Here is a 144,179-nt window from a genome sequence, read left to right as displayed (position 1 = left end):
ATGTGGTAATTGCTCTACTTATGATATAACTTTAATAAGTAAACTGTCAGCTCTTAAGAGGTGGAGATTATTCTTTCCTTTTGCTGGTGAAAAGTTTTTGAACAGACAGAATGGAATTGCTTCCTTGGTTTCACAGGAGAAATCAGCAGAAAACCCAAGGACAGAAATTTTACCTGGATTTGTAATCCAGCTAGGATCCAAATGAAAAATCTTCCTGGTGTCCTGAGACTTTATTTAGGCAGCTGACCACATATTGATCCTATACCACCAGTGCTGTGTTAATTTATGGAGAGGTAGTTTGCTGCATTTGCTGCAAAGTACAGGTCCTGCAACCAAAGAGAAGGATCATCTTCATAGAATTAGTGCGAAAAAATAACAATGGGTGTTGATCAAAGTTCAATAATGATTACTGAAACAAATATTCACTAATGACGAAAAACCCACAAAAATTCAAAGACTGCGTAATCAGGACTATGAGAAGACCTATCACAGCAATGGCCACTAGTGAAAGTCATGACTGCATGCCACTGAAGCTCTTGATTTTGTTTTTGAGGTACAGGTGGGATTCCCAAAGACACAGTAAAGAAACTAAGCAAATATTCCCCCAATTTACCTTTGGAATGCAATAAATCTAGTAGAGCTTTTGAAAAATTCCTATCCAGTGGTTTATCTTTTTAGCATCATCCATTTGAATCTGTCCTTTTATAGTGATCTTTTATTTTCATCGTGTAATCTTAAACCCAGTAAATATATCATATAAATATATATATCATACAAATATGCATATCATACTGTCATGAATGTCTGTTGTATCATGCTGCATTCATTGTCACACTTCAACAAATAAAAAATCCAGCAATCTTAAACTCATGCAGAATATTATTATGGCACAATTCATTAAATTGTTTGACAAATATTATCCAGCCAGGCCTTATGATAAGCAATACTTATTGCTTGAGTCCTAATTATTTCAAAGGTATAAAAAGCTGAGTTTGCCATAGCAACATGGGAACAATTACACAGGTGTCATATAATGAAATATCTGTGTTGGAGTTTGGGTATTTTTTAGATTCAGGAGCAAAGAAAATACTTCCCAATTATGGTTAAAAGAAGATTCATCTTCCTACTAATTTGGCACAAATGGAAAGGTTAGGCTTTTAATTTCTTCAAAGAAGAAATTGGACTAATACAGTAAGAACAAAAGAGCAGGTCCTCAGAGTGCTGTCGTAAAGAGCAATGCAGCCTCCAATTTTGTATTAAGGAAAAGTAATCAAAAGACATTTATACAGAAATAAACATAGCTGTGAGCAATCTGTTTCTACTCAGTGTGCTTAGACCTTAAACCTCAATCCACTGAAACTGGTTTTATGTGATAAGTGTTTTAGAGCAAACACACAGCAGGTGCTTGCCATTGAAGTTTGTAGTTGACTTTTACACTTCCTCCCAAAGGAGCAGCAGATGGTGGTTCTGCTCTCTGTAGGTTCTTGGGAGGTAAGAATAAAAGCAAACACAAGAAATTTGCTTCATTTTCGGATGTCCTGAGCAAGGGCTAACCTTGCGTGTGCTAACCTTTTCAAGTACTGCTCATGCAAGTTCTATTTGAGGTGTTACCGAGGAGGAGGCAGAAGCTGTGGCCTTTGCTGCTTGTGTACAGACCCAGCTGGATGAAAGGCTCTTCTCCAGGAGCCCAAGTGCCAGCATGGCTCATCACTAATTTTTTTTTTCTTCAGCTCACTTTCAAACTTTTTGTTTGTTCTACCCTTCAACTTATCCCTTTCTAGAACAAAGTGCTCTATATCAGAGTGAAGACGTCCTTCTGTGCCTTGTTATGGTGTTTGTTATGTAAAATCAGTAATGCTGGACAGAAAGATATATCAAAGCATCAGCCATTTTCCAGGGCAGATATCACTGATATTTTCAAAACATAGAAACATTCCTAAAATTTAAGGCTTACAACTTTAACATATCAAAACATTCCTATAAAGTAGATTGGAAAATAAGAAGGTTTTCAGTCAAGGCTTTTTGTTTTCAGAGGAAACTTGGATTTTCTACTAATTTGTTTTTAGTAGGAAGTGTTTACTTTCTTGGAAAGCTCTTGAAGTGATTGCAAAAGAATTTTTTGGGTGAGAAAGAATTTAATTTTTTTAGTCTTCAGATATATTCATTCTGTCACATTGACTGACAGAAGAGATAAACAAAGCAATACCTTCACGTATGTGTCTTAACATGAAAGGATTACCAGTATAAGTTTTAGCAGTTGCAAAGGTGAAAATTATGGGTAAAAATCTAAATTCTATTTGACATTCAGTGAACAGACAGGTTAGCATTCAAAATGTCATGGTCAGGATACAGAAATCATCCTAGATTGCACAGGAAGATAAATGAGGTGTTGCATTGGAATCACTTCCAGGTTTTTCAGTCCTGGTCTCATTCTTGAAAAGTATTTCAACAACCATATCATGTATGTCCTGGCCTCATGCAAGTGGAAGATCTATTGCTGATTCTATGCAGTATTGCAATACAGAAAATAAAGTAAAATCGCAGATTATGAGCTCTGATGAACAGCAGGCACCCTCCCTTAACTGATGCCATATTCTAATTCTTTTTTATTCCTGCATACTACAAGAAAAAATATTTAAACCCTTTTTTTTCAGTGTCATTTAGTGGGTTTTTAGGGCCCTATATGTTCAGAGCAGTTAATTTGGCATTTGTGGGTGTTGGTGATTGATACCCAGACACAGAATTGTCTGCCTTTGGTCTGCACTTGACATATTTAAAAACTGCAGGCTTCCCAGTATTACCCATATGTTCCCTTAATATATTGAAAACTAAGAAAAAGAAGGCAGATGTATGAGAGAAACAAGATATTTGGTAAAGTAGAAGTTTGTTCCTTGGTTTAGGTATCATGTTTATGCACTCTTTGGTAAGAGGTATGGAGCCACATGGATAAAACACTTCTTCAGAAAACTAAGTATTGCACGTGTGAAGTTTCATTTATTATCAGTTATTGTGGTCTTTGCTCTAAGGTTCAACCTATTTGGTTGCCTCTTGGTAAGGTGGATGACTAGCTTGCTGCAGATCCAGGAGAATCCTTACCAGTGGCTACAAAGAGTTTAATACTCGCTTAATTTGACCCAGTGCTATGGCAAAGTTGTGTAGTGTTTCTGTGCTTAAGTTCCACAGCTGTAAAATAGAAATAATATCACAGCTTTAGTTTAGAGTGGTGATGTGAAGAAAATCTGTGATGTATTTAGTCATTATAGTAATGACGGTTCAGAAATTTACTTTAAAAAAAAGAAAAAATGGATTTTTCCACTTTCAAAGGCATTTAATTTCTCTTTTGTGACTTTCATTTTTTTAACTGGAAAATAATTGAAAGTATATGATTATTCTCCTCTGAAAAAGTTAGCAATACTGAGAGACACGTGTGTGAGCATATGTAAAGTCTGATAAAAAAGGAGGATCTCCAAAGGTTAACATCAGATTGCATGAACCTAAAATAAAAGAATACCATATGACCTGTGTGATATGTGCTGAGATATTCTAATGGCATGATGTTACTTGTCAGTAAAGTCATTAACCCCATAAGAATACTACAAGTCCTTTTATATTAGGAGAAATTTTAAGTAATTCCTTCAGGGCCTGACTATACAAATAACAGTCCTAACTTACTGCATTAGAGTTCATCCTATTTAGTATAATTTATTTTATATCAAAGGTACTCTTGGCTAGAAAGATAGATAACACACTCCAGTTAATGTCTTCCTTATATAGCAAGGTGGGTATAGTTTAACATGCATTACAAGATATTTATCTTCAGGAGGTACCTAGGCTGTCATAAGTGATAAAGGATTAATAATGTGACATAAAGCAGATAATTGACTTGCCTTAGAGGAAGAGTATGTTTGTACGTTGTCATGAGGTTATGGGAAATTATGCCTTCCTTGATGATTGTTAAATAAAAAATAAAACACCTTAAATTTGGAAGAGAGAGGAGAAAGAAATGCAAGAGGAGCTCAAAGGCTTGAGGATGGGTGGAAGGTAAAGAAAGGATTGGTAACTATCAAAGAATGATTGATGAAATAGGTTTCATGCATTCCTACACTAAGTTTCTTCAATGTATCTTGATAATTCTGTATTGTTCTTTGCTTCCTAAATCCACCTCTGAGGATCATAGTTGCCCTATAAACAGGAGAAGTGATACATTTTACCAAGTAGCATGAGCAGCTGTGTCTAGTGGGCCAGATACCTCTAGATTGTAACTCTAAACCATGTGAGGATTGCATGTTAAAGGCAGATGTCATAAGGGGAGTACTGGTGAGAAGTTTCCATAAGTAGCTGGCTCTGCTTGGGGATGGGTGAAAGCCATCCCACTTTGCTCATTCCTGTTAGCTTTTCACTTGTAAAAAAAGTGTTGAGTCCCTTTTGAAAAAATTTTTTTGTTTTCTTTTTGGGTTTTTTTACTATACTAGAATACAGGCCAGAAGGCCAAGGAAAAGCATGTCTGTCATGGAAACGTTTAGTTCCTGTGCTCTTGTTCTGAAATCCTCCTCTAAGACAGCTATTGTCTCCTCTCTTGCTGTTGTCAAAGGCTGTAGTGCTTGGACTCTTCTGCCAAACAACTGCACTGAAAAACAAGAGAGACATCAATTCTGCTCTTTTGTTACTTCTGTCAAGCTGATATTGCTTGTATGCCTCTGTGTTTTGTAAATATTGTTGTTTTCAACACTGTTGTCCCAAGGCCAGTTTTGTTCTTGGGTCTGTAGAAAATCTTAATGTGTCACACTCACAAATAGGTCTTCTGAAAATAGTAACCAATTCAAAGTTTTGCATGAATCAATATACTTCACTAGCTGAGCATAGCTTGTGTTTGTGACTTTCTTTTTTCCCCCGTTTATTTTGATATAATGAGAAAATAATATTTTAAAATGTTGCTCTTGACATTTGGTCTCCTAGAGATGATGTCAAGAAGTGTGTTAAAGCTCATGTTTATTTGGATAATTCTAAATAGATATTGTAATAACAGAAAAAAGGTGTTTATATAATCTGAAAGCCTTATTTTTTTCAATAAATCAGTACACTATATTTTGCATACTAGTTTTGCTAGCGATGTTAAGGCATAACTGTATTTTTTGGCAGCTTGTAACTATGGAAGGTCTTTTTCCTGGGGAGAGCAGCCAATTGTATATGACTGATGAAAGATCTGACAATCTATAACAAATTGTGTTATGATTTTTTTTTCACTTTACAAGTAAATAGATTTTATAGGGGACTATAATTTTTGCCTTAGATGCAAACAACCTCATTGTAAATGTGTAATTTTAATTCAGCCATGAAAGCTTGAATGCCAGCTCAATGACTATGTAAATTTCTTAGAGTCAGAAGTTGGAAGCACTAATTACTGGCCTTTGTGTTTACAACTGACTTCAGAATTCTTCAATTCATTATGCTGCTTTCACAATAAATCCCATTAACAAAGAGGATTATCATTCAAAATGGCCCTGTACATTTTATCCTGATTTAGACAAAGAGTCAAGAAAGCTGGCCCAGCAATGAATCCCTGACACCCTCCATGTTTAGAGACCCTAGCAGTCCTCTGCTGGTAAAATCATCTGTAGTTTAAGACTGTGATTATGTAAGTTTTCAAGCATCTTAAGTCCCCTTTCTACAGAATTCCTGTTTCACAGCACTGACTACCCACAAAAAGCAGGTGATGGATCAAGTTACTATAGTGTTCACTCAAGGTACAATCTTACAGAATGCAATTTGCATGCTGTCAACGAAAGGAGTGTCTTTAGTTAACTGAAGTAACTGCCGTCTTTTCTTCCATCTATTGCCACTTCAGAGTTCCATTACCAGAGACAGGCCACAGTATTGGTGATTTTCCCCTATCATAAACAAGATCTGAATCTGAAACACCAACAATGTTTTTTATTTAATTGATTTCCACCCGCCAACTTCTGAATGGCTGATAAATAAAGACACATTACATCTTTGAGGCTCTTTGCTTCTACCGGCCCCTGATTTCTTCAATGAATTGCCACAAGCACCTTTGATATTACTTACTTCTGCATACTTGGGAGAATAGAAATCTGACAAATCGAAAAGTCCCTATAAAAATAAAAAACCCTGAAAAACAAAATGGGTAAGACAAGTATTTGGATTAATTTTTTTAATGGCTGCTTCTGTTGCATTGAATTTGATGAATAATCTCCATGTCAAGTGGCTTGAAAGTAATCAGGGTATAATAAAATATTGAGGCAGATTTAAAGAAAACATTTTAAATATTGGGTTTTGATAGTTATTTTTACTTATTTTGAAGTTTGATAATAGATTCCAAACATGTTTTGAAGATTTTCTCTGAGAACATAAGGAGTGGAGACCTAGAGTGGTTTTAAATGAGCCTCTCATGTAAACACCTTGTTTCAGTGAGCTGTTTTTAAGAAGAAGATCAAATATTTTGAGACTTAGAGTATAATTATTAGAATTGTTAGTATTGTAATTGGGTCCAAATGTGGCAGTCAGCTGCTGTCAAGTGTGCAGCAAGTATACAATGTACATTAAGAAGTCATGACAATACACAATGCAGTTCAGTGTTAAAGAATGAGAGGTGTTTTCTGCAACTGAATGTAACATTATTTGAAAATAATTGTTAGTGCACAGAAAACTTTCCTCCCTACTCTCCCCCTCCCTAGTTCCTTTCTCCGCTCCCCACTTGAGACCTGTGATAGATGGAAAGAAACAAAAAATATATTTTCCCTACTTACAATTTAAATAGGATTACAAGAATTTGGAAGAAGGGGGGAAAAGGGTAGTGACGGTGTTCTGAGACAGAAGGTAGAATAAAAAATTGTGTTGTGGAAATCTAAGTCATGTAAGAGACATCACTCTTCCTTCTTTCAATAAATTTGTCATCTCAAATGTCCTGAAACTTCTATTTGAGTTAAATTTTTGACTCTGTGCCAAACATTTGCCTTTTAATTCTTACATTATCAGTTTACTAGCTAAATATGATCACAAACAGAAATATCACCATCTGTGGTAATGTTGTTCATAATAAAGATATTGTCAGAAAGGATATGGAAAGATTCACTCACTCTCATTATAATCCAAAATTGTGGGGAATAAGTCATGTATCATAAGATATTTCAATATTTTTGTTGTGGAAGTAAAATTTTCCCTCTCTTTTTTTTTTTTTTTTTAATCATTTTCACCCTTCATTTCATCTGATAAACATCCCCCACAAACAAAAAAAAATTAAAAACAAAAAGAAAAACAATGAACAAAGAAACAATCAAAACCCCACTGCTCTCTACTCAAAAAACCCAAATGCCCAAATCTGTAATTCCAAAATATGTTTAAAACTCTGCTGGTGTGTTTTTGTTTTGTTTTTTTTCTTTTTTCCTATGTCTTTTAACAGGGGAGAAAAACATACCAAGTTGTGGATATGTTTTTCAGAATCAAATTTACAGGGTTTTTACTTAGTCACATTCCCTTGTCCTTCATATAACTTGGAGGAATCTGTAGTTCTTGCAAGACACTTTTCACTTAGTGCAGAGAATTGAACCATTTCAGTTATTCATGATCCTGTTCACCCACCTCAGCCAGACATATACACAGCCTTTCTGTAACTGAAGCTACAGTTTATGCACCAATGACAATTGCTCTGAGTTTGTGGCCACTGATTTGTATAATTTGAGGTCGCACTTCATGGTCCTTCACTTTTTCCCTCCCTGAGCTTTCTCCTTTGGTTGGGTGGCCTGTGGTTCTCAGTGGGTAGGTTGTGTCAGTCTGCAACACATCTCTTACCCTGCTTTCTGTGCACTCCATTCGAATTCAGACCTCATGAAATGAGCTGAGGGTTCATCCTCATGGAGCAGACGCAAAAGTATTTCGTTCAAAGAATACTGTGAAAACAACTGCAATTCCTTTACAGGCTTCCTAAAGCTGCTCTCTTTTTTACTCCAGTTCCAGCTAAGTTGTATGAAGAATTGCCAGCTGTGCAGCATTGATTTGGACTGTAATAATGTGCTTGAAGATTCCCTTCTAAATCTAAGATGAAAGCTAAGTATTTCTGCTGATGTCTACAGCAGCAGTTATTGTGGTTGTCCATAGGCTAAGGGTGAAAGGTTCAGTTCTCTTTTTTCTTCCAAACCCCCACCAAAACTTTTATGTCAGTTGTGCAGAATCATGGTGCTCTCTCTTCCTTCCCATCAGAAATACTGTGCAATTCCTGCATGCTCATGTGTGTGTTCAGACTACGACACACCTCTGGAGAGCAGCTATCTTATAAACTAGGATTAAATGTAACATTAATTTTACACTAAAGTCATTAGTTGCAGGTGAATTACACCAGGAGTTCTGTTTACACAGTGAAACATTGGTTGAAAAGGTCATTTCAATGCAGCATATGTTTCTTTTATTCTTTGCCCCAGTCCTCATTATTTCAAGCATCACTGTTCCAGAAAGAATGGGTAAGTACATTTCAGTTGGTAGCTGTAAAAAATACACTGTTCTTGAACATAAGGGCCTGCTTGCTTACAAATAGATTATTTCTAGGTCTCTGGTCTGGAAGGACCCATTGTACCCCCAAGACATAGCTCCAGCAATGAGTTTTACTCTTGAAAGAAGACTGAAATTATTCTTGTCCTCACAGCAAATGGTGTTGGTCCTTTACATGAAGGATGCCAGACTGTATTTACAGCTTGATATTGATCAAATGAAGGTGCTATAAATGTTGCATAAGAGTACATGGTCATGCATTCTGGAAGCTTACCTATGTGGCAGGTAACAGCTATCCTTTTAAACACAGAGCATACCCTGGGTTTTCCCTTTGTGCATACAATCTAATTCACATTGGCTCTTACCTTTGTATTTCTGAAGGTAAATGGTATGGAACTCATAAATCTTGGCCTCAATGTCTTTTGCACACTGCCGTGTGGATTCAGTCAGTAGGTAATGCAACTCAGGTACTGTGATAGTCAAGGCTTTGATCAGTTGCATATATGCTGGCTTTTCTGGAAATGCCTCTATCAATAGAGGAAATGGTAATGCTTTATCTAAAGTAATTATTTCTATTTAGGCTCTGTTATGATCCCACTCTGAGAGCGCTGAGACAATATATTTTAATGGCTCTGAATAAAATGCTTTGGAATTTCTATTCCGTGAGAAACTCTTCAGCAGCAATGCTTAGTTGTGACTCAAGAAAAGTGAAAGCAAAACAAAAGCCTAGTCTTTCTGAGAGATGAAATTTTAATGTTCAGAGCAGTTCTAATAAACAATGGCATTAGTTTAGTTTATGCAACAGATACATTCCTTCCTGAAGTGCAGTATTTTTACATACTTTAAAATTTGCTTGCTTAGTTTGGTTGATACAACCTCTCTTTCACAAGGGAGCTTGATATCTCTGTTCTCCCATCATGCTTGGCCTCAGTAAGACATCTTTTCTGTTAAACTGAAGGAACTGATCAAGAGCAGCTCTCTACTCTGCCAAGGCAAGACCTGCTTGGATATCTCTACCTGAAAGGACACTAAAGAGAAGCACGAGATTTCCCAGAAAACTCTTTTGTACATAGCATGAGCTAAAAAGTATGTCACAGGTTGTCTGCTGGCTGCAAAAGGAGATGCACTGATTGTGCTGGGGAGCAGGATGTGGAGTGGAATATGAAAGGCAATTTTGTGATTTTTTCTTTTTGGTTTTGCCTGTTTGGGACTGTTGTCTTCTGTGATAAAGAGAGAATGAGGCAGGATTTTTCAAGTGGTTGTTTTGCTGTGAAGAGACAGGCTAATTGTTCCAGTTACTACTGAAGGGAAGCTGAGGAGACTGTGAGCAGCTCCCTGGGTTTGTGATGGGATAATACCATGTTGGAAACTGTTCCTGGCAGAGAAAATTTAAGTGTCTGCTCTCCTTTGTTAATTCTGTCAGACTCATGCTTTTGTTCTAACTGCTGTATTGAGGTAAAATCTTGTTACATTTTATTTATTTACTCATTCTTAAAATTTTTAATAGATATATGGTAAATCTTTTGGTAAAGTAACCTGTAACAGCACCAAACTGCAATTGAATTATCTAGTTCTCATTGTGGTCTGCAGGGCACAAGAATCTTATATGGATTCAAATCATGCTGCCTTGGTTTTGCTGTCTGTCAAATGGAAATGAAATATGTTGGAAAGATGTATCATTAAGACCTTATAATGATTTGAAGAGGACTATCCAGTGCAAGCATAAGATAGAAATTTAGAGGAAGATATAGGAATAAAAAAAGGAAATTGTGAAGATAACTGCCTTACAGCATTACGTACTCCCCATATTTCCCAAAGTAATTTGGCTTATATTCCACTACCTTCTCATAGATTTTTTTTTCCATATTTTTCTTTTCTTCCTTTTCCAGGTACCTCTAAAAAGCAGCTGTTTCTAGTTTTCGAGAAGGCATAAATGGCACTGATTATAAACTCTGAAGCATTTTACATATTAGTACTGTATGTATGCCAAGTTGATCAGCTGCACTGTACAATTTAAAGTCTCTGCATAATATATGTTCTTGTTTTGTCCTCCAAAGGGCTTTAAAGTTGATTTCTTATGGCACTAAGGTTATCTGCTTCATATCTACTGTTCATCTATCAGTAATTTTTGAACTGTTCTTAAAATGTAACCAAATTTTAGACGTATTTGGAAGACAGAGCTTCCCTTTCACTCATCAATTAGTTCTACCTGTGAGGAAAAGGCAACCAGCTATTAATTTTGTCAGCTAGCTGTTTCCAAATGCTCAACTTCTTTGGTGTGTTCAGAAACAAGTCCATGCTTCCAACAAGCTTTAGTGTGATTATCTCTGACAGCAATATTCTTCCTTGTCTCTGGGGATGAAGATTTAAAGATAAAGCAATTGAAAGAAAGGCTAAGGAAGTAGATGCATATGGGTAAACAAGTTTGATCAGTTGAATGACTTTTTTTGTCATTTTTGTCAAACATTTCCACTCTCTATATCCCATTTTTGTTATAGATTTGAGATCCTTTCCTTCATTTGGAGTTCCATTTTTTTAATAGTCTTTACTTCCAAAAGCCCTCCATTCCCAGCCTCAATCTTTGCCACCTTTGTATGAGTTTCCACAGTTCCACTTACACCCAAAACCTGGTAATTTTTTTCTGTCATTTTGTGAATATAAAAATTGCATTTATTATACAGTCTGACCAATGATCTTGTGTAAACTGATCATATCCCTAACCATTCCTAAAATGGATCATGGGAGTCTTTTTAGGCAAAAAATACATTACAGGCTTTATTGGAACTTTTTTTTTTTCTGGAAATCTTGAATCCAATCAGCTTTGAACAAACCTGATTTTTTAATTCTCCCAACAACTAAATCAACTGAAGCCTTACTAACAATTTTTTCCAGGCTTGCAAAGTATTTGCATGGACTTTGAGAACAGATCAGAAGAGTGTTCTGCATGTGTCTCAAAGTATTCAAATATTGACTTCAAGGAATATACACAAGAAAAAGTCAATTAACTTGCCTTAAGAGAGTATTTCCTGTGTTTCACTATTTTCTACAAATCATTGCCTGAAATTCTTCATATTTTATCCCATAGTAGATTCAGAATTAGTTTTTATTTGTTTATTCTTTTCTCTCTTATGTCTTTTTATTTTTCCTGTACAGAGAACTCTTCTCTGTCTTGTTATATTCCATCTCTGGTGAGGCAGAGATATATAAACAATCTCAAATATATTCAATTCTCATTGGAAATGACAACAGATAAATAAAAGTTAATGCAGGGATTGGGCTAGAGAAATAATAAACCAAATTAAAGCTCTATAAACCCCCTTGAAACTAATAGACATTAATTTACATTTCTGTCACCCCTGTTTTCCATTATTAGACCTAAGAAGAAAATCTGGATTAATAATAAGTAAAATATGGAGTTCTATAAAGGACAAAAATACTTTTTATATCTCTGATTCCTGTTAATTTGTCATGCGTGTAGGTCCTTGTGGTATATTGTCGATTCTCATTTCACTTCATGAGGGTTCTTTGAATGAATGTTTCTAATCTAAATGGGGCTAGGTAATTCTTCAAGGGTTCAAATAAATAAATAAATGCATTTTTCTTTCAGGTCTTTTGTTTTTTGTATTTCTTTTAAAAGTAATTTTTGTTTGCTTTTTAGAAATATATGCTAGTCTTTTAAATACTGTTTAATAGAGACAGCATTGAAATGAAAAGGAGTGAGTAGTACTGTAAAGAGATGGTTCCTTTCTTTTTGGTATATTTATCAGCACAAATTAATTTGCAAACTCAGCATTTTCGATCAAGGTCAACCCAAATGATTTATTAAGAATTTTTGAAAGAAATCAACACAAAGGAAACCAATTCTTCTGTGGGCCAGTTAAGAAATGACACTGGTCTTAGAATGAAATCCTGAGGCTCTGCTTAAGCCTCATTGATTTTTAGTGGGAGTTGCTGGACCTATTGAAAGGAAAATAGATACCTTTGAATGTTCAGCAACAAAGAAGCAGCTCCCATCTCTGTGTTACTCTAGTGACAAATGCTGGCTGGCTTCTCAGCACAAAAGAAAAGAGCTCTTTTAATAGACAGAGCTTATACTTGCAATTCTGATGCTGCCAAGCTTGAAAAGGAAAATCTTACCACCTCCACTTTCCTTATTGCTGGTGTCACTATGTCTTGTAGGTAATGAAGCAACGGACACATTGCAAATCTCTGTGTACAGAGATGAAAAAATCAGGACTCAGCTTACAAAGATAGACAGAAACCCCTAACAGCAAAGTAAAAGCAACAATTGTGGTATGAAATATGTCAGACAAATCCCATGGAAATAAACTACTATTGCCTTGCATTCCTTTATGGTAACAGCATCAAGAACCTTTTGATTTGATAGTTCAATATGGAGCAGTTTTTCAAACAAATGAGGAATATGGGGAATCTTACAATTAGTAGAAAATGAAACAAATATCACAGCAACAGCTAATTGAGGTGAAGTCATGATTTACTTGGTCTGTTACACATTAAATCATCATGGGCCATGAACTAATAGCAGTGTTGGCTAGCAGGCAGCTGAACAAAGCAAAGGCTGCTGACACTTGGGACTGTAACCCTGCAGCTCTGTGGTTTTGTGCAGCCTCCCAAAACTGCTGGCAGGGCTGGAGTGGGAAGAAGCTACTGCTGAAGGGCCAGTTGGTTCCCTTTGCTGAGTATGGAGAGAAGGAGTAAAATCATAAGCAGGGTCAGACTAGGTACTTAAGACAACTGGAGGTCACCCCTGACTTTGACAGAAAATGTGAGGACAGTTTACACAATCAATACTTGCACAGTCCTGCAAACTTGGCTTTTTTGGGGGAGTATGGTTGTTTATTCCTTTCAATAGCTAAAATAAGCTGTTGTGTAGATCTACTATCATATACTGCACAATGGAAAAAAGGAATATTGGCCTCTAGTTGATCTAGTGTTATTCTTAATATGTAATGGGATGGTATTGAATTGAATAATCTGTAGATGACTTAAATGCTGTTTGGAGGGCAAAGCCTTCCCTGATAATGGTGGCTTCAAACAATGGAGTGCTACCTTCACCCATGGTCACTCCTCTACCAATTATTTATGTTCACCCTTGAAAGCTGTTCCATTTACAACTAGAAAAAAAGATCCAAGCACTTTGTCCTATGCTGGTTTTGAATATTAAATTATATTTATATGAGCAGATTTTTTATTTATTTAAAATGCATAATTTTCTTCCTGAGTTTAAGTGCATAACACTCTCTATACTTTACTCTTTGAGTCACTTTACCTCTGAAATTTCATTTTATGCATAGAGGAGATGCTTTTCAGGAACAAATTTCCTTCATGTTGAGTTTTTGAAAACATTTGATGTACTTCTACAAAAGAACCAAAATTACTTTATTGGATATTCTTAGGAGAAACAGGAAATCAGCATACCATACTGCTGTAACAGCTTTTATTTTCTTCACTACATAGGTTCTAACTTTCTAATTCATTTTCTGTTAAGTGTCATACTGAAAACTTCTTACTGAACAGTGAAATATAAAAACATTGTATGTGATTCATTAAAGCCTTCACTGGTTCAGTTCTCTACTTCTTTACAGGATCAGTGAACTAATTTCAATTGCACACATGTGACTATTTATGTCTAAATCCATTTACTGAAAGGATGTTGCAGAAGACAACAATATTTCTGCCAAAAAATTTTTAAAAATCACTTCTATTGTGATTAGTGCTACTTTGATTTACATCTGTCCATTTAGTTACAAGCATATGAGTAACATCATTGTGCTCTTATGGGGGTTGAGAATGTCAGGCTGCAAAGAATTGTTCTATCATACTCATGTAACAAACTTTTTTTAAGTTTGAAGAAAAAATTTTGTTGGTAAATCGGCCTGAATTCCAAAAGACATAAAATTTCAGTTCATCATTTCCCTAGCCCCAGTCCTTCTGCCTTGCATACGACATCTAAAATTCCCCACAGATTGTTTTTTACATTTTAAGATTATCTTTTTTTGTGGTACATTGTTTGGACTCAGTGATAATAAAGGTTTGTTTTCAACCTAAATGACCCTACGAATCTCTGTGAATATATTGTTTCATATAACTTTAAGCACTTAAATATATAATTCAAACTCAAATGAATAGCTAAACTAACAGCAGGAGTAGCACAATTATTCTTTCTAACATTTTCTCTAAGCCCTTCACACTTCCAGGAATTTTCTAATTCCAGCTACTCAGGAACACTTTTATAAAAGTGATGTGGGTTTTTTTGGCTTTTTGCTTTTCTTTTTTTAAATAAAGGAAGAAAATATTTTTGCAAACCCATGCAACTGCTATAATAAAAATAGAAATAACACACCCATTTCCTGAGGCTTTCTAAAATCAGAGTGACCATCCATTACAGAGGCATATTTCCTAGCAGAAAATATTCAAGGTGTTCCTTACTAACTAAATTTGTATGAGTGTGCATGCAGGGAGCCATGAAATTCCAGGAGGGTAACACAGAGAACAAGGGCACTCAGCATGGTTTTCACAACATTCTTGAAGATAGACACGAGAGGATGGGCTGTGTGAATATTAAATTTTAAAAGCTTCTTATACTTCAGGAAGCCTTTAAAACTATAAAAAATTTAAAGGATTTATAAAAACTACATATGCACAGTCTTCAAAAGAGCTTGAAATATGTTTGGAAAGATCAAAGAGGAATATCTTACATTATCATATTATGGGGGAAGGAGAAGGGAGGGAGAAGAGAGAACAAGTTTCTGGAGTTTGGAGTCGCAGGTGAAGAACAGAACTGAGGATAAAGGTCTGCTTTTCACAGTCTTATCTGGCACACACTGTTTGCCATCTTCACTTTTTATATCTATCTTAGTGCTACTTAGAAAATTGTAGAAGGAGGTGGGGTGTGAAATGTCTGAACAACCCATGATATTCTGTGGAAAAGAAATGTGCCAGTTTTAGTGCTTGAATGGCTGTAATTATCATATTGTGGGCGAGAGTGCTGAAAGCTTAACATTTCAGTGAAGTATGGTAGGATTATACAATGCAAGATGTTGATATGTACCTATAACTTGGAGATGATATACTGTGTCTTTAAAGCAACAAAGAACACCCATTGCCTTTAGGTTAAAACCATATGTGAAATTTAGGTATTTTCTAAAGGTCCCTTGATATGGGTTGCATCAAGTATTTGCAATGTGCTTGCACTGTGACACTTGACAGCTCAAAGAATTCCTTTGGTTTTACTATGGTGAGTGCACTGCCAAACCTGAGATTTCAGTGCACTCCCTCCTAAGCAATTACAATGCCTTTCAGGGCATTCAAGGAGCTATTTATTCAGCTTGCATCTCTCTCTCCCTTTTTCTCTCTTGCTTCTTCTTTTTCAGCTTAATTTAAGGGATGATGTCAGGTTAAATTTAGATCAAGATTTGCGAAGCTTTTCTTTAAAAATATAAAACAAAAAAAGCCACAGCAACCCCCACCCACAATCAGTGTGAAACAAAGCAATAATCTCACAGTTATTGTTGAAGTTCTTCTGTGTTGGCAACTGAAATATTACATTGTTGGTTAAGTGTTGAAAAGAGATTAAAAATATTTTTAAAAAAGATAAATAAATAATTCATATTCATTGTTCAAGCAGGTGGATGCAAGTAATTGTCCCCAAAAATAGCAGTGAATTTCTCACAGTAACTTGTTTCTGTGTACTCTTTTGCTTGCTGTTTGTTGTTCTTTATGGATTTTTCCAAAACCATTCATGGCTTGTGCTCAGACAGGTCACAATTATTTTGTCTCCAGATTATCTTTCCCAGAGAGAGAATGAATTTTTTTGGTTCAGAATTCAATTTATCCCAAACACTCACAGTCAGTGCCAATTGCTGCTACTCTGCACTGCTAAAAAAAGTTTCTGCTTCTTTGTGTTTTCCATGTTGCCACTCTAAACTCTTATTGTTTTTTTTTCTTGTCAGGTCTGAAGTCTCCTTGCAAAATGTACACGTTGAATGGAGTGCCTCTTCTCCCACCATCTTCTGCACCTGAAGTCACATAAAACCTCTTAGCATGCACTGCACTGAGGATGACAGATCCTCTGATTTGCCTGTGGTAACTGCTTTTGAGACAGGCTCCTTTGGTGCTTTGCAATGAGGAGTCAGGAAGAGTCTAAAATGCTTTTTGAGCTGTTTGAGAGACAATAACCATCCAAGCCAGATGTGAAACCGTAAGAAAACAAAAAAGAACAGAATCCAGTTGCTTCCACTGTCTGTTCCAAACTCATGTATATCAGAATTATTTAACCTGGAAGAGACATATTTTGAGTTTTTAATATTATCAGAGCATTGAAATTAGTAACTGCTTCCTAAAGGTGCTTAAATGCTTTATATACTTATCATGTCCATATGGCTTTCCATGATCTACTGAGCTTTTCAAAGAGACGTGCATTGCTTTATGATGCTATTTATTTCCTCTCACTTCTTTTCTCTTTGTGTTTAATGTTATCTTACAAAAAACTGCAGTATTCTTCCTCAAGAATTATCCCAACATATTTTGCAAATGAAATACTCTGAATTTATTAAAACTTAATGCAATTCTATTAAGTAGCTTCTGAAAATAGGTATGTGCATGTAGAATTCCATATTTCTGGCTGCCCTGTGAGGAATACAGAAGTGCTGCACATCATATTTATAAGCTCTATCTTGAATTCTTTCTGCACCTAAGACTCCCACTGAAGCCATCAAGCAAGTTACTTTTACAAGGAATGCAGACTCTGACTCAAAGTGAATATTTCTTGTTATAGACCAAGCCAGGGGATGCAGAGAGAATACTTAGTTTTGCCTTTAAAAGTTTCAATATAATTTTGAGTCTCCACACAACAGCATTACAGGAGAAGAGTAAGGGTGTGTAAGAACAATAAAGTAGCATTTCTCTGCATAAGCAGCAAATCAACTCACTCCTCATCAAATGCATCATAACCAAACTACTGGATGATGACTTCTGGGGAAAAAGATAAAAGGTAATTTTTGTAAACAAATAGGCAGAAAAAAGGAAACAAAATAGTATACTCCCTGTTCCAAGGTATGGTTTTAGTTCCTTAGCTCTAGCACTCTTAGAAAGATGACACACTAGATCTGCTTCCTTGTGCTTGTTTTAGGCATATGCTTTTTCTTGCTGCTACATGTCCTAATTACCAACAAAGGCTCTTATCAGAGGCCCTTGAGATCTTTCTGTCCCAAGTTATCATTTGCTTGTTTACTGTGTCCACATAATGTGCTCTCATTATTGATACATTTTGAAACTTGTGAAGTCTAAATACATTATTTAAAAAAGACAAATACAAATATACTATTGCAATATTTTGAAATTTGAAAGCAGTTTTGGCTCCACCAGATCAGAATTGTTAGTTTCCATAGTAACAACATTATGCAAGAGGGAATTACACATCATTACAATCATTCCTAAGTATTGAATAGCTGCTCAAAGTTTTGCCTCTTGACATATTGCAAATCTAAAAGTTCATAACTCTATTGTAGCAAGAAGACAACCCAAATGGCTTTTTTTTTTTCCTCTACCAGCTCACTCTGAGATACAACAATTTAACAGCCTTCCCAAACATAACAGCAAGAATAACAAATTATAGTTCAGTGAAAGGTAGTCTATTGTTCAGGAATGGTAAGGACCCTTTGCCTTTTGTTCATGAAACAATCAAGAAGCCAAATTCCTGTAAGTAATATCCTTTAATTGCATATGCAGAGTGAAAGATAATGGGCAATATTTTAACTCTATTAGCACAAAAAATTGCATGGCATTTTTCAGAGTTATATAGCACTAGCCAGTGTGCATATGCCAGCAGTTGATTTGTGCTGGGTTTGGATGGCCAGGTTTTGGTAGCAGTGGGGGCTATAGAGATGATTTCTGCAAGAAGCTGCTGGAAACTTCACTCCATGTTGGATAGAGCCAATGCCAGCAACCTCCAGGATGGACCCACAGTTGGCCACAGCCCATCCTATCAGCAATGGTGGTAATGCCTCTGCAGAAAGAGATTCAAGAAAGGGGAGAAGTTACTGCTCAGGAGCAATTTCAGCCAGAGAAGGGAGTGAAAATATGTGAGACAAACCACTCTGCAGACAGGGAGGTTATGGAAGGAGGGGGAGGTGGTTCTCCAGATGCTGGAGCAGAGGTTCTCCCTCTCAGCCCATAGTGCATACATACCATGGTGAGGCAGACTTTCTCCTGTAGCCCATGGATATTCATGATGGAGCAGATATGCACCTGCAGCCTATGGAGGACCCTGCATCAGTGAAGGTGAAGGTGGATGGCCAAAGGAGGTTACAACCCCATGGGAAGTAGGTTTCTGGCAGGACTTTTGGAAAGAGAGGAGCCCACACTGGGAGCAGGTTTGCTGGCAAGACTTGTGACCCCATGGGGGAACAACACTGAAGTGATCAATTCCTGAAGGACTGCACCTTGACTAAGGAACTCCCACTGGGGCACTCTGTGAAGAGCTGCAGCCCATGGGAAGAGCTCACATTGGAGAAGATCACAGAGGACTGTGTCCTGTAGGAGGGGAGTAGGGGAAGAGTGTGAAGAGGAAATAGAGCAGATCTGACACTTCTATTCCTATAAACTCTTCAGTTGTTATGAACTTCTCCTGTTGAACAAGGTGTGTGTACTGACTAATTGTGCAGTGCACATAGAGAGACTTCAATCAGCTCTGAACCTGACGAATGCACTGTGAATCCTTTTGCAGCACTGGCATGCAGAGCTACAGGAAATATATTTTTGGGACATCTCAGCTTCCTCCACCTCTGCTGGGAAGGTAGCCATCTGATAAATGCTCTTTTACAGATCTAAAGAGAGATCTTAGCTCTCTCCTAAAAGATAGACAATGGCTTCTTTTATATATGTGTGTGCACATAAATCCATGCATACATACATATTTATAAATAAATAAACAAAAGCTAGTAGGGAATTTTCCAGGTTCCAAGCCCAGGTCATGTTTCCACATGTTGAGGATTGCCACATCTGTAGCCTCTACCTCCTGGTCCAACAGAAAAAAAAAAAAAAAATCCAACCAACTTTTGCAGGGGTGGGGAGGGGATGTGAGACAAGTTGGAGACAGTAAGTTGAATGGAAATGTTTCATTCATGTATTTGAAACTTTATCAGTACTAGTAGGAAAAAAAAAAAAAAAGAAACAACAAAAACAAACCAAAACTAAGTTTCCTGAGATGGAGAGAGTGATTTGAAGGGAGCAGAGCAGAGTTAAAAAAGCCTATTCTTTCAGTACATCTCTTTGAAAAAAAAGACAAGCTCAGATTCTTGTCTCAGAACAATTTCTATATTTTTTTCCAAATAGTGTTTCAAGTAAGTCACAAAAAAACCCTTAGATTAGGGATTTTTTTTTTAATTTTATACCCCTGAATGATTAAAACAGAGTATTTAGTAACTCCCTGTCACATAATATCAATTCACAGCAGCATCTTGCAGTAATGTGTTTTCTTTTCTTGTATCTTTTTAGAGCTTATGCAAACCTTCTCAGAAAGATGATTCCTATACCTGAGCTATACTGCTATTAGTATGCCATAGATAGAGAAGTGCATAATATGCACAGTATATCATTTGTCAATGGTAGCCTAAAGAATTGGTTCCTAGCCTGTAAGAATTCTTGAATAAAAGTATCCAATATGCCAGATCCATCTTAGGAGTAAAGAGTGAGAAAATTTAAAATTCTGTACTCAGTGCTTTATCTGCAGAGTATGCAGCAGATAATTTATATGGCAAATATTAAGTAAAAACAGTATAAGAAAATATGAAAGAGCTCTTCCTTTATGAAGCTAGCTATGATGTATATGAAATGGGAGGGTAGAGAGGGTCCTTTGGGAAAATACTATATAAATATCAATTAAATACTTTATTGTAATGAATATACACTAGGAGATACAATATATGTTCTGCAGGCATTCCTAGTAACATCTCTTAGCTCTTCATGAGTCTGACTTTCTTCCAGACTAATAAGCAATTTCTGTAATCATAGAATGGTTTCGGTTGAAAGAAACCTTAAATATCCTCTAGTTCCACCCCCCCGCCGCCATGGCCAGGGACATCTTCCAGTAGATCAGGTTGCTCAGAGCCCCATCCAACCTGGCCTTGAACACTTCCAGGGATGGGACATCCACAGCTTCTCTGGGCAGCCTGTTCCAGTGCCTCATCACCCTAACAGTTAATATATATGTTATAGAGAAATCTGAAATAGTTTTCTTTTTTACATTAATAGATTTGCCTACATTGTATTAAAGGTGGTAGAAGAAATTGTTTCCAATTAAACAATAGTGATCTCTGTTGTATTTGTATTAGCAGCAGTTGCATCTAAAAAATTTTGCTGTTATTTTTATTTTTTTGTTTTCACTATGCAATCTATAAGGCTAGTACAGATGTTTGTATATTTTTTCAAGTAGCTTGACAACAACTTTTAAATATCTTTTATTAAAAATTTAAAAAATCCTCATTTGTTAGTTTTAGACACGACGTGAAAGACCACACTGCTTTCTCAGAAATATGGTACTAATGACTGCTGTTTAGCAAAATCATTAATTTGATTAAACATGAGCAACACAGTTCTCCCAGATTAATACTTTTAGATAAAACACAGGAGGACTTAATATGCACTTAAAATGCAAAACTGTGTATTTATTAAAAAAAATAAAAAATCTCCCAGATATTGATAGGTTTTTAAAAAACATTTAGATTCCAGGTTCTGTGAAACCTGAACTTACTGAAAATTCAAACAAAACGGGCTTGCTATTTGCATTTTTTTCTTTATTGTTAGAGCAGAACATCTTCATTCATGAAAAACACCCAAAAATAAAGTGCAACATTGATGTCGTTATCTAGTTATACAGCTGTCAGAAATACTGGTCATAGCTTGATCAAAATATCAGTAAAGTTACTGCCACTTAACTAACTAGCCCAGAAAATTAGATCCTGTTTTGCTGAGTATATTTATGTTAGTCCATTTTAATGTGCTACTTAACAGAAGAAGCAAAAACGTAGTAAGTCTTTTATCCATGGTTTCAGAAGTGTAGCAGGTTTTCTTTCATCTTTTTACTATTTTTTTCTTCTAGCCAATAATAATATTAATGATAGTTAAAAAAACTGTAGTGTTGTGATTGATGTCAGTAAATGAAGACGGCACCCCTCAACTGTAAGAAGTAATTGAAGTTTTCACAGTATCTGAGAACATTCCCATGGTGTTTTACCAATAAATCAGAATTTCCTGTATGCTACCCTCTTGCTTAGTGCATGAAAGAACATGCTTGAGGGTGAAACCAAAGGCATTTTTTGACACATGAGTTCTAAACTTTTCCAGCCTTTTAAAAGTAAATATTACACTGTGTATAAAAAATCTGCACCTTCTCTGTAATTATGATAACAGGTGGCAATTATTTTCCTTATATTTTGTATTGTGTTTCACAAACGGGTAATAAACAGTTAATGTATTTAACATATGTGGGTTTTGTGACCTTTAATTTTTAATATTGACATAAAATACCTGGCTTTGGAGTGTAATGTGAGGGGTTTTTGCCAGAATCTCCAAGAGATAAGTCCTGTGAACTGCAAAATCTAATTTACAAGTCTTTGAAAAAGACAAATTAAACAGCCTGTGACTTATTTCTGCCCCACCTTTCCTCCATAGCTACATCTCCCAGAAAGATACAAAGAGCTTGCACCATTTTTCTCTCCAACCCTTTTCCTTCTTACCTCTTTTTCTCTTACATTTTTTTTCTTAATTTATGTGTTAACAATGTCTTGCATACACTCTTGATTTTGGATGTGACAAGAAAGGTCAAGAAGGAAGTTACATGGAGGTAAGCTCTCTATTACCCACTCTCACTCTTGCTCATGGTGCCCAGGGTTCTTTTTGTGTGTAATAGTACCATGAAATTCTCTCGTATTGAACTTCTGGGTGTTTTGGGATGTGAAATCTATTGTTGTTCATCATAGCTCTTGGAAGTGTTTTCTTACCCTGGGGCAAATTATTTGTCCAAATTCAATAAGCTTTCTGCTGTGGCTTCCATAGAAACCATTCTCCCTGAAGTAGTTAATGTCCTCTTATTCTCTGCTAATGAAGAGTCCTCAACCTGATTTCAGTATTTGGCATTGTTGATAATCCCATCTTCTTTAATTATCTCCATAGCAATCCTAGTTACCCTACCAATCTAACCCATTTTTGTCCTACTTCTTTATGTTAAAAAACCTTGTGTTTATAACATAACATAATAAGGTTAAACTTATGATCTTCCCCTGTACTTTCCAGCTGTACAGCCTTCCTCTGTTTCCTTGTTGACATTCAGTAGGTTCCCATTACTGTTTTACAACAATAAATTCTGAGTTGAATGTTATGTGTTTTAAGGAGAAGAAGACTAGCTTACAGATTTAATTGTTGGCATTAGAATTATTTCTAAGACATGAGATCACAAAAAATTTTGTCGTCTTTGTGAAAGAATATGCAAATAATGTAAAATGACTATATAAAAAGTAGTTATCTTTTTTTAAACTTGAAAGAAAACCAATGAGTTTAGCAAAGCTGTGTTTATACAATGGTTGCAAACCAAGATGCTGCTTTTTATTTTTATCTAGGTGCATTGATTTGCTGTGATAGGAAATAATTAGTGGTCATATAGCCTTTTAGATTAAATGTTCTGGCTGTAACATTTATGATAGCATAGGTTTAGCAATTTCAGTGGTTGACTGAACAAATCCTATCAGTAGCACAAAATCATCAGGGATGCTGGAGGAATTCTTGCTGAACCAATAAGCACTAAGAGAATTATTGGTGCATCTTGGAATCTACAGTTTTTCCTGGTGTACTGGGAGAATTATTCTTCCCAGCGGAGAACTAAATTTAACTTTCTGTAATAGGAAAGTTTGTCAAAACCTATATTTTGCATAAAGATTTGAAAGGAGCTGTCCACATGATGCATATGCAGATGGACATTGCTTTTTTCTAAGAAGAATGCAGATTTATTTCACAGAAAAATCTATGTGTAGCTTCTTCACTTAAGAAAAGTAGACTTCATACCTTCATTTTGTTTTGTTTTGGTTTTTTTTTTTATTTCAGAAGAGTCATCAAGTTATGTAGCACAATTTAGCAAAATCCCAACTAGGGTTTTGTCATATTTTGTTAATACATCTCTCCTAATATCAGGTTCCCTCTCTAACCATTGAGTCCAACTACAAGAGTGAAGCTAACAGAATCTGTTCTGATCACCTGTGGAAAAGAGAAGTGGGATATAAAACTCATAGAATAAAAGCAAAACAATACCCCTTTTCTAGAAAAATAAATATGTCTAGAGAAGAAATAAAGACTGTGACTGGAAGAATTGTTTGGGTTTTGAAAGTTCTGACTTCTGACCACGATGTAACCACATTGTAAATTGGCCACATGTGTTCTTTTTGCCTAAAATTCACGGTACTATACAGCTGTCTCTCCGGCTAGTGTCGTCATTTTTACACAAGCTGCTCCGGGTGGGCAGAACAGCCCTGCCAAGGGCAACTACATCCTTTTCCATGGAACTGGGGATCTGGCAGAGTGGAATGTCATATCCTGCCAGATGTCTCTGAGGAGCACAGCAGGCACAGTGGGTTCTGCAGTGTATTTCTGAAGTTGCCTGCCTATCTAAATATTCATTCAACTGGGAAGCTGTATTGAGATACAATATCACAGATTTGCGTATGGATTCTGGTAAGAAGTATCTGTCAAAAAAAATTCAGAAATAATGCAGAAGGGTAGGGAGAGCAGTAGTTGACTAGAGACTAGGTTAAAAGACAGAAATGTATTGAAATAGCGTAAATACATCCAATTTAGCTCAAAGTTGGTGTTTGAGGCCTTGCTTGTGTTTTTCCTATGTTTTGGTTCAACTCCATTTGTCAGTAGAGCCCCAAACAGCCACTCATTCACTACATCAACTCTCCTTCCTAAAGGGGGAGAGAATAGGAATGGTAAAAGGTTGAAAACCCACGAGTTGAGACTAACACAGGTTATTAAGGAAAAAAAGTCTGTGCACACAAGCAAAGCAATACAAAGAATTCGTTCACTGCTTCCCATGGGCAGGCAGGTGTTCAGACATCCCCATGAGAGCAGGGCCTCACTGTGTGCAACACTGGCTTGGGAAGACAAACACCATCCCTCCAAGCATCTCCCTCTTCCTTCTTCTCCATTCACCTTATATGCCGAGCATGATGTTCTGTGGTAGTTCAGTTGATGGATTTGACAATGGCAAGTTTCTGAGCCCTTGTTTTTCTTTAAACACGATGTCCTATGGCAGATAATTACAATCAAATTGTTTTAGAATAAGCCCTACATATATATACATATACATGTATTTATCAACACTGATCATTCAGTGTCTTTTCATTCAAATCTGTCCCAAGGGGTCTATTAACAAGAGCCTGAGTTACCTTTGCCTTCTGGGGTGGGTTATAACACCCCCCATGAAGTAGGCTTTGAAGTCAAGGATTTGGCCTCAAATATTCAGGTGTCAATATAAGCCAACAGCAACAATATTGTGAATGTTTTTCCCCCAGCTTGCAGTGAAAGTTCATGGGAAAGTTCATGAACTTCATAAGAAGTTCAATTAAGAGCTAATCCATGCTCCTAAGTGTGCTTTTCAGGTTCTGCTTTATTTCTAGCCTTCTTACCATCCTCCCCAGTGGCACAGACTGGGATTCAGGGCAGCGAGCCCTGGGTGTAATTCTCTGAATGCAGAAGCCCATCCTTTCTTGCTTTTAGTGTGAGCAGTTTTGTCTTGGAGAGATTTTTTGGTAGCCTTCTGGATGGCAAAGGAAGTGGCCCAGAAGCAGCAGAAGCCAATTGCAGAACTCAGTTCCTGCTAGAGGTTTCCTGCAGAAAACAATGAAATACTGTTCCTTTATTTCATGCTTTTGTTCTCTATATATCTCAGTATGATAATGGCAGTATAGCAAATAACTTCAGTGCTGTATTATACAAAAAATGGGAGAGAATAAAGGAAAGGTCCACATGGGAATGATAATATTTATATATGAATGCAGTGTACAAAATGTGTTTATGCTACTGAGATTTAAATTTCCATATCTGACATATTGGTGATTTGTTTTTCTTTGATTACATCCCGAGGAGCAGCACAAGAAATGTCTGCTGTTAACAGCTGATACATTGAATGTCATGTTTAATGTTTTTCAAACATAATCAAAATATTTAATATTTTCTTGTGGTTTCTTCTGTATAATGCTGAAATTAAGGCAAATGAAACATCATATTTTTTTAATATTCCTTAGGAATGCAAGAGAACATAAATGACACATACTGGGCTGATTCAAGCATTTTGCTGTATTAGCATAGGCATTTCTTTTTGAAAACATGCACATAAAAATCACAGCAGGGTTGTAAGTTTGGCATTTCCATGCCCCAGAGGCTTTATGCTTATGTATCACTGCTCAGAAATTAGACCCTTTCTCAAAAAAAAAAAAGGAAAAAAAAAAGGAACATTGACCTATAAAGACAATTTTATAGGGATATTTTGCAAGTATAGGAAAGTTTGTCAGTGGAGAAGCTCTGCAGGACCAGGTCTGCATCTCAATACTATGGAATAAAAAAAGGCATCTATATATAATTATTTAAGATTGCAGATAATACTCTGTAAAAAAGTAATATTTTCTTACTCCTTCATCAATGTTTCCATTCCTTATATCCCAGCACAATGATTCTCTACTAAACTGTTGTTTTCTCTTTTCTTAGTAAATTTAAACTGTAAGGAGGAAATGGGCATCCAGATTTTTATTGGGGAAATAGTTATACAGTGTAAGAAATATCAGTGATTTGATCCTGAATTTCCTTGTAGTCCATCTATATATCCCTATTCATAATTCTAAATTGAATACCCTGTGTTTCTGAAGAGAAGTGTCTTGCAGACCACAGCTGGTATTTAGACATTTTTCCTCTGCTCTTCTCAAATTTGAACAGTGTGATTTTACTGTGGAAAATTGCTTGGGTTTTAAGGACACCTCTTCTTTTCATTTTTTAAATTATTTTAAACATTCTATAGTTCATGAACAGGCCAAGTTATTTCTTAACCTATGTAACATCAGAAGAAACTTTACCTTTTGACAACATATTTAATACCACAAAATCTTCTCCTTCCTTCCTTCCTTCTGTTTCACTTTTCACTCCAAAAGTTTTAGTTGCAGAACTATGGGTGATGCATGAGCAGAAAAGGAACACAGCTTGACTTTCTGCTTCTGTGCTGCATTTGAGGTATGACTGAGAATGAAAACAGTATTTCTACTAAGGGAATGAGAAAATATGATCTTGAATACACTGTTCATTAATAAATTTGGAATCCCCATTTTTGTTGAACTATTTGCTAGGCTGGAATTATATTACCTGCTAGCAATCACAAAATATATGTAAGATATTTTCTTAGAAGATGAAATTGTACTTGAAATTATTTTGAAGTTACTACAAATCTTTTTAAAGTTTTTTAAATCCTTAAAAAAACCCCAAGCTAATTAAAAAAAAAAAAAAGCTGGTTTTGGACTTATTAATCTTTTGCATACAAATAATATTTTTTTTATGATTGGTGGCTGAAAGAGGCTTAAAAACAATTACTGTTGATCCAATGACCAACAATACCAATTCACAAATTTAGCCTTTTCTAGTTGTGTGGCTCTTTCTATTGCTAAAACCAATAGTGTAATGCACACACATAAGCACATTTCTGGTTAGCCAATTTTTATTCTTTGTCATTGACCATATTTCTGACAGTCCATTCTCTGTCTCTTGATCAGTCTGTTTGCATTCTGTGACTCTTGTCTTTAAAATGTGATCAAAATGTTTGATTTGGTTTTTGCTCCCAAATTGCCATTATCTTTCATCTTCCCACACATTTATAATTTTTCATGCTATCAATCTGATATATATATATGTCTCTATTTTATGATATATTCTGAGGTTTCCCAAATTATAACTTGAAATCTGTGATCTACAAAAAATAATAAAAAACTTGTATATAAATAGTCCTTTGTTGTCAGGCTCTTTATCCAAACATGATTAATGCATAAAAGTAAAAAAAAAAAATCATTTTCAGGTAAAAAGGAAAAAGGATAGACAAAGAAACAAGTAGTAAGCCCTAAAGACTGCAGGAATATGCCCCTTATGAGAAAGGATTCACAAGCCTAAAAGCATGTCTGGCTTTATTGAAGCAGCTAATATAGTTGGACAAAAGATACTACCTCTTTCCTCAGGCTTTCACTTTATTGCAAGTGTATAAATGTATGTATTAATATCAGATTGCATCACTAGTACAAGAATGTGTTTGTGTCAATGATGTAATGCAAATCTCAATTTTATTTTAAAGGCTTTTTATAAAATCAAGAGAAAGACCTTTAACACATGGGGGTTTTTACCTCTAAAAATTACAGTGTTTATAACACTTTGCGATGAGTTTGGTGTTGGTAAGTACCTCAGCACGTCACTGACTTGGGAAGGAACATGCAGTGGGTGAAATCTGGCCCTTACTGCTATTGCTGTTCAAAAGCTGGCTGTAAAGCAATGCAGGGTTGGCTGAACATCAGTGACAACAAATATTCTGGCACTATTGTGCAGGATGGTTGAAGGCAATCATCCATGGCACAGAAGAAAACACACTGGCATTGCTTTGGAAAAGATCAAACTTCCCCCTTGGTCAGTAAGTTGCAGATGGCAGCATATGTGTTAGCAGGTGGGGAAGCTGTTTACTCTCTTTGGCTCTCATTCTGGATCCCGTTGGATGTTGCTGTACTGCCTGGTGCCCATTCTGTATCCTAATTTGAACGTCAGTTGAAACAAAGCCCTTCATTTACACGGTGGATGGGGTTGAAAAGCCTCTTGGTGTCTTGCTTTCTCTCTGCATCACTGCCAAGTGCTGTTCAGGCTTGTTCCTAAAGACTTGTCATTAAATTACAAATCTGGAATTGCTGGAGAAAAATTAATCTTTTTTCAGCAATCAAAAGATAATGTCTCATCAAGAAATCAAATGGAAAGGCATGGAAGGAGTCCTTAGAAATGAAACCCAATTAGTTCTGAAGGAGTGGAGACCAGCTGGTGTTGGGTACTACAACCTGGTATTCTTCTACTGTCCACCCCTTCTGTACCACTGTAATCTGCTTTAAGTGAATGATTAACTTTTAGGCTAAATCTACTTTTTCAAATCTGAACATATTCCTGCAGTCTGTAGGACTTACTGCACATTTCTTTGTCTATCCTTTATCCTTTATACCTGGAATTAAAAGCCTCTTTCATTCACTTTCCTGAAGGAGGCAAGCCCAGGAAAGCAGCTGAACTTATCCTCTTAAAAACTATCTTGGATCTGTCTCCAAAACACATACTTGTCCAAAGAAAACTTGGTTTGGAAATAATATTTGAATCACAGTCACATGGAAGGTTTTCTTTTAAGATGTCTGAAATTTGTGGGGCAGCAAAATCCAATTAAAAGCAAAATTTCTGCTTATTTTAAGTAGTGAAAGTACATAAATTAATGTCTCCTAAATCATTAGATCTTTTCAAGGCATTATGGCCTGAGGAGAGAAGAGCAGTTTTCTGCTTCTGTCTTCACTACCGTCATGCTGAGTGTCCTTAGGGGAACCGATGCACAAATAAGTGCATTTCCTACCTGTAAAACAGTGATAATGACACTGACCTTCTTTGTTAAAAAGCTTTAAAAACTAGGGATAAAAAGCATTATGTAAGGAGTAAGTATTATTATCGTTGCCCCTAGCAACTAGCAGCCTGCTTCCTGACAGCTGCAAGAGCAAATCTCAAGTGACGAAAATCCCAGCCCCAATTTTCTTGTCACCATTTTCACTCTTGAAACTCTTTCTATCTTTCACCCCTTCTTCCACTAGCATGTGTCAGATATGTACTTACCTGATTTAGTCTCTGGGAGGGCCATTCTGTCTCCAGCTGCTGGAGGGAAAGGAAGGCTCTAAGGATCCCGGACAGGTTTTGGGATCCTGTGTTGTTCTGACGATATTCTTGCACTACTCAAATAGATCATAAACTGTTTCTAGTCTGGTCTAAATGTCTACCAAGTAACTCAAAAGGCAAATTGAAGGACAGAACTATAAGCAATGAACAGTGTTATCATTTTACTCCCACCAAAAATCAAGATCTGTGTTTGTGCAGTCATGCTTTGTACAGCCTGTCATTTCCCTGTGAGAAGTGATGGGAGAAATGCTTGCCACGCTGACTCTAAAAGCAAATGCTTTTAAAATTACAGAGTTCATTCCGAGCTCAATAAAGGTATATTAATATGTGTTATGACAGGAGCTGTGTCAAATTCCATGACAAAATGAAAAAATCAGGAATGTGCTCACATTTTATGTTTCAGGACCGCAATGAAAATGTATTTCCTGCTAAAACAGTGCACAAGAGAAAGACATTGGAGTTGTGACAAGACACTGTCACTTCTTCAGCTTTTATTGGTGATCTGAAATTTTTCTAAAAATGTATTCTAATGAATTTTGCTGGAGTGGGAGAAAGGTGATTTGCTTTGAATGGGGATGATGAGGAGCAGGAAGTAAAAGAAAGAAGTACATATTCCTGGATTTCCTGTGCTGCATGGTGCCCTGTGACAGCCAGTGGGCTGATTCCAAGCAAAGGCACTCACTTTGCCTGCAGAAATAACGTCAGCATGATTTCTTTGGAACACAAGAACATTGATATTCACAACATTCTTTTCTGCATTTTTGTTTCTGTGAGATTTTAATGAAGATGCTAACCCCCAAATTTGGAAGTGATTTTTAAGTAGAGTCTAGGCCAGTTCTCTCTGTGTTTGAATTATGATTCATGAACTGAAACTGAACTGAAGTGTAAAATATACCTTCTAACAAAAAAAATGCTAAAACAGCATAAAACAATCTGTGAAATCAGATTGTTTTATATCTTCTGGTCTGCACTTAGTTGAATGTGTCTTGAGTTCTGCCATGGATTTTTTTCCTTTTAGATGGACATCTGTGTTTGATGAGATATGATACCTAAAGCTCGCTGTCAGTTAACCTTTTAATAATAAAGTGGGTTGGTTTTTTTTTTTTGTGTGCGTGTATATATGTACACTTGCCCATGCATATAACACAGGTGTCTATAAAATAATATCCATGTCATGTTCCCGAAAAATTCTTCTAGAATTCCTCTTTCCCAGAAGCAAAAAAATCTGATATCCCCATTCTGTTTTTTTTTCTTTCTGAAACTGCTTGCATGTCTACAAGTTCAATTGTAAAACAAAAAATGTAACAATGCTCCAATATGCAATGCCCCAAACACTTACGTGCACTGTCTGTCTGCTTAGCAAAAGTGAGAAGTGAAGTGTAAATGTAACTTTAAAATACAACTTTCATTGTAAATTAGACCACTAGCAGTTGAAATGCCTTTGGTAGAAAAAAAATTGTTAATGTCTGTTGTCATCAATGCATAAGAAAAATACTAAGGGAAAGTTTTGTTGTTTTTTTTTTTTCCTGTATGTGACTAATCTGTTCTGAAAAAAGAAATTTAATGAAAGGACTAAAAATTTTAGGCACTTTTATGCATGATGGTGGTTGAATTTAGGTTGCTTGATCTGACATAATGAGGAGTCTGTTTCAGTATTTCGCTGAAAAATGTAACCTTCTGTGGGAGTTTGTCTCCAGCATTATATTTTACTGATAAGACTACTTATCAGAGTAAGCTTGTAAGTCTATGAATATGGTACAAAATTCACTTTAAGTGAAAAGAAAGAAAATATGTAGACATTACAAAACTCCATCAAGCTGGAATGGTTTTATGTTTGTCTTTCTTTTTTACCATGGAACATTCACTTGACTTTTTCCTGTGTTCATTTTTACTCCTTTTTCTCAGCTTATTTGTTCTTCACCCTGGAGAGAGCCCATTCAAAATCGATTTAAGTCTGTTCAGAATGATCACTAAATCTAACAGTATTTCCTTGGGAGTTACTAAATTTATCTTGGTCCTTAGCAGTCACAAGTAGGTTTTCTCATAGAGATTATAAGTTAGTCTTGTAAATTCCAAGTTTTCCCAACTCCTTCTTCTCCTTTGCAGTGAACCACAACAGATCTGAGTGGCAGAAAAGAGATCCTTGCTGAGATTAGCACCATAAAAATTGCTTTTCTCCTTTCTCTTGGGCCTCTTGTAAAGTCCCAAGGCCTTTAACTCCTTAGTGAGACATATCTGACATATTAGGTGGTCCCATGGATCCAGAACTTTGCTAAGCACAGTTGACTTCACAGAAGATAAAGATGTGCATAAATATGAAATGCCCAGCATTTCTGTGCCTCAGTTCTCTCACAGCTCTCTCACAGAGGGAGGAAAATCTGCAGAAGCATCACTGGAAGGAATTCTGACGTCTCATCTCTCTCTTTGCATTTTGATGTTTAACTTGTGTGGCGTATCCCACTCTCAATCACCCCTTCTGCCCATTATTGAACTTATTTGCCTATCCAGCTGAATCCTGGTCTCTACTGGTCTTTTTTTGTTGGATCTTCTGTAAATAGTACCCATCAGTGTCACTCACCTTGAAATGCCAAAGGAAGGTAAGAACTTAATCAGTACCATTTTATATGGGACAACTCAAAGACCTTTTCTGTGTCAGTTAGCTCCTTCCACCACACTAGGGTAGGAGTATCCATGCTGGATCCAGGTTTTCCAAATGTGGACCTATAAAACCAACAATAGTCCTCAAACTCTAAGAAGTCTCTCATAACCTTATTTTCCTCCTCTGTATTTTTGGGAATCAATATAGCTTTTGTCAACTACTTTTATTCATTATAAGAATGCTTGAAATTCCCAGAATTTTGAGAAATTACTTGTTTTGCTGTGTCAACTACATGAATTTCTGTGATCTGTAAATCCATGTAGGTCATCTTTTAAACAGATATTGCTTTGAGAAATACACAGTTCTTAGATTCACTAGTCAACTAACAGGAAAGCATGAGAAAGTCTTATTCTCTCTCTGAAACTAAAGGCTATAGCTTCCTCTCTTTAGTGGCAATGACTCACAGGCTAAGAGTAGAGCAGGGACGTACATTTTTTGTTGAATTTTTTTGGCTTTCTGCTCTTCCCAAAGTACCACAGTGGTATCATGACATAATGATACTGAGCATATATCTGTACCAGAACAGTCTGTGAGGGGATTTCTACTATACTTCTTTCTGATTTCTGTCACTGAAGAAAAACAAGTCAAGCCCCCAAAATACAGAAATGAGATTATTTCTATGTAGAAAATATTATTTCTAAAGCATTTTCATGTCTTCAAGGAAGAAGAATTTCTCACACCCTATTCCTTTCATCCTGCCTTCACTAGTGGCCTCTTTGAAGTCACACTGGTACCCTTTGATGTTTCCTGCACCAAGTCTTGACATCTTAAATACTTAGTCAACTCCATGGACATATACCTTGCGTGTATCAGTTCTTGCTTGAGGACAGATTTTCATTTTCCTCTCCCCTGTTATTTTACTTCCCTATGTAGACCTCTGATGACAATTTACAAGATCACTGTAAGATCTCCTTTACTGTGTAAGATAAAATTTGGAGTACAATTTCTATAAGTCAAAGAAGTTTATCCTATATTTTCTTTCTAGTTTTGTTTTGTTTGGGTTTCACTCCTCCCCCACCCCCAATGTCATTTCTCTTCAGGGATATAGGTTTTTATTGTTCCTTTTTCTTCTATCATATCTTAAGGCAGTGCCCTAAATATATGGAAATTGAATTCAAAGACTAATAGATTCCTGTGTACTTTCACTTTGCCAGCAATAGGCTGAGAACATACACTCCTTAACTCTTTTGCTTTCACCTCAAAAAGGCACAAAACAGAAATATGTGTTCTTATGCCATCAAGTTAAACACTCATGCCCTATAACTGCATCACATCCATGTACACAGCTGCCACACGTTTGCAGGTTATTTTGACATTTCTGTGACACTAAGGTTTTTTGTTTGTAACATGGTGTCACAGACCTGACATGCAGCTCCCATCAAGCTGTTCAGGTGCTTGTTTGGAACCACAATCATAAACATAGACATTCCTTTCCACAAAAAAACAGGAGTTCAGTGTGAGGAAACTTGAGATACATCCTTGGGGCTGGCAGAATATTATGGTAGAAGGACTAAATAAGGAATAATAAAGAAATATTTCTGATAAATAATCTGAAAGTCAACACAGTAGAGAAGAAGTTAGTAGGCAGGAGTGTGTTCTTATGTCTTGCAGAGGGGTCTTTGGCTGCAGCCTCTTTATTATTTTTATGGTAAGAGAAGAGTGCCTCAGTAGTCCACATTATGTTGTCCACATGTATCTTAAGTTTCTTTCTGAAGAGACCTGAAAAATGGCTAAGTAATATAGAGAATAACTTGAAACAGTATTATTCTGGACATTTGTATGTGTTGGTTTTCCTTAAAGTCGATGTGAAAAATGACACTGTTGTTTCTTTTCCATACATTTGAGGTTTTACATTTTTTCTTTTTTTTTTTTTTAACAAATATGGATAAACTCTTCAAATTTTTTAGATCATATGATCTATTTATATTCCTTTTATTCTGTGTTATGAAAAAATGTGCATTGCATAAAAGCTTATCCAGCAAATATATTTTAAACAAAAACATACACTTGATAACTGCCACTAAGGCTTTAGGAAATATATGAATTTACACACTTCTTTGAACATTAACATCTATAATAAAATGCTAGCTAGACTTTATTTTTATTGCTTTGTTCCCTTTTATTTAAAATAAACTATTAGTAGTATGTCTGATTTTTCTAATTGTCTCAAAACTCTAAAATAAGATTAGTGTATAATAGCCTTCTTTCATTATTGATATAGGCTTAATTATTCAATTTCTTTGAAGGTATATTAAAATTATTTTCACATTTACCAGAACAAACTTGAATCGTTCCTTAGGTCCTCAGGAACGTATCTGTTAAACCCTCTCAGTGGTCATCTGTTCACATAAGAAGGGTATGTGGGAGTGAGCTTCACCATGAAACTGTATTATTATGCCATATAGCAATACACGTTGCAAGTCAGAGTGTGTTTATTTATAATCACCTCTTCAAAATATTTTTTCTTGTTTCTACACTGCATTCCCATTACAGAGCACTCTCTCCATATCGTTTTTGCACAGTACATTGCAACCACTACTCCAGTATAAGAAGATGCATTCAAAAATGAAGTATTGCACAATACGCAGTTTCCTTTGTTCAGAAGGATTGGACATTTCTTTATGATTAACAAAGTACGTGAGTAAATAGTGTTTTTATAAATACTAATTTATTTAATAAAAATACAAAAATATAAATATACATATATAAAAATATCAGGATGAATCAACACACAGACATTCTTTAACTCAATAAATATGGCAGTAATATTAATCTTTTTAAAGTATATTTTTGAGATTATGTTACAATGCAGATGCACACTGTCCAAGATAGTAGGAAAGGTAATGCAAAGCAATTTAAAAATATGGAGTTTCCATGTCATTATTAAAGGCACAAAAAGCCTTTTATTTTCTTTTCATTCCCAATAAAACCCTTTCATGGGAGGTTTCTAGGCAGAGAGGATGAGTTATAGATTTTTTTAAAATCTCAGTCATTCATATTCATTCACGTTGACTTATTGATTAAGCAAACCCTTACTAAGACAACACCTATTTTTTGTAAATTGTTTATTCCCAAGCAAGAGAGAGTAGGCCACTTTATCTAGGAACATAAACATGAATTCCACTAACACTGACCAGGTCACAGACTACTTTCTCAGTCTCGATCACTGTCCTCTCCACCATACATGTCTGCTAGTTTTTTAAACCGAGGTCCCCAGTCACTGAGGTAATCATAGTCTTGGTTGCCTTCTGTGGTAAGTGATTCCAGGGAGCTGAGTGAATTTGCTATGGAATCATTTCCTTCGTAGGCATATGTTGCTAGTGAATCATAAGGAGGGGCAGCTGGGTCTAAATCATTTTCCTTTAACCTTCTATGAATAAAATCTTGGACGTCGATGTTTTCCCAAAGAGGTGCAGTCCGCCTAATCTGAAAAATTGTTTCTGGGATAACATCTCTTCTGAACTTACTTTCCTCTCTTGCTTCTGGATTTCTCAGTGTGCCAATGTCAAAAGCCTGGGTGTCTTCTTCCCCACCTCCTTCATCATTGTAGGTCACAATATTGTCCCGAACATCATCCTTTGAGATGATCAAGGGCTCTTTCTTCCTCTGTCTCTTGAGAGCCGTAAACAAGACAACTAAAACTGAAAGGAAACAAAGGATGAATGAAGAAATGGGTAGTTAGAAAGTAAAAAAAAAGTGCCAAAATTTTATGTCATCTGTTGACCTGGAAAATTTTTAAGGCTGGAATGGGATTTTTAGTAGGAATATAGTGATAAAATCTATCTCCAAGTTGAAGTCAATAAAGAAAAGTATTAATGATTTTATAGCAGTCAGAAACTTATGCATTTTTTTAAACTATGGGAGAAATTATCATAATATTAAATATTTTAAACAGATTTACAATCAAGCTGAAGTTGAAAAGTAAACAATATCATAAAATATCATGGGTTTGACTTTAATTTTGTGAAGTACCACGTTTCTGGCAGTCACTAAAGGTCCTTTCATCAAATGCAGTTGAATTTCCTTAGCAAAAGTTATTCACACTCTTGAAAGTTAGTGATTTATGTATTCCTAAGTGTCTAATTCACTTCTGAATATGGGATCTACAGGTCCTTCTGAAAATAAGAACCTGAATACCTTAAGCTATCAATATTATTGACAGAACAACTTTTGCTTCGATGGCTGTGAGAATGAAATCCAGTCTTTTTTACTGAATGTTTCTTTTGAAAACACATGATCCCCTTAGTTTATGAAGTATTAGTTGAATAACTCTTTCTTCTGAAGAGGTAAGGAGGAAAGGAAACAAAAGGAACAAAAAGGAACCTCTACAAGAGAAGATAAAAAATTGAAGTTACGATTTATAAGTACATTCTGGTGTCTATATGCTATTGATTTCAGGAGCAATTCAATGCTTAAGTGCATTTGAAAATCTGACTCTCTCTCCACTAGCTGGAGAAAATGGGAGAGGCCAGAAAGACCATCTATCCATGAGACATAACAGTGGTTGTTGAACCATGAATTACAACAGTGCTGAAAGGTTTTGTTGAGCGTTAGGATTTAAGTTTTTACTCTGAATGACCTGAGTACTGGTGAATAAAAGATAAGATTGGACATGCTGCAGGTAGAGAGAGGGGAACTGAGATCTTCCACATGCCATGGTATAATGTGAATATAAATGGTGCTCTATTCTGTTTTATTTTGGTTTTCTTCTTTGTATCTATATAGAAGCCCTTCTTTTCAAGTTTTCATAATGATAGGCGAGAAACTACACACTTTAGTAAGTTTAAGACCTCCATACATGAGACAAGGGAGGATCATTGAAAGGTTATTATGAAGAAGTGTCTTTCACAACCTGGTACTTAATACGTATCACCTAGGTTGGGCATGTTGATACCAGCCTACTATTATAATACACTAGACCTTGCTGAAAATTAGATAAGATGCTGATTATCACACTAGCTGTAGGCTAAAAATTCTTTTTAGGTACTCTACAGCCACATGTTTCTTTGACTTAATATCTGTCTGTAGTGCTAAGTAGAGCAGGGCCCCCAACCCTGAGGCTGAGAGACATGAGGTGATCATACTTTTTTCTGCACAGCAATAACCACTGATCCTCTTCTGACTCTCACATGCTATTGCTGTGGCCTTAGGGCACATTTTGAATTTTGATAAGTTCAAAGTTTAGTACAGATTTGTTCAATCTCTACTAAAGCATTCCAGCCAATCAGAGCAATGTTTTCATTGGGCACCAGTTAAGGGCATGTGTTTCATTCTCCATGTTTTCACTCTCGATATTGGGGCTTTAGAGATGCAGAGCTTGTTGTCATGCTGTTAAGAAATATGCAAGGGGAAGAGCTAGGTCCGGCAGAATTGGAACTGTACTTTTGTCCTGGAAGTGGTGCCCTGCAAATTCTGCTGCTCAGACCATGCCTGGGCAACATCCTGGGGAATCCAAGGTGGCTAATGCTGCAACCAATCCAGCAGCCATGCCTGAACTGAAGCAGGATGGACGATCAGTTTGTCAGAGCTCAAGTATTCTCCCTTGCTTAAATCCAGTGCAGATATATTTCCTAGATATTGTCCTTCTTCTAAAACCTAGGGAAAATATTAAGGGGATCACAGAGGTTATCTTGGATCTAGTGCAAAAACTGAAAAGAAAAAAAACAGTTATCCCCTTATATAAACCTGTAACTTCTCACTGAACCATTGGTAAGGTGTGTTTGCTAGGATAGGTGGGAAAGGAGAGGTTTTCTGAAGTTTTACTGGAAATTAGAGAAGATGACACTTCTTTAGTAACTAAAATATGCAAGTTGCAATTTTTATGTTCTTAACACCAGATCATGAGCTATCATGTATTCTAGTTTCTTCATATGTCACCACATCTTTTTAATGCTTCTACCCTCTAAACATCCATCTAACTTTTGTGCTCACACTTATTTAATCATCTCTTCTCACTATCACTTGCAAGAAATTGAACATTTCTATCCTATGCTTTTGAGCTAAGTATTTTCTGAACAGAAAAAACCACAAACCTTTCATCATTAAAAAGCTAATATAATTCATAACATTTAATCATTTCAAAAGTTAGCACTCATCTTCAGATATATGACTTTGAAGTCCTGGACCTAAATGAAGATCTGGTTTTATGGTATGACCATTACTCAAAGGAGCATGGTAACTAAAACTGACCCTATACTTTCAAATGTATTTAATTTAAATAGCTGTTAATTTAAATTTTAACAATCTCATTCTTTTCACACAATCTTCTAAATAGTAACGATATTTTTCTGCAGTGACATGTGAATAAGGGTTTTAAGCATATCAGGGTTCTCAAAGTGTGAAATAAACATCTCATCACAGGCACCTACCTAGCAGGATGATGATGCAGAGGAGGATGGCAACGAGTGCCCCTGTGCTGAGGCCGGCAGGGAGGAGCAGAGCCTCGGCGCTGCAGGACTGCATGTTGCCGCGGCTGTCACAGGCGCACACCCGGATGGTCAGCGTGCCTGTGCTGCTCTGGATTGGGTAGTCGTTGTCAAATATTATGATGGGCAGAAGGTAGGTACTTGTCTTACTACGGCTGTATCCGTTTCTTCTAGTCAAAATTCCTGCTGTGTTATCTAGAATGGAAATGCAGGATCAATAAATGTTTCTGAATTAAGTTTTATGTGATGTTGGGGAGAGGGGTGATAGGGTCAGCAGTTACCTTTGTTATCTACAACAGAGAAGTTTGGATGAACAGCAAATTCTGGCACCAACTCAAAGAAAAATTTGTGTCCTCGAGGAGGCTGATCTTTGTCAATTGCACTCACAGTCTGTATGAGCTATAAAGAAAAGAGAATTTCATGCTATTTTAGAAATCTTGTGTTTCAATTCTCTGTTTTTCATGTCCAGTAAAATCCAATGAATCTTTGTCTGAAGACACAAACTGATGTTCTAAGCCAAATGTTTCCCACATAAACACAGTAGAGCTTAGAGTAAACAAATTGTTTTATCATTTAAACACGTAACAAAGGATGAAAAAAGGTCTAGTCTTCACTGCAAAACAGCCATGTGCTTTGATTTGTTCTCAGTATCTTGCAGTGATACAGAAACATTTGCCCTTCTGAATAAGCCATAAACCTCCTGTGGCCTCATGTAGCAATGACAGAGAGTACTGTGTAAACCAGTTGTTAAGTGGGTTTAATTCTCAATCCACCTCATCTGCTCCTGGCGATAAATTGGAGTACTGCACTGGCAGGATGCTCAATTCTCCTGAGGTAATAAAAACAGAAGCTTTACTCTCTCCTAAATTGAAACCTCTGGCTGTGGAGCTTAATAGCTGCCCTAACAAGGCCACTCAAGCCCAGCTGGGAAGGAATGATAATAGTGCCAGAATGGGGTCAGAGTGGAATGGACTGAAAAAGGAGAGGCTTCAGTAGTACCTCTGATTGCACAAGCTTTTCTGTTGCATCAAAACGTGCAAATGTGTGTACTCATGTTTATGTAGACACACATAAATGCTAAAAATTTGACTCTTTTTCCATCTGCTGCTGCACTGACAGAGAGAGGCTAAGGGAAACAGCTGCAGAACTGAGGAAGGAAAAGCTACTAGAGAACAGCTGTGTTTTATGAATTGACTTGCAATATTTAACACTAAACCACATTGTGTGAGAGTCACAGTAACTCCAGAAGACTGCATGAATGACTATTCTGTCCATTGCCCTTCCTGGTGGTTGTCATACCAGAGAGTAACCCACAGTCCACCTTGGCTTGCGAGGACAGGTTTGCATTCAATCACAAGATGTCAAAAGTTGGTGACAGAATAGGACTAAATCTCAACTGAAGATGCTATATGTCAGTAAAAGCGCATTTCTGTGGCACCTAAGCTTAAACGCAGAACAAGTTCAGCAGTCAGACACTTTCAAAGCCAAGAGGGAGCCAACGAGTGTCTTGAGTTTTCAGGTGTTCCAGTGTTCAGGGTGTCTTAAAATCTCACAGATATCAAAGCCACTTGTTATCAAAGACTTTGTGGCTTGTTTCTCTCTTATTTCCAGAGAAGGAGCAGCTTGACTTCAAGAAATGCAGTAACTGACAAGTAGCACTAACATGATCTTTAAGCTTTGCACTAATCAAATAAGGAATTCCTTTTCCTTATGTACTTTCTCTGAACATCAGCTTGAATGAGACTTGAGGATAGAGTTGAATTTTGGAGGATATTTAATATCTCACAGAATGGAACACCGTAGTAGGCAAACATAATTATAGGGTTACAAAATATACTAAAGTGTTTTTTTTGCTGTATTATTCAGAAACCTTCTACTGCTAGTGCTGTACTCCACCGTAACTATTTGACCAATTTTTTCTAGTTAACTTTGGGATACTTTAATTACAGTTAATAATATTGAATTGTAAGTTAAAAAAAACCAAAAAAACCAAAACAAACCATAACACAGAAACTGTTGAGAGGTCTGAGTTTAGCTCATTCAGTTTCTAGCAGCTCCTTCTAAAACAAGCACAAGGTATTTGTTACAATTTCTTTTTATTTTCGAGGCATATTGAGGAACTTGAAAGGTAATTTGTGAACATCAGTATTGCACAAAAGGATGTGACTATGCTGAAAACAGGATTATAAAGTTTTTTCCTAAGTATAATTAAAATAATAACTGCACATTAATATCACATTTAAAGCACTAAATGATCATCAGTCTTTTTTTTTTTTAATTTTTAGCTGTTTCACAAGATTAATCAAATCCCCGTTTATGGTGAAGTATCCTGTTTAGTGTGTTTCTAAATCTGTGCTTAAGTCAATAATTTTCCAATGTCCAATTGCTTTTGTCATTCCTGTAATCTACCTCTGAGAGTGTTAGTACAGAAAGTAAGACCAGGATGGGGTTTAATTTAGTTTTCCAGAGTATAAAAATATTGCTAAAAAACCCCACAAACAATATTCTGAGGGGGCTAAGATATCAAATTTAAATTAGAATTTTTCCTTTGACATTAACACAAGTTTGAAAATACAGAAGAAAAAGTAAAGGAAAAGTACCTGGGAGAAGAGAGAGCTAGAGTAAGTGACAATGTTTGTGCAGTTTACAGTTAGTTGATGAAAAACTCAAGGAGAAAATATCCTCATGTAATAACTACCAGAAACTGTAGTTGAGTATCTTGGGCCTTTTTGAGATGTAATCTGAAGGGTGTTTGTTTGATTTGAGTCCCTTCATGTGCAAATCACATGGAGAAGCACAAATGTACCAGGCATAGAGGAGCCTAATTACAATGAAAATTATTTTTGAGGATAAGGCTGAAGAAGAAGAAAAAACTCCAACCCTATTACCTGATCTAACTGTTGGCAGCATAAATTGAGAACCAGATGTTCGCCTACCAGAAAAAAAAAAAAAGGAGATTAAAAGAACAATGAGAAACCATGATTGTGGGTGAATTGTTCCAAATGACAAACAGGTGAAAGGAAATTAGAAATTTTATCTAATTAAAGATTTTTTTTTCAGTTAGACAACTGTAAATAAAAGTCAATGATGTCAATGATAATCACCACAGAAATGACAGCTATCTGGCTATTTTTAAGGATCACATTTATATGAAAAAAATAGTACCCCTTTGTGTACATTTTGTAATTTCATTTTGGAAATATATTCATCCATTTTGATGCACTTATGGACATTGAGTTACGATTACTCTTCACCAGAACTTCAAATAAAAGTCTCTGATGCTGTAAGATTTATGACAGAAGAGTTATTTCAAAAAAAAAAACAACTTTTATTCTAATATATTTCAAGCATATCAGGATTAGAGAAGATAAAATCATTCCTCTTCTTTTCTTACTTTAGTAGTTTCCCATGTGGATGAGCACAGTTTAGGAAGTATAGCATTATCTTCACTGTTTTGAGGGCTGCCTGTGCATGTGCATATGCACTTCTGTGTGTTTTAAAAAAAAAACAGTGTCATACTCTTGAGTGGATATTAATTGGTGAATTCAAGTTTTTAGGAGTCACTTTTCTTTGAAGGTAATGAAAATTTAAACATAAGCATTGCTATTATATTTTCTCTTTTACATTCAGGACAAGGTGTTTGTACCAGTTTGGCAATGTTAAATGAGTAGGAAATGGAGAATTATTCCCAAAGGAAATATTTCTTGAAGATCCTGGGACCATGATAATTACCAGTGCTCTGACAATGACTGGTGTCTTGGGAGAGATGTTCTTCAATACCTTTATCAGTGACATAGACAGGGAGACCAAATGCACTCTCAGCAAGTTTGCAGATGACACAAAGCTGGGCGGTGTGATTGACACAACAGAAAGAAGAGGTCCCATCCAGAGAAAGTTTTCCTGGGAAAGCTTGACACCAGGCCTATGAGAATCTCACCAAGTGCAAGGTGCTGCACCTAGGTCAGGGCAATCGCAGACATGAGTACAGACTGGGAGAGTAACCCACTGAGAGCAGCCTTGCAGAGAAGAACTTGGGGGCTCAGGTGGACAAGAAGCTGGCCATGAGTCAACAATGTGCACTCAGAGCTCAGAAGGCCAGCTGTATCCTGGGCTGCACCAAAAGAGGAGTGGACAGCAGGTCAAGGGAGATGATTCTACTGCTCTACTCTTCCCTTGTGAGATCCCACCTGGAGTACTGCAGTCAGGTCTGGCTTCCTCAGCACCACAAAGATGTGAGTCTATCGCAGCAAGTCCGGAGTAGAGAAATCACCTTTTGGTGATTAGGGGTCTGGACCACCTCTCCTATAAAGACAAGCTGAGAGAGTTGGGGTTGTTCAGCATGGAGAAGAGAATGCTCAAAAGAGATCTAATTGTCACCCTCCAGTGCTTTAAGAGAGCAAGAAAGATATACAAGAAAGGGAGATTGATGTCTTACACAGACAAGACAAGGGGAAATGGTTTTTAGTTACAAGAGGAGAGGTTTAGATTAGATGTTAGAGAAGAATTCTTCACTTAAAGGACAGTGAGGCACTTAAACAGGTTGCCCAGAGACACTGTGAATGGCGCATTCCTGAAAGTGCTACAAGCCAGGTTGGATGGAGCCCTGAGCAGTCCAACTAGTCTAGTGGGTCACATTCCTGGCCATGGCCAAAGGGGTTGGAACTAGATGATCTTTAAGGTCCTTTTCAATCCAAATCATTGTGTGATCCCATGACTCTATTTATTTCTTTCATGATAAAGACAGAGATTCTGTTAAAGGCTCTGGACCTATTTCCCACTGAAATAATATTTTCCAAGCATGGAAATGGTTTGATTGTAATCCTGTTTTGCGTTGTTTGGGTTTTTTCTTCTGGATGCTGTGATTTTAGGGCCAAGACTTACACCACAGTCAAAATTGTGATTGCAGTTTTTATTCAGGCTATTTTATAGTTATTCATATTCATGTCTGAAAAAGTGGTTGGGGGTAAATGGACTGCCTAGAAACAGATTCCTCAGATGTAACTCATACATCCTTAAGCAAAGACTGCCCTTCAATGTTCTTCAAGTTGTTTTAAAGACAGCAAGCAAGTAAAATCTAGGTGGGGGAATTCAGAAATAGGAATGGTCCCTGTGAACTTCAGAGCATGCTGTCAGTGTTCCTGAGGCTGCATTTGTATACACAGAGAGCTGCACAAGTAGAAGGCTTTGGTCACAGGTTCAGCCTTGGGAATGCCTTTAAAAGGAATATAGGGACCATTAAAGCAAATGTTAAGCTTTACCAGCACAGAGGTCAGCACCATGTGGATGCTTTTAAGATGGAATTTTCAGCGTGTGCTGGCTTGACATGCCATGCAAATAAACAGCAATCACACCTTGGCTCCAGGGTATACTCTTTTAAAGTACAGCCACATGGTTCAGACAGATTCTTGAAAAGTTCCTTGGAGAAAGATGAACAAGATGAAGTCCATGGGTAGATAGATACAAGGTGTTTTCAGGTAAAATATTTCTACTAATAAAACTAAATCTGAGACAACTAGAATGTCTGCAAAGAATTCTGCTGCTACTTCTTTTCAAAACAGTAACATATTGGTGGTTGCTATTTTATTTCTAATTTTTTTCCAAAATTCTTTCTTTCAAGTTTCACTATAAATGGTGAAAAATATTGTCACTTTCACAGGAATTTAAACATGGTCAGTGTTGTAGACTGCCTTTCTGAAGTTTTAATATAATGTGATTATCATATAGCATAAAAACTGTACTTCCAGACACAAGGACCACTGGAGACAGACACTGTTAAGGTAGAGATACAATGACAACTGCTGAATTTTGTTGTTTCTGTATGCCACAGAAGAGAGGAGTAGGCCTTCAATCCACTTGAATCATTTGGGCTTTCATTCTTGCTCTTAGTAAAACCTGGTTATTGTACAATAGAGAAATGTCTCAAACATCACTTAATCACTTTCAGCTGCTACTGAGATGAGACTTAAAAAACATCACTAAGCACTTGAGAAATGAATGTTTGGGAAATCTTTGTTTTTGTCTAACACTTTTTATAAGTAGTATAGGAGAGAACAGAACAAATTCTGTATCTCAGAGTACTGACTTTCTTGAAAGTATTGAACTTTTTTGGTACTGTAAGTATTTCTCTAGGAATCTGGAAAGTTCTCACCACTTTGTCTGCAATAAACTATGGGGAAAAAATACTGTGAGAGAAACTGTATTTTTGACAATCGTGAGAACATAATTTGCAAATATCATGGGGAAATGGTGGAAGAACAGCTTTGTTTCTCCTGTCCTTTCTTCTTCTTGCCCCTTTTCCTGCCTGTATGATCTGGTAGAGTCAGTCACTGACAAATCTTGAATGTATTACTAACAGCACAGAGCAAATATGTGGGATGATGATTATGTAAAAGACATAAAAGTGTGATGCAAAAGTATTATGTAAAAGCTGTCAGTGGATCTCCATCTTGTCATTATGTGGCTTGAGTGATCACACATTTACAAACACAATTCTAGGCTATCCACCTGTAACGTGCTAGCTGCAGTAAAGAGCCTCCATCGTGCATGGGCAAGTTTCCATAGACACCTGCCACTTGACAAAACTTCATGTTCAGTAAAGCAAAGCAGTTTGGTCTCCAAATCTTGGCTCTGTTCCACAAATGTGTTGGCAGTTTTAAAGCAGGACTGAATGCTTATCAAAAGTTGGAAAACTCTCACTTCAATTCTCACTTCAAAAGGTGGACTGTTAGCACGGATCTCTCACTAAAATAAACCAATAGGTGTCTACCTAGTGAAGTAGCTACAATGTATATAAAGTCATGACTAATAATTAGACATGTCCACTTGAGAAAAAGTGATTTTTCTCTGCTCTATTTAAAAAGCAAGGGAGGGTGTGGAGAGAAATGAAAATTAAAATCAGCTTGGTCTTTGAAGGAGGAAACAAGATTTCTACATTCTGACATCTGAGAGCCCCTGAATGGCAGGAAAGAATACAGCATCAGCAGGAAAAAAAGTGACCCAGGTTGTTTTCTTGAGAGGTATTGAAAGTAGCTAAATTTTTGCCAATAATAAACTATGCAATAAACTATGGAGTTAATTTTTTACCAACAAATTGTTCACTTAAATGAGTCTCCTTCTTAAGTAAATCTTCCTGGTTTCCATGGAGAGGACTCTTTCTCTAATCCATCTGAAAAAGACCCAATTAATTCCCGTGACAAGGGCATGAGAGAACTTGTACCAAAGCCTTCCCCACAACAGTCCCTGGGGCTCTAGGATTAGAGTTTTCTAAATTACACAAGAGGAAGACTGCTTCCTACTTTTCTTTAGCCTATGTCCTAGTCAATGGAACGAGATTCGCATGATGACAAATGGGTTTCAGCCTAATGAACCTTGTTTATTATTAACCTTTAGTGATAAGTTTTCTCCCCAGTCATACCATTGTTGTTTGGAGACAAAAAAGGAGGAGAGATTCTGTAGGATTTTCTTTCCTCTGACCCTCCTAAGGCTATCTGAAAAACACAGTGAATGAAGCCTCTAATATCTGGTGATGCTGAGAGTGAGTAATGTTGCTTGGTGGCAGAGAACAATATTTGATCATTCTGACTGCTTCCCGATGCACCTGAGACTTAGAGAGTAGTGTGACTAATAACCGGTCCAGGTTAAAAAAAGAAATAAATTAACTAAATATATTTATCTTCTTAGTCTGACTCTTTTACTATGGGTACCAGGTGTAGAAGCAGTGCTGTGATGTGTCAAGAAGCAATAATGGTTCTAATAAAAATGTTGCTTTAGGTGATCTCTAAAATAAATTGGAGTACTACTAAATGAACACATGATTCTATCTTATATTATACAGGGACTGCAAGACATGAACAATACAGTCTCTCTGCAGCTCAGAATCCTTGGCCAAAACATTGGCCAAAACAAATCCTTGGCCAATACATTCATTGCTATTTTTAAACACCAAAATAAAAGTTCTCTCATGTACTGAAGGTAGTCTGCTTTCTGAGATACTAAGTCACCTATGTGTAAATGTCCATATACTAACACAGGTGCCTCTCTTGAGGGTCCCAGCTGTTAACAAATAGAAAAACAGTATGGATCTCTCATTTTTCTGTAGCTACACTTGATGCACACTATCTTGCTAGTATCTTTGTCAGGTTTTCCAATGAGGAAAAATAATTGCTGAAATTACATTGGTAAACTGAATGTATGGGAGGTCTGAAAAATAGCATGCCTATCTAATGGGTCTCTGTCATCTCTGTTTTTAGGAAAGCAGGGAATTTACCAGAAAGGTAAATGAAATTTCATACATTAGTGATATTTCATCAAGTATGCTAGACTAGATGGAAATTGGGTTGAGGAAACTGACAGCCAGTATGCCCATATTGAACTTTTTCAAATACATGACAAAACTTGTGTTTGCTGGTTGACAAAATTGCACAATATTAATTTCAATTAGATCTTCATTTGTAAGATTTAGAACCTTTCTTTGTATTATGGAATTAAAATACATGACTCACTTTTTTACCAGTCATTGTAGTGAGATTTTAAGATTTATTTGCCTCAATTTCATCTTGTGGAATGAAATATTGTTACACAGACAGAATTTAAGTTCTATGGCAGCTGTTTGAAATTAATAAATAGAATTATCTGAATGTATTCAACCCAAAAAAACCAGCTTGTAAGTCATAAACTAAAGCTATATGGGCATAATAGCCAAAAGTTTAGAGAATTTTTGCACCTCCTATGAGGCTTGAATTGTATTCTTAAGTGACAATTTATGTCATTGGTTAGGTTGATATGATCATAAACCTCAGTTGTTGTGAAAAGTGCTCTTTTTCCATTTTTTTGATATTATAATTACTTCCACTGTTTTAATTTAATTCATTGTTGCCTTTGATATGTATATTAATCTATTTATATAATTTACATGAAAAACAGTAAAACTTTCTTGAAAAATAATTTTTAAAAATGTCAAATGTGTCTTTAAAGGCAAGTGATTTTAATCAAAGAATCCTCTATCATTCTTACCAATTTTGCCTGAATTCTTATTTTAAGTGTAATGAAAGAAAAATAAAGAGAATTGAATGCAGTCTCCCAAAAACCTATTGCAGCCTTTTTTTCTCTCTCTCTTTCTTTTTTTTTTAAATCTGTTAAACAATTCATAAAACATCACTTGAATTGCAACTGATGTATTTTTACAAGTTCTTGCTCTGCACAATGTTTTGCAGTACCTGAAATGCTAAACTAATCTCAGGTATCGTCTATGCTACTTTCAGTGCAGCCTCTGTGACTTAAAACACAGGGCAGCAACTCAGGTAAAACATTAGTATGGTTCCCGATGTGTATCCATATCATCCATCTTTGTAAAGTCTTTGAATGTTGTATAGTCACTGTGGTCTAAGGAAAAAGAAAATGTTATACATTCTGACCCTGTCTACATAGCCTCCATGAAGTCAGCCAGCTTTGCCTGGGTGATGACAGCCTAAAGCTAATGAGACATGAGGATAGACCTAAGGTGAATTTAGGGATTCATCCTGCCCTAAGTAGGAATCCGCTCAGGTTTGTGCTAGCAAAAATGTTGAGCTCAAGTTTTTCCTTCCAGTCAAAAATTAATCCCTCTAGAGAAGAGACTCTTGCATGGTCTCAGGTCCAATCTGGAGAGACAATCTCAAAGCACCCTATCTGCTACTAAATCCATTTCTTTGGTAAATACTTTCAGAGTTAAAAAAATCAGAATTCCATATGTCTTTCTTCACTGGATTTAAAACTGAAAGACTGAATGGCATTAGCATAAATAGATGATGTTGTAATGGCAGCACTGTTAAGACATTTCTCTAATATGCTGGCTCTGAGTTCTGTTGGTTTGTCTACTTAAACCCAAATAACCATTTTGTTTTATTTTCAAAATTTTTCTTGTCTTTTTAGGTTTTTACAGAATTTCTAGAATAGTTTAGAGAGGTATATACATGAACTTTGACCAGACTCCACTCAATACCAAATTGAATTTTAACTTACAATGGAAGCAGTTGCATTGCCCTTTATTTTTGAAAATGTTTGTTATTCATGCCTTGTTTACTGAGACATAATAAAGATTTTCCTTCTTTGTGTACTTGAAGGTGTGGCTACACAAACTAAGCTTCTGAGGAAAATCCAGAAAGAAATGGAATTATTGAACAATGTAAAGGATTTTGTAGCATTATGCACGACTATTTCTGAAAAATATTTTCTGATATTAGAAATTAAAAACAACCTTAAAGTATCATTTTGTATTATATCTTATGTTAATGTACTAAGACATTATCCTTCATCTATTATCTCCTCCTTTTTTGAATCAACTCGTATTTTCTGTAGAAGATAGGAAATGAAGAGGCTTGGTTAGTTTGCTGCTGTTCAAACTAAGATATCTTGAAGCCTTCTTTATGGCACTGCAGGGTAGTTTCCTTACAAGTTCTTTGGTAACATAAGTATTGGTTTACCTGTCCTGCTTTTGCATTTTCACAAACAAATGTTTCATAGTAGTTTGCAAACTCTGGTGCATGATCATTTATGTCTAATATCCGTATGAAGACAGGTATCTGGCTACTTTGTTTAGGATTATCTGAAAAAAGAAAATTATGTATATTACAATACAAAGATACATGTATGAAAATAATCCAGTACATTTTTTTCCAATAGATATTAGACATGTTTAATTTTCTTGATTATACTAAAACAATTATATTTCATTTTCTGCTGACATATATTGCATATACATAAAATCCCTATTAATAATTGAAATAAGTTTTTCCAATTATTTTAGATATATTTTTATATATTATATATTATATATATATATATGAAAATAATATAAAGTATGTCTAAATTGATTTGCATTAAAAATAGGTCCATGTGTTGTTTTTGAGTTATATTCTATATATCAGTACAGCAAATGATTCATTGCAAAATTTGGTTCATGATGTTGAACTGTTAAGAACATTTACTTTTTCAAATCAGCTAAGCAGTAAAATGGTGTCAATCAAAAACAAGGACACAAACACACACAAATGCACAAAAAACCCAAGACAAAGTTGTCCTTTCTCCCCACAGTGTAAAAAGCAAAACAATAAATGGAGATATGCAGGTTATGATCATCAATCACTCTTCACAAACCTCCAAACACAAGTTATTGCCAGAGAGGGTTCTCGCACTATACATGTTGAAAATGCAGAACATGTTAGACCAAACAATGAAAAGCATTTAAGAGGAAAAGATAAAAAATTTAAATCTTTCTGAAAATGGGCATATGATTCATCTCTCCATATTAGCCAACTCCCAAGTTGTTAACCACAATGGCTTCTGGAAATCTATAAGGAGAATGAAGGAAGGGAGAAAAATTTTTCACTGATATCAGTGTCTGTTTCCCCCTTTGAAGACTGTTGCCTGGAAAAGAGCTAGGCAAGAGACATGCATATCTAAAGCATCCAAGAGAATAGTAAAGAATCCAGGTGAAAGATTAAGGCCCAGGTTTTGCTTCAGACATGGAGGACAAAGAATTTCCTCTAGTCTTGGCTTCAAACAAAGCTATTTTCTGAGATAAGTTAAATCAGTTGAGGTAAAGCATAATTTGTTCCCATTTACAGAGGTTGTTCTGACATTGCATTTGTATGTCATGTACATATTTCCCCCCCCACCACCCCAAGGATTTTCCTGAAGTCTTAGCTTGGGATGGTGCCAGTACATCACACCTGCACCAAATTATTTGATGTGAATTCTCAGGAAACCAGTTAACTTGTCCAACATATACTGTACACAGTTTTGTATCTTTTAAAAAATGGACAAAAAATATCTTAAAATAATAAATTGAACTTTTAGATGTGCATCTAATGATATTTTGTCTATTGATAATATCTGGATAAGGGCAAAACTAATGAAACAAGATAAGTCATAGATACCGCAAAATTTAATTATTTTCTCAGTTCAAATATTCTGAAATAAATTTTATCTTCAACTTACTGATTTCAGTTGCTATGACAGTGATGTTGTGCCAGGGAGTTTCTTCTCGGTCAAGTGGCTTTGAGATGAATAAGGATCCATTTCCTGAATAGATGTTGAATATTCTGTCAAGGTCAGTGTGTCGATCTACAGAATATCTGTCAAGATACAGTACAATTGAGCATCACTATCTCCTGTGGCACTCTCCAGTTTAGTTCACAGCCACCTCTAAAACTTTTCTAATTTTAACTGTAGGTAATCAAGAATGTTTTCTTTACGATTAACCTATGCTTTCCAGTAGCTGCCTGTATGCTACAAATAAGGCAAATCAATTTAAGACTAGTGAGCAGGATGAAGAGCAAATTGTTATGTAGGCGGTTTGTAGACTGATATTTGAAACTACATTTTAGCTCACAAAGTGAATTCTGGAATAACAACTAAAAGTTAACATTCTTAGATAAAATTTTTTTCAAATTGATTTCATAATGAACTCTGTCACCAAAGGACACATATTGCAGATATAAGGAAGCATCAATCTATAAAAAAATATTTTTGAGGACTCCCAAGGACCACCAATCTCAACAGAAAGATCTTTCAATTAGTTGTTCTTTTATATGAAAGTTCTTTAAATCTTGTTTTATGATACTTGCTTTTGCTTTGTTCTTACCCAGCAAGGAAAAACTTGCTTTACAGCTGTTTTTTAATTAGCCTAGTAGTTGGCAGTCATTATCAGGTTAAAATGAGATTTTATATATATTTTACTCAAAAATATTTTATTCTCTTCCTCCTCTCACACCTCCTACCTCAAAGCATACTGCTGCAGGAAATAGAAGAGTTGTTTAGGAATGCAGAGATCAGTTTTCATAATTACTTGCATGGTAAATACACAAATTTAAGTGCCGTGTTTGTTACTGCAGATAATAACAGCAGATTGGTAACAATTAGAGCAATTTCACAGTGCTGAACTCTTACCTCTTATTGTTATGACTTTCTTGCAATCATTTCTTATTCAATATACTGTGATCATTAAATAGTTAAGCTACAGAACGTGGATGTTATGTACAGAGCGCTGACTACTATCAAGCACCAGGGAGCATAGAAATGTACCAGTTTGAGGGTTTTACGTGGTATAAAAGCATAATTTTATGAACAGTTTGGTGAAACTACTAGAAGATGCTGGCAATGAAATGTTGATGCCTCCTTTCTTTTTACCTGGTGTTTCTAGGCTGTTCTTCAAAAGCATGCCTGCACTGGTCATTGTACTAATTGTATTTGCCTTCCTAAGCTCCCCTATATCTTTCTCTGTTCAACGCTTTTCAACAGTCCCCATGTGATTAATTGCTCAAGCAGCCTCTTAATACCTTTCACTCTCACCACTCTCTGTGTGTGAGATTTGACCCACACCTAAAGAATTCCATGTTGTGTAATGACTTACTTTATTGCATTCTTTGCTATATCTGGATCTTGGGCTACAACGTGCCCAATAATGCTTCCTTCCTTGGCATCTTCATCTACCTCTATTAAATACCAGGGTTTGCTGAACACTGGAGGTTCATCAACATCTTCAACAGAAATTTTGACCAAAGCCGTGTCTTTGAATGGCCCCAGCTGAAGAAAACGAGGATCAGGATGAGTGTTGGTTGCTTCTATTCTTAGGGTATATAAGACCTTGTTTTCAAAATCCAGAGGCTGAGGAGCAAACAGTAATAACAAAATTATGTCACTTTACAAAAAGTGTAAATTTTACAATGCTGAATCAAAGGTGGAAACATTTTTAGGAGCAAAAGCTTTAAATGTTAATCAGTCTTGGGGAAGATGGAGTATATTAGGTCTTATTCTAGACATTAAAAAAATAAGGATTATTATAGGACAGAAAGGCAATTATGACGCCTCTGCCATTAATTATTCAGGTTCGTGAAAAAAAATAGAAAAAAAACCTGCATAAAAGTAGAAAGAAAGAAATGGGGAAGTTTTACTCAGTCCATAAGAGTTGTTTAAAGCCTATTTTTTCAATCTCACTGGTAGTAAAAAGAGCAATTATTCCAGTTCTTAAATACACTCTGTCCTATTTACCTTTTCTTTACTCTTCCCCAATACCATCTATCCTTGTCTGTTTGGCATTAGATGCAACTCAGACTTGTCCCTGGCCACCATGTTGCACAGTGAAAAGAAAAACTGTGAACCTTGGTTTTCAATCTATGTGACATTTACATCATGCATATCCATATATATCCATATACGTGTATGTATATAGACATTCATGCATTCACATATATACATAAATAAGTATATGTGTTTCCAACCACATAGATCTATATTTTATATATATGCACAGATATCAGTTAATTGTTACTGATACATTTAATCACACTAGAATAAAAAAGAGTGTTCAGATTTTAACAGGCTGAATTCTGAAAAGCAACCAATAAATCTGTCAGAGATGGTATACTGAATTAAATTTCTTTCTTTGCTTTCTGGACTTTCATAGAAATGATGTGTAACAACTGAAGTATCACCAAGACTGAACTTACACCAACACAGATTTTAGGTGCTGGAGATAAATGGCTGTTGGACAGATTAGAGAGAGAGAGAGAGTTTATCCTCGGACGTGTAAATTCATCAAATTCCAGGTAAGCTTCCCACCCTTGTAAGACTTACCAAAGCAATCAGCTGATAAACCCCACTGTGAACTGCACCCCTCCAGGTTTTCACAACCCTAATTTGAAAGTACTGTGTGTGAGACTCTATATATTGAACAGACAGCAGCCACTGAAATATTGCTTTATGTGAAGTGACATGCCAGTAAATTTCCCTTGGGACTTGAAAATAACAGATACCCACTGAAGAAAGAGAAGAACAAAACTAATACAACAGCTCCTTGGCAGCCTGACCCCTTGTGAGATCTACCCTCCCTTCCCCTCGAAAAAGAAAAATAACCGTAGCACCTGAAGAGCTAAGTACATATAAAAGAGAGGAAGAAAAAATAAACCTTTTTGACAGTTATAATCCCTTCCTGTGTGTCCTTGTCAGTGATGATATCAAACATGTCTGATCCATCCCCATTGGAGATGCTATACTCAATCTCCGCATTTTCTCCCACATCGGGGTCATTGGCTTTAATTCTGCCAAGAGAAGTCCCGGGTGGTGCAGATTCAGGAGAGGTGAACTGGTAGGTGCCTGGAAGAGGAAAATCAAGCACTTACTGCTTTGAGAAACGTTTTTCTTCTGAATAAAAACCATCTTCAATTTCACCTGGATTTTAAAGTAACTTGAAGTTCCAAACAATTTAAGAAAAATGCTCCTAGTCTTTAAACTTTAACCACACTAAACTTTAAAACATGATTCAGAGTTGATTGACAAACTGTCACAAAAATTTCAAGTTGTTCTTCAAAGCCGTTTAATACTGTGCTTTTTTTTCCTTTTTTTTTTCTTCAGTTCCAAGAGACAAAGGAGCTGAACAGTAAGGCATCACTTCTTACCTTGATTATCTAACTCTACATATATGCATATATTCTCTAGAAATGTTCCTAGATATTTTAAGAACTAGGAGAGGATTTTATTTGGTTTTCTCAAGGTATAAGAGTTGTAGAAATCTGTAAGGATTTTGGAAAGAAACTAAAATAGTATAGCTTTTTATTTTAATTATTTTAAAATATATTCAAGTACGTGTTCTGTTTGAAAATAAATCATTCATCTGTTATTGATAACACACACTAAAGACTCTTGGTAAAGAGCATTTGGATACACGTTCATGTTAATTTTTATTGTTGTTTTTATGATCAGGGTTTTCTGGAAAGAAATCTGATTACATTTTATTCTTTTTTGTGTGTATGAAAAGTTAATTTACACATATATTTTCTGAAAACATTTGTAATAAAAAGCTAATTATAAAGATATACTGTAGCAGAAAAGGTATTAATCAGATGGATTTCTTGACCAGTAAGAAGTAGACGTTGAAAACCTTTCATCACTAACAAGACAAAACTAATTCTAAATGAGTATTTTCTGTTATTTGCTACCAAGAAAATGCAAAAAAAAAACTGATATGTTCAGATTTTGCACATAACATGCCAGAATTTGATGTTTCGTTTGATCTGCTTTTTCATGTAAACTCATATTACTTTACTGAGTGATGTACTAGCATTGGAGAAATACCTAGAGTCTGACAAAATTAGCACCAGATAAAATGTATCACCCTGTTTCAAAGGATCCAATAAGAACATATATAAATTGTATTGACTTGTAGTGAAATACAGTCAACTCTCCTTCTTGCAACAACCCTATTCCCTGTATTTACATGTCCTTTGCTTTTTAAGACACCTAAAGGGTCCTCAATGCTCCATCTAATACAAGGAATATATCAGACTGTTGAGTGCAAAATAAATTTCTGTCCCCAGTTGCAAAGACTAAGTACAAAAGAGAGCCTCTGAAAATAGCTTGTATTTATTTAGATGTGTAGCAAAATGGAAGCTAATGCTTGGTGCTAAATTGTGATTGCTGTTACAAATTCAAGGTTGTAAGGGAAAACTCAGCAGTAGCCTGTTTGACTGTGATCCACACGGACAAAAATGCATATTTTTCCCCTCAAACCAGTCTGCAAATGGGATGAAAGGTAGGACTCCTGGCAGCTAAACTGTGTTTGAAGCCTTGAACTCTTGACGAATTCAAGGGTTTGTCAGCTGCGCCAGAAATACCATAAGAACAGATTTAATCATGGTACTTATTACTCCTTCCAGATAAATACCTCCCTTTAGTGATTTTCTGTTTGAAAGCATTCCTCCTTTTGTGGTGCTGTGTGAATGCTACGCATTTTTGGCATATGAGAAGGCTATTTGGTTTAGAGTACAATAGAATTTAAAATGTGTAAGGTTTTCATTATGGTGCCACTTAAATTCCATTTAGGCCTATGTCTTCTAATTGTCCACGATTCCTTTCAGGAAACAAAACAAAACAGAAAATGCTTCTTCTTAATGCAGTCTGAACAACTAGTACTTCACAGTGACATTTTACTTTCTCCGGTCCATCTAAGAAATTAATTTTTGGCTCTGAAATGCCTTGATATTAACTGGTTTTCCTTGCAACTGCCATTCACCCTCCATTTTGGGCAATGTTTTCACTTATTGTTGCCTCACATATGAGAAAATAGGAGACAAATGTTCTAATAAAAAGCAAACTTCCAGAGCAGATAGTTCTCTGAAGGTGTACCCTACTTCATAACTATCTAAGAACAAATCAGATCTTTTAGATGTTTCTCTATCTTTGATTTCCTAGAAAGTGCTGAAAACCATCCTGCTGAGGAGAAAGAAAATGACAGGGAAGGGTCACCAGCAAAATTGGAATTGCACCATTGGACAGATCCCATGGCAGGCCTTCTGTAGGCCATGCAATGTTCCAGTGATGTTCAAAGTAGAACATTATAGAGAATATTGTATGAGGCATCAAATTGTAAAAGTTACTTTATAAAGTACCAACCCCAAAGCTTATTGAAATAATGAGAAGAACTTTCATAGGCTTGAGCCTTAAGCTAATTTTGTCAGAAGAGCATCAGAAGGAACACGGGCTAAGGAAACTGGATTATTTTGAAGTTCTATACATTCTTCATTCTGTATTTTATCTTATTTTACTTTATTCAGCAGCAAGGCTTACAAAGCAAAGTGCTACACTAAATTATAATTTAGTTTCAAGAATTCCTATTTGCCAAAATATTATAGGCTACATCATGATATATATGTTTAAAAAGTATCCCCTCGTGAAGTCAAACAGGAAGCCCAGTTAAAAGTTGTTGAGTTTGCCATGTGAACATGAAGTGAACTCTGAATGTGAATTTGAATTATCTTTTCTTTATGAGGGTGGCAGTACTTCCCCTCCCCTCTTTTCTTTTAAGGCAATGTCTTATCATGGATAGAGGTTAAAACATTAATTTGTATTTTCAAGGATACCTTCTTCTGTACTGTCAGAGTTTTCCTTCTTTTTTTTTTTTTTTAATCTGTACTAGGTTGAACAGTTTGTTCTGTTCTGGGTGTACTTATTGTCATGATACTGAAGTGCTTTTCACGTCTGGTAGAGCATTTTCTAAATCAGCTATGTTTGTCCAGTCCTCAGTGGATCTATAAAGAGAGCCAGGTCTCTCATCAGTGTGAACAAGCAATTCAAATTTTATTATGTGGACATTTTTCTGGCAGGCACTGAACTGAGGCTGTAAATTTTTCCTATCTGCAGCCTATCAAACAGTTATCAGACACTGACTGTAACAATGTGAGACTGAATTTAAAGACTGGCCTAGGATAAAAAGATCTGTAGAGTCCTACTGTGAAGCTTTCTGTATTGTGCAGCTTTCTGCTATTTGCCTTTTTTTTCCTACTGCAGAAGTATTTAAAAAAAAAACAAACCACTTTATTCTGTCAAACTCGTCTAGATTATCAAAATATTTAAAGAACTGAACAGAGATTACAAGTACCTAAAGCAAAAGCTTAAACTGCCAGCAGAACATACCACCTGATCAACTCTGCCTGTGCAAGGCAGTACATTAAGAAACTTGTGACCTACTTGCTTGCCTAAAAATGCTGAACTAAAAGAGTTTCCAAGAACAGATCCTTATATTTTGTAGTTAGATTCTTCTAAAGTCCCTGCAGTTGGCCTAAATTATTGTTGCAGTTTATATTTCTGTAAGCAGAGTAAGAATGAGAAGCAAGTTTGTAATTCCAATAAATAATTTGCCATTACAAAAATGTAGACAGTGATTCCCATTTTCCTCAAAAATGCTGTAACATAAACAGACACAGCAGCAGGCCAGTACTATAAAAATAGTGATAAAAAAGAAGCTTCCAAATGGCCAAAGCAAACCAGCTGATTTTAGAGATGTTCCTTGGAAAACCAAATTATTAGATGCTCCATACTCTGGGGGAAGCGAGGTGGATTGTCGTTGACATCAGTCAGTGTGATGTTCACGGTGGTGGTTCCTGATAATCCACCCATCTGGCCTCCCATGTCTTTGGCCTGGATGACCACTTGATACTGCTCCCTGTTTTCTCTACTCATGTCTGGTAAAGCAGTCTTGATGATGCCTTGAAGGAGTAAGAAAAAGGAGAGACAGAGAGGTGAAGGAGAAGCACCATCCACGTTAATCGCAGAGCTCTTAAATGGATTCACGTCAGATATACTGTGCAGATGATAATCCATAGCAATCACAACAAGGTATACTGCAATAAGCCTTTCAATCTATGGCTGCTTTAATGTGATTTTAAGAAAAAGAGAAAAAAAAATGTAACAGAGACATTATTTATTGTTTTTGTTGTGCTAAATCAATTTCATTATTCCTTTAATGACAAAAATATAAATATGTTCGGTGAACTAATGACATTTTTCAGTTACTATCCCCAGTTATTATTTTAATATATTGTGTAATCTCCAGGCCTGATGACATTTTAATATTATAGCACAAGGCTGAACTTTAACATGCCCTGGACTCATTATTCTGGGCTGTAATAGATCATTGATTGCAATGCTCGGTGATGGACACTGTAAATCAGCTCGGGCTATAGCTAATAAAAGAATTGGACAAGACTCTGAAATTAGTTTTGAAAAATCTTTTTTGGGGTGTCAGATTTCAAAAATTTCATAACTGTAATTTAAATGTCTCAAACACTTCTACAGCACAAAAAAAGAATAAGGGTCTCAGGTGAAAAAACCAAAAGACCTTTTCATTAAAGTGGGCATGCACATATTTTCTTTTAGAAAATGAAGCAGAGAGCTTTTTATTTTCATTTAGAAAGGCTGTGGTTTTCAAAGCTGAAGTGACAAGAGTTTTCTGTTGCGAAGTGGGAAAATATAAACATAGCGTCCTTTTCTGCTTGGAGGATTCACACTCCTGCCCTTTCTTTCTCAGAAGAAGGCTCTGATTATAGGATCAGTTTGATATTATGCAAAAAAAAAAAAAAAAAAAAAAAAAGACAACCCTGGAAAATTTCTACTTCTAACAAGAGAGGGAAATAGAGAGAAAAACCTTTGTAGCTTAGTGGTTATGACATTTACGTCTGATCCAGGATTACCAGTTCTGATTACCATACCTAGGCTTGTTAATACATGCAACATGAAACAGCAAATTGGATTAAAATGAGAGATAATCCCTGAACCAAAGATGAGAGCCCAGGTCTTTCCCAAACTGCCTGACTGCCTAAACACTTGCTACCATCAGTTATTTTCCATGTGGTACTGGTCCTGTTTCCCTGATCATGCCTGCTAAAGATATTTCAGATGTTTCACTACAGAAAAGAGAAGAAAGAGAGATGGAAAAAGGTGGGAAAAAAACTGAACACTTTTATGCGAGGTAAAATGGTTATTTTCCCTTTTAAAAACTGTATCCTTGTGATTCATTATCTCTTATATACTATGCCTTTGCTGTATTTAGAAAAAAAGAAATTGTTTCAAAGGAAAGTAAGACATCATCTCAGCGTTCTCAATGGATTAGGAACTTCAGGCATTCTGGGCAAACTTGCACTTAAATTCTCAATTCACAAACCAGAAGAATTTTGGTAACATGCAGGAAAAGCTAATGCAATATCTGCTGAGTCTTGAGTGCCTTAGGATTAGGTATCTGGAAGAGGGGAGTTTGTGGTTTAATGCTTCTTTTTTGAACATTAATTTTGAATTGTAGATATCCAAATTTTTTTAATTTTTTTTTAGTTTGTGTTGTTTCCTATTGGATTTCCTGCATAACATTGAAAAACGCACCAATTCGTACTTTACAACTTGAAAGCATTAATGATTCTTACTGTGGTTCTAATAAGTCTTGGAATCAGGGTACAATTTCAAAAAGCATCTTCATTTAAAAATTGTCAGTGGTCAGGAATTTAGCTCAGACCTTAAGGAATATTGCATTGCTTGTGAGATTTTATTTTTTTAAACTTATAGTGTGAAATTCACCAGTTCCTATTTACTTAAAGGCAAACTGATGAAATTTCCAGGAAAAAGGGTAAAATAAATTTGGGATTAATTTTGATGATTCTTTTGACCTTTACAGTACTTTACGCTTTTTTTTGAACTGTTGATCTTTATAGTTAACAGTCATCATCTGGAAATCTTACTCATACCAATTAAAGCAGATCTTCTGCAATAATTTATTAACAGAAAAAGCATACTTTTATTTTTGTTCCAGTTTTCATTTGATGAAAGGGTATCAGCTTTATGCCAAGTCCTACGCCAGTTCCAGTGTTGAGATGGAAGTGAAAAGAGTCTTGACCCCTGCATCCTGTCTGCTTCGGCAAAAAGTGAGACTGAATGAATTACTAACCTGTTTCTGGATCCACTGAGAAATACGGCTGTCCCTGGAGGATGCTGTACACCACTTTGGCACTGTTTCCATAGTTGGCATCATCAGCGTCTGTGGCTGTCACCTGAATAACAGATGTACCTAAATGGGTACCAAGCAAAGAATCAGCAGATTTTAGGAAAGCATCTATTTTTTGTAAACCACATACAATTTTTGGAGGATTGAATTCAGTAAGAAATCAAGCAACATCCAGTGGACAAATCCAGAGTTATCCTACCCAAGAGACAGTAAAAGAAAATCTCATCTTCCTCATGAATAGACCTAAAACCATTATCACTTAAGATTCATGCTTCAGTTTAACATAAGCAAACGCATAGGGACTGACACATCTTTGAAACACAACACAACATTAGCTGTTTGGTTTCTTTTGTGATCCAACAAATTTGAAGATTTTTCTCTGGTAAAAACACGACCTCAGCTGAAACTGTTCACTTAAAGGTTTGGCTTAATCAATAAATAAACTTAAAGCAAATTTCCCTGTACTCATTTTCTGCTTTGATGGCAAACTCCAAATATCTGAATTCTGAATGAATAAAAATTTTTGCCTCATCATAAATTTATTTTTGAGATTCTCTTAAAAAATAGAATGGTTTTGCAATAAGAAATTCTGTTTCTGGGGTTTGTTTGTTTATATGTTTGGTTTTTTTTCTCTTGGTGAAAGTTACCCACCTATTTGGCAAATAAATGACATTAAATGTTACTGACATTTTTCATCATTCACTTCTTTTGTGTGACAATAGTTTACCCATGTCCTGTGATCATAAAAAAGACAATATAGATTATATAGGATTATGAGCACTTTCAGCCAATACATTTGGTGTAGTTTATGGGTTAGGAGCAAATGAAAGCTTCTGTAAAGCCTTTCTTATAAGACATAAAAGGAAAAAGCTGTCCTTCACAAACTTTTATTCCTCACAACATTTCAAGATGTCAGAATGCATTTTGCTAACACAATCTAGAGCTGACAAATGTCTAGGTAAATGCAGGCAGTCCAATAGTGATGGTGTAAAGGTCCTTAACTCCTTCCCAGGGGAAGAAGAAGGCTGACTGAGAAGAAGCTCTTTACCCTCTTTTTGGCTGGCGGTTATTTTTGTATCTCACTATCTTTGAAAGAAAAGGGTCTGGTGAGCACTGTCCACTTAATTGATATCATTCCTTAATCCTCTTTTTCTATATATTCAGTCTCTCTAGATTGAAGGTCACCCAGATAACTTGCAGTCAAATGTCTGTCTTGACTATAAATTTAGAAGACCCTCATTTACCTGTGATTAATGGAATTGAAGTAAATAATTTCTACTGTCACTTTTCAGCATACCCCAGGGTTTGGGAAAAGTAGAAGTCCAGAGTAATCAAAACAGATTTTTGAGAGCACATTATTATTAGGTCCTGTTAGATGCAACTATTTTTTCATAATACATTTTACATAATACAGCTTTACAAATAATAGTTTTACCTACATAACAATTCCTAATATTTCAGGTTGTGTGAAGAACATGTCAAGAGAGGAGGAATATTTTTTTCTCTGCAACAAATCAGCAGAAAAAAAGTTGTAAAAATGCTTTGCCAAAAATCATCAAACTCTGAAAAGGATTTTTGCCATCAGCTCTCAGGATTACTTTTTGCCTGGTTAAAAAGTTAGAGGTCATCTGTGTGCCCAAGCTGAGCTGTAAAGATTATCCCAAAGAAGTTAATATCTGAGGACATTTTTATCACTAACAGTGTCCATCAGAACTGCTCATCTGGAGTAAAAAAAAAAGACAGTTCTTTGAGAATGGTAAAGTTCCATTTGTCCTATCTGCTTTCAGAAAAGCACATAAATTATATCCCAGTTCTCCTCAAGACTAATAGGGAAAGAAGAGTCATTATCCCTTGCTTGCCTATAAAAAAAATGTAAAGGTAATCAGTAGAATCATATGCTTGTACTGTGTGACACTGTAGCGTCTAGAAGTTAAGAATCAAGAAAAATTTAGATGTCCATCACAAAAAACCAACCCAAAATACCTTAATCAGGAAAAGTTGTTGCTGTCACCTCCTTTTCTAGGCACTGTCATGGGATTGACACAGAAGTTTAAGTATGGTTATAACAACTGAATGCACATTAATGTTCTTTCTTTCTTTTCCTAGTGTATTGTTTTGATGAAGAAAAAATGCTGAATTTGTTTTGAGCTTTTTTTTTTTTTTTTTTTTGTTTTTTAAGGACAGTTATTACAGGGCTTAGGGCAGTCTTTGGGAGACTTCTGTGTTTGTCTGATTGGAATGTCTATTTTAGTTTCCTGAGGATCAAGTGCCATATAATCACGGTTGCTGAGCAGAGTACAGAAGATGTAACCCCACAGAAACTTCTGAGGTGGTGAAAAAATTGTGTTACAAAGGTCCTTCTTTCTGTTAAAATAATAGTACAACTGTGAAAAATGGCTAACAAGAGTATATTCTCAAAAAATTCAATGTCAGCAGGCAGCTAACTCTCTTCTTTGCCAACAGTCTGCTGTGCCATAAAGAAGGATGCTGAAAAATGATAGAAAATACTTGTGCAAATTTCTTTCAAAAGGAAAGAAACTTCTCTTAGCTTTTTGGGTCTGAAATGACAGTGAAATAAAGGCAATGAAATAAAGGAACTCAACATTAATTATGGATTAATTGGTAATGAGGCAAAACCAGTTTGGAACTTTCTAATTAAAGAAAAGTATGCCTTACCTCACTTGAATGGTACCTCCAGAATGATCTATTTATGTGTATGTTATTTCTAGTGTAGATTAGCTCACAAGAAGCCTCTTACCACATTTGTAAGCAGAAATCAGCATGATTTAAGATACAAATAGTCTGTATAGATGAATACAGCAGGAATGAGGAAAGGAAGTGGTGCCTGGGAAGAATTGGGGGTGGGAGGAGGTATTTTAGTGTTTACCTTTGTTTCTCACCATCCAAGTCTATTTTTAATATGCAAATATTAAACTAATTTCTCAAGTGAAGTTTGTTTTTGCCCTTATGGTAATCGATAAATAATCACTCAGTCTTTATTTCAACCCATGAGCTTTTCAATGTTCTCTTCCTGTTTTGTTGAGGAGGGGGGAGTCAGAGAGCAGCTGGGCAGGCTTCTGGCAGCCAGCCATGATCAAATATACCACAGAGCAAATTGGTGTGAAAGATGACAGAGAAAATGTGAGAATAAGTAAAATAGCAGTCTAAGCAGTGATAACATCACTCTTCTGCTAAACAAAGTCCACTCCAAAGCAATCCAACCCAGCAAGTCTAGTCCATCTTAGGATGGTAACTAAATATTACAGCTCTCAAGAGGCAGGTCTTTTCTTTGGTTTTTTTTTTTTCTTTTTCTTTTCTCTTTTTTTTTTCTTTTTTTTTCTTTTTCTTTTTTCTTTTTCTTCTTCTTCTTCTTCTTTTTCTTCTTTTTCTTTTTCTTTTTCTTTTTCTTTTTCTTTTTCTTTTTCTTTTTCTTTTTCTTTTTCTTCTTTCTTTTTCTTTTTCTTTTTCTTTTTCTTTTTCTTTTTTTTTTTCTTTTTCTTTTTCTTTTTCTTTTTTCTTTTTCTTTTTCTTGAGTCTGGAAGCTTAAGCACTTTAATAACATATCTGCTGTATGATATACAGGGTCTTAACTTAAGGGCAGCAAAATGCAGAATGTAAATTGTGAAGGTAACCTTAGAGAAGACCAATCTATACTTAATCTGTGTAATAGTGCTTCTCTGTGTGTTTACGTATGCATGTGTGCTCATGTAAGTGCATGTAAGAATGTAGAGACCAAAAAGAAAAACTTCTAGAGTTAGAGAGAGCATCACTTCATATCTAGGAAGTGTCAAAATTGAGTGTCACTAACACAGATTACTAGAACTCATAAAGGGTGAGACATAAATTTGAAAAAAACCCCACAATATTTGAAATTAGAATGCTTTTATGAATGATGTTAAAAATGCTTTCTAATCCTTTGAGCTATTTAATGTTTGAAAGAGTCCCTCTGGTATAATTAGGTCTCCCAGCATGATACCAGAGTGCATTGCACAAGTGAAGTAAATAACTTGAAGAGAATTGTTGCCGTGCAAAAGAGGTCTTCCACTAGATGAGACAGGCACACATTTTGCTACCTTTTCATGTGAAGTCATGCTGTTCAGCATGCAGCTCTTGTTCTTACTTGACTCCTTTAGCTGACATGAATTACAACAGCTTCTGCCACTCAGGAATATATATCTGCATCTACTGGAACTTTTTTTTTACTGATAACTTGTTCTGTAACCTTCATTTTAAACAGTATTTTCCATCTTGGGTGAAGAAAATGAGCAGATTATGTTGTTAGTAATGTGTGCTTCAGGATTCTACCATGAATGTTGGATCAAAAAATTACAATGATTTAAATATCATTCAGAACCACGGGGTTTTTTTGTTTTGTTTTTTTTTTTTTAGAAAAGGGAATTTTGTAAATTCAAAATGCATTTTGATTCTGATTTTTTTTTATAAAAGTAGGATTTCAGAACAATATAAACTTTTGATTTTAAGGAAAAATAATAAGATTAAGGCTTTGGCCTTCTAGTATAAAGTATTCAAAAAGTAGTTTGAATGAAACAATCTGAAAATGCTGAACCAGGAAGTTTTTTACATTAGGAGACAGTTTCCTTTCTATTTTTTTTCAAGTCAACTTCTGTCAAAATTGGCAATTATTGAAAAGTTCTGACTTTTACAGAGGAGTTTTGTCTGTGTATGTGCAGAAAGTCTGTTTCATTTTCAGAAATAGAAGACCAGCTGGGGCTAGTGGAGAGGCAGGAAGGACTTTATCTCCCTAAAGGAGAAGCTCTTATGCTTGCTTCCTGTTTTCAAGCACAATGGCAATCTGCTGTTCCTCAAGTTTATTTACAGAGGGAAGATTTTAGAAGAGGGTTACTTTTACAAGAGAAAAAGATTTGGGTGAGCTCTGGAAAACCTCTGGAGCCAAAACTGGGAATTTTGTATGCCTAGAAGCTTAAGGAATGGACACATAGTTTTCTCAGACATCACTCCAAGGATTATGCAGATGTTACGTGGAGATGCCTCTGCTGAAGACATGACTGAAATTTTAAGTGAGCTACAGAAGTTATGAGGTGTTAAACTACTTTTTCCTTTGGCAAGTTGTTCTCGCTGGATAGTAGTCTGTGCTTAGGCAATGAACTGGACAAATGATGAGCTAGGAGCTATGTGGCACTACCCAAGCCTATAAAGTTTAGGGAGGCATTGGACTCAGCACTAATTGTTTCGTTACCACATCAGCTGGACAACATCACTTCTGACTACTTTGTATAAAAAGCACAGGATTAAATAAGGTTGAGATACAACTCTTATATTTTTATTGGAAGACAAATCCACCTAGAAATCTGAAAAAATAGTGAACAGCAAAGTGAACTTTGCTCTTTTGATCATGACCACAGTTTAGTGAGCCTTTCTCTAGACTGCTCTTCCTTGATGCAGAAAAGGCCAGGAGGTTGGTAGCATGAAAGATTTCATAGAACTAGGGAAAAGAACATGTAAAAGCAGAAAAGGGGTGTCAACAGGTAAACAGATCCAAGGTAGAAGTGGAGTAAATGAGCATGACTGAGAAAGAAAAAAAAAAAAAGCCAATTTAAAACAAATAAGGAACCTGAGTAACCAGGCTCAAAAGAACAATAACATTACATTGGCAAATTGAAAAGGAAATTAAAAAGTAGTTCAGCTATACATACTGAGAATAAATTTCTTAGAAAGACAAAAGTGAGCTAAAAATATGGCATAAAAGGGGACATGTAATAAATAATTCATAAATTACATTTTACCAAGTTAACAATTTTTAATAATCCATTGCATAGTTATGAGGTGAAGCTTAATTTCACTTGAAAACCTTCTGTGTTATTTTTGTGTATCTTGTCTCACAAAATATTTGATTGAGAACTCAGCTGATATACTAGCTACTGTACACAGGGACTGTGCCTTTGTTTTTGAGATCCACTGATCTCCCACCCAGGAATCACAAACTTTGCATCAGTGTGGTGTATGTAGAGTCACTGCAATCCCTGCTAACGTGACTAAAAATAATTCGTGAAAGATGTAAGAAAACCAAGCTGTACTGCATGCTGTAGCCTTACTTTCCCTCAGAACTACTTTTCCCTCTCCATTTTAGTCCATATCAACAAAAACAGATGGACCAAACCACTAATTTCAGAAATATGAGATGCTATTTTTGCATGGCTTTACTTCAAAAAGAGTACCTTACATTTTGTAAACAAAATGAGGAAACCATGCTCATAAATTTCTTGTACGTGTTGCATTTGGATGGTTTTGGGTTTTGTTTACTGCTTTCTTTTCTAAGATGACAAAAAGAAGCCCCATTTTAGATTGTGTTATCAGAACTTGCATTAAAGCAGTAACTATGTGCTAATGATTTTCTCACCACACAGAGAGACCCAGTGTGGCTAAACTACTCTGTCTATAACCTGCCTGAAATGCTACATTTGCCAGTGAATACAATACATACACCATTCTAACATAATGTCAGAAATTGAACTAGGAAAGAATGGCAAAAGCTGAACAAAGCCTCCAGCTGTTCGATACCTTGATACAGTGACTTTAGTTTTCCTTTGGCAGTAATTGTAACTGTGAAGTGCATCAGATGCCCTGCATGAGAATTTGAAGAGTGTTATAGATGCAATAACAAGTGGGAAACAGTAAAAAGAATGAGGAATAATTTGAAGGACTAGTGGGTGAACAGCTTCTTGCAAGTTTATTCTTTTGTGGAGCTCCTGTTTCCCCTTCTTACCATAAAGTCACTTCTGAAACTGTAATAGTGGTGCAATTGAATGGCAGAGATGAAACAGAGAAGAGTAGTCAGACTCTTTCAAGTGTTAATGTAAATTAGCTTTTATGTTGCAATTTCTAGTGACTAAAGTGGTACAGTATAAAGTGATCTGCCATCCTTCATAAATGAGCTGCAGCTTAGAAGTCTTCTGCATTTTGTTCAATATAATGTTCATCTTTCCGATTATAAAACAAAACACCTTTTTTTTGGCAGAACAAGAGTCTACAGTCTATGTTTACAAATACACTGAAATCCAATTAAAATAATTAATCACAGAATTATCCTCAAAATTCAAATTCAAAATAATGGTGAAAGTCACCAGTAGTATGTTTCTGGGTCTGAAGCTGCTGTATGTACAGGGGGGTTGTTCCAACTAGAAATAGTTGTCAATGAAATTGACATGTTGAAGGAGACACAAATAATGCTGTAAAAGGACCATTAATTACCTTGGCTACTCCTGATCTGCCCACAGGGTATGTGGAAATAAGCCACCTGTATGAACTGCCAGCTGCCCTCCATGACAACTCAATCACAACAACTCCACCACTTGTTTCATTTTTAAAGATGAGAGCTGGCAATTTTCACCCTTTGCCCCATCTTAATTTCTGTAATACTCCAAAAGAGAGAAACAACTTTCAGATGGTTTTATGATTAAACACAGGAAGAGGTTGATCCTACTAGGAGAAACAGTAGCTCACTGAGGCTACAGCATGGTTACCTCTTGGTTAAAAATCCCTACCCCTAGCCAACAGTTTCAAAGAAGGCTTGAATTTTATTTATAATTTTTTAATTTACAAAATAATAAATTAATCATAGAAATGTTATTTCTTCACTACTCTTAGCTTCCTTTGTTCATGTAGTACAGCTTTAAGATGTTTTCTGGTTGCCCTTTTCTTGTCTCAAAAGTAACTTGTGGTCCTCCAAACAATTTGTAAAGTTCTCACTTCAAAGAAACAAAGCAAGCTTGAAAGAAACAGTTTTCAAACTTTGAGTTCTGGTGTACATGCCTGTGCTGTTGTGTATTTTGCAATGCAACACCAATAGAACTATGATAATTTCTTGAGAAGGAACAAGTTAACTTTTTGCACTTATTTTCATTTGGTCCTTTTTTGAGCTCAGCCTATGTATCCCTTTATGAGTTTTTGAATTTCTATCTGTGAATGAGAACTAGAATCTTACCCTCATTTGCATCCTCAAAATTAGTCTATAATACAAATTAATAGAAACCTTTACAGAGTTTATACCTTTTGCCAGGTCTGCAAACAGGTGCACTTTAAAACCACATGAGGATCTCAGGTGCATTTTAAAACCACATGAGAATCTCTATTAGGACCATGAGAAAGTAAATAATTATTTTTCTTATGACAAGCTGGCCTCATCTGTATTTTATTTGGGATCATTTTTGTCATCTGTTGGAACTCCTTTTTGGGTAGTGATAAAATTTGTCCCTTTAAATATTAGTACAGCTGTGGAAAATAGTAATTTACATAAAAATATAGTCAATGATGTTATTATGTCAGCCTCAAATTTACATTAATTTATAATATGTGACTCAAGAGTATCTCTTTCTTCTGTTGTGCTTAGATACTGTGGATGTTGTCTGTTAAAATAACAATAAAGACGTGTAATTTTGAGGAGAAATGGAGTCTAAAACAGCAAATGAATCAAATTCTAGGGTTATCTCAGTCATTTGCTTTTCAAAGTTACATTAATTAAAGTACCATTTTCACACAAAAGCAAAACACTTCCAGAGTGTGCATGTGTATATAGTAAGTAAATGTGTGAGTGGGTGTATGGGTTTAGGTACATGTCGAGAATATTAAGTAGAGTCAACCAAGAGCCTTTTCTATTATTGTTTCTAGACAATAATTTATCATTTAATTATTTCATTTGTCTTCAAAAGTGTTCTAATATCATGAGTATAATGTGTTGAATGATTTACAGGCAGAAGTGTTCTGCTAGAGACAGCTGAGTTATCATTATGATTGCAAATCAATTAGAAGTTCATTGGCTATTTAATGCAAGCCTCCAATCACAGCAAAGGATGCACATGGTGGAGATGATCTCATCTGGACATATCTCATAGATTGGCACATTTGTGGTTGAAAAAAATAAAGGTGTTGACTACAAATTACTTACTTGTGAAATACTCTTACAAATGCCTGAGCCAATTTCAAAATATTTAGACACTGCAGTGATTAGGATTCAGTGAAAGTTAATTTAGCATATGCATTTAAATAGTTTGTTTATCTTTCTTAGGTAAACATATGTTCCTGATAGCCAAAGGTTGTAAAATTGTAGTAATGAAGGCAGTCAGTATTAGTTGTCCAGATCATGAAATATAAGGTTATTTTTTAACTTAACTTTCTTCTCTCTTGAACCATCTCAGTGCACTAAAGAGGTGGCTATCCTTTTGGTGTGCATTTTTTGGGGTTTTTTTTCACAATGGTCACACATATTTTGGCTTTATAATTTTTTTACTTTGTACATAGCTTGACAGGCTATTTATCATTTCCTTTGGAGTAGAATGAATAAACTGTTATTGAGCTGGCTTTCTGACAGGAAGCTTTGATGAGAATTTGGGGTTTATTGGCAGCTAAATGCAAGATATTCACACATTTACATACTTCAGAGGACATTAAGTAAGATTGTATTGTTCTGATTTGTTGGGGAGTTTTGTTTATTTTTAATCACCGATTAGGTGTGACCACTGTATGTTAAATATCAAGATATGAACAACTTTCATAAGGAATAAAACTGATACTTCTACAGATCTTATAATGCATGATCTTAATTTTACAGTGTCACACATCTATGAGGTTGTAGGAAAAAATTATTCTGGAAAGTTTTTTGAGGCATCTGGTGAGATAGTACAAAATTAAGTAAATGTGAGCATCAGGATTGCTGTCACTGTGAAAACTTGCAGAGGTACATTTTGCCAGATATTGAGAGAAGTACACAAGAAATGCTGTAACCCATTTGTTGCACATGCTTAGTAAAAGATGAGTATCCATGGGAATAATATCAAGTACTTTTCAAATAAGCAGGAATCATACAAGAGAGTCCAGGATAAGACTTTTCTCACCTTCATTTTCCTGATTCTGTGAAGGCTGTGTATGGTACAGAAAAATTTTCAAAATGGCTATGTGATTGCAAGAAGGAAAAATGCTCTTGTATAACAGAATTCTAGCTGAAGTATTAACTGAACTAAGAAAACCACACATGTAACTGCTATTTCTATAATTCACCTTCTCTGTTGCTAAAAAACTTGTAATCAATTATCATACCTATTTTAATGATCTAATTGAAAAGACATCATATTTATAAAATGCATAAAACATATCTCATATATATATATGTATGTATGTATATGTATATATATATATATACATACACACACCTGCATGTCTTCCTGGGGGTGCTGCTGGTGTGCTGCAGCTAAATCATTTGTAATAGAAGTGGTACAAATCATTCAGATTCACATGAGATAAAGCTTTCACTTCTCAGTAACTCTACTAAAATTGAGGATTAGGGTGGCGGGGGATAGCTCACAAAAAGAGGTATACAGGATAAATAAAGGTTTTGGAAACTGGTCTTTTGTTTTGTGAGAGATTGGTCTGTTTGATGAGACTGCTATCTCTTTGGAAGATTGGAAATTATGTCAAAGCATCTTTCTGTACGTTCTATTCTCTCTGTGTGATGATTAGTAACTTTAATTTGGATTATATTAGAAAAAAAAAAGTGTTTTATCTTGCACCCAAATATGATCCACTGTGTTTTATTTATATATTTTGGAGATTCTTAGAAGTTATACAGAAGTCTGGTAGGGGAAAAAACCCAAACCAACAGAAACAATCCTGCCTTTGTGTTTTACTTTCAAAACAGATGAATGCATGTGTTAACATGATTTAAAAAAAAGTAAAAAATCCCCAATTTTTACACTCAGCTGCATAGTATTAGCAACTAAGGTGTATATTCATCCATTCAGAAAGATTTCTTTCCTTTTATAAACAACTGAAAATATTCTGTGTTCAGTAGATTAGACTAAGTGTCCCAGTGGGCTTTAATTTAACATAACAATAGTAATTTAGAAAAATTATACTTCTAACTGTAATTTGAAAAATCTCTTTTATGGCTACATATAAAAAAATCTCAAACAGATATACCTTTTATCTAGTTAATTGCAATTCCTGGCTTAGATCTGTGTAACCAGCCTTCCCAGCCAGATACAGAACCAACATTTGAGAAATCTCATTCTCAAAAATCATTTAAATGAAGAAAAGGATTTTTTCCAGACACCTAATACTGCACAAGGAGCATAATTACATAGTTTCAGAAAAGAACTCTGTGCATTAGCATGATATAAATAGTGACACTAATGTTAGCACTTTTAATGTAAAATCTGTCCTTACACAACAGATCGTCTCCTCTTCAAGACTAACCTGAGTAATTTAATGTCTGGCATATTTTAGTTTTAATGAAGGCTATAACATATGTATGCCTCTGTTTGACATGTTCCTTCTGAAAAAGACACAGGTGTTCCTAATATTAGTACTGTTAATTAGTGCCAGCTATTCCAGTCCTTAGCACTAGCAGTCGGCTGCTGCAGGCTTCAATATGGTCCCATAAATGTGAGAAGGGTCTCACTGCAAGTCTTATTCTGTAGCATGCCTTAAAAGAAGGAAACTTATTTGGTGGTTAGAACTTTCAAAGGCTCATAAGGGAATAAATTAGGTGCCTTTAAACTGGCATCATGCATAGGAACTCTATTTACTGTGGCTCTGAAAATAGGTTGCACATGGCTGTGAATTGTAACACGTTTATATCAAAGGATGTATAGAAGGGTGTGTGTTCATATCAAGAGGATTACACACTGGCTGAAGCAACATGCTATTTCAGAATGTAAATGATATGTTTAGCTTTCGGATGTGAAGCCATGAAAGATGAAAGGATTTAACGTCCAATCAGAGGGACAGCATCTCTAACAATGCAGAACATATCCCATTGTATTGCACTGCAGTGTGAGGAAAAGTGCTGATGTAAAGAATCCAGGAGCACTATGCTTCTGTTCAGCGATTCTAATGTTGTAGCTGAAAATCCAAGGAAATAAAAGGAAAATCAATGCATTTAAAAATGTTCAGTGTAGGTATGAGACAGGAGCTTTTAATGCTAGTTTCAAGCTCTCATTTAGAGATGTTCAGGTGTCTAGTTTTCCACGGGTTTTTAGTGTTTTTGTGGGTTTTTGTCTTTTTTGCTTCTTCTTTTTTTTTTTTTATTTTCAATGTACACAGATAATGGGAAATAATAAATTTGCTGCAATAACAAAAAAAGCCAGGTAAACAGTTTTGCATTGAGTCATTTCAGGGAGACAGAAAGGGGAGGCACATTCAACACAGTCCAGGTCTGAAAATTCCATTTGGCAAGACAACTGTTATTCCAAGGCTATCATTTCAATTGCTGCAGTAGCTGAACTTATTAAGGCATATCTATGGAGTAGAGCTGTTCTAGTCTTCTATGAATTGGTAGGAAATTGAGTTTAAATGAGTTTGTGGCCAGCTTAAAACTGCATCTCCACAGTTTAAAACAATTAGTTGACAAATATAAAAGTCCCATATAGTGCTATAAAAGTCACCCATCCTGCTGACTAACTGCTACATTTGAACTGCTGGTATCTTATTTCTTCCTATGAAAAATATTTTAGACCAGAACATCATGAAAGGTCAGCAGGTGAACGTCTAAGAGAGCTCAGAGGAGGTCACAGACTGACAGTGATTTCACAGTGGCTTGGTTCTCACAGGACAGAAATACAAAAATTATTCATACCTTCCTGTGTTAGCAGCAAGCACTAGTTACTTTTACTTGCTGACAAGACTTCTACAAAATCCCAATTCCTTGTAGCACCAAGAGTCGGCTGTTACTCACAGAGGGTGAATAAATGGTTCTAGTTTTCTCTTTGTGCTGCCTCAGACTTGTGGTGTTTTAATAAGAAACCAAGCTTGCCCCCATCCCAAAAGAAAAGAAAAAATAAGAAAGAAAGTGAGGAATCCTGTTCAGGTTAGAAAGATTTTGTAGCTGAAGAAAAATGGATATATCAAGTGATTCTTTAGCTAAGTTTAGACTCTGCTAGATGAAAGAGCCTCAGCTGCTTTTACCTGCTATACTTTGGATATTCCTGTCACTTCCCTAGTACCAGCTCAAGCATCTAACCTCATGTGATCTGAACCAGGGAACAAAAGTAGTAGAAAAGGAATATTGACCTTGAACAATGATGATTTAGCTCCTTAAACATCTTGTTTTGGGTTCAGAGAAAAGTGGGAAAGACATAAGACAGCACACCCAGGAGAGAACAGAGAGACCAAAAGGAGAAGAAGAAGGTGCCACTCCTTTTGTCTGTAGCTTGAGATCTTATCTCTTGAAATGTTCTGAAAATCTTAAATTTGTGAATGATTTGAATTCTTCACAAAGATGTTATAGATGTTTTCTGTCTTGGCTTTTGTAAAGCCTTTGACATGTTTCCGTAAAACATCCTTCTCTCTAAATTGGTGAGAGGGGAATTTGATAGGTGGACTGTGCTGTGGATAAGGAATTGGTTGGACAGTCACATCCAGCCGGTAGTGGTCAATGCCTCAGTGTCCCAATGGACACCAGTGACAAGTGGTGTCTTTCTGGAGCCTGACTTGGAACCAATGTCATTTAATAGCTTAATTAATTACATAGACAAAGGGATCAAGTGCAGCCTCAGCAAATTTGTAGATACACCAAACTGAGTAATGTGATTGACACACCTGAAGGACAAGATGTCATCCAGAGAGATCTGGACAAGCTTGAGAACTGGAGGTTTAACATGAAGATTAACAAGACTCAGTGCTGGTGCTGCACCTGGGTTAGGGCAACCCCAGTTGCCCAACAAAGGCTGGGGGATGAGCAGATGGAAAGCAGCCCTGCTGAAAAGGACTTGGGGGTGCTGGTGGATGAGATGCTGGACATGATCCAGCCATGTGCACTTGAAGAAAGTCCAGAGAGCCAAATGTGTCCTGGGAATCATATCAAAAGCATCTTGGCCTGCAGGGTGAGAGACCACCTGGAGTGCTGCATTCCGCTCTTGGGTCCCCAGAAGAGGAACAACACTGACCTGTTGGAGTGAGTCCAGAGGAGACCATGAAGATGATAAGAGGGCTGGAGCACCTCTCTTGTGGGAAAAGGCTGAGGTAGTTGGAATTGTTCAGCCTGGAGAAGAAAAGGCTTCAGGGCTACCCGATTGCACCCTTCCAGTAGCTGGAGGGACACTATAAGAAAGAGGGACTATTCACAAGGGTCTGTAGTGACAGAACAAGGGGGAATCATTTTAAACTGAAAAAGCGTAGGTTCAGATTACTTATTAAGAAGAATTTCTTCAGTGCAAGGGTGATGAGGAACTAAAACAGGATGCCCAAAGAAGTTGTCCCATCCTTGGGAGCATTCAAGGCCAGGTTGGATGTGGCTCTGAGCAACCTGGTCTAATGGAAAATGTCCCTGCCCATGGCAGAGGGGTTGGGAGCTAGATATATTTAAGGTCCCTTCCAACCCAAACCATTCTATGATTCCATGATAAACACAGTACATATATATTTGGTTTTTATGATTGCTTATATTATATTTTAGATTATTATATTATATTTTAGATTTTTGTTTTACCTTCAGTCTGCTACAAAGAACTACAACAAAGTAGTTGTAAATGGATATTTAAATTTTACAGAAATTATATACATTGATCATGAAATGAACACCATGCAGGGCGATCCTAACACTTCTGTAACATCCAACTTCAAATCAGTCGGGCTGTACAAATTCAAAATAACCTGTTAACAGTACCAGAGCTGTAGTAAATTTCTTTCAGATATCCTTTTTGCTGGGAAACTGATGTCCATGTGATATATATACATAAAAGTGCAGACAAATGATAGAATAACTTAAGGTAAAAATAGTAATGATCTGAATGAGATTCCTTTGGTGTTCCAGTGGTTTGCTTTTGCACACTAGAAATATGAAGTTTTAAAGCACCCATTCATACTACTCTAAAAGAGTTCTGCATCATGCCAAATGCAAAATACTTATAAATACTTCTATACTTTCCTAATAAAATTACTATACATGTCCTTAACAGACTGCATGCCCAAAATTGAAAGAAAAAAACTCAAATACTCCAAAATTATTTGAAAACATCCTGGGAAGATTTATGCTTCTAACTACTTAACAAAAAGAGGGTTTTGACTTTTTTACCTTGATGGTTTAAGAAAGTATTACTGAGCATTGAGCTTGAACACTTATTTTATATTTTAATTTTTTTCATAATAAAGGCTTGCATGAAAATAATAAAGAACTTAAAATAAAAATTCTGCATTTAAAAAAGATTCTGACATTTACAAAGGTTTTGAAATTCTTTAGTTATAGTGTCAAATGCAAAAGGAAATATTGAAAATATTCTACTTACAGAATTTCTGCCATCATGCTTAGTTTGACTAAAAGGAATTCTAATTCTGTCTTGTAAAATATGAACTTGTGGATAAAATATTTATTTGAAATGTATCTTTCTCTTAAAGCTAACTCAATAATTCATTTCAAAATGGAGTGCACATTAACAATTAGGATTCTGAAGTTTTGCAAGTTAGCACAGTAGTTTTTGTAAGCTTGTGTCAAAGTCAAGACAGTCATTCAAAGCTTCTTTTTATAAACATCTGAAACCAGGGAAAATATGCAAAGGAGAAAATATAATTATTTCCTGCTGAAACATGAAAGATGAGAGCTGCCTCCCTTTAGTTGTTTATACACATCTGTAGATTAATGGTTACTGACATAAGCAAATTCAAAAATAGAAAATGTGATGGTTACTGCATTTGGTTCATTTCTTTCTTTCTTTTTCTCTTTTCTTTACCATAAGGACTACTTGTTCTTGTAAGAGCTTCCTATACAAAATAACACACTGTTCTTGAGAAATATGTACTTGGGATTATGTGGTGCTGAAAACACGGTGTAACCAAAAATAATATCAGAATGGAGCACAGTCTCACTTAAATGATGTAGTAGTCATGATGATTATAGATCCTCAAGAGATACTATAGAAATATTGAACAATGGTAATGGAATTTCTAAGAGAATCATTGTATAATTGGTGTTTCAGGATATACTACTACACTCAAAAACAACAGCACAGTAATAAGAATGGTAATGTTAATGCATATTACCCAGTGTGTTTTACTGCAATCTCATTTTGTTTTTTATTCATGTGTATGTCTTTTACATATATCTTTTATTTATATCTTTTAGTTAGAATAACTGTTAAAAACAAGGCATGTTTAGTCGTGCTATAATCCTGTATACCTGAGTTTAAATTTTCCATATTTATATTTTGCATATAACATTCTATCAAACCTCACTTGTCAGCTGAAGAAAAACTCTTTTATCCTGATTATTTTCAATTAAAGTGGTATAATAGAAAAATTGTATATTCTAAATTTAACCATTTAAAATACACTGCTCTATACTTAAATCAATCCTGTCACATAGAAATCCTGAAATATGTTAGGAGTTTTTGGTTAGATCCATAAATCTAGAGAGTAGCAGTTTGAAGAAATGACTGGTAAATTAAATTATGCATTGTCCCTTCTCTTAATAGAATCAATGCAAAGATTAAAAATTTGTTGTGAAATACTCATCAGCTGCATGCTAAAGAAGCTTAACGAGATAAAACTGCTAAGCCTTACTCATTAAAATTAGCAAAGCAGGTACAGAGGGATGTAATAATATTGACCCAGGTGCCAAAAGGGATTAACTACATGGGACATCTCATTGCTAACATCCCTTTTTAAAAAGTTCTTAACAACTTTATTTATAACCTGAGAAAAGTGGTTTATACAGTGAGGTGTGGTGTTAGTTTTGATTTGATTTTTTTGGGGGGACTTTTTAGGAGTCTTTCACTTGGAAAAAATACTTGGACTGAGCTATTGTAAGGCTTGGAGATGAAATGAGTAGATTTTAAGTGTGATCAAGGCTGTGCTTTTCATTCTACATTAAGAGGAAATGAAAAGCTTATTCATGACTCATATTATGTATTTAACTTCTCTGAAGTTTTCAGGGATTTGGATAGGTGGTTCAGACTAGGTCATGCTTCAAATCCACCAGTTCTTCATTGTGACCAAGATTGTATCTTACAACTTTTGTCATTCCATCAGTTTAAAACGCTGAACATCTTTCATAAATTTGCTTCCTATATTATGTTTTGATTAACCTCTATGGGTCTTCCAAGCCTCTTTTTCTCATTTTTTAAAAATTACATTTTATTGAATCAATTTATTTTCTGACAAAAAAAACTCAGGATTCCTCCATTCAACTCTAATATTTTTCAAAAATACAGTTACAGCAGTTATGATCCTCTACTACTTCTGTACAGCAAATGTTTTTAATAAGAAATTACATGTTATTGAGTTTTAGAATGTTTTAAACTAACTTTCTCGTTCAAATTTTTAAGTCAATATCAGTGTGAACATTTAACATAATCATTTTCATAAAATTCATCTGAAATGACACTGCAGTCAGCTCACTCCAGTGGTTTTGATTACTCCCAGTACTAACTTTGCTACACAGCATTTTAGGTTTACCCATAACACTGTTGGATTGGATCCTATTTAGGCATAGCAGGGCTAATTTATATATAACTTGATGGCTGCACAAACTAGTGCACAAACAAGCATTCATATTTCCCCAGGGCTTGAACTGGTTTTGCTGAAAATCCATGTTATGTTTTCACTCTTTTTACTATCAAACTAGTTAAACATGGTGGAGATTTGCTTATTGGTACTGAAAATCACACATTCTGTCAGAGGTGTTGACTTACCATTTTCCCTTGTGTGCTCTAGACATAGTTATTCCAAGAAACAGTCAGTAACACACTGAGAAGTACATAGTATGCTTGCAATTTGAATAACAGATATAGACACAGCTGGAAACATTGCTAGTGATGATTCATTTTCAATTTCTCAATCTTAGTGACATTTGCCTGAGCTTTCATAAATATCTGCTGTCATATTTGTTGGACTTGACAAACATTATAAATATAATAGTTGAGAAAAAAATTGCGTTTTGAGACAGAAGATTGAGAAGAGTTAAAGAATTGGGAGAAAGTGGGATTTTCCTACAGATTTTTAACCTGATTATCATGAGTATATCTACTTTTAGTGTATATAGTGTAACCATACAGTAATTTCCAGTCAGAAAAATTCTTTGATTAGGTATGCAAAAATCTCTATATACAGCCTAAAAAATATCCCTCATAATATCAAGTGTTTCTCTAGTTTATGCAGGAATACTCTCACTTTTTCATTTTAGTTACTCTTAACAAAAATGATTAGTCTCTCCCAGGGATTCTTGATTTAATTATATTGTTCTTATTTTCATCCATATTTTTAGAGGAAAATATAGAATTAAAGAGCACTTAATTTTTTTTATTCTGGAGACTTCTGGCTTTCTGAAATACACTTTTTTGATCCTTTCTTTCTTTCTTTCTTTCTTTCTTTCTTTCTTTCTTTCTTTCTTTCTTTCTTTCTTTCTTTCTTTTTTTCTTCCTCTCAGTATTCACTATATTTTCTGTCTTTTTCTTTCAGATGAATTGCTTTCACAGCAGCAATAGCCCTAATATGCATTTCTCAATCAATATTTTTTTCACTTTTTTCTTCCTTCATGACATGGAAGCCAGGAGGGACATCTGTGTCCTGGAGTGCATCAGGCACAGCATCGCCAGCTGGGCAAGGGAGGGCATTGTCCTGTTCTGCTCTGAATATTGTGTGCATTTTTGGGTGACACCACAGAAGGAAGGAAGGAAGGAAGGAAGGAAGGAAGGAAGGAAGGAAGGAAGGAAGGAAGGAAGGAAGGAAGGAAGGAAGGAAGGAAGGAAGGAAGGAAGGAAGGAAGGAAGGAATTAGTGTCTTTGGACATTGTTAGGAGGAGAAGGGCCTTGAGGGGAAGCTGTATGAGGAGCAGCTGAGATCACTTGTTCTGTTCAGCCTGGAAAAGAGGAGGCTAAGGGGAGACCTCATTGCAGTTACAACTTCCTTGCAAGGGGAAGAGGAGGGGCAGACACTGATTGCTTCTCTCTGGTGACCACTGGCAGAACCTCAGGGAATGGCCTGGAGTTGTGTCAGGGAAGGCTTGCCTGGATTTTAGAAAAAGATTCTTCACCCAGAGTGTGGTTGGGCACTGAAACAGCTCCCCAGTGAAGTGGTCACAGCACCAAGACCAACAGATTTCAAGTTAGTATATCTAGTTCCTTATCTAAAGGAATGGTACAAGAGGACTCCAAGAAGAAATACATATATGTGAGTAATCTTATTTACATGCATACATACATACATCCTGACCCTTGAATTAGCATTCTAATGACTGACTTCAGAAATAAAGAATATCTGTGTCTGGAATGGACTGGTCTGGATTGGAGTCCTTATTCTATTAAATTAAAAAAAAAAAAAAAAAAAAAAAGCAAAACTATATTTATTCATTCAAATTCAAATGTTAAAAATTCCCATTCTGGTGGTTTTTATATTCCTAATGCCATCTAAATGTCAACTAAACAGAGGAAAGAGTAACTCAGATCCCTTCTTTTGTGTTCACATTAGAAGCAAAAAGACATTTTTTACCGTTTATATCCTTTTTCTCAAGGAAAAGATATAAACTCTTCTTTAAAGTAAAACTCACCTTTACTTGTTTCTTTTATGCACATTTCCTCAGCTTAATGTACAACATGGTACTTATGCTATCATCCTCCTTATCAAATATAAACATTTCATAGACTTAATATTTCTCAGGCAGTGCCAAAGCACTGGATCTTATGTGCTTCTCTTTTATTCATGTGTCTCCATTGACTCTAATAAAGTTGGACTAAGTGATGAGGTTAAACACGGACATCATACTTTGTTCCTATCTATTCCCACAGAGTTCCTTCCTTCAAATGTACTTGAAATTAAATATGACAGGTGCACTGCCAATATTTTCTTTCAGTGATTATCAGCAAAGCAAATTCTAAATGCAAAAGATTACTCTATTTTCCATGTATCCTTGGACTCTTCACATTGCACATAGTAGTGTATTTGTTCCCTACTCCTGCTTACAAAATATTATTTCATTATTGTAAAATATTTTATAAGTATATTATAAAATATTTTATTATATAAAATAAGTAAAAAAGTAATATTTTATACTCTCATGTTTATAGAATAAATTCTTACTCTGTTATACTTCTCCTACTTCTCTCAGAGATATTAGCTTCTGGAAATTATTTTGTGAAGATGCATATTAATCACAAGGTTCAATGGGTATTTTATTGTCTCTCTTAGCAATGCCATCATCCAGGGCTTATTTTGCAAACCATTACAGTAAATCATGGGAAGTAAATGACTCTTGAGAATTTATCTGTTAGTTGTTTCCCATAGCCTAAGGATTTTATGCTTACTTATCTTATGAGAGAAACTGTCTGTGTTGTAAGGAATTGGAGCACTTAGGTAATCATGATCAATTCTGATGAATGTGTGCTGGTGAATATTTTCTATCACTTTATATATTTGAACAAAACCCAGAGAAATATTTTCCTGCTATGCTATATTTCTTATATTTACTGTAACTCCACATTTTTACATTTCATTGCAGCAGTTATAAATAGGTGTAAGTTTTTACTCATAAAGTCAAATATTTTTGAAACAAAAATAGTTAATTATTTAGGGACAGTGTTCATATATTTGGTATGAAAAATCCACAAGTAAATAAACAAGTTCATATTAAAAAATCCCAACAAACAGCTCACCAAAAAGAGCTATCAATACTGATAACAAAAAGAAAAAAGTTACATTTGTAGGAACATATTTTGCATCATTTTGATGTATTAATTTATTTATATACTTACATGCTTAAAGTTATTCGTGTCTAAAGGTACAGAGAGTTTTGGTAAATTAGGCCTTAAAATACAAAGACGATGCATTTTATGCAAGTGATATTCTCAGCTGTGACAAAACTATGTAGTAACTGATGAGACAACCACACATGCTGCATTCCGTGATGGTTCCGGTGGGCTTTAAAGAGTAAAGAGTAGCTTATACCATGGAAAAAGGATTAAAAAGTGGATAAAGATGAAACAAGTGAATAAAAGCAGAAACCAATTACTTACGATACATTGCTGGCAACAGAAATTGTTCCATGGATATTTAGAGCAGCTAGTAGCAAGTGCCTCAAATAATAAATTACTCATAAATTCCAATTCAGCTCAAACCTGTTTGTATTTTACATAAGGAGAAATTTTTACGTACCAACTCCAGACATCTCCGGGATACTGGCGGTGTACATGTCCTTGGTGAATTTTGGTTCATTGTCATTGATATCGTGGATTTTAATGATAAATTCAGACTCTGGCTCCACTTGTCTTCCAGTTTTTCTGTCTATAGCCTTGGCACGTAGCACATACAGGGACTTTTCTTCTCTGTCCAATTTCTTTGCAGCATGAATATCTCCTGTATTTTCATCTATAATGAACAGACTGCCAGCCCCATCTCCTGTTAATATGTATTTTAAATTTCCATCTCCTTTATCTTGGTCAGTGTGTAGCTTCAGAGAGGTAGAAAAGAAGAATTTTATAAATATATGCATTGTTACTACAGACCAAATAATTCAGCATATATGAATAAGTCTGTACAATCTTGACTATAATTGGGGTCAGTAGTGGTTATCTTCTCTCTCACTGTTGGAAAAATTGGAAATTTTAGACTCACACAAAAAATAGCTCCAAACAAACTCACAAGGACATGAGAGATGTAGAAGATTTTGAAATAGTATTTAAAATAAAAATCTTTTTTAAAAATTGCATTTCTTTGAACAGTCTGACCAGAAATTACCAGAATTCGCTTTTTTGAAGATGACACACAGTGAAAACTCCCAGATTTCTATTTGTAAAATCACACTTTTCTTGCAATTTGCTAGTTGCTGATAAGGCAATCATTCAACTTGAAACAACATAGAAGAAATGGGCTTTAAGGATTGGAGCTTCTGAACTTCCCCAAATCACCAATGAAAGTTACTTATGATAACCAGTGAAGTTATCATAAGTAACTTATGTTTCTAGCTGTATTTTTTTCTTATTTTTTATTAAAGGAACATCTTACCTCACTTAATTACTTCCTTCTTATTTAAGGAACATCTTACCTCACTTAATTACTTCCTTCTCTCTAGTCTTATCCACACAGAAGAAATAATTTTCAAGAGCACATGGAGTTAAATTTTCGAAGTATCGAGAATGGTTTAACAGTCCTTTCCTTATTCAAACTCTTCATACGTGTTCAAAACTCTATCCCTGTGAACTTACATGCACTGATTATTTTGCCATATAGCACCATTAGGAAAAAGTGTCTAAAACGAAGGTCAAAACAAGCCATTGAAGTTGACCCAGGCGCTAGAAATTCTCACACAATGCACTTCTTCAGAAGTTTATTCCTCTAATTTCATTTACAGGGCCATGTAGTTAATTTTTATAAGCTTCTGCAGTATATTTTCCTTAGATTAATCCTTACAGTCACATCTGGCCACGTATTGGTGACCTGAGTGCTTCTCAACATGGACAGAGAGTATCTTATCCTAGCATGTTTTTTACTTCTCTGAGTAGAAAAACATAGTGTATCATAAAGCTGAGAAAGTCTTGTTCAGTATCAGCAAGGGTGTTACTCCAGAGAGTCACTACAGCAATGTTTCTTTTTGCCACATCTTGCCTTGTTTCTGTGTTCCTGCCAGTGTTTACCTCCACATTTCACAGCTGAGACTTTGCAAATTTTTATTACTCTACCTGTATAGGTAGAGTAATAGGAAGATTGCAATGGATTTTGTCCAAATTATTCACTTTTTCTCGTGTATTTTAACACTGTAGCATAACAATAGTCACCAACTATTTTCTGATTATTGTTTTGGTCTTCCAGAGATAAGACGAGATGAGATGACCACCCAGACACTTTCAGCATTTACTGTATTCAGGGTATATCTGCAATAAATACCTGTGTGAAAATTATTAAGGTTTGCATAGTCATCTGCTAAAAAGAGGTCTTATGCACTGAAAGGGGCAGATTAGTAGCAGGCTGTAAACGTAAATAGTGCAAGCTTGACAGCCTCATTTTGGCTGCTCATATGAGCAACTCTGCTGGTAATCCAGGGTCTACAACTTTTTGAAAGGGACAATAAACAAGTAGTGGAAGCAGTTATCCTAACAAGTGGTTCTGATAAAAAATCATATCTGTCCATTGCCATTCCTTTACCCTACATCTTAACTGTACATATACCCCCCCACCCCCAGAGATTAAGTTAATTTATTTTATCCACCTGTTCAAACTATCTACAAAGATGTCAGGTAGCTCAGAGTGTGATGGGCATTTTAAGCTTCCTACTTATCTCATGTTTTAAGAAATGATAAATAGAACCTTCAAGCACGGTGAGTAAAATGTGATTTCTTAGCAATGAAGAGTTTCACCTCCTACTGCCAATTTATATGAGAAAGATCACCAAAAGTATGTTTGCAAGCTATCACTTATCCTACATGTGACACCTTCTAATTCGCATGTATGTTTTGTTTTGCACTTCACATTAGAGGAATCTCCATTACTCTGTGAAGCAATTTTGCAACATCATAGGTTTCGACAAGAAAAGGGTCCATTTTCATATTTTAGACCAAATAATTTGAAACATTATCTGGCATCTTATAAAAATAAAACAGTAGTTCTGTAAAACAGAGCAATCAAGCTGTCTTCTTACTATATTAGATTTATATAATTACAAAAAAGGCTTTCAACTTATGAGACAGAGTAACTTCAAGTAGGATTGTGAAGTCTTATGCAAAATAAGTATACTGATATACATTTTTGTAAAGAGATACTGAAATATAATTTTGACCAATCTATACTCTGTTTCTTGATGACTGGTAATCTTCTATAAACTGCTTAAATGTTTTGAATTTATAATACAAAATACAATTCCAGCTTTTCAAATGTTAATTATTCTACATGAAATCTACAGAAAATTGCCTGCAGAGAATGACATGCAAAAATGTGGCATGTTATAATAATCATGCCCTTTTATTGACTAAAAACAAGGCATGAGGACAGAAACATTTTCTAGTTCATGTTTCCAGTTACAGTAAATCATTTTACATATAAAATATTTTGTGGATTGTTTTTCATTTGGAAACTGTTTAGGTGTATAAGAGGCTGAGATGTTCACACTGGAAAAATATTATTAATACGTGTGTTCTGAAGTAATCTTTGCTGTCATTTCCTTCTACATTTTAGAGACTTGGCAGGTCTGGGAATGCCCAGCATTTCCAGCAGGTAAAAAGTCATTCCTGTTTACTCTATATGACCTCTTTTTCTTCTCTATTTGGAGTAGGGTAGGTTAGACAGTAAAAACTCCATATGGGTGGAAAATTAAATTGTCAAATGTTTCCTTTCTTGTATCACAAATTGTTCATTCTGCAGGTCAAAAAACCACAAAACACTTTGATAAACAGAAAAAGAAAACAACCAACACCCCCCCGAATCAAACCTACAAAGAAAAATCCAAAGAAACTCCAAACAAACTCCGAATAAAAGCAGATATAACAATAGATTACTCAGTATATATACAGTACATAGTGACCATTGACAACAAATGCCATCTCCATGAATTCATTTGAAACATGTCGGAAAGAAGACATAACCCTGATGGACTGCTGAGTATCTTGATTTGTTAATATTCTTTTGCACATATTTCTCTCTGTATTCTTCTGTGTGACTGGCTAAACAGTTCTTACTACAACTTGTCCTGTTGATCATCAGAGACAAAGACATTGGTAATGCTTAGGGGAGTGACAATTAGCTATTTTTGTAACAATGTATGTCATAAATATAGGCATACTTATAAATTCTGTCTCAATCTTATTTCCCCCCTTTTTGTATGCAGATAAATTGTGCACCTCAAATTAGCCTTTCTATCTAGTTTTGTGAAACTGAATTTTTACGTGATGTGATAGTTGAAATCTTGATGTTTTCAAAAATCTTGACATAAATTTACATGGATCACTGTTACTCTGATTTCCAGTAAATAAATAAGCAACCAGGTATTATCTCAGAGTTCTGTAGCATAAATCTGTTTTCCCTAAATCAAGCACCTTGCTCCTGTAGCTCACACTTCACCCTTATTTAGTTCTCCATATTTAACAAAAAAGGTGCTTACAGCACAGAACTTCTTGGTTTCAGGCAGTATTTTACTTGACTACACATTCTTAGTATGTCTGAGGGTAATTCATGACTTCTCTCAAAATTGCTATTATTCTACACATTAAAAAAGATATCAGTATTCTTTGAAGTGAACATATATCTCAAATTATTAGGTTCAGGAAATGGTATGGAATGTCACACAAAATATAGAGGAAAAAGAAAAAAATATTGGCTTAGGAAAGAGTTCCTTAAAGGTCCATATTTAAAAGTACTTGGCTGTTTATTATTAATTACATTTTAATTTACTAGATTTCCTGGAAACTGCAGCTGATCTCATTCTCAACTCTTTGTAATAGTAATTCTTTTCTAGTTAGGCAGACATACAATCAATGGAAGAGGACAATCAATGGACACATTTAAGAAATTATATAGTGATATGAATGCATTTTCCGCCTTTAGAAGCAAACAATTGCCAGACATCATTTAGATTTCATTTTATTTGCAGTTTACTTCTGTGCAACTATTGTTGCAGAAGAAAAGGAGAAAAAACAGCAAGAAGAACTACTTATTACAAGTGAGACAGTTAAAAATAAATACAGTGAAAACATTTATTTGGTTGCCTATATTTAGAAAGGAGGTATAATCCCCTTTGTGGAGAGGAAAGAAGGGAAATTAAAGACAAAGACACATTGGAAGAGGGTAGACCCATGTTTATGTTGTGACAGGCACAACACTCTACTAATGCTTACAACCTGGGAGGTTTGCAGTGTTCCTCTGTATTTTGGTATAGACAAAGGTCTATTACTACACATCTCTTACCTCCACTGCCTCCACTCATACAGTTGTCTCCAGCAGAGGAATCCTGATGTCCCATGGTCTATTTGCCTGTATATACCTTCTAGCAGGTGTGAAAAATTTTCTTTCCTTAGCTTTAAAGTGAATAAAATAGGCTGGGGGGTGGCTTGTGGTCAAATGAAATCTTTTTAGTGGCACTAAACTGGTATATCTGCATATTTCAGTGGGAGATGAAGATCATGCTGATTTCCACAGTGTTGTGATGAAATGACTACAAAAACACAAACGAACTTCTTAAAAGGTATGTTGAGGAATCAGGATTTCATGGAACAGCAATCACAGTTAGAACACAGGTGCACATGGGAGGGGCAAAATGTGCAAATGCAGAGTTTTAAGGGCAGCAATATTGTATGGGGGGGCTGATTTCAGATGATCATAAGCTTATCAGATGGGCAGGTACCTATCTGATTGAAAGCTGATCTGGAGCACAAGTGAATTCGTGGGCATGCCTGCTCCTAGGCCCAAACACCTGAAACTCCAAACACTCTAATATCCTGGTCACAGGGGAGTGAGCATATCTGTCTCAGCTATTTTTATTTCCTCTCCTCAGACCATGACAGGGACGAGTGGGAAGAAGATGCAAAACTGAGTCTTTTCTTGGCATGGGGAAGCAGCTCTGGGTACCACAGGGTAGATGCAGCTATGTTGTGTTACCTTTCTTCCTGCATTCACTGTCAAACACGCTGCCTTGATAATTGTGTATTGTGCAATATTGTGCTTGGTGTTCATCCTTACTTGCTATTTAGTGTTGTGTATAATAAAAAGTTCTTCGAGTAAAAGTCCTACAAATTACATTAGATGATATTAATGTTCTCACAATATTTATTAACCCCATCCTGTCGAATTGTGAAGGCATTTTCATAATTTCAGCAATTTTACTGTGAAAATGTAAAGGGCTAAATTCCTCTTTTGCATTATATTTCTGTGATGGAATTCTTAAGCAATCTGCTTTACTGCAGTCTTTTCTGTTATTTCTTTCCAATTCCACCAGTAAAGTTAGAATGTGTTTGCATTTCTACAAATCACTGGAAATGTTAGTGTTGACTTTTTGAATACCTGTATATGTATTTCAGATGTTTGGAGCAGTAGCCTATCGCATGTTGTTTATTAATTTTGTCTGAAAGAGTGTTTTGTTCTGATATGTGTAATTCAAACGTCTTTCTTAAAGGATTTTGTTAGGGTTTACTACCTGTTTTTTTTTTTTTTTTCCAGTTGCTGGAGGTAGAAGAATAAAATATGAAGTGTAAATGGTACAAATTAGTTTGGTTTGAGATTATCACAAGCCAGCAGGAGAAAACTGAAAGCTATAAAAGACAAAGATTTTTAGCCCTGTGAAAATGAAAACTTATTTGTCTTATTATACCAGATATATTTGTATTTAAAGTTTTGATAAGCCATAATGCATCTATACAAATACATCTCTATTCCTTTTTTTCTTTATTTCATGTGTAATTTATGCTTCAGATGGAAAATTTTCCTCCTTCCCTACCAAGCCACTGAATATCCAGTCTCTTAATTCCTGGTACAGCCAAGGTGCTTCCACACAGAATCATAGAATATTTTGGGTTGGAAGGGACCTTAAAGATCATGTAGTTCCATCCCACCTGCCACAGGCAGGGACACTTTCCACATGCAAGTCATAACTTCACCTTTGCTACAAAGTCTTTTCCTTGTGTTTGCCTTTTATAATACTGCTTTCCTTATAGCTTAAGGTGAAATACTCAAGCCATGTATAACTTCAAACTGAAAATATTTTTTATAAACTTAACATAATGAAGTATTATATGAATAGCTTGATAGCTAGAAAGTGTTGGGGTTTGGCTGTAATATATCCAGACCTACTGGCTCTGGGAAATATATAAAGAATAACAGACTGTACATGGCATGAACTATCAACCTGACAAAGTGTCATTAACTGTCAGATTTAGTATGATTCATTCAAATGTCCTTATATCATTTTAAATTTTAAAACAATAATAGTAAGCAATGGGAAAGAACATGAAAGCGTAAGATATTCAGTTGTGTCCAAAGTGACCCTTTCTAAAACTAGAGGAAAACAAAGAAAATGTCTCTAGTTTTAGGATTCCTCAAACATCTTTTAATCACAGTTTTTAGCTAAAGCTACTGGCCTGAGGGAAGAAACATGCTAAGTACAGGAAAACACATGTATGTTTCTTCTACAAAGCCATGTGTCTATTTACATCAAATTTCTATTCATATATGGTGATTATACCATGCTATTTATTCTGAAGCTGTGAAACAGAAATAAATTGAGTTTTCCAAGTCATCCTAGTATGTGTTAAAGCATAAATTGATTTGAGCCCAGGAAACTTCACTGTAATTATCATTCTAAACTTGTTCCAATAAAGAAGGTTGTGTATACAGAGGGGGGAAAGAAGACAGTATTTGTGAAAGAGGATGAGTATTACCTAAAACAAAATAAATTAATTCTTATCAAAAAATGAAGGTGGTGTGCTTGAAATAAGGTCTGGTATCATCCCAGCCAAACCTAAATTCTTACACACAATGCATTGAGTGCTAGTGACAGCCAGGATATTAACCAGTGACCCTACTGTATGATTTCAGACCCTTGTGAGATCCACAGCAGTTAGGATTCAGCATCAACAGCAGCTCAGCCAATATTTTCCTTCATTAGCATTTTAAGTAATTAAAAACTCTGAAGACATCTTAATAGCTGCAGTAGTTCTTCAGTGTGGATTGAAGTAGCAGTATATGCATTGCTTTAATTTTCTATTTATGTGTGTTTAGTCAAAAGTTTTATGTATGTGCTAAATGGCAATGTATTTACCTGACTTGAATTTGTGACATCAGCACAAACTTCTTAATTAAACAGCCAGACTCTGTGTGTGATGGTAACCTAAGTGACTGTATATTAAACAAGGCAAATGACATTTACTTTTCTTATCTTCTGCTTTCCAGCATCTGGTTCTTGTGTTCACCTATCTGTTGTTAGAAATTCTCTGGAGAATGATATTGTGAAAAACACTGCTGACATCAGCTGCAGGTGATGATTTTTACTTAGTAGGTAAGGGTAAATCTTGTTTCCATTCAGGAAGGGTTCAGCAGAATTCTCAGTAGTCTTTTGGTTTGAATGATACAAACACAATATGGGGAAATTCCATATATATCCAACCCATGCATAGCGGGGAGTCCTGGACACCAGAGCTGTATTCTAAAGTGCCTCCTTACCCTTCTTACCTTCTATATCTCCTGTGCCCTTTATGCTAAGTCACAGTCAAACCTGCAAAAGTGGTTGCATCCTTACTTCTGCACAAATAACTGGATTTCAGAGTACATAGAATGATTTCTCTCTCTACTCTTCAGATCAACAGCTGAGTTACAGGTTTTCAGCCTGAAGAGCCAACTTTTTTTTTTTTTTTTTTTTTTATTATATATGGTTTGTCATAAACAGTCATTTATCTGTTTCATAACATGAGATACAGATTTACGAGAAGTGACTCCAGTCATCACTTGTGTGCACAGGTCAGAAATTATGACATCATAACACCAAGCACTGTCACTTTAATCAATCCCTGGAACAGGTGTTACATCCATCATTATTTTAAAAGCTTCACAATAACAAAGGATGTCTTTCTGATGGATTTTTCTTTTACCAGAAACTCCTGAGTGAAATCTCTCTGTGTGCATACCTCCTCTTGCTGTTTTAGAGGCACTCAAAATGCACTTTAGTTCCAAAAGATGTGCACAGAGATAGGCAGGAATAAAAGCTCTGGCCCTGGAAGCAACATGAGTTTGTCACATGGATGGATTATCCCTTACCCTCTGCAGAACTAATTGCTCTGAGCTCAGCTTTTTTCTAATAAGCTTATAAGAAATACTCTAATAGGGGAGACCAATGGTTTTTCCGGCCAAGTACTTTATCTCAGAGGCAACAGGAGATGCTGGTTTGAGGGAGTATTCAGTCTGACCACTGTAATTTTTGATTCGTTTACAGTCCTTGCTTCTCTGGCCCCAGAATTTAGAACTTTCAGATTACAATAGAGGTGTGTGGTTTTGTAGTTTGCTCTGTTGTCTTTTCTTTTCTTTTTTGAATTTGATGTCCTTGAACTTGTCCAGTTATCCATTGCCCTAACTTTGGACATGTACTGTATTGACTGAATAAACTGAATATGTTCCCAGGGATGGGTCATCCACAACTATTTGAAGAATACACCAGTAACAGAAGTATTTTAGTGGTTTGTCACTTCTGATCATAATTATATACATACATATATATGTATACATCTCTATATATTTATAGACAAAAATCCACTGATCAAGACTGTGTGATTTTTAGAAAGTCATACAGTATAATGGAATAGTAAGATATTGAGATGTAAGCCAATATGATAAAAATCTTTTTTGGCCTTAAATATTTAAACAGACTTGCAGGTTTTCAGCACCAAACAAACAAAACCAGACTGGAGACCTGCTTACTGAAGGGAAGTAGAGCCCAAAATGTACATTTTTCTTAAGCTGCTGGATATGTAGTTTCCAGAAATAATCAAAATATTTTAAGTTATTTACTATCCTTAAACAATATTTGCTTTTACATGAATGCATTTCAAACCTAAAAAGTTATTATGCTGAATTTCATGCTTATTGATTCAGAATGACCTCTACCACAAAGCTTCATTTTAAAGTGATGCATTTTTCCTAAGATCCTGCTTTGAAAAATTTAAAAATATTTTGTGGACACTGTACACACCTCACAAGAAGAAATTCACACATTCCTCAATACTAATTTCAGAATTCTGTTTTTACATGGTGACAATTTACAGACCTTTAAATGTTTATCTAAAACAGAATTTTCAAATGAACAATAGTGGAAAGAAGTTAAGGTCATTGCTTGATTTAAAGTATCACTAAGGTCATTTGCTGCTTATTTATTGACAAAGTTGACCAAGCAAAAAAAAAAAAAAAAAAAGAGAAGAAGAAAACCAGACTGAAATTGATTTTAAATATTATACTCTTTCTCGGTTCAGCTGACTACATTGAAAATGTTAACTATCATACTAACTCAAGATTATTCAGTGAAAACATACTGTGGAGTTATCCATGCCATGCCTTCACCAGTCTGAGTGCAACACCCCTGCCCTGTGCCTGCTCCAAGACAGATAGGCACATGCCCAATTCCTGGTAAAATCTGGGAAGTGGATTCTCAAAAATGGATATATCAAAGAAAAAGGTTTGTAATCAGGACAGAACACTATAAGAACCAAGCCTTGAATCTGTGTTATGATAATGTAGCTTCCTAAGTGAAGTTATTGTTTCAAGAAGAGTGTCATGAAAACAAATATTTATGAAAAAAATATTTAGCGTATTTTTTTCTTTTTCTTATTTGCCATTGATTTTGTATTTATTGAACTTTGCATTACTTACTCATATGATTCTTTTAAATCTTGTTTAAAAATACCATGTTTGGAAGGTCAAAAGTGTAATGAGGGCAAAGCCAAGGCTGTGCCTGGAATAGTAATTAAAAACACTTAATGACTTTCATGGCAAAATAGAAACTGGTAAGAGTAACGCCATTTGGAGGGGGCCTGAGATGGACTTTGGGGTCTGCATAAACCACAGGCTGATTGTACCTATCTGATAAAACATGAAGGTTATGAAGACTGTGGTTTAGTGGGGAGCCAGGATAAGGCTGCCTGGGGCTTTGGATGAAAACTCCATGAAAAAGTAGTGCCTAGAGAAATCAAAGCATAAGACCCAAACCAAGCATAAGCCCTGCAGACCAACAGTGTTGCTTCATGTTTAATTTAATAGCTGAATCTGCAAGCTGATCAGATGAAGTGAGATTAAGAACGAGACATTAGACAATGCAGGATTTGTTTAGAACTGATTTTCAAAAAAAATTCTTAATGCAAATATTAATGGAAAAAACACAGCAGGAGATGCATAAGGGAATAGTTAAACTATTGTTAGTTTAACAGCAAGGATAGTCAAAGCATTTGCATGTGGTTAAGACAGATAAAATTCTGACTGTATTGATGCTAATTTTCTAATAACTTTATGAAAAGATTTTGTGGGGGAAGAGCTGGAGACTTCTATGATGACTGTCTCCCTTCTTTTCTGAAATCCATTTTTGTCTAAGAAATTACTTGTGCTTTGGAGAAGGACACAGCACACATAATAAAACTGGTTGTTTTGCTAATTATCCTACAGCTTCATCGGGAGTCAAATGTTGACCATGATCTTGTTAATCATTTGAAAATAAGTTTAAAGATAGATCTTGAGATTTTTTCTAATAGTTACAATAAGGGATCAGGAGTATTCTTTTTTTTTTTTTTTACTTGTTTTCACAGTCAAAGAGTGCTATCCTTTCTGTCTTGACCTCTACAAACAGATAAGCCTTGCCATTATGCTGAATTTGTCCCTATCCAGTAGCTATTCCATTCTGCATCTAACTGTTGTCATTGACTTGCTCTGTGACCTCAAATCACCGTTTCAGCAATTTTTTTGCAGTTTTCTCCTCAGAAGAGATGTTATGTTATTGCCTGTCTCACCATAGTTGATGTTCATTTAATGTAAAGTACTTTGATATATTCCACTGAATGATACTTAGGGAAGTGGAAATTATTAATCCTAGAATCATTATTTCAACATTTTGATTATCCTTTTCTCTTTTATCCTCATCAAAGAGATCAACATAAATCCTTTCTTTATCCTGAAGATAAACCAGTGTTATTCATGGATATACACAGACACATTTTAGTCATTTTTAGGACCATAAAATGATTTTAAACTAGGGATGGGGGGAGGGTGTTGTTGTTTCTTTTTCTTTGACACACTTTGAAGTTAGACCAGATATAGCCACCTGAAGTATGAAGAAAATTAATTGTAGTATCTATGATAGGATGAAAACAGAATGGGTGATTCCTGTTTCCCTCAGCATTTTCAAATGACTAAAGAATTTCTTCCACTACAGATTCATATTTTGCCCTTCACTTCATGCCTTACTCTATGTGATTCTAAATTTTTCATATGGCACGTGTGGAAATCAAACTGTGACGTCTTCCATTTCATAATTACTAGCCTTTACAGAAATGAATATATTTGTATGTTCTGTGAAACTTAGTTAAAAAAAACCCCAACACACTTTAGTGTATTTTACTTTCTTGTAACAACATTCCTTCCATTGCTTAGTGACAATGTATACAGAAATACTTGCTCTGGTGCCAAATTCCTCTTTAAATTCATTTTATTTTCCACACCACTCATTTATGTCTAGTTAATATAGGTCGGAAATTGAAGGCAGATATGCCTTGTTATTTCTGTCAGTCACTTGTTTTACACACGACATACAGTCTTTTCTCCCTTTTCTAAAAAAAAATTTGTTTTAAAGGAATTTTAGTTGCACCATTTTAAATGCATATGTTGCAATGGTAGAGAGACAAGGAAAGCAAATACTTTCAATATTTTATTTTTAATTTCCTAATTTGTTCCTATCAGTCAGCTACCTGACCCAGTTGTATATGAACATTTAATGCTCTGTTACCTCCTGGTATTTGACGGTGTTTATTCATCAGAAATGCTTATTAAAAAGAAAAATATGTTTACTTCCACAATCCCTGTAAGACTGAACTATCAGGAGAGCACCATTTTTAAAGGTTGCATCAGTACTTGTAACATTTTTATCAGTATGATATATTAGTGGTAATTCCACTTAAACTGCATAGAAGTTGTAAACCAGAACTTTTTTATAAGAAACAAATTTATTCTCAGATTTGGAAATTTAGTTTATTTCAGCTCTTAATTTAAAATATGTAGTAACAGCTAGAAGTTCAAAGGGCAAAAATGGCTACAGGTGATGACAACAAACACCAGTTTTAAGTCAGGTTCATTAATTTTATGAATTCTTGAGTAGAATTGTAACAATATCCATTTAGTATCTCTGCCTTTGCCATTGTTATGCATTAGGAAAAGTTAAAGCAATCAATTATATTATGAATGCAATCATTGAAGCACTGGTCACCAAGTAGGTAAATATTTGATTCTGTATTGTATTACCGTTCAACCCAATACTTCATGGCTATTCCAGAGCTTTTTTCTTTTGTGTAATATTGCGTAGGAACACATCATACACAGAGATGTTCTGAGGAAAAGTTTCAGTAGAGAAGTGTTGGCAATTACACTTTACAGAAGGAAAAAATAAAGTAAAATTTTTGTAAAGAAAACACTTAGCCAAATTTTATTCATATTTCTAACATTATCAATTATTTTTATTACATGATATGAGCTAAAAATTCATTCTTGTAGCTGAATTAAGCATTCCAAAGGCCTCTTTGAAATTCTAAAAGTTCTACAACTAAAACAAGGGAGAATTGGTGCCATTTTTTCTTACGTTCTTCCTATGGTAACGTAGAATAGATAACAAAACTTTCTCTTCAGTTAAAGAACTCAGTATTATCACTCTGGTTGTCATTTCCTTGCACTCAAAATTTCACAAAACTGTTATAGTGGCTTCCGTCTGAAATGGCATACTTGTTTCTGAAATGTGAACAAGACAGGGAGGAATTTGTAACTTCTCAAAGTTCATGGAGGCTGTAATGCTTTTTCGTTATTTTTGCTACATTCTGCTGTGTAAAAACAGAAAAGAGGGATTTCAGCAGAGTTTATTGACCCTAGATTGATGTAAGAGGGAGCAGAAATTTTCCCAATGTGTTTGTGCTGCTACAGCAATACATATAGCAATGGTCCATGGTCCATGGTTACATATATCCACAACTGAGAAGAGTACACAGATTCCTCTCTTGATTGATACCCAGCATAGTGTTAAACTGGCCTATTGCATGGACTAAACTAATATTTTTTCCAGTTTCTAGAAGACTGAAATGCGTGATGACTCCTGCAAAAGACAAGATTTGATGTATCGGGCACATATAGGAAGAAAAGACTTGCTGTTCTTGGCAGTTGCTTGTTGACAGCTTCCCTGTTTGCCAGCAAGGTGACTATTTATAACCCTGTCCCTGACAGACAAGGCATTGAACAATCCCATCCTGTAATGCTGTCAAACTGACCTTTTTAGGTAGTCACACATTGTTTTTCTCTGATGGGTTTTGTACTCTATCACCAGGCTGGCAGGTATCAGCAAACCACAATACAGTCAAAACCTTTACCCTCTCCAGAATCGCTCCCATAATGTAATCAAGGGAATAAATAAACAACATAATGAAAAATACCTCTTGAAATAGGTTTTCCTCACCCTCCTACCTTTTCATGCACAATAAATGATTGCCTGATAATAGATAATGATAGGTCTGCAGATTACCACAAGTCTAATCTTCTTTTCCCAGGCTTAAAACTGCAAGGTTTAGAAATACCAGCCAATGAAGTTGCAATAAAATAGGACTATTCTACGAATACCAATTACCTATTGCGTCAAGTTACTGAGCCAGCCAGATCTTCAAGCCAGACCTTATTAGGCCTTTTCACATAAGGAGCTTGACAAGAACAAAAGACTTTTAAGCTCAGAAAAGCCATTTTTTTATTAAAATGAAGATGATATTGTAACTGGCAGCTGGAAATAACCACTGGAGATAGAATGAGGACTCCATTCTCCATGCTCACTGTGTCTTTAAAACAGGTGGTTTACTTCAGGCCTTGGTTTTTATTGGTTTGTCAACATGCTCAATCCCAAGGAACTCCACAGGAGCAGCCTCCACTGTGCAGGCCCCCAGCCTCCATTCCTGTTTTCTGGTCCCACTCCCCTGGTGCTCTGAGCAGGCTCAGGACATCCCCAGGGAAGGGCAGCTGTGGCTAAGCCAAGAGGAACCACTGAGGTGAACTATAAACTAGACTCCACACAATAGCCTTTGCTGCTGCCTTGGGTATTGGGTCAGCATACATTTTTCCAAACCTGAGAGGAGCATGAAGGGAGAGAGGAAAAAAGGAAAAGAGTTGAAGAAATATTGCTGTTTTGCATATGTTGGATAATCTTGCTTTGCCTTTGGCTTTAAAAGTAGCTTAATAATTTTTTAGATGCTTCCATTTTTGCTATGGATGAAGTTTTCAGTTATTGTTGCTAAATTTTCAAAAATTATGTTTCAAATTCCCTTTTTTCCATTAAGTATCTATAAAGGTACATTTTAGCAGCTTCCTGTTTTATTCTTTTAAAATTGAAAATCACTGCATTCTGGATGTTCTGTCCCAAATGAGGAGAGGGGAGAAGAAAGGACAAGGAAATGGAAAAAACAAGGGAAAGGATAAAGGAAAATGGTTGCAATAAAAGATCTGACGATATCCCCATTTGTTTTGTTTCTGGGTTTATTTTGTGGTTCAGGTTTTTTGTGTTTAATTTTTTTCCCCACAACCAGTTTAGCTGATTTAGCAACTAAACTTGAAAAACTCGCACAGAATCCTCGAGAACAGAACAAACAGGGACCTAAAGAGCTACACAGCCTCCAGCCTCTGGGTAGGATCAGTATCAACTTTGTGGCATGTGGTTTTTTTTAGTTTGTCATGAAAACCTCCAGTATCAATATAATCCTGTCTCTCTGAGTGTTCTTTACCTTGTACTTAACTGTATTGACTGTATCTACTATCAAAAACTTTTTCCTGATGATGACTGTAAATCAACCTTGTGACAATATGAACCCAGATTCTTGCCCTGAACATGACAAGAACTTCAGATTGTTTTTTTAGCAGGCTTTTATGTAGCTGAAGAAACAGAAGCTGTCAGATCTCATGACAGCTGCTCTATCTGTACCAAACAATGCCAACTCACTCTTGTTATTCATGTCTTTGAAGTCTCTGATCACTGCAGTTGTTTTCAAAAATAATTCTTTAATTTATGTGAAATATGATGTTCAAATTTGACAGCAAAATTCTAGCTTAGGCCCATTTTTGTAATGTAACATTCAAGATATTTAGTATTTAAAACTGTTTATACTTGGGTTACTCATGGTGTGATTAGATCTCATCACTATTTTTGAAACTTCAGTTGAAAATGTATTTAGGTTGTCAGAAATTACTGCTGTCCTTTCTCCAAAAAAAAGAGTTCCATTGTGTTTGGAAGATGTAACATTTGTCTTTCATCATTTTCTTCCCTGACCCTCCAGCATTCTTTTTAAAATAGCAAAATTCGTTGAAGACCTTGTATTTTATTACTTTTCAACAATAAATAAATTTTAATTCCAGTAATTTTCAATAAGGTTTATGTTAGAAGCCTTCATAAAATAAATTATTTTTAAACAAGTAAAGCTATAGCTCCTTTTTGGTGTTTGCAATTAAGTTTTCAGTGTTATCTAAGACAGGGATTATTGCACTTTTTAAACTTTTTTTTCCCTTCTGTCTGCCTGTTTCAGTTTTAGCTTTATTTTGGTGATTCATCTGCCTAGGGATATAGCTGCTTGAAACTAGATCAAATATTTATTGAAAAAATGTGCCAACTGAAGAATGCAATGTAAGTGGAGATGATTTATTAATTTACGAATCAAACAGATCTTCCCTTTTGTATTTTTTTAAAATATTGGTCAGGCTATTTTTCTTATTCCTTTGGTACTTATTGTTGTTACTTTTTTTCCTTTCTGTTTTGATGCATCATTCTTTTCTTGTATTTGTTCAAATACAAGGAAAAACTTGAGGTCTGAGAGAGGAAAGTAAAGACAAAAGGAGACCCTACTATTTTTTCTTCCTTTATTTAATCTTAAAATATTGATTTGGCTTTAGGAACAGAAATTATAAAGAAAATATATTATTAGATCTTCTTCAAAAGTTGTGATTTACAAGATGGGTTTGGGATATGTTGCATACTAGATGGAATATATTAAGAATGGGATGAAATCTTACCCCAGCTGAATTATATTTTTAAGCAATAGAAGCATATGATTTGTTTAAAATTCTGTTGTTTTGTTTTGTTTTTTTTTAATTTAACATATTGATAAGCGAAAAGATATCAAAAACCACTCTGATTTTCAGCAGCATTAAGTTGCTGCCCTGATTGCGACAGTTTTACGTGTGGGACAAGTGGGATGTAGTGACAACAAAGTAGAGAGCACACTTGAAACTCTGAAAGGAGTTCTCTTGTAGGTTCTCTCATCCTTAAAGGTCACTCTTGAACTGACTCTATTGAGGGAAAATAGCAAAAGCTGTAAAGAAATCCTTATGGAAAAAGTGCATAAAGTTATTAAAGTCACAAGTAAAAAAGGAAGTTCTCTCTTTTACTCCAAAGGCAAGATTAGCATAAAAATTCAGTGCACAAAGAAAATTATATTAGGTTGATAATAAAAACTACTGTGAAAGAGAACACTGTGTTTCAGGATGAAGCAACTGAGGTTACTGTCAGTTTGGGCACTGTGTTGTTGCCAAAAACCAGCTCATTTGGGTCACCCCTGTGGCCATGAGCTTCTTCCTCCCAAACTGCTGAGAGTAGAGGTTGAGTATGGCCAAGGCCTCAGCAACAGTTGAGAGCACAGGAATGAATGAGGATAAGACTAATGAAGGAAGGGCTTTGCTGATCTCAGTTTCTGACTTTGCTGCTCTGCACATTAAGAGAGAGCCTACTCTAGACTGGTAGGTGTGCCAAAGGCAGACAGCAAAGTAATGTGAAATAATATTTTCAGCCATTAGTACGTTTACGGTCTATATTTACAAGAAAATACTATCCAATTCCATTAAATCAGAAGAAAGAATAAAACAAAACCATTCAGTACAAAGGGACAATTAGGTGAAATTTTGTATAAATAACCAGGTCTCGTGAGGCTGGCAATTTAGTGAGACCTCTTTAATTACTACATGAAGTTCTTTTGCTTTTGTCTCTCTCTTTTCTTATAAGACAGACTGCTGTACTATACAACTGTACTTTTAGATGTCTGAGTATTTATAAATGCAGATTACAAGAAATAAATGGTTGCAGTTAAACATTGTACTCTGTGGTTCCAAAAACCAAACCAAATACTTCCCCCCCACCGCAAAAGTTACTCTTCTATTATTTTTCTTTTAACTTTGTATTTCTTGTTATGACACACAAGCAAATGTCATGAAACAAATTCCTTGGTTAACTGGTGGTAGAAGAGAGATATTTCTTCAGCTTGCATCCAATTTAAATGCTGCTTATGACATGCAGAACCTAGTTCATTTATTTTTATGGAAGTTATTAAACAGGAGGTTATTCATGGAGCAGGTAATTTTGAGCAGTGACATTTATTTTTCATTTGATTTTTTATTTCCTCCCTTATTATGAGTAAGAAAAGTTGCACGTGGTGTGCAAAAATGATTTTATTCTTGTTTGTTTCTTCTTTTTAAAATTCTGGGATATGGCAGGAGTTTGGTTGTAAAGTTTATGATTGGTTTTGACATATTGCATGGTAGCTCACACATTATCTGCCCAGCAAATTAGCAGCCTTTGATTAGCAAAGTGCCTATTTGAGGGAGAGGATAGCTTCCATGTAAAAATGTAATTGAGTGACTTAAAGAAGGGAAAACCTCATCTCTTAAAATCACTTCAGTATACTGCTGCAGAGCATAAAGGAATGTGTTTTCCAAAATAGCTAATGATTTTGATCAGGTCTATTTATTCTTGTCTAGGGATATTTCATAAGGACTGGAGTTTAAGGTATTTGGCATTTTGCACAACTGCTGTGCCTTCAGTGGGTATCAGGTATGTCATTTACAAATGGAGACACATAAAATCAATATTATCTTTGGAAAAGAAAACTAATTGTTCCTCAAGGGCTGTTTGGTTAGAGCCTTGTGTGCAATTTTTTCTTTAATTAATGAACATCATCCTCATAAAGATTTTAATACTTCCTGAATTGCTTGTCCATGTTTTTTTAGATGATTATCTGTTTGGATTGCTTGTTAGGAAGTTCATTTTGTACACTTTTCTCATAGAAGGTCAGTGTTTTACTTTTCATTTCTTAGGTTCTGCAAGGGGCTTAAATTTAGTAGCAGCTGAGAAGTTGGATCTATGCCCACCCCACCCCCCCCCACCCAGTGAAAGAAAAGGAGATCCCAGATATGACTTACAGACAGGTGTTTATTTTCTCAACACCTTCTTATTTCACAAAAAAAAAAAAACCAAAAACAAAAAAAACCCAAAAACAAAACAAACAAACAAAAAAACCCCAAACAAACAAACTAAAAATCAGTTTGTGTTTCTTCCTTTAAAAAGAAATTAATCTCATTAATTTAACTCTGAATGCTATATTGTAATCCACTTTTTCTGTGAATTCTTAGCAGGCAGAATCAGGTTTTACAGCTCCTCTCACTACATCCTCTGAAAATTCCTCACATTAATGCCCTGATTGAGATATTCAACATTCCCACTAGGCAACAGGCATCTTTAAAGAATATGGATGTTTCTATGTTTTAGAATTTACTTTTTCTTCTTGGCTAATTTTTTAAACAGGACTCTGGTACTGCTTACCTTGCATGTGTTTGATTGAATATTTCAGTTGCAAATTCTCCAGAGCAATGTTTATCTCCCTATGCATTTTATAAACAACATAAAACATGTAGCAAGATGGTTCCACTCTTTGGTCTAAGCATTTCCTGAATATAATTTAAAAGGATAAGAAATTGATGGAAACCATAAGAATTTCTTGCATTTTTGCAGGTATGAGTAATAGGACCCAACAAATTTAAAGGCTTCCTATGCACTTTTATGCATTGACCTGTATTTGAGACAGATGAATTTTCTGAGCTGGCAGAAGGATAGAAAGATGTGAGGTGGACATACTGTAAGTGGTCTGGATTTATCTTGACTCCTATCAGATTCACAAGGCTTTGGTTCTGCATGTATCCCCCATCCCTGAAGGGTGGCTGTGAACAATCCAACTTTAAAAATTGCTATTTAAGATTGTAGCACCTCAGATATGAGGGAGAAACTCCACTCCAGGCACCTTTGAAACTTAGTGGAGCCTGAGCACAAGGAGTCCTCTCATAGGGGCCAGACTGCCAGACAGGATTTAGACAGTCCAGTGGTCAAGGCAAGTGTCCATTTGCCCTGGATCCCTACTGCTAGCCTGAACTGGGCTGGGGTCTGAGCAGTGAGAGTGAGAGGTGTGGGGATGTCACTGGAAAGCTCTCCATCCTGTGTCCTGTGTACCCATCTTTCTTAGGAAATAAATTTCATCTCATTATGTCATACGGAGTTATTCTTCCCAACTGTCAATAACAGAATGCACTCATAACAAAATAAAACATCAATACAGTAACATTAGCAACAAAACACAATCAATGACCAAACAGATAAAAATTGTATGAGAATTGAACTAGGGTGGTAAAACTAATTTTTTAATATTATAGCTATGATCCTTTAGAAGTTTATTTTCTGATAAAGTTTCTTAATTCAATTTATTTAAATTTCAGTACTGCGTTTGTTATTCTACCCCAGTAGCCCATCTGCCCATGCATATCCATATTAAAGAGGGGATGGATAAGAATGCTTGCTATGAACTAGTCCCTGTGGACTGGAATGAAAGTGCTCTTACTTCACACATATCAGTTTGCTAATTACCATCACTTTGAGGAGGAGAATACTAAACCTGAGATTTAAGCCTTTCTCAGAATAAGGTTGTTCAATGAAGTTGTTGGGGTGGTTTCTTTTCTTCATAAAAAATTCATTCTTTGACTTCTTGTTGTAGCAGCTCCTTCTTGGTGCTGTATGTCTCATGCAACTAGGACAATTTTAAGTAACTCAAAACGGAATCACCATGGTTTTATATCACCAAGGACAGAACTGTGATCATTTCATCATGATATAAACTGTTATAAAATTAGTGTAACCACATGGAGTTCATCAGTTCAATGCAACTCCTCTTTGGAACACAGGATAATACTTGGGGTGATTTCCACCTTTTTAGAGAATCAGTGATACTGACCTCTCTCAGGGGTCTTGGTGTAATATTTTGCAGTGAAATGTGAAAAATCTCAACATGTAATCTGAGTTGTAAGAAGTAGATCATTTTAGATCCAACTGAGTACAGCCATTTGTTTTTTCTTCCTGTATTTACCTCTATGGTAATAAGGTCCAATAGCTTTTAATTATTTTGGAATAAGTGCAGAGTAAATTTGCATCTGTTGCAATACATGTAGGCATTACTTGTGTGAAACAGGGATGGTGGTGACAGTCTTGATGTAAGCCTAATTTATTTGAGTACTAAAGTGGTTTGAAGTCATTCATCTATAGCAGTGGGACTGAAATTGGAAGCAGCTCTTATGTTTGATATTTACTTCTCCTCTTTGACAGATTTCTATTAAAAAAAAATCAGCCTATTTCTGTGAGTCTAGATACAACTTACAGCTATGGAGTTTGTATTATTGTTTACCTTTCTGTATGTTTTCTTGGCAAGTCTATTCAATATTAAATAATACTTGCAAACAAGTTTTTTTAGAAATATCTCTATGCAAAGAGTTCACACTTTATTGACGACCCTTTTGCCTACAACAAACCTTGCCATTTTACACACTGATAAACAGATCTAGAAATAGGATTATTGTCCTTTGTGTTATTTCTGCTACTTCAAGTCAGAATTTATTTCACAGAAAATGGAATTGCACAGGTATAGTCAACAAGGTCAAAATCAAGTTCACTTACCAGGGCTGATTTCTTTGACATTTGTTCCTTAACAGAGGGAAATGATTTTCATATTTTCCTCATGACCATGTCTCTCACGACCAGAGCTATTAGCTAATGTTCAGAAATATTTTGGAACTTTTAACTACAAGTGTCCAAATCTGTTTGGAAGCCAGGCACCCGAAAACAAGAGAGCTACCTGACAGTAAGAGCTAGTGACAGCATTGTGGATGAACAACAGAAACTTGAATGGACATTTATTAATTTAAGCCATTAAGGTAAGAATTTCCTTAATTGTAAGTCTTTCTGGATGTATTCTAGATCTCTGATATTCTAGATCTTGATAAAGATTACTTGGTTATACCAGACCACAAGTCAGATCTGTGGATGGTGAGACACCAAAGGGCTAAATAGGCAGAAATCTTTGAGTGGCATGTTATCAGAAAAGGCAGGACTGGAGATAACTGGAATTCAGAGGTGCCATTGGCAACAGCTTACCTAGATAGAACTCAAAGAACGTAAAGCCCTTCAAGTCACTAAGTAAAAGTTTCAATTTATTTCAGAAATGAAGAAAACCAATTTTTTTCCACTCAAACACTACATCCATACTTGGAATCATGGATAGACAGCAATTTTATTGTTAATACAGTTGTATATTTCACTTGAGGAAGTACTCAGCCCAGTATACTGGCAAATGCCACAAGGTAGATTAATGAAGGCATAACTTTTCTATTCTCTTGTCTAATATTTGTGTTTAACAGTTGAAAAAGTGATAAAACTTGCATGGACAATATGTAATAAGAAATAGGAACATTTCAGTCTGAACAGTTTCCTTTTTATTTTCACAGAACTGCTTCATTTCTCTCACAACTGATGATTTGAACAATCATGGAACCTCAGGTGGCCTGTGGTGTTCTTTGTCTTAATGAGAAATTGGGAGCACTGCTATACTAAAAACAAAACAGCTGTGGAGAAGGAGTGAAAATACCAAGGATGTTAGATGCATCACCTTTAAGGAATCCTTTAAATACAAGGCTTACCTTGCCCACGTATTGAGTATCTGGACCTGTGTACTCCTCCAGCAAGAAAAATTGATTCCACATCCAACCACGCTTGGTGCGGTGCAGTGTTTTTCCATCATTCTCTGACAATCCTGTTATCCTTTCACTGTGTGAGTGCTTGTTAGTCCTTTTTTGGGATGGCGTCATATGAATCACATAAAACACACAGCTCCAAAGCAAAACTGTCAGAAAGGAGTGAGTCCTCATCATTTCCAGGGATGCTGTTAGCCTCCACTCTAATAATTCACCAGAAAAAAAATTTCAAATATTATATTCCTCTTGTAAGAAGAACCTAGGGGATAGAGAAGAGTGTTTGTGTAAGTTGCAATAACTTTTTTTTCCCTAAGGAAACAGGAACACAACAATCTAGTGATCACAACAATAACCCATGGGAATGACAAATAACCATGAAAATTACTCAGAGGGTTTTAAGTAAAGTTCTTTAATGTCTTTTTTCATCTTATTCTAGTTCACTCATGTTGTATAGAGACATTAATTTAAAACACAAGCTGAGTAAAATACTTTGTGAGCTTTAGCTACCAGCAGCATTCTGACATAAGGAAGCAGCCTGAATAAGAAACCTTCCAACCTAATCTCTCTCAGCTCAGCCTGATGTTGTGCTCCCTTAGTGTCTGTTCAGAATTGTCTGCAAATCTGAATTTTCTGTTACTTTGTAATTTATACATCCCATTCGTCACTTTTTTTAGTCCCCAGCTGTCCTGAGGATCTTCTATTTCTACTGCAAGGAACTCATAAAATGAAATTTGTAAAGTATTATTGATGCCTTTCACAGATTCTTCAAACAAGAAAGAAAAGCACTTGTTAGATAACTGAGGGTTCCTAGGAATCCTGCTGGGGTTAACAAAACTCTGCATCTGGAAAAGAATTCTCCAGTTGAATCGTATTTAATTTTTCCCTAAATTGTGGCCTAATGAATAAGAATTTTCATTATATAGAACCTTACTACAATTACTATTTTTCTGAAAATTACTCTGATTTTTTCCTTGGTAGTTTGTAAGCAATATTTAATCAAACCAAATCAGACGCATGCTCTTAAAGTGCCTGATGTCCCAGTCTTTTCCATAAACTTTTTCACGTTAAATGTATTTGTGCTTTAGGATATCTTTAGCTGAGCTGTCATTTTATATTACAGAAATCAAAGGAAAACAATTCAACAGCAAAAGTACATTTTTTCAGAGAATGCTAGTCCATTAACAATGATAGCAGCATGAGGCCACAATACTGAGAAATTTTGAAATTAAATAAAACCCATACAAACTTATCCCCCTTTCTTCTGCAACACATTTCCAACAACTAATTTCACTCTGTTGTTTATTTGCTCGGAGTTTCTACAGTGGAGGGGAAGGGATTCTTTTCTGTACAAATAGTTCATTTTGGAAATAAGATACCTTTTGTGAAAATTATTAGTCAGTTGAGAACCAAAACAGTTTAATGGAAAACATTCAGTGAATTGTACTCTAAAGGCCTTAATGATTAAGTTACTGGAATTGTGCCCTTGTGTGAAATTGTCTTAAAATGATGATATTCTGTATGGACTCAGGATCTTAACTAGCAATAGTGAAGGAGGATCAAAGCCTTAGTATTTTAGTAACTTCAAACAGAGTTTTAGCTGAGCAAGAAGTGAAGGCTTGGAATATTTATCACTTTCTAAGATCATGTTCAAAAACAAAAAGAAAACAATTTAATAGGTGTCATATTTATACAGATTATCATGTATATAGTGCAGGAAAACTTGTTTTCTTTTGCTTTTTATTTTAATTGAAGAATCAAAGCACAAAGTAAATTAACTCTATTTGCATAAAATCATGAATGTACATAGATCTTAGCATATATTCATGAGTGTGTTTTCTTTGAATTCTCGTTTTCTCTGCTGTAATGCTCTGTATGTGCCTGTTGCAGGCAGAGGAGCAAAGTGCAACTATCCTGTGATTAATTTAATACCAATAAATTTTGACATTAACTGTAAAGCATGTTTAGTACATGATGATCATGCCTTATGGTTGAAATTTACTGGATACAGATCAAAAGAAAAAAAAAAGGCAGCTAATCTTCTATCCATATTTAAGTTTGATGAGTTTTATTCCCTGTATAATATTAGACAGAAGGAGATTTCATCACTGAATAAAGCTATTTATCAATGTAGAGCATAAGACATCATTGTTTGTACTTCAAGTCTATCCCACTGCATCATCTGAGGCAGATTGAAGGACATTTTCATGCTTTGTAAATAAGATTCTGCTTAAGATAATGCAAAATGAAAGTGGGCAGCAACAGGAACCTTTGGAAACACTGTATTCAGAAGTCAAACCATCAACCTTTTCCAGCGACTCTTACCAAGTCTCTTATCTCTTCTGGAGCTATTCTTGCTTGATCTGTCCTCAAATAGTGCTCTTTCATAGCTGCATGGACTGTAGTGCAAGAATTCCTCTTCTATACATTCTCAATTATAAAACTCAAGTATTCATATTGATCAAATTTTGGATTTGATTACTTTTGCTTTGATATGAATTATGCGTTGTTACATAACTATTCTGATAAGCATTGTGGTTTTATATGTTTAAGGTAATTACTGATTTATTTCCTTAGTTTCTTATGCCAAAGCAGATTTTCTACATTAAAACATAACAAACCATAAAACAAACAAAAAATCCTGAAAATATCATGCATATTTGGCAAAATTTTAATACATAATGGCTCTATAAAACTACTAAAAATCCTAAAAATATTTTTTCCAAAACCTCTAAGACTTGAAAGACTGCATTGAAGAAGAAGCTATACAAAAATGCCAAACAATTTAAATTTTCTCCTCAGAAAGTCCTTATTTCAAAACTTAGATGAATCTAAGACTCTAAGAGTCAGTTTAGATTTTACTCTTATTTTTTTGGAAAGAGAGAAAGACAGGTGACATCAATATATTTTCATTTGGCCTTTTAGAGATGTATGATTGCCTGTTCAGTTTTGTGATAATTTCAAATGTAAATAAAATTTCAAGTGCTTCACATTTGCTATTTCAAAACTGCACATTTTTGCTTTCCTGAAATTGTTCTCATTCCTTTCTGTCCAATTTGATATACTCATTTAAATGCAAAAGATGTTTATACTTTTTTCTTTGTACTCCAAGAAATACTTCAAAGTGGTCGTTGGCTTATGCATCTTGTCTCAAAGTTAGCTGTTCAAGCAGGTCAGGAGTTGCTATTGGTAGACTCAGAAGTTAAGAGTTTAAGACTGAAACAAGGGATTCTGGTATAATCTGGAAAGTAAGGCCAACATTTCTAATTCTAAGGAACCATGCACAGAGGTGATGACCCTGCTATAAGAAATTATCTCTGTGCTAACATCATTTTTTCACGGAGGTCTTTTTCTCGAAGGAATCTAGGTTCTCACATTTTGTCCCAGCCAGGGCAGAAGTTATTCCGAGATTGCTTAAAATGTGTGGTTTTCTGTGTACCGCTGCCCTCTACTGATTTCCTTGATAATTAGCAGGACTTGACTGCCGAATGGAAAGGTAGAATCCTTAATGTCAAGAAGAATAAAGCAAAAACAAAAACAAAAAAAAGAAGTTACAGCCCATTTTCCCCCTGCTTTTAATTTTTGAAATAATTGGACCTTTTAGGCATAAAGAGACACTTATTAGTCTGAGTCAGTGTGTCTACTGAACATTATGATAAACATCTACTTTGATTTCTTCTAAGAGGAGCAAAGACCTTTAGTCTGAAAAAAAGAGAATAATTTATTTTTTTAAGCAATCAATCAATATTCTAGATGCAATCTCTTCTCGCTTCATTTCTGCTCCCATCATTTAATAAGTAAAATGTCAACTTATTGTTCTTGTCAAACAATAGAAAATGGCTTTCTTTCTAGTGCTCTTGGAAACTTCTCTCAAGATGGGGCATTCATGTGTTAAACATTTTAATGCCAAATTTTTGAGAACCTGCTTTTCTTCCCCATTTTGCAAATCAGCGGATCTGAGTGGAGGTACTAAGTATTTTTTAATTTATATGTTTTGACGGATATATGGTGGTAGCCTGGAACCATTGCAGTCTCTCCTTGCAGTAAGGACTTTGATATCAGAATACTACAACAGTTCCAGGTAAATGAATTATCTCTGTATGAAAAACATTATTCTTCTGAGCACAGTAACAACTGGAAAAATTTATCTCCTAAAGTCCTTTCGAATGCAAAATATTCTATTTAGATTCTTCAGGTGTAGTGTGAAATAAGCCTTGCTGGGATCAATAGCAGGGATTTGTTACTGATGATGCCAATTTAAATGTTTCTATAGCAATTGCCATGGCAATGTTTTTAATTAGTGCAGCACAGTCACTCATAAGCATGACATGAAGAAAAGCTAACCTTCGGCAACTTGATAATGTATCCTACATTAGTTTGTTTCATTTGTTAACAGTGAAGCAAAATTTGTGCTCTAAAAGAAAAAGATGTGGTGCTTATGTATAGCTAAAAATAGCAGCGTTAACTGCAGCAGCAGTGCTTCAGATTGCACTCCAATCTCTAAATAAGAAAGATGTAACTAATGTTCAGGATGATCCAAGCAATCTGTAAAATTAAGTGTGTATTTTAACAGTATATAGCAATATGAATCTTGTGTAGCCTGCATGCATGGAAGCAGTCTCATTGTCTTTGCCAGCCTTTTTTAAAAAACAAAAAATCTGAATGCAGCTTTTATCTACCTAGACTGAGCACTAAGGATGGTGAATCTGCAGCAACAAAAGGCTGTGCTATAAACAGCACACTGCCACCGATAATACCAAGATTTAGGAAGAGGCTGGATCTGTGCCACTCTAGGTTTACTTTTATCACTTCCCAAACTAATTAAAGACATCCCAGGTATGCATACACATGCTTCCCTCTGGCTGCAGCACTCAAATATTCTCTGAGTGCAGTCATACTGCAGACATGAATATAGACTCTGGGTATATGACTTTCTAAAAACAGCATTCTTTTTTAGCATTCTTCTGCCCAAAAAGTTTTGTTTTCTTTTTTTTCTTCCCTCTCTCCTATTTATGAATAAAGATGGGGCTGAGGCTAAGGATGAAAAGATTAAAAGAAAACAACCAATGTGCATATAGACTAAACTTGAGGTGATCAAGAAGGGTGTTTTCATTTATTTCTAGGAGAACTGAAGTAGTTTTTGAGAGATCCCCAAAACTTAAAGGACAGGTTTTTTGACTGATGAACACCCATTCTTTGAACACAAGTACTCAGATCCACGTCAAGCATAGAAACATGGGCCACACTAGCAAAGAAAAACTTTCCCACTCAGCAGCTCCCACTGCAAACCTTTCAGAATAGGTTTTCAGTATTGCTTTTTGGCTATTGGGTTGCTGATCTATTCAGCATTACATACAGTGAAGATAAGCTCATCTGAAAATTTTGCCAGGAAATTGCTGAAGGCAATTCTTTATTTCTGGGACACCAGTGCAGGTTCCCATAGCTACATGACTCCAGGAGTCATACTAATAAAAATAAATTTTTAGGGAATTTGAACTAATAGCAGTTTGTATCAGAATGTCTGTTGAGTTAATGTCTTTAGGCAAATGAATCTCTGGTTTCTAGGTGCATTAGGAGAAACATTTCTCTTTCTGTGACAAGAGAGAGATAGCATTTATTTTAGAGTTTTTTCCAGACTCTTGGGTATCTACATTGGAGATACAGGTCCAAATTCACCACATCATAGCCCCAGTCACCCTCTCTATAGGACTCACAGTGAGCAACTCCAGTCCCCTGGGTGGGTGGATCTGGCAAGAGAATGTGTTGATCCATATTTGGACAACCCCCACTGGCAGAATTGGGTAGAGACACAGCTGTGGTTTAAAGCAACTGTCCCTGGGCAGTGAAAATACCACCTGCCCTTCTCTGGAGCAAGTGTCTTCTGAGGATCAGATGAAACTCTTTCTGGGCTACTTGTCCGCCAGCCATCCTTCCATAAGATAGTAAATGAAGCCTGCAGAATCAACCCACCATGTAAAAGGGTATCTCAATTCTTAGCAATGGTATTAAATGAAGCTAAAAAGAGACTTTTAAAATACCTGCTTCTGAGGCAGCAGATCACTGGATTACAAATGTGAAATGTACATTTTCTCATTGAAAAAAAAAGAAGACATTTCTCCAATAATGAACACTTTTACAGGATCTCCTTTTCATCAACATGAGGGGAACAAGGAAATATAGCACTTGTAAACCCTTAAAGCAAGGACTTTTGAAGATATTCCTTTGATCTTTAGTATTGATCTTTCTCCACAGGGAACACATTTCACTCTTATCATATAATGAAGCTGCATCATAAGTTTTTATGCCACACCTTATTTACAAATGCAACACATTCATCACATGAATGGTTTTAAAGAATAGCCTTTAGAAACATGAGGAAAAATAAGTGCTATCATCAAAGCAAAATTCTTCCCTTTTTCTCCCCTTTAAGGTTGTTTCACGTTTTGTCACTCATAAACTGATTGTCTGCACTTTGACATTGATACCCTGCCAGTATCAAAATTAAGGCATTTATTTTTGTTGAGTTTTGGGGGGGGGGTTGGGGTTTTCTTGTTTGTTTGTCTCTTTGGGGTTTTTTGGGTTTTTTTCCATAAGCAGCATAAGTTTCTATCTGCCAGAGACAAGCCCAAACCATATCTAGAGGCGTAGGCTCCTATTTTCCAGACATATTGATTCTCATTTGTCTCTCTGCATGAAGCAGATTAGATTCACCTATGGCAGCACTGTTAATGACAGGACTTACCGGTTCTCTTGATAACTGGGACTACACACTTGCACTAAATATCTGTTTCTTGCTGCTTCATTATGCATCATTCTACTCTGGTTACACAGCCAGCTCCTAATGAAGCATTCTGAGATTCCACATCTGGTGCCTCCTATCTCTGCAGATCTCCTGAGCATGGCATGTACCACAGTGAGAGCTTGCTAAACTTCCTGAATCTACAGCTTGTATAATGGCCAAGAACAAAGCCAGAACTTCTCAAAATAAAGACATCTTCAAGCTAGTATCTCAAAGTCTTTTTAAAACTTTAATCTCTACCATCTTTTTTTTTTTTGCTTGTGTACATCTGAGTCATAAGAAATCTTGTTCCTATATAGAAGGACTTAATTACTGCCTGCAAGGGATTATACATTCACTTCTCTGGACTGGAAAAACTGAGTTGCTGACCAATTAAAGGTGGTTAGCAAATTCAGAATGTAATTGTAGCCCATTGTTGCTGCTTCCTTCCTCAGGGAATTGAGCAGCTGCTGAATGCAGTCATTTATTAGAGCTCAACCTCCTTTATGTCCTTCTGCTGTCTCCAATGCAATCACACAATCCAGAAAAGTCTTATTCTCAGAGCTGAGCAGGACTCTTGCAAGCATAGGAATTTGTGCACAGAAATAATGCATAACCTTAAAATATTTTTTTTTTGCAATTAATTTATCTCAGGTAGTCTGAAAGGAGTCAGATGCAGCTGACGTTTCATCCTATATTTCCATAATAAACACTTTAAAATACCTACAAATGGTAATTCTCTCACTTGCAAGAATAAAATAGAACTCAGAAACATAAATTATGATAGCTTTCCTTTTTCTTGTTTCTAGGTCTGAATCTCTTTTTAAAAATGAAAATTACCCCAACAAAGAACCAAAAAATCTTTCACTCACATGTCATTTTAATGACAGACAAACATGAAACATGAGTAAATTCAAAATAAGTATAACAAAGGAGTGCTTATTCTGTTACTAACAATTTTGATAGTACAAAATAAGGATGTCCTCAACAAGCAGACACTCATAATAATCCCTAAGTGTGGAGAAGCATATAGTAGTTTTTCTTCTGTATGTTTTCTCAGTCTCCAAATATTAGGTATTAGTCCTCCATAGATTTTCTTTGCCATGACCTCATCAAAGTTTTCTTTGAAAGCATGTAAGTGTCTCAGAGATACAATATTCTGCAAGGAGACTCATATTTTAACAGTCTTGTGAAAAGAACAAACCCTTTTTGTTTGTTTTTGAACATTGTAAGTGACATCTTCATTAGACAACGAGTACAGCCATTGGAAGCCACGGTAAATAGTTATTCCCTCTCCACTCTCTTTGCCACTGATGAATGTATGGACTTAAATCAATTTCTCCTTCAGCTGTCTTTTTTCCAAGATGGAAAGCTCTGGGACTGCCTGCTTAATCATTTCTTGTATGGAAGCTGTGCCAGAATTTTGATTGCACCTGTAGCCCTCCTCTGAATCTCTTCTATTTTTTTTGGTATATCTCTTGAGATTGGCAATCATAATTTGTTGCTTCATGCATATATAAACAGCAGCTTAATCACTTTCTCTACTTAATTTCATCATGATATATGGCATAGTTTGCTTTTTTATTGACCACACAGCCCTGGGCTAAGGTTAGCCTGTATGATCTCTTGTTACATTATGGTGTTATTCCCCAGTGGCAGTAGTAACACTTTATTATTTTAAATGTATAGTCTGAGTTTTACCATGTATGTGGCTTCACATAATTTCATAACAATTTCATCATGTATCACTTAGGTGTCCACTCACTGTATTTCATAGTTTTTGAAAGTAAGTATGGCAAACTCCTATAGCTATTAGACCATTGAAAGGTAGACATCAGTTGGCATGGCAAGGCTCAAATCCCTAGAGCTAAACTTTCTTCTTCTTTCCCTGACTCATTCCAAAGCAGGTCTACCATGTCCATACCATCTATGAAATATCACCATGGGAATTTTCTGGGAGAGTGAGAGTTGGTACAAGTGAAAGTGATGTTAGGGACTGTAATAATGTTGAAAACTTATAGACAAGTACATCACAAAGTCTCTTTTCCAGTTGAAGTATATTAGTGTAACCATCCATAGTCATAAGATTCCTTTGCACACCCCCTTGGCTTTATTAAGCTGTTTTGTGGTGGTTTATCCCCAGGTGTCAACTAAGCCTCACACAGCCACTCACTCATTATATGGTAGAACAGGGGAGAGAATCAGAAAAGTGAGAAAACTCATGGGTTGAGATAAAAACAGTTTAATAAGTAAAACAAAAGCTACACGCACAAGCAAAGTGAAACAAGGAATTAATTCAACTGCTTCCCATGGCCAGAGAGGTGTTCAGTCATCTCCAGGAAAGCAGGGCCAAATCATCACATTTAATGGTTATTTGGGAAGACAAACAACTTTATGCTGAACGTCCCTCTTTTCCTTTTCCTCTGCCCAGATTTATATCCACAGCATGATGCCATATGGTCCAGAATATCCCTTAGGTCAGTTGAGGTCAGCTGCTCCAGCTCTGACACCTCCCATCTCCTTGTGCACCTCCAGCCTGCTCACTGGTGGAGTGCTGTGAGGTGCAGGAAAGGTTTTGACTCTGTGAAAGCCCTGCTCAGCAGCAATGAAAACATTTCTGCATTATCAATGTCGTTTCCACCACAAATCCAAAACACAGCCCCATACGAGCCACAAGGAAGAAAATTAACTTTATCCCAGCACATGCTGAATGTCACTTGCAAAGTTTTTCACCTTGATATTCAAACCTGTTTTCAGTTTATTTATGAGTATGTGCAGTACTGGCTGTAATACAGATCCCTGTGGAACTCTGAAACAGACACTTCAATGTCAAAACTCATTATTTACTCCTCCCTGCTGATTTCTGTCATTTAATCAATTAATTTGATTTATTATTTAATATTTATTTATTACATTAAAATAACTTTATTAAAATTATTGTTATTTAATCTATTGCTGACATATACAGGGACTCTCACTTCTAGCTCATGGGTGTTTAAGACCTTTTGGTGAGTCACCCTTGTCAAAACCTTTTAGAAGCACAGCTAGATCATATCAAAGAGACCAAAGCTACCCATATGCTTAATGACTCCTCAGAGAATTTGAATAGGTCTGTGAGGCGGGATTTTCCTGTTGAAAAGCTACACTGACTTTCCCCCATTACAGCATGTGCCTATCATCTATTTTGTTCTTTATAAGTGTTGTGAACAGTTTCGCTCATTTGAGCCTCGGGCTTTGTTTCAGTTCTACCAGGAACAAGTTACAGGAACAGTTTTCTAAAACTTAGTATTGCTTTCAATACCTTGAAAACGTGAAGTAACCAGGAAATTCAAGTGAAAGGTTAGAGAAAGTAATGAATATTTCAGCAATTTCGACACTGAGATTTTTAGGATTCATGATAGCCTGTGTGAAGTCACTGGCATTTACTACAACTTGAAATCCCACTGTTGTGAAATGAAATCTTCTGCTGAATCCCTGGTCAAACAAACACATAAACAAATAAACAAACTGATGTGACATTTATTCCTTAAGGGTTTATAACTCCTTCTCTGTTTTCCTGAAAACTGTAACAAATGAAACATAGAACACTGGGTAGCCACAAGAACAGCGCCTATGATAAAGCTTTTCATGGAACTTCCCAAAGAAGTTTTTAATCATAGCAGTTTGTTAAAATGTTTTCCCATCCTCTGATGAAATGACAGAAAGGGTAGCACACTGATACATATCTCTGGACATTGGGTGTGTATGCTTTTTTAGAGGAGCCTTGTTCTGCTATTTGTTTCTTAGGGGCTTATACTCTCTCCCAAGAGTTAACAGCTTAGATGTGGCCCTCTACTGTTTTAAAGTCCTGCAGAGAAGCCCAAGAACTCTGATCAGTAGCTCAGAGTCTGACTTTAATGTTTCATTTCATATTGAAAATTTGATTATATTTTTCCCCTGGTGAGGTTTTGAGATGTCTTGTAGTATTTCCTGAATTGCTCTCCTCAAATTAGTACAATTAGTGAGGACTTTAAATGTGGTTTATTGTTGGTCCCATGGCACAAAATTTCAGAAGACTTCAGACTCACCTGGAACTGCATACAAAGGTAGAGAAATGTCATCTGCATATGTCTTTAATAATTTAATTGTGCTCTGGTGACAATGTAGTTGCTATTGCTGATAGCAACTGTTTTGCTACTTTGTTCCTTTGGTTCTAGCTACCGGAGAAGGAAATAACTAGTTTGTTTCTCTTAAAATACAAGTCAGCTTTAAAATGGCATGTGACAGGTTTCCTTTAGTAATACCTGAACCTGATTGGAGAGTTTAATAATCTATCTCTCAGCATGAATTCCCAGAACACTCAGATTTTCATGAGATTTATTTGGATTAATTCAAAACACATAGAGTACTTTTCAGACAGCATTTCAGAATTACCTCCTGTTTTTTCCTTGCTCTTTTTGTTAAAAGTCAGTAAGAAGCAAAATTATAACTGTATGAAACCATGTATATGGTTTCAGTTTCAGAGTGAAAAAAGAGTAGAAATATGATTGAAAAAAGTTTATATAGCAAAGCATTTGATTTATGGTTTCTGGTCTAGTACTCTTGGTCTAGCTTTGCCTGTACTGGCATAGTCTGGCTTTAAAACTTTATTGAATAAATTCAAATGCCAGTGACTCTCTCCCTTCCTTCTTGCATTCCTAAAAAAATGAGGGAAAAGGATATATGAGGAGAAATATCTTTGTTTGGGCTTCATACAGCTAAGACAAATGATAAATATGTTATTTCATAGAAAACAAATTCACTTAAGCATGTAACAGGAAAAAAGGTGCACAGTTAATCTATATGTATGGGTGTGTATTTCAGGCTCTGTTTTTTAATCGTTTCTTGGTTTAAACAGGAATAGATATTTCATGTGAAACAAACTTATACCTTGTACAAATTAATTTCTTCCCTCTTTTTATCTTTGTCATTCTGCAATCTTTATTACAGCCATATTTTGCCGTCATCTTTTAGTAGTATGGCTGGGAGTACACAGCATCAGTTAAGGAAACAGCCTAATTTCTATTTTCAATAAGGCTTGCTAAATTACCTTGTTTTGCCTAACTCTGAAACACTGTCATTAAATGCACTATCCACAGGCAGTTCTTCATGGGAAAGATGTACCTTCATCTAAATCTCATTACTGCAGTGTTGATTATAAAATAAACATTTTATAGTAACTGTTACTAATAAATAGAATGATAAATAATGACCTAGCAGAGTCAAATGCAATTGTCCTATTGCAGCTCTTGGTGCTGAGGAGAGAAAACCTGCTGGCATGGTGCAATAAAAATGAGAATCATCACATAACAATTTTAAGTTAGTTGATATAAATCCAGTTAATTTTATAATTGTATAGCTCAACATCTTAATGAATGTTTAGGAGTGGCTATTTTTAGTAATAGAAAGTGCTAAACAAAAACTGTCAATCCGTTCATTTATATGTGCCTGGCTAACATCAATATTTTATATAAAGGTAATAAGAAAGCAATAGGAAGGGGTTTTGAATGAAATAAACTGCCTTCTAGCTGACACAGCTGAAGTCACTGAATAGTGCTACTGAATTTTTCATGGGCATTTTTTGCAAAAAATTTATTTCTAGTTGTCTCGCAGCAGCATACATGGATACATGAAGAAAATGGAACCTGTTATGGAATATGGAATTATGACTAGATATTAATGTAGAAAAATGGTGGTAACCTTCCAATACTTGGGAAAGCAAAATCCAAATTCAGAATTAAATACAACAATATATATAAAGCCAACAATGATTACAAATCTTGCGTTAGGAAAAAATCTTAAACCATAGAAGTTTAATCGCCATCCGGAGTTACTATTTTGTGTTGATAAATTTTAACAGTTTTACTTTTTCCTCACCTTTATCACAAAATAAAGCACATTTTATTTTACAGAGGGTTTTTTTTTTAATTCCAAAAATGTTGCTTTTTTTTCAAATCTTTCAATGGTATGTTCAAAAGTTTCCCGAAACCAGTGCATATGAATCTGTGGATTTTCAACTAGGTTGCATTTATGCTGGAGACTCTAAAAGAGGAACCCAAGTGACCATTCATTTTATTTTTCACTCACAGTTATAAATGAAGTAAAAATAGTGTAGGGATAAAATTTGTTCCTTTCTGGTCGCTTGTTCAAGAGGGTAAGTTAGATTAAATGCTTTCATCAATCATCTCTTTATTGTTCTCTATTTTGTATTAACCACACTGCTAAAATAAGGAGCAATCCATCAGTTTCATGTTCCAGTTTTTATAGGTACTTGATAGACTAATGTTGAACATATTTCAAAAATATTCTAACCACAGTGCTATCTTGGAAATGCATATCTGTTTTATATAATGGAGACCTAGAATATGATGACATTTTGCAAGAAACTTATAAAAAGCTTGTTTTTAGTACTGCATTAATCATTGTTAAGCAAGATCTAGGGGAAAACTAGAGAGCTTTCTGGGGGATTTTTTAGTGTTAAGGACATGATATGTTCCCTTATTACTGAATACTAGATATCTGCTATCCAAAAGAGGGAGCCATAACATTATGCTATATCTGTGTGATTTTTGAGACAGTGAAGCTGTATAAATTATTTTATTCCTTTTTCTTAAACATGATGCTTGTTCTGAGGTGTTTTTTTGTTTGTTTGTTTTATATTAGTAAGAATAACCCAGAACTAGAAAATATGTGTTTATAATCTGATTGGAGCTGAACGAAGTGGTTACACTAAAGACAAATTTGCTTTCACAAACATCCTATAATGAAAAAAAATATATTTTGAATAATTCCTCTTGCTCTTGATTTCACCACATGAACTTTTACCAATTTTAAGAAAATAACGTAGTGCCTTTTGAAACGGAATATATATACATATATATATATATACACTACTATCAAATAAAAGTGCCTAAGTTATTTTCTAAACATACTTTGATTTCACGTCTCTGTAAAAAGTGAGATTGACATAAAATACCGCTGTAATAACTGATGAGACTTCCAGTTATTCAACATTTGTTTAGAGGAACACAGTACTTATAAAGACATTGCCTGTATTTTGGAAAACATGAATTAGACTGCCTTCATATCCGAAAGGTCAGTGGACAAGAATGTTTCTGAAAGAGTAGAATGGAAAAGCACAGAGTGGTCAATACCATGTGCTTTACTGTCACAATTTCTTTACAGCATTCTCTTTTCCTGAGAGCTCCATGTGCCACATTGGGATTCCAGCACAGCCTTGTAACCCTTAGTGAGGAAGGACTTTTGGTATTCTCAACACGAGAGGAATATTGATAACTGTTTATCCCCCTTCTAGTATTTTTAAACTAAATTATAAATTTGATTTTTCTATTGATTTGCAGATAGGAAGCTTTTCTCATGGTTTGTCTGTGACTATATCGCATTATTTTGTAGCTATGAAATTGGCAGAAAGTAATGTAAATGCTGATTTTACAGACCTGTTTGGTCAATGAGAAAAGACAGGCCAAGTTAAAATTCCAGACATGCAAGTACAAATACAAATTATGTGGTTGAAAGCATACATGCAAAAATCTGTTAGCCCTGGTACGGAATGTGATTTCTTCTAGTATTTTTCCTCTTGTTCCTAGGTAAAATAAAATTTCATAGAATAGTATGTTATGTAATCAAAACCACTATGTCTTGTAGTTTCTTGTTTGTTTGTTTGCTTTTAGTCCTTGGTGACATGAATTCTGAGTAAATAAGAAAGGAGGAAGGCAAGTATAGGGAAAGGAAATCCAAGCAAGTGAGAAGATGAGGAAAGCACCAAGAAGATGAGGAAAAAGAAGAAGGGAGAGGATACAAACACTTGAGAACAACAAAGGAGCCGGAAAGGAGAATAAGTGTTCTTCAGAAAAGTGTCTGGAGTAACATGTGAACGTTCCATTCACGGCATCTGTTCGTTAGATGAGTTATGCCTGTCCCTTAGAAACACTCTTTCCACTTACCCACCTCAAGAAACGTGGATCTGACTTTTTCAGAGTCCACAAATTAGGCTAGTTTTATAGATGCTCAGCAATTCTGAAAACAGTTTGTGTTACACTGGATCAATTGTTTCATTTATTTTGAGGTTTTTCTTACTGGAAATATTTGTAAGAGCAGTACTTTCTCCATGCATTTTAAGAGCCTCTGCTACTTTTTGTGAAACTTTAAAGATAACATTTGTCTGGGAATAAGCATCATTCACACAAATTGGTATTTACTACAGTGGTGTCTGATGTCATCTAACAGTTTCTACTGCAATATAAAATATAGATGAGTTTTAGGGAAACTTTGGTTTTATTGAGGTTATGATAAAATTTGAGAGTGACTCTACTGCAAAGCAAAGTAGGACTGCAGTTTTTCTCGAGAAAAGCAAATAACTGCTTTTCCAGCGTGATGGAATAAACATTCCACCTTAAAATAGTTTAGCTGAAGAAAGCACATAGGCAGTTTCTTCTCCACTCTGAAATTCGTTAGATAGTTTTTGCTTATCTCATATCTCTTTATGACATAGAGTCAATCCAGGCTATGATGCACCTTGTTGTAACAGCCTGTGTCTTGACCTCCAGGTAATTTGCTTCTGCAATATATTTGAACTCAAAACTTACAAAAATGAGAAGTTTTGTTAACAATTGTTCACCATAATTTACTCTCATTACCAGTATTTCTTTCAAATTTTGCATGAAGGGAAAATTCTTTAGTTGGTGTGTTTTAAAATTTGTTCTTTTCAGTTTTACTATTGATATTTTATGAGTTTTTATTATATTGCCTCACAATATGGAAACAGTTTTCCACTTCATCATTTCTGTTGTGACATGAAATGTTTTAGTAATTCATATGAAATAATAAAATCACTTTAGTTATTGAATACATTGTATCTAATATAAAATTAAATACTTTATCTCAATTTCCATATTGGACCCCCCTCCCACTTGTGTCATAATGAAAGTGAGTAATCTTACAGAGCAGTTAATTTTATACCATAAAAAAATACATTATTAGCTGCCATTAAGTCATCACAAAAGAAATTATGAGCTTGAGGTTAAACATATTTCTTGTCTTTAACCTTCCCTTTTTGTCTTTGTGAATACATAAGAAAATACTTTTGCTAACACAGCTTGCAAGTGTTGAAATTATAAAAGAAAATACATTGAAAAATATATTATGTGTAAAACTTTCCTCATTTGGATGTGATCATTGCAAATGTAATTAAAAATAAAAGTGCTTACTCTAGTCCATATTTTCACTTTTTGTTTTTCCTGTTGGCATTTGAAAATATGTTCATGTTTACTCCAATTATGTTCAACGAAGTTCTTTTATGTATCATCAGATTTATTTTGAATACTCCATAACCAAGTCAATAACATTCATATTTTCAATTTCTTGTCTTATTTTAATCATATAAGTACTCTGTCACACAGTGAACTAAGATTACTTAATTATTGTCTGTTTCTAATGCAGGTTGTATCTACACCTACACTAAAAGTGGCCTTAAATAAGAATTTAGGTAGTGACTTCATAGTTGGAATTCCCAGTTTCTAGTGATTTCTCTATGATACATAAAATTATAATTTTACATTTTCTTTCTGGAAGTCAATGTATTCTGCATTTTTCTAACACATTTATTTCAGTATGTATCTATTTTGGAGTGCATTTAAAGCTTAAGTGTGATAAGGCACTCTTTATTTCCATTCTTTTTTGCTTCATCACTTACACAGGACATTATTTCAATAACCATTTAATCTTTGTAGGGATGAATTGGTTTTTTTCTCTTACCTACATATACTGCATTTTCTCTGTCCAGGTGTGCATAATATTGTTCATATTTTTCTCTCTCTTAGTATTTGCAGGACATTTTAGAACTTTCTTCCAAATTGTCTAAGTCAAAAAAAATATTCTGCTAACTACAGAGGCTTGCAGTTAGGTTTCTGTTGCATTCCTATGGTTTTTCCACTTTGCCTCTATCTCTGCCTTTTAGTGAAATTTTCTTCAGTAATATATACGTTCTAATGCCTTCTAAATGCATGGCTTCTTCAACACATAACTAATTAATACATTCAATTTTGAATTTTTAAACCAAATATTTTTAGCCCTGTGTATAATTTGTGTGTCTAGTGTTCTTGTTTTGCAGTACTCATGTAGAGAAATTTATTTTATCTATTATTTTATTTCAATAAAATTTCAATAAAATGTATTACTCTTATAAGCATTCTGTTCACAATATTATATTTATCTCATTTTAAATTATACTGAAATTATATTTCAATCTCATTTTGGTAGCTGAACAAGATATAGTTTCCCTTTCTCTCCCAGAGTATGCACAAAGAAGCCTCTTTATATTATCTGTATTTTCATCAAACTTTATTCTCTGCTGTATCAGAAATCACTATCTGTTGGCATTTTGCAATACTGTTTCCTCTGACATTTACCTTGAAAGCAACATGGATTTTATTCCACTTGTTTACTTGAATACTGATGACTTCTGAGCAGAAGAGAATATATTAAAAAAAAAAAAAACTTCAAATAATTTTGTTCACATAATATATTCTAATTAGCTTTGTCATTTAATGTTATCTATCTACTCACATTTTATACACATGCACATTATACAAATAATGTGGATTCTGTGCACATACCAATCCCCGTGCAGGGGGTTGTGAAGAGGCTGGAAAGAATAACTTCTAATAGTTTAACATTAGTCCTGATTACACAACAGTTGACCATTTCCACCCTATTACTACTGCCTAGCTCGTGGAGCCTGGTGAGGGTCAGGTACTTCAGGCATTCTGAACAAGCTGGTGCTCATCTGTGTAGTGCATTCTGCCCTTTCTGGCCCTTTGCAGCTCTCAAGTCTTCTGCTTGGCCTCTTAATGACTGTGACAATATTTCCTCCTTTTATAAAGATGGGATCTAAATGTTATGGATGTCCATGGGAATATTCAGCTAGACAATGGTGAGCTTTCCATTAGAACTATGTGCACTTCTATTGTTTACCTGAAGCTTAGACTTGATTGCTGTAATAGAACACTTTGAAATACTTTGTTGTAATTACTGACTGGTAATTGGCAATTTCTGAGGGGCAACACAGGAATACTAATTTGTTTGGTCTCTAATAAAACAATGATCTTCTTTCAGGTCCATGAGATGGAACCATATTGTTACAAAGACATTGCATGTGATGTGCTAATATTATTTGTATTTTTTTTCTTATTCTAGTATTCCTTGCTTCAAGATTTGAATTCAGTATTTTATTCTGAGTTCAATAAAAAAGTGTTATTCAACCTAGTGTGTATTTTTTTTCTGAACAATAAGCTATAAGTGTTTACACTCTCCCATTGTAGCAGTAAATTAACAGGACTTCAAGTTCAGAAGTAAAATTATTTGGTTATTCTTATCGAAGATGGAGTCAAAGGCAAAACTTGAACTTAATGCAGGCTTATATCTATGCAATTTTCTGAATGTGTTAATAGCTTCATATTAAAAGTAGAATGGTTAAAATTTCTTGGTTTTCAAGCTGCACTTTCTGTGCCTTCCTGATTATCCTATTGTCCTTCAGATTTCTTAGTGATATCAAAATCCCAACAGAGTATGAATAAAAAATTCTCCACTCCCAATTCTTTCACGATCTCTCCCTTTCTTTGAAGTCTATGGTCTAACACAAAAAAAGTTACTTAGGCCACGTATCTTTTTTTATAAACGTCTAATCTGTTGAAAATGCAGTAGACACATATGGTTCTAAATTGTTCCTTTTTGATTACTACAGATTACAGACACTATAAATATTTTCCATTAAGGAAGTGTGATTCTGTATGACAAATTTCATGCTGTTTTTAATCGGCCTATGCATTTTTGTGTAGTTCTCCTAGAAACAGTCTCCTTAGAAGTTTGCAGACTCTCAGGGTAAGAACCACTCCCTTAAACCAGTGTATCCCTAGACATCTAGCTCCTGCTATGTTATTCTATTAGGGCTGGGTTCAGTGTCTTTAATATACAAATTATAAGTTGACTTTCACCTAAGTAATATGCAATATTTTCCATGTTGGGGGAATGGAGAAATATTAGCAATATTTCTAGTAGCTATTAGTAATAATTTTTGGCAGGCAATCACTATCAGTGGGCATAAATATGATTGAAAAGTATATAACTCACCAGTGGCCTTATTAATGACTACCCTAATAGCATGGTAAGCTATGGATGTCCAGTGATAAGGGTGGCTGTACTTAGGCCAGATGGGATTCTATGCTCTATCCCACTCTTCATCCCTTTCTGGAGTTGTCCTAATGATGGAGTACAGACATCAGTAATTCTTAGTCTTAAGCATCTCAATCTTTCACTGTTTTAATATCAATAAAGTGTTAATACAAACATAATGGTGACATTAATTCTTTTGGACAAGGGATCAGTGAGACTTGGAGTGGGGGGGAAGGATCTTTTCTTGTACTTGCTAAACCAGTTTTGTCACCAGAACACGGGAAAAGGAGTTTTTTGCTGGCACCCTGGGGTGTAGGCTCCCACTCTCTTTTTCCTCGCTTCCATCAGGTTGAGGATCACTCAGATACTCTGAACCTCTTACTGTCCTCCCCTCAAGTCAGCAAGTCTCTCTGACCCCACTAACTGCAATAATCTCCCAAGTCAAACCACAGCAGAAACACAGCGAGGCCAGTTGCTCCGGAAGGCAGTAAAGCTACACCCTAGGGGGTGTCACACAGTATGAAAAGAGATAAATGTTGGAAACGTTGTGATACTGCTGTCATTCTGGCAGATCATAATTTTTGTAACTGGCTCCATGTATATTAAGTTTCTTTCGGGATCTTGTGTTATTCCTGCTCACTACCAGATGCACTCAATAAAATCACAATGTACATGACTCAAGTAAGAGCTTCAACTTCAACTTTTTAATTACACTTATTTATAATCATAAATACATATATACATATATACATATATATATATAATCTACATAAAACGTCTATATCTCTGCATTTAAATACTGAGGGTTTTTACACTTATTTTACTGAAATTTCTTTCACATGTAATTTCATAAGACTGTAGATAGTAAAACAAATGAATATTGACAAATACTTATTAAGTTCTCAGTGAGATAACCTACAAGTTTTAACATCCATTCCTATCATTAAAGAGTACAGTTGGTGACGTATTAAGATAAATCAATTTCCAGTCTCAACTGTTTAAGATATCACATGGCAACATTCCTTTTCTTGAGGAAAAAAGTTACAAAAACATGCTGCCTTCAAAGATGAACACCATGGTATTTCAGGGCAAATAACAGTTTTTCTTTGTTTCTGAATGGGATTGGTGCTGCTGTTTGTCAACTACACCTGGGAAAACAAGTGCTTGTATATGAAGGTGGTGACTTTGTCCTATAAGTAGCTTATATTCAAATCTTCCGTTGTCGTTTTTATAAATAGGATAAGAACTCTTGGATACTCTGTGGCAATGCTGAAAACCTCATTCTTCATTCAATGTGCCTTTGAATTAACCACTAGAGACTACCTGAAAAAAAAACAAAAACAAAAAACAAAAAAAAAAAAACCCAAACAAACAAAAAAAAGAGAAAAAAACCCCAAGCAACCAACCAAACAAAAAAAAACCTCAAAAAATTTAAAAAACCAACAAAACAAAACAAAACAAACAAACAAAAAGACATGTCTATGTCTTTCTTTCTTGTTCTTCCTGTTCTTCAGCTAGTTGATAATGGTCACTGGGATGGAAATGTCTGTTTTAGAGGAGCATGCTCACATCATTTGACCTTTTAATTACCAGGAGAAAGCTAAACTTCAGGACCAATTAAGTGAAGTAGGAATAAGAAGTCAACTTTTATTTGCATTTTAAAGGGGCATTTAAATTAGTTACCAGAGGTATTGCCTACCTTGGGTCTGATCATTTAGATGACCATGCAGTAAGGATGAAGAATTCCAAAAACTCCATTGTAGCAAAAAGATTTCAGGTTTCCTGAACCTTTGCTCCTTGTGGCGAGAAACAGAAAGAGAAACTAAAAACCCCATGTTGAAATAATTGCTTAAATATTCTGAAGGTGAAAATTTTGTCAATACTTGTAATGAGGTACAAAGTGTGTAGGTATTAAAGTGCTTCACTGAAAGTTACCAATTAGTCATGCTATGTAATTTTATTAATGTGATTTAGTCAAAAGTTCCTCTTTCACGGAATTTTTGCCTCAAAACAAATTTGTTGAATGAAGTGATTTTCTAGAAATCTTGAAATAAAATGGGGCTGATTTGCCAGAGGACTCTGGGAACCACCAGCCAGTCAGCTTCTTTGTGCCTGGTATGATTATGAAACACATCATCCTGGAAGATATATTAAAGCATATGGAATTCAAGGAGGTGATTAGGGACAGCAAATATAGCTTTACCAAGGGTGAATCCTACTTGACTGATCTCATGGCCTTCAGTGATGGACTGACTGCATCCATGGACAAGGTACCTGTACAGGTATCATATACCTGGACTTCTGTAAGGCCTTTGCTGTGATCCCCCACAATAGTCCTGCTGCTAAATTGGAGCCATACAGGTTTGATGGTTAAACTGTTCCATGGGTAAGGAATTGTCTGGATGGCCTCATTCAAAGATTTACAGTCAATGGCTCCATGTCCTAGTGGAAACCGGTAGTTGAGTGGTATCCCTCAAGGGTCTCTACTGGGACCAATACCATTTAATACCTTTTTTAACTACAAAGACAGTGAGATAGAGTGCACCCTCAGCAAGTTTGCCTATTACACCAAGCTGTGTGGTGCAGTTGATACACCTGGGTAAAGCAACACCATCCGGAGGAGCCTTGACAGCCTTAAGGAGTGTGCCTGTGCAAATCTTATGGAATTCAACAAGGCCAAGTCCAAAGTGCTGCACCTGGGCTGGGGCAATCCCTGGCATCTCTACAGACTGTGGGATGAAGAGATTGAGAACAGCTCTGCTGAGAAGGTCTTGAGGGTACTGGGAGATGAAAAACTCAGTATGAGCTATTGACTTTTAACTGAAAGGGAAAAAAGTTTAGATTGGACGTAAGGAAGAAATATTTTACAGCAAAGGTTTTGAGACACTTGAACAGGTTGCCCAGAGAATTTGTGGATGTTCCATCATTGGAAAAGTTCAAGGCCAGCTTGGATGGGGCTTTGAGCAACCTGATCTAGAGGAAGGTATCCCCACCCATGGAAAATACCCATGGGAATTTGATGTTCCTTTCAGATCCAGACCATTCTGTGATCCTGGAATAACAGTAAATAGACAGAGCAGATGCTTTTCTGTGTTTTCCTCTGATATTTACCACTCTGGGCCTGATGTTATAGAATAAAAACTGGAAATTACCTGAAAAGGCCTCCTCAACTTGGAGCACATAAGCATATTGCCTTAGATGAAGCTAACGAGAACACATAGCTCTGGAGACCTTACAATGTAAGTATATGCATGACTTTCATTACACAGATGTTGTACACATAAAAAAGAAAAAAAATCTCAATCATTACACATTTAAAGGTAGAGCTATATTTACACCAATATATGTAGGTATACATAGAGATATAGAGAGATATATAAGTATTCTTAGATCCCTAGATCTTTGAATCTCACCTCTGTCTCTAAAATTATATCAAAATAATGATAAAATTTTATTGACACAGATACAGACATAGATACATATATACACAAATACATGTATGTTTACACCACAAGAAATGTAGTTTCAGGATTTTTTAAATTTTCTACTAAACTCACAGACTGACTAGCACAAACTTTAATTAGTGGTAATTAACTAGAGGTGATAGAAGCAGAAAATTAATGGGACTCATTTATTTTCCATTCTACCACAATTTCCCCTCTTTTATATTTCTCTAAAATTCTGGGGTTTTTTTCAGGTTTCAGCTTTCAGTCTGTGAAAATTATAGATTCTGATTCTATTTGCAAAGAAAGGACATAAACGACAACATTCATTTTGGTCCTGTTTTTGTTGTAGCTACCCACAGTATTGCATTTTAAATTATTTCAAAATAAGTAATCCAGAATCTTATCTTTGTTTACAGCAATTTTTATGCTGCTTCAGATTTGTGAATCCACCATTCATGGAGAGGAAGCCTTCCTTCCTTCCTTCCTTCCTTCCTTCCTTCCTTCCTTCCTTCCTTCAGAGAACTAGACATGCTTTCAACCAGGTTGGCAAGGTTTCTTCCAGTAGGTCTAGACCTGTGCTTTAACAATTACCCTGGGTTGCTCAATGCATGTTTCTGCCCTGTTTTTTTATTGTTTGGGACCTCCACATGTACGTCTTAGGAAAGTTCTCAGTCAGATGCATTACAGATAGCTACTGTTTCAAACTACCCACACGTGCAGAAAAACATCACTTTATGCTGAGTTTATGTAATTTACCTGCCAGTTAAAAAGTAGTGAAATACTTTCTAAATACAAGTTGAGATTCATTTTATGTCATGAGACCAGGAACTTGAATCCGATACTGGTTAGTCCTTAAGACTCATTTTAGTTCTAATCAACTCTCTATCTATGAATATGTTCTACTCCTAGTGAGTTACCCACACAAATGTGTACACAAAGCATACAGGAACCATTTGTTGTCATAAGCAAATGTTAGCAAATCTTCAGTTGTATATTTCTTGGAACTCAGCATTTATATATTACTAGGCATTATATGGTATATCTCTTGAGTAATCAAGGGAACTATGGTCCTGTGTCTTTGGATAACAGTGCAGTTCTCTAATCAAATAACTGCTTTGCAAACATATAGCAGTTAAAAATCTATTCAGCCTGTAGGCTTTTGGTTTGGGGAGTGTTATGAACTAGAGTCTCAACATACTGGAGACAGAAAAAAAACATAGAGGGTCTTAGTGTATTTGAGAAGTTTATTCTTTGTATCTATATTTTTTCTATATCTTATATTTTTTTTATTCTTTGTATCTATATTGTAGGAGCCTGTTAGGAAAATTTGCTCTGAAATGTAAATGTGACTTGCATGAGCATGAATTCAAATGTCAAATAAATTATTAGAGTGAGTACCATTGTCAGAAGTGCTAAATCTTTCATTCTAGCAGTGTTCAGTTATGTTTCTGAATGTGCAACACTAGGCATGTTCCTAAATCATTACCTATTAGATTCAACCTTTCAGTATGGATGAACATCTTTTATTTTACTTTTTTTTTTAAAAAACTTCAGTCTGTGGCGCAGTCAGCCACTTCCTAATTCACTCCCCCTTTTGAGCTAAATTGTGCTTTTTTCCCCTTTCTTGAATGAAAGCTTGAGGGAAAGGGGTCTCAACCAATAGATTTTTTCGGCCAATGGTAGCTGAGAGCGGCTGTACCAACTTGTTTGAGACTTTATTCTCTTTAATTGCCTTAAAAAGTGATTACAATACATTAAACAAAACATACTTTTCTGATTTGAAAGTCCTATTGCTTAGTGAAGGGATGGTTTGGTAGCAGAAGTAGATTTTTCAATAAGACAATAGCTGGAAGAGCAGGCAACACCAGAAACTTGGATTCATCAAAATGTGACAAATGTAATTAAAATATCACAAAATCAGTACATCAAGTAATATGTGAGTTTTCAGCCTTGATGCTACTACTACTACTACTACTACTAAGCAAAGAACAATTAGTTTCCATATTGTAGAAAAAGTAGTTCTATCTCCATTAAGGAAATTGATGAGATTAATTAATTTTATTTAGAACACAAGGGATTTTGCTTACTATCTTACTCAAGAAAAGATGTAATTTCAACCAGAAAGCTGTCTTGACTAGGAAAGAAGTCATATATAACACAAATTTAAAACCATTAAGAGCAAGATCTGGCTCAGTTGCTGGTAATCCATGGGATGCAGATAACAAAGCAATGAAAAAATACATTATTTTTTAGATAGAAATCTATTTTTCTACAAGTCTGAATTCTCATTAGTAATGAAATTACCTTTTGCATTTGGAAAGCAAATGTAAGGATTACTGCAAATCTTCCAGGAAATGGGAAAATATTTTCTGTAACTTAATACTTTTATATTTACTCTGAGGAAAATAGAAATTTTTATCAGATAGCATCATTATAAGAACACAGATTCAGCACTCATTTTTACTCTCGGTAAGGGAAACGCACAAAAGTAATTTCACTGGCTTCAGTGGGCCAGTCTTATTGCAAAATGTTACTCGTTCAGAATACAGGTTCTGGAATGTGGCACAAGTACAAAGAGCTCTCCTGACAAATAGCTTAAACAACTACAAGAATTTCCTTTTGAAATAAGTATGTTTTTCTGATTTTTTTTTTCTTTTTACTACACAGGCAAAATTATTTCCATGAGATTACCCACAACCAGCATCTATGCCTTAAAAATAAGAAGAAAAAACATTTTTAAAATAGCTTCCCACTAAAAAGCTTGATATTCAAATCCACTAGTATAGAAAATAATGACAAAGAATAATGCAAACCCTGTAAAAGTATTGTAATAAACAACAAAGTAAGTAGACAAATTCAGCCAGAATGCAGCACTGGAAACTTAAGCAAACCTATTGTAATATATTGCTTTTAAAAACTATTTTATTATTTTTTCTAGTATTTGCTTGTGTTATGCTTGGGTTTATGTGTCTAGATGTTTGCCTGAAGGTATACATGAGATATATATATATATAAAAAATAGCTCTGTTTGTAAACTGGGACTATTTTTATTTGTTACAATCTGATATGAGTAGTTTTCTGATCCCTTCAAATCATACAGAACTTATAACTGCTGGATTTTAAAATGCTAATTTTCATTTGTACTCTGCCTATTTTTTCTTTCAAAACAGAAGCAATGGCATTGACTTCACCCTTATGCCCAACTAACACCTTTGTTACTTTGCCTCTTCATCTCCTTAGGAGCAAATATTGAATGATGGAGTACAGAGGAAATAACCATTACTTTAGTAAGATCTTGAGCTGAGCTTGTTAGATCTTTTTATTTTTTTATTTCCTTTATTGAACACTTTTATACAACTTGATATTTTATTGAATTCTTTTCTAAGAGTTGTCAAAGTTTAAATGTCATATTTTGCACCACTGAGTAACAATACAATAGGTATTTTTTGAAAGTAATGGCTAAATCTAATTATGCCTGTATATATTGCTAAAAGGCTTGTATACATTATTAATTGACTTCAACTGAACTATTAAAAATATGTAAATTCAGATAATCTCCTTCTGAGGGCTGTTGTGCAATTTGTTTAAAATTATTTAAAGGCCTACTGTTTCCATCCCCAAATATGAACGCATTATCCACAGTTTTCTCTGTTTCACAGAATCCTTCCTTGGGTGTAATTTACAAAGATAATGTTTTGAGTCTGGACAAGTGCTTTAGGAGCTCTTTCTCAACATACTTATGTACAGTGGCAAAATGTTGACAGTATTTTTAGGAAGTGGAATCCTGAAGTACCAACATGCATGGCCCAAAACTGTAATATCATTACAAGCAGAATTTCCATGAAGGTGGTAGTTCTTTCTCTCAAATGCAGCCTCTGAGGACAAAGCAACCTGAACACCATCAAACATCTAGAAAATTTATACTTACCTAAACCTCCTTGAAAGCTGCATATCAGGAGTTAATTAATATGAAAACTATGTTTGTTTGAGACAAGGAAGCAGAATCCAAAGTGATGCTGTCTTGATGTTGCTATTATCTTACTACTAAAAAATTGTGAAATTGAATTATAGAAGTTTGAATTTTACTAGAAAAGGAATACACTGGCCATCTCTTGAAGCACTCCATTCTGTAGTTGCAGAAAAGAAACTTTTGTTGTTATTGATGGTGTTATTGAAGTAGTCAAGACAAATATATTTTTATGAAAATTGATGTAACCATACAAAGAAACTGGAGGACTAGGAAGGGGGAAGCCTCATTTTATCCCTGGCTCTGACACAGAGCTACTCTGTAACTGAGACCAAGTGAAGTCTCTGTGTGATACTGTCTGTGTATGGGATGATAAAAATGCCACCCGTGTCCTTCTATAATCTTCCCAAGATTGCAGAACAGAGATTATAAATAGCATACTTCACTTCCTGAGTTTTCTATAATAAAATTACATATTATATATTAAAATATTATTTATTTCTAAAACATTTAGACCCTTTTTGTGAGCTGCAGTGCACATCCAGTATTTTTCCTTTTTCCTGAAGTGAGTAACGTTTTCCCAGAAGTAACCAAGTCTCAGTTTCCTGAGGATTTTGCACTGCAGAAATATAGTGTGATTTGATCAAGATACTCCACTCCTGTTCAGTCATGCTCGGCAAGTAGTCCTCGATGCCACTGGAGTATTTTTTATCATGATCAGTCACTGAATGTCAGGAAAATTACTTCTCTTTTAACATTCAACAATTTTCTATGCGTTTAAAAGGCAAGAGGAGAAATTACTCTGACTGCTTTTGCAAAAATTCTTTTTGTTCATTTCCCTTTGTTTTATTTTCCTTCTTCTCCTACCACTTTTAGCAAAATTTTGGATTTATTCCTATAAATTATTTTAATAAACTGCCTCACATACAGAATACAGTTAGCTTTTACTCAGGCATCCCTATTCATGTTCAAATATTAGTGCTTCTGCAGATAACATTTGCATGTAACACCTGCTGCAAGCCTTAGAAATTCAGACAGCATTCTGATATGAGTGGGAGATGCATTTTTCTCCAGGTTTTTGCTCCAGTTACCTTCTGCAGTTAAATAGCTCAGACTGCAGGGAAGAAACACATACACTTATATATCTATATTGTCTTATATCCTAGCCTATGTACTCCAGTTTTCTTATATTTGTAAGATGATATGTCCCAAAAAAACTCATCACCAGAGGAAGTTGTCAGTCCTGTTACTCTCTGGCTCTACTTCTCAAATGCTTCTGCCAGCAGATTCCCTGCAACCCGCGTTGGGCAGATTCAGAAACCATGTACTGATGATAGAGATAAGCGAATGTCAGAATTAAGTTGTCCAGTTCTTTCAGCAGCATTATGGGTGATGACATTTAAACTAGTGGATTTCAGATATTGCATTTTGTTTGGTGGATAGGTCAGGGAATGAAATGATCCTTATTGGCGGATCCCATGATGAGAGGGCGTCTCTGCCAGCACCATGCAACTGCTGATGAGATCAGCATCCTTGTGGAGCAACAGCCGGGTGAGAGGAGAGCACAGATCCCTGCACATGGGCTGCTGTCTGGAGGGAAGGACAGCCTTTTCAGAATGGTCATTTCTGCACACAAGATTGAAAATGCTGAAAGCTTGAAGCAGTTTTACCATGGAGCTGTACGAAGCAGAGATGTTTCTCCCCACATTTTCTCTACTAACTGCATCACCAAACTTCTTTTTGTGTTTTGGTGAGATGTACTGGTTACACAAAGCATAATATTCTACAATAATGGCTATGAGACAATCTCTGAAATTAAATATTCTACTTCGTTCACACATAAACATATGAAAACTTTGCTGAATTCACTCCATCAAGTTTAAGAAGACTTGGCAACTGTTTTATGTACAAGTAGAAATAGTACTGAGACAGCTGCATTTCTCCATTTAAAATTAATCTTGTTTACCTAACTTAAAAAAAACCCAAACCAAGAATTTTTTATTTCATAGACATTTGACTCTATAATATTTTATATTTTTGTTAATAGAAAATCACATTAGCTTTAAACATATTTAATTCTCTCTTGAACTTACATTATGACAGGACAATATATTTTATCTGTCAGATTGACATATAGATAGCAATACGCCTTTTGTAACACAAACATAGTTCTATTCATACATTTCTAAATAATCATAGACAAATTACAACACAAACCTTCTAAATATTTAATTACTTCACTCAATTTTTGGTATAGAAATTGCATTTCAAATATGGAAAAAATCATTGGAAACAATGATTTTTAAAGATCTGTCATTAGCAATTCCTATCACTACAACAGATATCATTTATTAAACAAACCTTTTGATTGCATCACCAAAACTATTAGTAGTCTTACACTTGCCTTTTTATCCATATTTATCCTTACCATGAATAGCTAGTGTAGTATTCAGCAATGAAGTATAATCCTGCTGTAATTTCAGTAAAATATGACTTTTATTGCTTTTATCACTTTAATCAGGGCAAGACTGATCCATTGGTTGTAAATTTGTCTACTGAAAATGGAAAGTATCTTAAGAAAATACCATTCTATTTTCTGACCTGTGACTTAAATCTGTGACAAGGTGAGTGGCTACTGTATGCACATTGCCTCACATCAGCAAGGGATATCAATTTCCTTTTAGTTCATATACATCATTTTTCTTTGAAGCTCATACAGTGAAATTGAACAGATGTGACAGTGTTTCTTGCATGTGAAAAGGCAAAATGCCATTCAATTGTTTTTTGCTGGTTTCTTCAGAATCAAGTGGTCAGTTTGACCTTTTACGCCTTCTGCTTTGCTTTCTGTGGGACTCTCTGATAATATATATTAGGCTGACAAGGTAGTTTGGAAGCACTTCTGGAAAGCATCCTTACACTTTAAGCCTGTTGACTTTGACTTACTGCTATGGATATCCAAAGGGACATATCCCTCAGCTGTCAAATTTTCTTAATCCTGAGCTGTACTTCCCCCTGTAACATGTATAAAACCCCTGTAATTTTGCTACTCCCACCAAAGGAAAAAAAGAAAAAAAAACATAAATACTTTATTCTTAGTAGTAGTAAAGAGCTCCTGTTTTTTCATCCTTCTTAACTGGGTTTGTTTCCATTAGATGTATCAACAAACATATATGTGAAAAAGAGAGAAATGGGGCATAGCTTCTATCTGGACAGGTGAAAAAGCATCCTGCACAAAAGTTAGGCTATATTAGGCTATATGTCAATAAAAACTGAATAATGTCTGACAGTATTGCCAAATAGCATATGCATTGCTGTATTTTTAACATGCACAAGTAGCTGGCATATATACAGTATCAGAAGTTTAGATTTCAGCAATTTAGTGGCAGGGGAGGTTCTGAACTCTGTAAGAGAAATATCCCCAAAGTGCTCTGCTGACACTGCCCCTCCACTCCCCCTTCCCTAAAAAGTATCTCCAAGACATCTTTAACATTTTAGACACTCCTAAAGAAAGCCCCTGCTCTTTTGCTGTCAGCAGTTCTCACGCTACGGAAAGTTGATCTACTCACCCCAGGCTGTCTGTGCGAGCCCAGCTCTGTCCGCTCTGTGCTGCTTCTCTACCTGCTTCCTCCCTTCTGCATGTTCCCGTCTCTCCAGCGCGGAATGCACTCGCCTCTCACTAGGGCTCCCTCTCTCCCGGCATCACTTTTAAGTCAGGCAGGCGGCGAGCAGAAGCCAAAGGGACTCTCTGTCTGATTGGTTTCCATTCGGTGCCCCTGGTTAATAAAAATCGTCCCTCGCAAGGAGAGGTGTCGCTGCCCCTCGCAGAGATGTCGCTGCTGATAGAGCCGCAGTGCTCAGCGTGAGAAGGTTTGGGGCTGGGGGGGGAACAGTGCGACGGCTTTGCCAGCCAAACAGTGATTTGCAACTGAATGCAGGGGGAGGGTTCAGAGAGGAGGGCTTTGTTAAGGACCCTCTTATTAACTGAGGCTTAAATACAGAGGCTCATGCTACCAGCTCAGTTTGGTCTGTTTTAACAGGGGTAAAGGCATACCCATAACCTGTGATTTATGTGGAGAAAAATTTATTCTAACTATCTGTACTGGCAGCACAGTGCCATTTGTGTGCAATACACATTGGAGAATGCAAAATTATCCTCTAATGCTACTACGGTGACAAATGATTTTAAGGTGAAAGAAAGCGAGGTGTGTGAGATTTCCCCATGTGCTCAATAGGTTTATAGCTCTAGTGTCACTTAAAGCTATTGATAGCGATGGGCTTGTCACTGTACCTGAAAGTGAACATAATACAAAGTTGCAAGGGATGTTTTGGGAATTGTGTCTAATAATGTTCAAGTCATTCACAGAAATAAACAGTTTTGCCAGCAACAATAATGAATTTCCTGGTTTCTAGTGCAGCCTGTTTTGGTACAAGTAATCACTGCTCACTACTGTGACCCCAAATGTTCAGTATTACAGAATATTGTGGTTTGCTTGACCTAGCATTTTCAATGGAAACATTATATGTCGTTTACTAAAATGAGAGAACCAGGGCATCGTAAGTTCTGGGGTTTGCCATTTGTGCATTTTTTTGGGTTCCTGGGCGCTGATGGCTATTTCAGTCAGCAACATGAGATAAAAATCTGCAATAGGACTTCTAGAAACTGGTTGCCATTACTTTCTCTACTGACAAACCCTGATGATAGCTGTTGTGGGCACAAACGAAATGCTGGCAAGTGTAGTTGTCTGGTCTTGTAGTGTAATTAATTTAGTACCATTTTCCCTTAGAAAGAGGAATCATGAGGCTAGTTTCTAGTTATGAAATCTTATTAGGGCTGTATTTTCAGTAGCTGGGGTGAAAAAAAGATATTGGTTTAATCTGGTGGTGAAAGTGTACTATAAAAAAAGGAAGGTTTACATCAAATAGCCAAGTAAGAAACTTTTTTTTTCTTTAGGATCTTATTATTGCTTTAGTACTATCATTGATAAGTCCAACAGATTCATATTCACAGTTCACTGTACCTAGTGAGAGCCAAGTCACCTTTAGGTCACATTTGAAATTATTAAGGGATTGATGCAACTCACAGACACCAGTCAGAGCCTTTCCACTGAATTAAGTGGCAGTTACATTGAGCTCTGAATGAACTAGGTCTTCTCTGAATGCTACATGTCCATGAAAACAGTATCTGCATATACAGAGTGCAGATTACAGAGTGCAGAATTGGTTCTAATGTTTTGAATATCAGAAAGCTAAGTCCAGACCCAGAACAAAATCAATTAATGTAGTTCAGGTAAGACACATAATGCAAAGTTCTGATTAGTATGTTCATTCCACAATTGGTGCACATTAGCAATGGAAATACTGGGGGAAAAACATATCCCAGTAATTACATGGGAGAACAAAAAGAAAAGTTACTGACAAGTGTATATCTCTGATGTCCTAAGGTCCTGGTGCAGTTTTAAATCTTGCAGATCCTAAAAGGTATTTTCTTAATAGGAAGATGTCTGGATGATAAAAAGGCATAAGTAATGGCTCTACTTTTTTCATTGTGTTGGCTTTTTTTCACTCTTTTGGCTTCTGTTCGGGAACATTGTGGCTACTCTAATCAATATTAGGAGACCATCCAAGTACAAAGGAATCCCTAGAACTGCAGAGATGAACAAAGTATCTTTTAGCAATATTTTCTTGAGTTTATTGAATAGTATCTGGGGAGCTGGTCCCTGCTTAAAGGCAGGCATAAGTCTGTTCAAGACCAGACATAGGACACTCAGATAAATGGAAATGACCCCACCTCTGTTGATGCCATATACAAGTTCTTAGTAAAACAAGTAACTTTATTTATATAAGACAGCATAAAACCTGCCCTCTCACATTTATTTTTCATTATGTTTTAAATACAGCACAGTAACTACTACGGGGGGAAATATTGAAATTATGTCCTATACATTTACAAAAAAAAGGAGTATTTTTAATGCAAATAGTGTTGCATGATGGGGATAAAAAGTTTTGCAATATACACTCTAAGTGGAATATACATCAAAAGTAGGCCAAAAAGGAAAAAGCGTAGGTGTGACAGCAAATAGGGAGAGATGGGTGGAAATCTAAGGCTGTGCTCTAACACGCAGAAGGCTACTCCATACAGGGGAGGAATACAAAATGCTCCTTCTGAAAAAGAGTGGGCAGTGGAAAGAGACATGGAAAAGCAGAAAGTGCACCAAAAGGATAAGGCAGGAATGCTTTTATTGCAAGACAGGCTGTACTTCAGTTTTATATTTTATGAAGTCTCTTGGAATCAGGTCTCTTCTCTTTTCACCCCTATTCATCTTTCTTTCTTTACCTTCACAAAGATTTGTCTGCCAACATCCATAGGAAGCAGGAAGCAGTGATTACATACCTAGTCTTGGTTGAAATTCTAAACATTTCCTTGTTTCACAGAGGCTGAGATCACTCAGCAGTGCACAGAGTTGGGCTGGTTGCCATATTAAATCATTCTGGGTTCAATCACTGTTTCCCATCAGTTTTTCTTTTCCTGACATATTTACACTTAACCTGTTTAAACAGAACTAAGTGCAAATAAAACTTCAGAAGGGGAACGTAATGATCCATTTTTAGCCCTAGGTTTTTCCATCTATATATAGTCAGAAAATGATGTCTAGGTCTGCCAGTGAGGCTGATATCTCATGTCATCTCTTCCACTACTGATAAGCCAAGGCAGACATGAATTTTCATAAATCTGTGGTCCGATAAATGTCCTAGGGTCTGTAAGGAAAACTTGGCCTGCTCTTTGGTAGTAACAACTTCACTTAATTTTGCCACTTCAGTACGAGTTTTTTCCATTGTCAGAAATCTTAAATATGTATTTAATCATTCTCAAATAAGATACCATGTGACATCAAAAAAGAACAGTGCTGAACAGAATAGAACAATCAAGAAACATATAAATAAGCAAAGGCTTCCTGAGATTCACAAGAACAAATCTAGCAGTTTTGTAACTTCATCTCTGCTCATTTTCACTGGAGACTTTAAGACTGAAACATAAAGAAATCGGATCAAATAATTACCACTGGTTGAAAAACTAGTCATAAAAACATCTGTATTTTCACTTAGTCAATCACTTCAAAAGAATGCTATTAGCTCCTTTTCCAGCTTTTCTCCCAGCTTTTTTTTCCTCTTTCTGTGAAAGACTTTAAATGATCCATTTGTTAAAGAATATGATGAAGAGTATGACTTTGAAAGACTGTTGGAACATTACTGTGTGAGTCAACACAGTCAGGCAGCTGAAACAACCACAAAGCCACGGCTGAAATGCAATGAGTAAATTTATGTCACTACTCACTAACCAGAGGATCCTGAAGCACCCGGACAGAGACACCCAAGTGGGAACACAGGCACCATCAGGCTCAGTCCATCCTGATGGACAACAGCCCTGCTGTTTGCACACATTTAGCAAGGGTCTGAGCACTTGTGGGTACCACCATGCTGTGATGTCCTCTGCTTTGATCTTCTCTCTTCCAAGACAGGGAGCTCAAGCACATCTGTGAGAGTGCCTCCAAATCTCTCAAAACAACCACACCATCTCTACACAGAAATTCTGCTTCTCAAAACAGACAGAGGACAAACAGCAGTCGGCGTAATAGATGGGCTTTCCCACACTGTTATTCTCCAGGCCTTGGTACTCTCAGATGTGAGGTCACTTGATCGAATCTACCATTTGCCCCACCATCCTTTTGCTTTTAACAATTTCCTCCCAAAGATTGCTAAATCCCACCCGACAAGCACGAGATTTTAGCTGCCCCCAGCATATGTATGTATTATCCAGAGGATAGGACATAAGAGAGAGAATAACAAATCTATTTCTTTCCCATAATTGAGCCTCTTCCTTTGATAAAATTATGCAAGGAACAGCCACTCTTGTTATCTTGTTTGAAGGGGAGTTTTATTTCTGTATATGACTTCAGGTTCCCAAAAAAGACATGAGAGGAGGGAAAGCATGTATGTGGGAAGGAACATACATCAAGACCAAAACATGATAAGACCCACTAAACATTGCTAACTATGAGCTGTTTAAAACAAATTTATGTTAAAACACACATATAAAGCAATCCATTGTCACACAGACCATTGTATTAGGCTAAGATGTCTCCGGAGTTATTTATGTTTCTGGTTTCAGAAATACGGTAATAAAAGCTTTAGTTAAGAATAAATATAGTAAGAATAATCAGTTTCATAGCCTAATCTGCATACTCTCTTTACAGAATTTTAAAGTAAATGAAATCTCAAAATTTATTTTTCCCCAGCTTTTTAAAAACCCAATGATTTACTTAGTTGGCACAAAATTATTGGATTTACTTGCCACTCAGATTCATATTTGCATACATGCACCTCTTCTCCGTTTATTTCCATGTGAAAGTTTGTTTATCTTAGTAAGTCAAGATTCAAGACTAATATCAAAATTAACTTGATTTTGAGGGTTAAATATGTAGAGAAACATTCTTAGAAATCCTGAGTAGTTTCAAATTTATTAATTTCTTTTGGGTTTTTTTTTTTGTCATCCATAAATCAAGGTACTGATCACTGTTATCTTGCTTTCTTTCCTCGGTCTGCTGATATGCTGTTTTGAAATGTTAAAATTAAATAAAACTGGGTTAGGTTCTGCTGAACTGAAGTTTTAAAACATCAGCCCATATTTTAAAGCAGCAAGGCCTTCATGTTTTCCACGTGTTTAATCAGTTTAAAGCTGGTCAAGCAACTTACCAAAATGAGCACAGAAGCATTATTTATTGCATACACAAAAAGTAAAGTGCAGCATACTTAAGTAAAAATGAAAAAAATTGGATGGAAGAGAAAGTGGAAATAAAGAACTATACAAGAAAGTATGAGTGCCAAGCTGAATTTCCAGTCACAATTCTTTTATAAACTGACTTACTTAGAACTTTGTTTTTCAGTCTTATATAAACATTTATTACATGGATAACTAGTCCTAGTCATAATCATTAATACTGTTTTTTTCTTGGAAATACTGGTTCACTGAAAGTGCTGACAAATCTTGTTTGCTTTTTGTTTATTTTTATTTCCTTTATATATGTTTTGGGGACAAAACTGTGACCATATGATTCCTGCAAGAAATTAAATCTTTCAAAATTGTTTAAATTATTTTGGTTGACCTGATCCAAATAGATTTCCTTTGTGCCTTAGTCTGCAAATATTTTGAAACTATTTTGTTTTGAAATAAGATTTCTCATTTCCCAGAAATTTGAAAAATCACATTGAATGAAAAATTTCTCAACCTTGCTACAATAATTATCCACTTAATTGCAATAACATTACACTTTTCCAAAATGTACTTGTGAAACAAATTAGCTTAATCTGCAGAGGTGAAATAATGAAGTTATATATTCTTTTGGTACAGGAAATAGGGCAATAATTTGATCTGGATAAACTGAATCCACTTTCCACTAAGAAAACAAAAATCCTTCTTCCCTCCAAACATTAAGAAGATAAGCCTTCCTAAATATTAATAAAAATATGAGATTCTCCTGGCCAGTCCAAAGGAGCATACATTCCAGCATAGGGTGAACCTCCACATGCACTACTTACAGAAGAGAAGACCAAATCTACAGTGGTGTTTAAGTACCTTCTACAGAAAATAAGCATATAAACAAATCATTCAATTCCTTTTAGAAACTGTGCCATTACATGGGCAGACATAAACCACTCTCCCTTTCATGTTACAGAAACATGTCTCTAATGGGCCACAGCAAAGCCCTCATCTTAGATCAGACACGTCGATCTGAAACTGCTCCCAGCCTCATCCAGCTGTACACACATGCACACACAAACTAATTAACTATCTACCCAAGTGTTCCAGGGCAACAATAGAAATGCTTGTGGTTCAGAACAGACACAAGTGTCCTGCAGCTTAAATGTCACCTGCTAACTACAGACACAGTGAAAATTTCCAAAAATAAATATAAATACTGCGGTATCTCTGACTTGCTAAGAAACAGTTAGAAAGTACTTTAGCTCCACATGAAATTTCCATCCTTAATTCCATAGCTAGAGTCCTTAGGAGCTTTGTACGTGCATTCAAAGAGTGATCAAGATGAACTGCTAACCATTCAACTGTCATTTCTTCATGAGCTTGATGCCTAAATTCTTTGCTTAAAGTGTGTGACATATGACAGTTGTGAAGAGTTACTGAAAAAAATCGTGGGAGGAGAGTTGTTTTCCTCTAACATTGAAGAAGAAGCTGGTTTCAAACACAGAAAAAAGCAGACGCAGTATCTTTGTTTAAAATGAAAAAAACTAGTCAGATGATGTTTTGGCCCTCGATATGACAAAGGATTAAACCAAAACTGAATAAATTTGCTTTCATTCTTTCTAAATTGAGATAAATGTGCATTCATAAATAAGTCTGTTAATAATGATCTTAGTCTGTCTCTGCAGAATATTCCTCGACCTCTTCCATATGGCTCTCTGTTTATGGATGTAAAACAATGCAAAAATACATAATTTTCTCAGCACGTGCCTTTGTTGCACTTCACCAGTTTGGGAAATATCTATTCTCTTTATTTAAGGTTATTCAGATTGACTTCTACACCTTCTGCGTGGCAACATTCAAGTTTTCTTGCACTACAGTCCTTGTAGCACAACCAGAACTCTGATTGTGCTGTGATTGGATGTTGAGATGGAGCTAATTTCACCTCTTTTACTGGTCCAGAAGTTAGACAGCCATTTCAAGTTATTTCATGTATAATCAGTAGAAGGAGAAGGAGGTCTCCAGAGGAAAATTAATCCCATTTTACGATAGCTATTTGAGGAAACTTGAAGTTGCTAAGCAACCTCATCTGGATTTTTTTTCTTTCTGAAAAAAGTTGACTACGGAGGGAACCCTGCTGAGAAACTCAACTGTTTGCCTAAGTTCCAACTGCTTATGGTAGGTGAGATGAGCCCTGTCCTCCAGTTCCCAGGGTTCTGAAAAGACTGTGATCCATGACGCCAATTATTCCAGGTAGATCTTTTCCCCAGACTTGTTACTTGTATTCCTAGTCATCATGATAGGGTGGAAAGAATGAAAGTGCAACCAAAATAAGTGGTCAAGTAAGAAGATTTTAGCATGTTAATATTTATGACAACATGTGATGTTCAGTGTTATCTCAGAGATTGGCTTTGCTATACTGCTGAATTAAAGATATCTATCTAGATAAGAGAAATTAAGCAATACTGAGAGAATAAACATTGTTACTACTTTGACCAGTTAGGTCAAAGTAAATACTCAAACCAGTTAGGTTTAGTGAATTCATAGACTTTAGTAGATGTGCATGCATAAGAGGTATGCAGATGATTGAGATTTTTCTAATTAAAAATATTTTCGAGTAGCAAAACAAGCAAAGCATTGAAACAACACCATGGTTTCTCCACTTGATTTTTTTTTTATTATTAGTTTTTTGCCTTTAATTTTGGTTTGAAAATTAAAAAAAAAAAACCACTCTCAAATACTTGTATAATTCTGTTTCAGCCAACTCTAATAGCATTGCTCTCTGATGGGAAAAGAGAATGAAAATAATGCTCTCATATTTACATTCCTATTCTTTTTTTATTAAAACCCTATGCCCTGTTTTATGGGACTATAAACTACAGAATGCTTGATTTCCTTGACTTTATCTTCATAAAACTTTGATTGATTTAATGTGATTTATCTTAACTAGAAAAAATGTGTCTTCAAGTTCCATGGAATCATTTTTCTCTAAAATATGCACATTTTTGGCAAATATTACTCTAACCACAGCAGCACAATTTTTAAAGGCGATCCTGTTGTGCAGGCTCTGTGTAAGTCAAAGTATTCTTTACAAATATGAGAGGCAATACTGGCTAGATTATATTGAATTCCTGGATATTACATGAGTTTAATGGAAAGTTCCTAACCACATTCTCTAAGTGTGCACACAGCAATAGGTGAACTCATAAAAGTTAATATAAAAATGTTATGCATTTTTATTTACATATTGTCTTTACATGACCTGGAATCCGTGACTTTTCTGCTGTTTTCCAAGCACCTTCAGTTAGGTATGGATATGGAGGTGGAAAAAAAAAAAAACAAATAGGAGGGAGCATAGCTCACAATAAGAATAAAAAGAAGAGGCAGATGAGAGGAAAATATATTAGATAAATGCATCCAATTGTGCAGCCTGATCATCTGGTTATGTTTTTGCCTAATAAAGCATGCAAAATTTATTCAGATTCAGAATTTATTCAAAATCCAAAAGATATTTGCATGTAAGTAAAAAGCAATATACAGTGCTCAAAGAATGCATTATTCTAAGAGGTACAGAAAAACTCAAGCTCAAAAATATTATGCTGGATTGAATAAGCATCCTTTTTGGATTGAGGCCAGATGGAATATTGGAGTACTTTGCTTCTGACTCCCCCAAACAGCAAAATATTCAGGTTGCTTTAGCAGGCAGACAACATGTGGTTTAGATGCAGCTGGTTTTATAGACTTGTCTTTGAATGACTCTCCAGACTGTGTTGTGAGAATCAGCCTTTACTATCACCTATTCCTATTTTTGTGGTGAATAGAGGGCTTTCATAGAACTTAGCAACATATCATGCTGGATGCTTTGAAAGCATGCTGTAAGACAGTGATTTGCATTATTGGGTGTAGGTTTAGATTGGATATTGGGAAAAATTTTTCATAGAAAGATTGGTCAAGCACTGGAACAGGCTGCCCCAGGAAGCAGATTACTCACCATCTCTCTAGGTATTTAAAAGACATGTAGATGTGGTGCTTAGTGCTGTGGTTTAGTGGTGGATTTGGAAGTGCTGGGTTAATGGTTGGACTTGATGACCTCAGAGGTCTTTCCCAAACTAAACTATTCTATGATTCTCATGTACAGTTTAAATAGCCAGAGATCTCATACTGTGAGTGTAAGGGATGGGAATGGTTAAAGTATGGGAATAAGTAATACAAGCTCCAAGGATTGCATTGCAATAATTAAGCTGCCAGTAACACTTTTTCCTTGCTTTTGTTAGCAAATAGTTTATATCTCTTACAATTAACAGTACATCATTTTCTAACAGACTTAGTTATTTCTGAAAACTCAACCTGTAATTTTGATTGTAGAAGTATATTGTAGTCAATTAAGATATTAGGACTCGATAAAGAATTATTAAGAATTATAATTGCTCAAATTTCAATAAAACTTTAAAGCTTTGTTATTGTCCAGTTGCTACCAAGAAACAATCTTCATTATATGCATAAAAGTTACAGTACTGCCTTGAGGATAAACTGATCTATTTTGTGTATATGTTGTTAATATAGTGATTCTCTTCTATCCTGTCAAGTCAAGTCAAGCAGACTGCTGAGGGCACTGTAATAAGGAAATCTGCAGGTTAGAGGCCCTCACTGATGGTCAAATAGATAGCAAAGCATTTTTATATAGTGGTGTCATTTTACTGTATTAACATAGTGTTTGCTGACCTTTCTATTGTACATATAATTTTCCAAGCTTATCCAGTTGTTTAGGAAAATGAGCAAAACTTAGAGGTAAGAACTCAGCATAATAAAAAAAATGCCTGTGCTTTAATCTCAGTGCATTCAGCGTTCATGTAGTGTACCATCAACATTTCTTCTGTCATAAATCATGCAGATTCAGTCACTGACTTGATCTTACCATATTGCTTGTCACAGTTCCTCTCCTCACACATTGAACTTGAGATTAGCTCAGTTACTCTGAGATTACTCAGTTGGTCAGAGCATGGTGCTGACACCCAGATTGTGGGTTTGATCCCTGTATGGGCCATTCACTTAAGAGTTGCATTCGATGATTCCTGTGGCTCCCTTCCAACTCAGAATATTCTGTGATTCTGTGGTTACAAAAAGGAGCACTCACCCTTTTGCTGATTCCTTCAAATCAGAACCTTGGTGTGATCCTGCCTCGACACTTGCTTTCCTTTTACTGCTCTTCTCTTTTCCTCCTTCATCTGAGAAGGCATGAGGGGACTTGCATGCTCTTCTCCTGTGTCTAAGCACATAGCACCATTCTGCTGCACTTTAGCTTGCAAATGGATGTTTTATAGAACAGAAAAACAGTTGTAGGACTGTTAAAAAGAGGGTCTGAATTAAAAGAGATTTATCTGCATGTGTCTGAAAAGCTTGTATTGCAAAATTAATTCTTTCCTGCTAAGCTGCAAAACTAGTGCAGCCAAAGGGTCCTTCATGTCAGGGAGGATGCAATGATTGTTTATCCTTCAGACCTGTGGTCTTTTAAAGATACCTTCTGGGATTTTCTTCAAGACTCTCTTTTATCAATTCTAAATTGTTTGTCTTGTCGTCTTTATATACATTCTCCCAAGCTTCTTAAAAGATTAAATTGAATTTGT

General features: G+C 35.5%; 1 protein-coding gene across 1 annotated transcript; it reads right to left on the bottom strand.

Annotated features, from left to right (window-relative positions):
- Positions 1-34,575: 34,575 nt before the first annotated feature.
- Positions 34,576-133,690, bottom strand: CDH9 (cadherin 9). The gene is made up of 12 exons (XM_085052101.1): positions 133,367-133,690; positions 103,352-103,664; positions 80,996-81,290; positions 59,831-59,950; positions 57,438-57,605; positions 53,531-53,718; positions 51,977-52,230; positions 50,563-50,699; positions 49,047-49,168; positions 38,868-38,985; positions 38,530-38,781; positions 34,576-35,802 (listed from the first exon to the last, which is right to left on the bottom strand). The coding sequence occupies exons 2-12, from the start codon at positions 103,580-103,582 to the stop codon at positions 35,315-35,317; spliced, it is 2,373 nt and encodes a 790-aa protein (XP_084908227.1). The 5' UTR covers positions 103,583-103,664; positions 133,367-133,690; the 3' UTR covers positions 34,576-35,314.
- Between the last annotated feature and the right edge of the window lie 10,489 nt (positions 133,691-144,179).

The sequence above is a fragment of the Lichenostomus cassidix genome, chromosome 2 (genome assembly GCF_008360975.1).
Source record: "Lichenostomus cassidix isolate B80296 chromosome 2, HeHo_3.0, whole genome shotgun sequence".
Lineage (NCBI taxonomy): Eukaryota > Metazoa > Chordata > Aves > Passeriformes > Meliphagidae > Lichenostomus > Lichenostomus cassidix.
Note: the sequence above shows the minus strand (reverse complement) of the source record. Positions and strands in the feature narration are given on the sequence as shown.

Excerpts from the sequence above, each read along its gene's own strand:
- CDH9 (XM_085052101.1), bottom strand. The coding sequence starts at position 103,582 with ATGATGAGGACTCACTCCTTTCTGACAGTTTTGCTTTGGAGCTGTGTG. Across the intron at positions 57,606-59,830 it reads CTCAGTGGATCCAGAAACAG|GCATCATCAAGACTGCTTTA; the intron begins GTTAGTAATTCA and ends TACTCCTTCAAG. Across the intron at positions 52,231-53,530 it reads GGATTATAACTGTCAAAAAG|CCTCTGGATTTTGAAAACAA; the intron begins GTTTATTTTTTC and ends TTTGCTCCTCAG.